The sequence below is a fragment of the Mus musculus genome, chromosome 10 (assembly GCF_000001635.26).
Source record: "Mus musculus strain C57BL/6J chromosome 10, GRCm38.p6 C57BL/6J".
Classification (NCBI taxonomy): domain Eukaryota; kingdom Metazoa; phylum Chordata; class Mammalia; order Rodentia; family Muridae; genus Mus; species Mus musculus.
Genome location: NC_000076.6, coordinates 77,892,822 through 78,027,835, shown reverse-complemented (window position 1 = coordinate 78,027,835; position 135,014 = coordinate 77,892,822). Strand labels below are relative to the sequence as shown.

Below are 135,014 nucleotides of genomic sequence, written 5' to 3'. Positions count from 1 at the left end.
ACTACGCCGTGTGGGTGCTGGGAACCTAACCTGGGTCCTCTGCAAGAGCAGCAGGTGCTCTTAACAGCTGAGCCCTCTCTCCAGCTCGGAGTTAGCTTTCTTTACAGGTGATTCCAAAGTCTTCTTGGTCACATAGTTTGTAGAGACTGTTTTCCATCTTTTCATCAGTATGTCAGAGTAGAATTTTTTTTTTCCCTCATACAAAGCTCTGAATTAAAGAGTCAACAGAGGGGCTGGAGAGATGGCTCAGCAGTTAAGAGTACCGACTGCTCTTCCAGAGGTCCTGAGTTCATATTCCCAGCCACCACATGGTGGCTCACAACTATCTGTAATGGGGTCTGATGCTCTCTTCTGTCTGATGCCCTCTTCTGTCATACATGCAAACAGAGAACTCAGATAAATAAAATCTAAAAAAAAAAAGTAAGATAATTTTTAAAATGTAAAAAGTCTTAATGGAGCTGTTATATCAATGTCTTTTATACAGTCAGTGTGAGACAGGACTTTAGCCTGTTGAGTTCTAAGAGCTGAGGTGACAGAGGGACTCAAGTGTAACTTTAATTTTTTTTAAAACCTTATGTTTAGTGATGGTTTTTAAACGTTTTAACCTTTCTTGTAATCTATCACCCACCAGAGGTAGCGGAATAAAAAGGATACGGGGGAAATGAGCCTGTTTAGAAAGGTTCTTTGGAGCAACCCCCATATGTGTTGTCTGGAAATTGGTAGTTCAACTCCTAGGAACTCTCTTGCCTAGGAGTTGCATCGGCAGCTCGATCCTCTCGCAAACACTTCACAGACGCTCCAGCTGTCCAGTTCTGTAGAGTCACGATAGCAACAGTGGTGACATGACCTAGCAGAGGCAGCCAGGCCTCAGCCTCAGCTTGAGTCAGTAGGAGGGACCAACAGGAACACCAGGAGAAGTTCTAGGCTGTGCCTCTCTCAGAGAAGTGAAGATCAGCTAAGATGAGCTAAGTGTTGCACAGCTAGCTGTACCAGCAAGCCAAGCTCTGTCTCTGTCACTCTGTGGAATCCTATTTATACCCTCCAAACATCACCTGTCCTCCATGTGCCTTGCTCTGCATGAGCATCCAATCAGACTGAGTCCGTGGAAGCAGCAACAAACTGCAGTGCATTTCTTTCCAAGGCGTCTTGACAAATGCAGCTCAACTATGCAATGTAATGTGGACCAATACATACATGTCATTAGCAAAGTACCCTTCATCGCGTGTCCTTTCACAAGCTTGCCGGAGCAGAACATCCTCTCTCCTGTGTCTGCCTCAGCTAAATGTTCCTTCATGAGTCTGCCTGAGCCTTTCACACCTGTGTCCACTTTAACAAAACATTCCCCAGCAAAACCCATTCAACCGACTTTCCAAAGAACCCTTACCTTTCCGCTTCTCTCAAGTCTTTTTGTGGTTTTTTTTTTTTTTGAAAGATCAGTTCATTTATCATGTAAAATTACTGTAAATGACAATGTAGACAGACTTTCTGTTTATGTGTTAAACTATAAACCATTTAAAAGACCTTCATCTCTAAGCTGAGTGAAGGAGCATGCCTGGATCATATGGGCAGGAGGACCAGGTGTCTAGGGCAGCTTTAACTACAGGAGATAATGTCTCAGAAACAAACAAAAAGCCTGGCAGTGGTAGCACATGCTTTTAACCCCAGCATTTGGGAGGCAGAGGCAGGAGAATTTCTGAGTTTGAGGTCAGCCTGGTCTACAGAGTGAGTTCCAGGACAGCCAGAGCTACACAGAGAAACCCTGTCTGGAAAAAAAAAGAAAGAGAGAGAGAGAGAGAGAAACAAATGAAAAAAATAGCAAGGACCTGTCTTTCTCTTGCCTCTGTGTGCAACAATGTTGAGATTAAGACCTACACACAATCCCAGCACTTGGGAGGCAGAGGCAGGCGGATCTCTGAGTTCGAGGCCAGCCTGGTCTACAGAATGAGTTCCAGGACAGCCACGGCTACACAGAGAAACCCTGTCTCAAAAAACCGGAAAAAAAAAAAAAAAAAAAGACCTACACACATTTGCTTAGGGTGAAGATTTCCCCAAACTCTGGTCAGGCTCTGGCTCTTGATTTTGCCTCTGTCCCTGACCCTCATCTAATTTTTATTTATTTATGCTTTTTTTCCCCCAGATTTATTTAATATATGTATGAGTGCTCTATCTGCATGTACACCTGAGTTCCACAAGAGGGCATCAGTAGATGCCATTTGTTATTAGACGCGTTCTCACGACCGGCCAGGAAGAACACCACAGACCAGAATCTTCTGCGGCAAGGCTTTATTGTTACATCTTCAGGAGCAGAGTGCAAGAAGCAAGAGAGCAAGAAGCAAGAGAGAGCGAGAAGCAAGAGAGCGAAAAAGCAAGAGAGAGAAGCAAGAGAGAGAGAGAGAACGAAACCCCGTCCCTCTTAAGGAGCATTCTCCTTCGCCTCGGACGTGTCACTCCCTGATTGGCTGCAGCCCATCGGCCGAGTTGACGTCACGGGGAAGGCAGAGCACAAGTAGTCATAAGATACCCTTGGCACATGCGCAGATTATTTGTTTACCACTTAGAACACAGCTGTCAGCGCCATCTTGTAACGGCGAATGTGGGCGCGGCTCCCAACATCTCCCCCCTTTCCTTTTAATAAGAGCAAATAGGCCACCCATATTAATGAGAGTGGAGATAGAGGTCAAATCCCCAGTGTGTAGGTAAAGGAGCCATGTACAGGATTAGCTCCCAGGCTCACAGGCTTTTACCCAGAGCAACCCTGACCTGCTCCCGTGTCGTTTTGCCTGGGGGAAGGGAACTAGGACACTGAACCTTCATGAAAGATGACATGTCTCCCTAGAATAGGCTCATATATGCCGCAGAGCCTTTCCATTGCAGTGCTTAGCCTTGCAACTCTCTCGGGCTGCTGAAGCACACTCACTCTATCCCGTACAATGAGACTAGCCTCGTGGGATATAAGAGCTGAGTGGCCAGCGACCTATTGCCTAAGCATAGATAACCATATATCAGGGGAAGCTCCATGTTCTAGTCCTGCAAGCGCCTGGGCAATAACCACCTTGTCTCTCCTAGTTTGGGCCTTAAGCTTACAGACCAATCAAAGAAGCAACACTAATCCACAGCAAAGTGTATCTCCAAATAATATTAATCCCACCCATTTTTTAAAGAAAGAAAATGCTGAGGAGATCCAATTGGGTAATCCTTTGGTCAGCGACAGGTCCAAGCGCGTGGAGTTGACCTGAAGTCTCAATTCCCGAAGGATCTGTTCAAATTCAGCCATCCAATTCTGTAACATATACTGAAAAAGACTTTTTGACAAATTAGCTGTCCTAGTAAATTTAACATACTGAATGGAAATAACACACAATCCCGGAAACTTTTGTTCACATCCCTGCTGAGTTATTTGTCATAATACATCTAGTTGTATCTGGACAAGATCTATGAGTTGATTAACCAGCATGAGACCTCTCTGTATCTTGACATTAGCTGAGGCCTGTTCATCTATGACTGTAGTCACTGAGGCTGACAAAGTGTTAATGGTGTCAGTCGTCTGGACCTGTCCAGACAGAGCCAAGGCTGTCTGAATTAAGGCCAAACCCAGTTCCTAGTTAGTGGTAAAAAAGCAGGAGAATACTTGAGCATTATACATCACCGTCATTGGGAGTGGAAATGTCGACATTATCCCCCAACGCTGCTCTCTCTTTATTATTGACGCCCTGGACATCACCAAGACGAGGGACATTAGTATTCCCTTGGTCAGTCTGGATTTTTCGGGTGAGTCTTTCTGGTATCCAAAATGGGTTGTTTTCATTCTGTGGGAAAACACAGATAGCTCCCCTGGATCTTATCAAAATAGGATCCGGGCCATACCATTTATTATCAAGGACATTTTTCCATTTAACCATCTCATTGGGCCTATCTGGCTCTGAACAATGACGTTCAGCCGCAGTATGGCCATGAGCATCAATATTTAAAAAATTGAGTGTAAAGAGTGCCAAAGACACCGACACTCTTGGTGCTCGGGGTACAGTCTCCTCAAAAGTTCCCCTCTTCTGTTTTATAAGATAGGTTTTGAGGGTGCGATGCGCACGCTCAACAATACCCTGTCCTTGAGGGTTGTATGGAAGTCCAGTCAGGTGGGTCACGTCCATCTGACGGCAGAACTGCTGGAATTTTTGAGACGTATAAGCTGGTCCATTATCAGTCTTAAGGAGTCTGGGTTTCCCCCAAGCACTCCATGCCTCAAGACAATGTTGAATCACATGTGAGGCTTTTTCTCCGGTTAACGGAGAGGCAAACATGATGCCAGAACATGTGTCAATGGACACATGGAGATATTGAAGTTTTCCAAAGGAAGAAACATGTGTAACATCCATTTGCCAGACCTGTAGAGGTCGAATACCGCGTGGGTTAATTCCCACATGAGGAACTGGCAAGAACTCACAGCAGCTTTGACATTGAGTAACAATGTCACGGGCTTCTTTTCTTGTCAAGGAGAAACGACTGCGTAATGTTTCAGCCGTCACATGAAAATTGTTATGAAAATTTCTTGCAGCCTCTACCGGGGATGATAGGGCAGCAGCCACCACTTTAGTGGCCTTATCTGCCAAATCATTTCCCAGAGCCATGGGGCCAGGTAGGCCTGAATGGGCTCTAACATGAGTAATATAAACAGGAGATCTTCTAGATAACAAAACTAATTGTATCTGCTGAAAAATATTGGCAACTCTACTGGAAGGCTTAATCACTCCAGCCACTTCTAAAAGATTTACTGCATTAACCACATAATAGGAATCTGACACAATATTAAGGGGTTTTAAAAAGGTTTTTAAAACTTCTAAGACCACTAAACATTCTACCACTTGAGGTGAATTTTCATTATACTGTTTGGATACCACTTTACCATTAGCCACATAGGCACCTATGCCAGTTTTTGATCCATCAGTATATACCACAATCCCATTTTTAAGTGGGTTTCTTACTGTTATTTGTGGAAACACAACAGATTGATTTTGGGCAAACTGTAAGATTGGATGTTTTGGATAATGGTTATCTATTTTTCCTGAAAAGGAGGTAACTAAAACTGCCCAATCATTAGATGTGGCTGCCAAGGTTTGAACCTGTGCAGCGGTATAAGGTACAATTAAAAGATATGGACTTTGCCCAAAGTGGGTGATTGCTGCTTTTAGACCTTTAAGGGTAAGCTGTGCAATTGCATCAGGATACCAATCTATTATTTTAGCTGGGGATACGTTTGGATGGATCCACAACAATGGCCCATTCTGCCACAAAACTGCAGTTGGCAATTGTGCTGTCTTAAAGACACACAAACTGAAAGGTTGCGAATCCTCAATACGTTGTAATTGTGCATTCTGTAAGGCCTTTTCCACTTTTTGTAAGGCCTGGTTAGCAGCTAGAGTAAGAGTCCTAGGGGAGGAGATATGAGGATCTCCTTCTAAAATACTAAACAAAGGCCTTAACTCAGCGGAAGGAATCTTTAAAAAAGGTCTGAGCCAATTAATATCTCCCAACAGCTTTTGAAAATCATTTAAGGTATGGAGGTGATCTCTTCTTATCTCTACCTTTTGGGGCACAATCTTATCTGGGGACACCACAGAGCCCAAGAATTGTCCTGTATCAGAAATTTGGACCTTTTCTGTGGCTATCTGTAAACCCCACTGACTTAAAGTTTTAAGTAGAAAAGGATATGCCTTTTGTAGCATGGTAAGGTCTTTATGGCACAGGAGGATGTCATCCATGTAAAGGAGCAAAATTAAAGAGGGGAATTGTTCCCTCATTGGCAAAAGAGCTTTTTGCACATAAAGCTGGCACATTGTAGGACTATTGGACATCCCCTGTGGTAAGACCTTCCATTGATACCTCTTATCAGGTTTAGCAGAATAAGCTCTCTGACCCGTTAACAAGTCAAAAGTCCAATCTCTCTGCTCTGGAGTTAAAGCAGCAGCGTTTGCTCGGTCCTGCGCCTGTGCAGCCTCTCGCCACAGAGATCTCCATTCCAAATATTTGCCCATATTAGGGAGAGCGGCTTTTGCAATCATTTGCCAGTCGGCAGGAGTTAGTGCCATGCCGGCAAGCCTGTCTAACTGCACCAAGGTAAAATTAGCATTAATTCCATATTTAATCTGCACATATTCTACCGGAGCGTGGACACGCCCACCCTCGGCTCCTTCAAAGACTGGAAATGCCTGTTGTATTTTCCTTTGTTCCTCTCGGGGAATGAATGAGTCTGCGCACTGCCTCTCTGCGCACTGCCTCTCTGCGCATTGTTGACGCACTACGGGCTGACGCACTACGCAGGGCGGGGACTCCGCATAGGGCGGGAGTGCACCTGGTAGCCGATTGCCCTGAGGCCAATCAGCAAACTGGCCTTCGCCAGCCGCTTTTGGCTTTTTCCTTAAATGACTAGTTAGCACTTTACTTGGCGGCTGGTATCCTTTTCTTTCATAATGAGCCGCTTCTTCCTCCCAGTCTGTTTCCTCAGAGGAGGATTCTTCATCTGCTTCAGAACTACTAAGAGCTGGCTTCCTGAGCTCATCTAGTGACGAGTATCTCCTAGAGACCTCCGCTAATTGATCTTTCTTCTTTTCCCTTTTTCCTCTTTTTCTTCTAATCTCTCTCCAGGTATTCCTACCTAACCTTAACTTTTCCTCGGGTTCAAGACCCTTGGAAAGGCCTGTATACTTAGTTTGTGTACTACATTTTCTTTTTGCTCCTACTTTCTCTCCCCGCTTTACTTCTGATAGATTACCCTGAATTTCCTCTAGAATTTTCAGCCCTGCCTTAACCACTATATAACATGTGAAAAGGAACAAAAGGGCTCCTAACACTAGAAAAAGTTCAAGGCCAAACATACCTGGTAAAGCCATTTCTCACTTCCGTTCCCCAGCTGATGAGTTCTGAATTCGGCAGTTGAATCCTTCTCAACAGTCTGTTTTATGGGAACACTTTATCACCGTCGTTCCCCAGCTGATGAGTTCTGAATTCGGCAGTTGAATCCTTCTCAACAGTCTGTGTTACGGGAACCTTTATCACCGTCGTTCCCCAGCTGATGAGTTCTGAATTCGGCAGTTGAATCCTTCTCAACAGTCTGTGTTACGGGAACCTTTATAAACGTGATCCGCAGTTCTGGTTCCGGAATGAGGGATCCTCCTTGCGCCAGTCCCGAGTTTTTTTCTCGTCCCGGAATTCGGCACCAATTGTTATTAGACGCGTTCTCACGACCGGCCAGGAAGAACACCACAGACCAGAATCTTCTGCGGCAAGGCTTTATTGTTACATCTTCAGGAGCAGAGTGCAAGAAGCAAGAGAGCAAGAAGCAAGAGAGAGCGAGAAGCAAGAGAGCGAAAAAGCAAGAGAGAGAAGCAAGAGAGAGAGAGAGAACGAAACCCCGTCCCTCTTAAGGAGCATTCTCCTTCGCCTCGGACGTGTCACTCCCTGATTGGCTGCAGCCCATCGGCCGAGTTGACGTCACGGGGAAGGCAGAGCACAAGTAGTCATAAGATACCCTTGGCACATGCGCAGATTATTTGTTTACCACTTAGAACACAGCTGTCAGCGCCATCTTGTAACGGCGAATGTGGGCGCGGCTCCCAACAGCCATTACAGATGGTTGTGAACTCAGGACCTCAGGGAGAGCAGGCAGTGCTCTGAACCGCTGAGTCATCTCTCTAGACCTTTATTTTGGTTTTTCAGTACAGGATTTTTTCTGGGGAGCCCCCATGATCCTGGAACTCACTCTGTAGAACAGGCTGGCCTGGAACTCATGTAGATCCACCTGACCTGCCTCTGCCTTCCAAGTGCTGGGACCACCACCTGTCAAGAATTCTGCTGAGTCAGTTTGAAGTGTCCCTGACCCACCCATTCCAGAATCTGATCTCTCTCTCTCCCTCTCCTCCCACTTCTCCCTGCTCACCCCCCCCCCCCGTGTGTGTGTGTGTGTGTGTGTGTGTGTTTAGGTAGGTATGTAGCTGAGCAGGTGCTCTCTCTAGCTCTTCCACTGCAGCATCTCTGCATGGACATCTTTATCAAATGCTGTGAACACCACAGGACCAACAATAGCTTCCCCCTCTGCAGGAGGCTGCCCTGAGCTAGGCTTTGTGCTGGGCTGTCCACGATTGGGAATGAATAGCTATGAGCAATTTGTGTCCGTCCTCTCCCCCACCCTCGCCCCCAGGTACCTGTGTGGGACCCCAAGTTCTGATGAGGGTCACTGGAGAAGCAGATGAAAGAATGTACAGGATGTTGAGCCAGCCTGGCCTGTGTGAAGGCAGCACTTCTTCTGGAAGCCATTCCCCTACAGGATGGACGGTGTGTGTGTGTGTGTGTGTGTGTGTGTGTGTGTGTGTGTGATGTGGGGGTGTGGTGTAAGCTTGACCCTGAATTGTCCTTGGGTGAAAAGCACAGCTGGCCAGAGGCCCCCCACCTTGTGACTGCAGTGCTCAGATCCTGATCCGGGGCTTGCTTGCTTTCTTTCTTTCTTTCTTTCTTTCTTTCTTTCTTTCTTTCTTTCTTTCTTTCCTTCTTTTTTAAATTTAATATATAATGACAGATTTTTTTCAAGATGAAGGAGATTTCAATTCTTGTAAATTGTCAGTGATGTGGGGATTTGAAGGATCCCCAGGAGCTAACAGGGGACCTGGGTCCAGGCCACAAGTCCTCAGACTGCTGATTCCCACCTGTTGCTTAGCTACGCGTGCCCAGCCTTCCAGGGTGGCAGAGTCGGCGCTTCCACGAATGTGTAATTCAGCTCAGCCGAGGGCCACCCTTAGCCTCGCTACCAAAGAGGCAACTACAGGAGAAAGCCTCGGAATAAGCGCCTTATCTTTCCAGGCGAAATGGGGGTGGGGTGCAAAAACAGCGTTCAAGGTCGACTCACGCTGTGGGTTGCAGCTCTAGCGGTAAGGGCACAGCGCCACCTGGTGGCGACCGGCACTACTGAGAATAGCGGCCGGCTGTGATATTCAGCTACTAAAAGCAAATTAAGTCTGAGATTAGTAGGGGGGAAATACACAGGAACTGGGTTTTGTGATGATTTCTAATATTTTATTTATTTTCATGTTACATGTGTAGATGTTTCCCCTGTGTGCTGTCTAGTTTTATATCAACTTGGACATAAGCTAGAGTCATTTGGGAAGCGGGAACCTTAGTTGAGAACACGCCCCTACTAGACTGGCTGTGGGCAAGTCTTTGGGGGCATTTTCTTGATTAATGATTGATGTGGGTGATGCCAACCCCGGGCAGGTAGTTCAAGGTTGTAGCAAGCCAGTGAGCGAGTTTCCTCCACAGCCTCTGCTTGAGTCCCTCCGATGATACACTGCAGTTTGTGAGATGAAGCAAACCCTTTCCTCCCCAGTCAGGACGCTTTATCACAGCAATAGAAACCCTAACTAAGGCGTGAAAACTATGCTCCTAAAAATGTGTGTGTATGCTGGGCAGTGGTGATAGACTCAAGGCCAGCCTGCTCTACAGGAGTCCCAGGGCAGCCAGGGGTACACAGAGAAACCCTGTCAAAAACAAACATACAAACAGAAAGCCCCCCCCCCCCCAGTGGCTTTGAGTCTTTAAAGACATTACTACTTTGCATGTATGAGTATTTTGCCTGCACGAACATCTGTATACTACAAGCATGCCTGGTGCCCTGAGAATTAGGAAGAATGTATCTGATCTTCTAGAACTGACTGCAGTTACAGGTAGCTGTGAGCCATACCATGTGGGTACTGGGACTGAGCCCAAATTACCTGTAAGAGCTGGTGGTGCGCTCTATCTATCTATATATATATTATATATCACATATATATAATCATATATATATATGATTTTTAAGTTCTGTTTATTTATTTTATGTATGAGTACACTGTAGCTGTCATCAGACACCAGAAGAGGGCATTGGAACCCATTACAAATGGTTGTGAGCCACCATGTGGTTTCCTGGAATTGAACTCAGAACCTCTGGAAGAGCAACTAGTGCTCTTAACGGCTGAGCCATCTCTCCAGCCCTTATTTATTTGTTTTACGTATGTGAGTACACAGTAGCTGTCTTCAGACACACCAGAAGAGGGCATCAGATCCCATTACACATGGTTGTGAGCCACCATGTGGTTGCTGGGAATTGAACTCAGGACCTCAGGAAGAGCAGCTAGTGCTCCCAGCCACTGTGCCTGAAGCCCCATGTGTCCATCTGTCCAGCACAGGCAGCCTCAGCACACCTTTGCCCAGTGAGTAGCCTGAGCATCCCATGTGGTGAGGAGGTGGCAGTCAGTCCTGGCTCTCTCATCAGTACCACTAGATTCATTCTACTCAGGAGGGGCTGGAGATGGTGCCTGGGAGCAGGCGGGGAGAGCAGCCCTGCTTGAGTGACAGGCCTCCAGGATAAGAGCCTCTAGACCTGGCTCCTGCTCTCCCTTGTGGTGTGAAATAGTCGGTAGTGTGAATATTTTAATAAATTCTGCGATGCAGTTATTTCCCACCTTTGACCATTTATGTTCCTGGATGAAACACACACAAACACTCAAAGCCTTTATATTTTAATATATCTTAAGTAGCACGGGACAACTACCTACCCTCCATGCTGCTAGAATTTTACTCCTAACCATAACTCAAGTTATTATTTACTGTATGCTTCATCCAATAGCCAGCCCACATGGCCACATTAAAATGGTGCAGCTAACCCCTGGTGGCTCCTTTCTCCTCTCCAGCACTCTCTTCTAAGGAATGGCGGCTCCCTCTCCTTCCTTGTAGTGGTCCCAAGCCCTGGAACCCTAAACCCCGCCTATTCTCTTCTCCTCAGCTATTGGCTGCTGGCATCTTTTTTTACCAATCAGAATTATCTGGGGCAGGGTCTCTCTCATGCAAACAGTTTTGGGGGGACCCAAATTAACATTAGAAAACAAGCAGCATTAGGGCAAACCAATCTCTCTGCCTCCCTACCCTCACACATGCCTGGTCCCTGGATAGCCCTACTGCACATCACACACATCAGTTGTCTTCTCTCTGTGCCCACTGTCACTGATCCTGTGGCATCTCTCAGCCCCCAGCCACTTCTCTCTAGCTCCTCTGCCCCTAGCCCTGCCCACCCCTGCTCCTCTCCCTCCTCCCAGAGTTGATTCTTAAGGAGCACAAGCCATTTTACCACTGCCTCTGATAACCATGCTTATTTCCTAGAGCAAAATGGAAGACCGGAGAGACCAAAACCGAGCCTAGCTGATCTCAAAGGTTGCCCACATTGCAGGGCCAGGTCAAAGTTTCCCCCATGTGGCTGGAGGCAGGCCCAGCTTCTGTTGTCTGCAGACAGAGCCCTCCTCGGTCTCCCTGCCTGCCTGCCTCTGAGCAGAGCCTCACCCTGACTGGCCTCGGCACTGATGTTGCAGAGCCCGTGTTTCCTTGTTTCAGGGTGACCCTTAACTGTATCTTGAGCTAGAAGCACAGAGACATGTGTCTAGTGGGAGTGGATGTGAGGCTCACTGTGGGCAATATGTGGGTGATAGACAGGAATCTGGGGTGTTTCTGCAGTCAAGCTGGTGGCTAAATTGGGCAAGAGCAGACCAGAAAGGTCTCCCCTGACTCAAACAAGCTAATCTGCTCCTTTCCAGACTGTTTTTGGCTTTTTTTGTTTTTAAAGATTAATTTATTTATTTCATGTATGTGAGTACACTGTCGCTGTCTTCAGACACACCAGAAGAGGGCATTGGATCCCCATTACAGATGGCTGTGAGTCACCATGTGGTTGCTGGGAATTGAACTCAGGACCTCTGGAAGAGCAGTCAGTGCTCTTGACCGCTGAGCCATCTCTGCAGCCCGCCTTCCAGACTGTTAAGTTACAGTCACAACTACCTGTAACTCCAGTTCCAGGATTACAGACATAAATATAGGCTTGCACTAAGCACGGTGTAGCCCTGAGTCTGTGAAGGAGCCTGGTCTTCCCTGACCCAGCCAGTCTCTAGGGATCTGGAGGGTCAGTAATAGAACCAAATCCAGGTACTGTCTGTGGCCTAATCCTAGCACTGGGTAGACCAAGGCAGGAGGGTACAAGATCAAGGCCAGTTAGGAAGTCAAAGTGAGTTCAAGGTTAGTCTGGGCTACAATAGCTCCTCCTCCCCAGATAAAAAGGAACATTCATAGCAAAAATAGCTCTGGCCAACAAAGGCATGACTGCAGACAGGGAGACTATTATGCAAGGTTAGAACTTCTTGTAAGGGACATTATCTGAAAGCGGAGCAACAGGGAATTAGGAAATAGGCAAGAATGTTAAGAAATGCCAACTCTTGACCAAGGAAATCCAAGGCAGAAACACTAGGTATCCAGAAAGGGTCAGGGGGACACAGAAGGGAGAAGTAGTGATCAGGCAGTAAGTAAAGAAATCTGGGAGGCCTGCATGCTCACTGAGGGTCTGGGAAGCAGACCTACTCTGTCAGCCTCTTCCGATGGACGTGATTTACAACATCTGGAAGAAGATACCTACAACTTCTGGAAAGGAAGTCTTAGGTCATTTGCCAGGGGTCAGAAGGACTGACTGACTCCTTCCCAGCAATGCTGAGAATAAGAGAGGTTTGAACAAGCCTTCCCAACCTTGTGGGCAAACAATTTTAGTTCTCAGATCTGTGTAGATTGTTTCTGTGAAGCATCCAGGTAGACAGTTTCATGGTCTCGGGAGAAGAACAACTTACCTGGGCACATTGCCGAGGGAGCACCGAATCTAAAATCAGGGAGGAAAGAGAGAGGGATCCATGGGCAAACGGATAGGAGCCTGATCAAGTCTAACTAGAAGCTTCACCCCTACTGCCTGGCATTCATGGTACTGGAAGGTACTCCGCAGATGACCAGAGGAGAAAGGAAATCCTCAACCAAGCTACTGAACCCCGCGATCTACAACATTAACCTGCCGCCACAATATGTTACTGCAATAGTGGTAAAGATGTTATCGGCGTAACCAAGCACTTAAACAACTTTCCTGAGATTATGATTTATTACAACATGTCTCCCTTATCCTTTCACCCTCCAAACCCTTTCAGATACCTTTTCCCCACACGTCTTTAAATTCATAGCTTCTATTTCCCAACCACATTTTTTTTTTTGGTGTTTCGAGACAGGGTTTCTCTGTGTAGCCCTGGCTGTCCTGGAACTCACTCTGTAGACCAGGCTGGCCTCGAACTCAGAAGTCCTCCTGCCTCTGCCTCCCGAGTGCTGGGGATTAAAGGCTTGTGCCACCACACCCGGCTCCAACCACATTTTTGAACGGGTTTATTGAGATGGAATTCACACCCGGCACTGCTAAAGTAGCCAAGAACCCGAGGCTAAACAGGTCGTGGGCCTAGGAGGAAAGCTAATACTATTATTCTGCTAAAGGAACATAGCATTAGAATGACTTGTGATGGGGCTGGAGAGATGGCTCAGGGTTAAGAGCACCAACTACTCTTCCAGAGGTCCTGAGTTCAAATCCCAGCAACCACATGATGGCTCACAACCATCTGTAATGAGATCTGATGCCCTCTTCTGGTATGTCTGGAGACAGCTACAGTGTACTCATATACATAAAATAAATTAATAAATATTTAAAAAAGGAAAAGTTTTTTTTTTTTTGTTGTTGTTCTTGGTTTTTTGTTGTTGTTGTTGTTTTTTAGACAGGGTTTCTCTGTATAGCCCTGGTTGTCCTGGAACTCACTCTGTAGACCAGGCTGGCCTCAAACTCAGAAATCCACCTGCCTCTGCCTCCCAAGTGCTGGGATTACAGGCATGAGCCACCACTGACTGGCTTCTTTTCTTTTTCTTTCTTTCCTTCTCTCTCTCTCTCTCTCTCTCTCTCTCTCTCTCTCTCTCTCTCTCTTTCTTTCTTTCTTTCTTTGGAAAATATTGTATAATTTTATTTATTTATGCTGTATTGTTCAAGATAGGGTTTCTCTCCATAGCCCTGAACATCCTGGAACTTCCTCTGTGGACCAGGCTGGCCTCAAGATCAGAGATCCACCTGCCTCTGCCTCCTAAGTGCTGGGATTAAAGGCGTGCACCACAATGGTTGGCTTATGAAAAAGCTAAACAATAATAAAAGAATCTTGACAAAAAGCACTTAGGGTTTATTTGGCTTACGATTCCAGGTTCCAGTCCATCAGTTCGAGCAAGGTCTCTCACTCACTAAGGACGACTTATGACGTGCCCTTGTTCCACCTCCACCTTCCCCCCCCACCCCCCTTTTAGGAATTTAATTTTATGTGTATGAGTGTTTGCTTCTCGCATGTTTGTGCACAGCATGTGTGCCTGTTGCTCTCAGAGATCAGAAGAGGGCGTCAGATCCCCTGGAATTGGAGTTAGGAATGGTGTCTAGCTTCTGTGTGAATGCCAAGAACCAAGCCTCGGTCCGCTGCAAGAACAGCCAGTGTTCTTAACCACTGAGGCCACCCTCAGCTCCCTCTCACCTTCAGGATAGGTCAACTCCTGACGTGTCGTGTCGTGTCCTGACTAAAATGGTCCGAGGAACTTCCTTTTCCCTGGCCCTTGTGGGTGAGGATGTGGGTGTTACTCAGAGACCGGCTTTGACCTCTGACAGTTGGATGGTCCTTCCCGGGTTGAAAAGGCCAATGACTACTCATTCATTCCCAGACCACAATCAGGCCTAGGGCTTCAGAACACTCCCCACCCACACTTCAACCCCGCCCTCATCTTGACCACACCCCACCTTCACCCCTGGCCCCTCCCACCCTGCAGCCTAGACCAGATCCTGGAACACAGGGCATAGCAAGGACCTGGTCCTTTGACCTTGGCCTGTGTTCTGGGATCTTAGCAGCCCTGGCACGCGCGCCTGCTCGAGAAGGGTCTGCTGATGGTGGTTTTGAAACAGGGCCATACTGCTTCCACTCTGGACTCTCCAGGAGGCAGAATTTATCCTTTTTCCCTTGTGAGTTTACTAACTTGCTCCTGACTACTGGAAAGTTGGCTGATTGCTAACTCCCAGGAGACAGCCCACTGCCTTTTGGATAGCATAGGCTTCGCTGTGCCAACTGTAACACAGGAGGCCCAATTTCCAGTCCCCTGAACTTTGGGCTACCGGTTTTACTGAGTCGTGAGTCCGAGAGACACACAGCATATTTTGGCCCTGATTGGGCAGCAAGGGCTCCTGCTTCAGAGGGCAGAGCCTGACAGCAGGGTCGCCACTAGCATGGATAACCTGGGAATAGCCGGCAGTGTAGACCTACTTCAGATAGTGAACCCATGTTTATGTTTTGAGGACCCATCAGGCAGTTTGCTTTCTCTCCTCAGTGCCTAAGTGCTCCAAGCAGACCATTCTGGTCAGCACTTGCCATCTGTAGATGGATAGTGACCTATGGTTCTTCTAATGAGTGAGGTGGAATCACATTGTATTTTTAAGAATATAAATGAGCCAGGCGTGGTGGCACACGCCTTTAATCCCAGCACTCAGGAGGCAGAGGCAGGCTGATTTCTGAGTTCGAGGCCAGCCTGGTGTCTACAAAGTGAGCTCCAGGACAGCCAGGGCTATACGGAGAAACCCTGTCTCGAAAAAACCAAAAACAAAAATAAGACTATAAATGGGAGCCAGGAGTGGTGATACATGCCTTTGCAGAGACGGGGGATTTCTGTGAGTTCATAGGCAGCCTGGTAAACACATTGAGTTCCAGGCCAGCCAAGGCTACATGGAGACTCTGTCTCAGGAACAAACAGGGCTAGGGAGATAGATGGCTCAATAGTTAAGAGCACTGACTGCTCTTCCAGAGGTCCTGAGTTCAATTCCTAGCAACCACATGGTGGCTCACAACCATCTGTAATGAGATCTGATGCCCTCTTCTTGTGTGTCTGAAGACAGCTACAGTATGCTCATATAAATTAAATAAGTTTTTTTTTTTAAAAAGAACAAACAAACAGAATCCAGAAGGGCACACATGTATATACACATAGGTGCTAAGATGACAGGAAAATGATGATCAAAAATGTTGGTGCAGCGGCTACTTGTGAGGGCTCTATAGCCAGTATATAGCTTTTATGCTCCTTTTTTGATGTTTCTAGTCCATTGTAAGCCACATTAGACATTAGTATTTTCTTTTCTTTTCTTTTCTTTTCTTTTTTTTTTTTTTTTTTTTTTTTTTTTTTTTTGGTTTTTTGAGACAGTGTTTCTCTGTATAGCCCTTGCTGTCCTGGAACTCATTTTGTAGACCAGGCTGGCCTTGAACTCAGAAATCCGTCTGCCTCTGCCTCCTGAGTGCTGGGATTAAAAGCGTGTGCCACCATGCCCAGCTAGTATTTTCTATAAACTACTTTGAAACTTGAGTTTACAGCAAGTTTTTCTCTCCTAACCTTTTTTTTTTAAAAAAAGATTTACTTATTTATTATATGTCAGTACACTGTAGCTGTCCTCAGACACACCAGAAGAGGGCATCAGATCTCATTACGGGTGGTTGTGAGCCACTATGTGGTTGCTGGGATTTGAACTTCGGACCTTCGGAAGAGCAGTCGGGTGCTCTTACCCACTGAGCCATCTCATCAGCCCTCTTATAACCTTTTATGCAGGAGTTATAACCCCCCTACAATCCAGTAAAACATTTTTTCTTTTTTTTCTTTAGGTTTATTTATTATGTATACTGTGTGTATGGCCTGCCTGTATGTATGCCTACAGACCCGAAGAGGGCACCAGATCCCATTACAGATGATTGTGAGCTACCATGTGGTTGTCAGGACTAGAACTCAGGACTTCTGGAAAAGCAGCCAGTGCTCTTAACCTCTGAGCCATATCTCCAGCCAAAACACCTCCCCACTCCCCACCAACAAAAGCCCTGTTATGTTCTTAGAATTTGAGTTAAACGGACCGCCCCTTCCTTCTTTCCTTTATTCCTTTTATCCCTGTTCTTGGTTTCTTTGTATAGCCTTGGCTGTCCTGAAATTTGCTCTATCGACCAAACTGACCTTCAAAGATCTGCCTGTCTCTGCTTCCTGAATGCTGGGATTAAAAGCGTGTGTCACCACTGCCAGACAATAAAAATAGCTCTTAAAGAATTTAGCAAAACCAGGCAAAAATCAACAAACTGTCAGGGTCAGATGGGGTACCCTCATCTCTGCAGGACAGCCCTACCATGGCAGCCCAGATCCAGCGCTCTGGACTGTGGGTAGCTTTCCTTGAGAGTCCTGGATCTGACCATTGCTCCACCAGCTTCGAATCCCTCTAACCAATCCTGAGGGGCTGGTTCCCCACTTTGTGCTCAGGCAAAGGCCACTCGCCTGAACCAGGAGCTGTGAGAGTTGAGAGAAGCGGCAGGTTTAGCAAATCACCCTGAAGTAAAAATGCTACGCTAAGTGTTTCTCTTTCCAAATCCCCAACTACATTCAGCAGTCGCGATGGGACGAATCGTGGCTATCGTCTCAGATACAACTGCAGCTTTCCTATGTTTTCTTTTGCTCTCTTTCTCCCTTTCTCCCTTTCTTTCTTTCTCTTTTTCTTTCTCTCTTTCTTTCTTTCTTTCTTTCTTTCTCTCTCTCTTTCCTTCTTTCTTTCTTTCTTTCTTTCTTTCTTTCTTTCTTTCTTTCTTTCTTTCTTTCTCCTTTTTTTGTTTGTTTGGCTTTTTTCCTTTTCCTTTTTTTTTTTAACTTCGGCTCGAAGGAGACTGTTGCAAGCCTAAATCAACTCAAGGAGCGGCTTAGGAATTCTCACCCAAGCCACACCTGCATCCCCGGATGCTGGCCAAGTGGGATTTAAAATGCCCGTGAGACTTGGCTACAGGTTTCCTTTAACAGCGCCTGGACAGATGTAAAATCAGCTTGCTGTAGCATGAACTCCACTTGCCCAGAAACTTCAGTCAGGCTCAGGTTGTGAACTTCATTTGGTGAGGACGTTGATCCTAGCTGCTGGGTACCTGGGGAGTTCGGTGGCGGGCCTGGGGAACCAGGGTTCCGGAACCGCTGCGCAGACATTTGTAGACTGGCGTGCGCTCCGCCTTTCTTAGCGCAGCTACCTTCTCCAGCAGCCACTAGAGGGGCGACCAGGTCCCCGAGCCTGTCAGTCAAACGTTATACTGGGGGCGGAGCCGGGGCGGGGCGGGACAAACCGGGTACACAGGCAGGCGCACGGGGCGGGGACAGGCGACAGCGGCGCGGAACGCAGAGCGGCGGGAGAGGAGCTTGGGCTCCTGGTCTCCGCTGCCGCCATGGCTACCGTGGACCTGGAGAAACTGCGGATGTCGGGGGCTGGCAAGGCCATTGGAGTGCTGACCAGCGGCGGTGATGCGCAAGGTGATGGGACGCGGGGGCGTGTTTAGGGATGGATCTGGGGTTTCTGCCTGTCCTCGGAACCCTTCGGGCTTGTCCACTGCCCCTCGCCTAGGGATCTGGGGTGTACTTGGCCAGCCAATCTCCTGTGGAGCACCGTGGCTTCAGGTCCCTGTCCCCAAGCTCCGCCCCGGGTAGCTGGCGTACGTGCTGCAGGCCACGGGCCTTGGCACGCCCCGCCCTCGCGCTGCCTAGGTCCGCCCGGTTTGGGGGTGTGTCCGCGCAGCACGCAGACTTAGGGCACCGGGCTATTCCTTTCTAGGCCACACGTGTCAGGACCTCTAAGAGAAGCACAGCCGGCCAAGTTTCACAGGCCGGAATTTGAAAGGATCAGGGACCCTGTACCCTCCCCCGTGCAGCCTGTGATTCCTACCTTCTCTGTACTGGGATGGGGTGAGACTGAGGCAGGCTTGCCCACACGCCTTTGCCTGGGCTGCTTCCTGTCCCTTGGATGGAGACTTAAGTGGAGAACAGAGGGCGTGGAGCGGGGGTATTTTTTTACCGGTGTAACAGGGCAAGCACCACAGGGCTAATAGTTGAGGGTGCACAGCCTCTTCTCGGCCTGGTAAGGCTAGGGAAAAGTCTGGGCTTGGGAGGATCTGCCCTCTTCTCAGCCCCTCTCTTGGTGGCCTGGTTCCAGGCTGACTGCTGATGTGCGAAGTCTGTGGCTCTAGTTGGGTCCGGCTGAAAAGAAATACTACCCAGTTGGGGGCTGAGGAAGACACGTGGAGCTTCAAGGGGCTTGGCTTCCCTGAGCACTGCAGTTGAGCTTCGCCATTTCCTTCCAAACATTTCAGGAAATACAGACACACATGCTCCTAAGCGGGGTTCCTGACTGCCCAGCCCTTACCTAAGAGATCGGTAGGAACAACACAGGATAGATACATCTTACAAGCATGATTGCAAGTCCAGGAAGGCAGGAAAAAATGTCACTCTGACTCCCATAATGCTGGAAATCTCAAATCTCTGTTGGGTCCCCTGGGCCTGGTCTAGGCTGGCAGTCAGCATACCCTTTTTCAGGGCTGTTTCAGCTTGTACATCCCAGTGCTGTCACTGAGACTGGGCCGGGGACCTGTGGAAGAATCACCCATGGTAGTGGACCACAAGAGAGGCCCTGACTAGGCCCACATCACCCATTAGATAGGCATTTCAGTGAGGCCAGCAGAGTCCTGAGTCCCATTTGTAGGGCTCCTGCCTCTGGCAGGCATAGATAGGCTATCCACCTCAGGCTCCTGTCTGAGCAAGGGAGGCCCCAGTGTCTGAGGGATGGTAATATTGAGTGGTCTCTGCGCGAGGACTTCTGCTGCCTTCTGTGAGAGGCAGCTGCCAGGCCAGGGCCACCAGGGTGACAGACATTTGTTTTGGAGGCTGGTGGAGGAACCAGAGACAGGAGGCCCTTCCTGGTCAGGAGAGGGTAGGCAAAACCTGCTTACATTTCCATTCTGGCTTCAGGGCAAGATCTCTACAGGTTTTCCCAGAGTCCTCTTTGGGTAGGGTCAGTATCAGTGGGCAAGGGGCAGCAGCTGGTATGGGACAGAGTGGAGCCTTCTGTTGCCTGAATTCTGGAAGCGCCTGTGGGTGTGTTCCCCAGGCCCTGCTTTCTTCTGTGCCCAGTCAGCTGCTGGGCTCCTCATGCCTTCTGTGTGCTCACGGAGCCCCATCTGCATGCAGTGAACATGTGAACACCAGTCCTCATTTGAGAAGGCAACACGGGCCTAGATCCCAGTCCTGGCCTGGCTGGAGGTAACCAGCTCCTTGGCCTAACCTGTGCGCTGCCTCTGGCCTATGAAAAGGTTTCTTTTTTCCTTTGAGCCAGGCAGGAAGACCCATCCTTTTCAGACCCAAGTCTCTCCCTTCCTGTTGGCCAAGAGTCATGTTAGGGAACTGAGGAGGGCTGCTGTTCACCAAAGTCTGTTTGACTGGAGGACTTTGTTTAAAAAGAACCACAGGTAGAAAAAAAAAAAAAAGCAAAACAAAAAAACCAATTAACCAAACAACTGCAACAAACCAGCCTGGCTAATCTCAGTCACATCGAAGCCTGGTCCACTCTGGCTGTTCCTTCCCGTCTCTTCCCAGTACCTAAATTGCTCTGTGGTTCTGTCTTCCCTGAGGTCAGGGGAGACCCTGATTTCCTGTTTGTGTAGCGAGCTGCCTGCGCTGAGGGGGGGGGGGGGGCGGTTCTGGGATTGGACACAGACTTTTTAGCTGATAAGTAACACTTTGGTAGGCCCGGGATCATCTCTTGGTGTCTGTATAACACTTTGTTTTCCCAAAGGTCTCTCTCTGAGGTAATTTTTGCAACAAATGCATATCCAGCCTTTGGCTCTTCAGAGGGCAGCTATGGCTATCCGTTGACAGACCAACAGACAATGCCTGCTGCCTGCTAATGGCTCTTTGATTGGGCCTGGTCTTTGCCCTTTTCCTTTCTGAGAAGGAAAAGCAAATTGAAGTGCAGTTGAAAAGGCCTTTAGCTGGGTGCAGTGGCTCAGGCCTGTAATCCCAGTAATTGTGAGGCTGCGGCAGGAGGATTGTTATGAGTTCTGGGCTATAAAATGAATTGTGGGGACAGCGGCACACATAGAGGGTGGGAGTCCAGACCTCTGCCACAGTCTAGCATGCACAGCAGAAACGTGACATTAGCACTGAAGGCCATGCTGCCCCTTCTGGCCATCCCTTGTTCCCTGGCCTCAGTGCAGAGCAGAAAGTGTCACTGGGTGCATCAAGCTGGGGGGTGCCCCTGTCCTCCAACCCCAGACTCTTAGCCCATCAACACAGTGACTGGCACTCTACAGAGTGGTTCAACAGTAACAGGAACGCTTTGCCAAAGCAGCTTTCTTGCGGCCCTCTCGGGCTTCTGCTCTCACAGGTCCCCTCGAGGACCCTGTTCTAACAAGAAGGGCCGTCTCCATGAGAGTTGCTAGCTTGTTCTCTGCAATGCTGAGAACTGCTTGGGTTGGCACCTGTACTGTGTCTAGGGCTCAGTGTAGGCTTTGTTTTAGGATGTAACGGAGGGGTAAGCTGTACATGGCCCTGTGCTACCCTCCACCCCCACCCCCACCCCAGCCACCTTCCAGGCTGCCTGGTTAGATACCCTTGACAGCTAAGACTGGCCTTCCCAAGAGTGTGTGGCTTCCCCTCCCCTGGTTGGTCTCTGGCATCTTCAAACTCTATCTCAGCTGCTAAGGCTCCTATCCTACCTACCAGGACCTAGGCTCCCTCCTCTGGGCCTGCTGGCATGGGCTAAGGGGAAGAAGGAAGCTTGGTGGTTGCTGCAGACTGACTAAGCTCATCTCTCAGAGGGAGCCAGCAGCCTACGCCTCAGCCTTGGCTGTGGACTCTTCTTTCTAGGCCTTGGAGCTTAGCATTCTGGGTGTGTGGGATGTCCCCTGCTCCCTCCAACCTCAGCCTCAGCACTAATACTGCTTCCCATCTGCCTAGGGGACTGGAGGCATTTGTTGCTTCTGCAACAGTGACCTTTCCTGCTGTGGGTCCTGGGAAGGTGTGAGGCAGAGCAGAAGTAGAATTTCCAGTCAGGTGGGAGGACACGGGGAGGACACCCTTCAGCTAGGTACAGCCAGTGACCCTTGGTGCTCTGCTCAACTGCTTGCTGAGGTGTAGGGGGAGGGGTATGGCCAGAGAGGCAGCATGGTCTTCAAAGCCCATGCCACCTTCCTGCCCCGTACGCTAGCCTATGGCAGAGGCCTGGGACTTTGCTCTGGGTTCTACTGTCCCCATATATCATGCCTAGGCCCCATGGTTAGCACCTGGCTGTGTGAGCCTGCAAGAGTGGGGTTCTCTGCTGAACAGGTGAGACCAGGGTCTTCCTATTGCCATACATAGGGCAACAGAGCCCAGAATGGAAGGAAACCAGGCCCACACAAGAGCAGCTGCCATGTTCCTCCATATTCTTCGAAGTGTTTCAGAGAGGAGTTTAATGCCAGGCTCTGATTTCCAGGCCCTGAGCTCACTAGGTTGGGGTGGGGGGCTACGTACGGGAGGGTCCAGTTCTCCCTGCCTGGACTGATGGCGTGTCCTGACTCCCTCACAGGTATGAATGCTGCTGTCAGGGCTGTGACCCGTATGGGCATATATGTGGGGGCCAAAGTCTTCCTCATCTATGAGGTAAGGTCATGTGCGGTGGGGGTGTGTGGTGGGGGTGGCCTGTGGTGAGGTAACCTGTGTGTGTGCCTGCAGGAAACACATTGTTCTGTGGCACGGGAGAGTCTGTTGTGTTCTGGTCACCTTGGAAGCTTCAGGTGGCTGGGCCTGGACTCACAGAATGGATGTTGTCTGGGGGAAGGAGATAGAGCCTAGACATCTGCAGAATGGAAACATATTATGGGGTTTGTGCCCACTGATAATTTGTCCCACAGTCACTAGAAGACCAGCCAGGACAATAAGATCAATAGGAGGAACCATTAAGAGGGATCCTACCTATGCCGGTCAATAGCACAATCCCACATCCCACCTCACCCAGGGGCCTTTGCCTAGAACCTTAGGGACATAGGACTGCCCTCCCCCCACTCCCTTTCTGGGGCCACACTGTCCATCCTGGTTTGTTTAGACACTGTGGCCTATAAGAAGCAAAGTGGGGATGCAGGGGCTCCCTGTTGTCACTTCTGGCAGACACTGTAGTCTGTGAGCTATTTTCTTTTTTTCTCTCCCCACCCACTCCCTGGGTGTCTGTCTCCTTGCCTCACAGGCTCCTGAATTCCCTTGTATTATCTTGAGGTTGTATTGTATTCACCTTTTACACACAATGTATCCAACCTGCTTCCCATAGGGCCTCTGCCCCTCCCTCTCGCTGCTGGGTGTGTCCTTGTCCCTTTGCCCTGGCCCCAAGTGATGGCAGGGCCATACCCAGCCTTCTGCTCTACAGATGGAGGGGAGGGAGAGATAGTTAGGAGGTGTGGGGGTGTGAGTACAGTTCAGGCTTCAAGCTTGGATGGGGGTGGCACAGAAAGCCCTGCAAACCCGGCTGTGGCGTCTCAGAGATCTGAGGCAAAGGAGCCTGGCAGATGTGGCTGGTGGCCTGAGAATATGGGGGCTCCAAATGGGGACAACTGGGTCCTAGCTATAGATAAGGCCTCAATTCCTTAGGATCCTAGCCTCTTGGGTTCTGTGGGAATACTGAGAGCCTGGTGTGGGTGGTGAGTGCCTCTAATCCCAGCACTCCAGCTGTAGAGGCAGGAGGATATCTTTGAGTTAAGAGACTAGCCAGAAAAAATCTTTATTTATTTATTTATTTTTAAAGATTTATTTATTAAGCCGGGTGTGGTGGCGCACACCTTTAATCCCAGCACTCGGGCGGCAGAGGCAGGTGAATTTCTGAGTTCGGGGCCAGCCTGGTCTACAAAGTGAGTTCCAGGACAGCCTGAGCTATACAGAGAAACCCTGTCTCGAAAAACAAAACAAAACAAAAAAAGATTTATTTATTATATGTAAGTACACTGTAGCTGTCTTCAGATACCCCAGAAGAGGGCATCAGATCTCATTACGGATGGTTGTGAGCCACCATGTGGTTTCTGGGAGTTGAACTCAGGACCTTCAGAAGAGCAGTCAGTGCTCTTAACCGCTGAGCCATCTCTCCAGCCCCAGAATAATCTTTAAAGCAAAAGCTTGTTTGTTTGTTTGTTTGTTGCATTGACGTGACTCACAGCACGTCTGTCACCTATCAATGTCTCAAAGACATCAAGGAAAGCTGATTAGCTGTGCTCTCATCTGTCCAGCCTTGCGCTTCCAACTCTCCCCATTCACGCTTAATCCTAAACAATACCCCTCATAAACCTCACCATCTCACCTTTAAACCTGTATATTTCACTCTCAGCAGTGGGACTGGGAAAGCCACAAGGCCCCACATGCCCACTGTTTAAAAGAAAAAAAAAATCCCTGGAGAAGTCCACGCTGTCGCTCTCCCAAGCCTCAGAGTGTTCTGTCCTCTTTTAAATGTCTTTATAACCCCACCTGCTTCTCACAGCTCTCTCTGAAATCCCTCCCAATTTGGAAGTAAGGAAATCTTGGTGCATAGAAGTCCCTGCAGCAGAGGAAGAGGAGCAATCGCTCCCCTTCCCTTGCCATAGGGAAGCTGACACACTCAAAGCCCAGGCACCTCTCCTGTGGGTCTCTGAGCTCAAAGTACAGCCCCCATTTACGTACCCAGTCACTAAAAGACCACCTACTAGGAGATAAGGGAGGACTCATTTTCCATTTAATTTTAATTAATTAATTAATTTAACTAATTAATTAAAATTTTTTATTTTAGATTTTGTGTTTTAGCACTGGTGTCTGAAGTCTTCCGACTTGCATGGTCTTTTCCCTATCATTGCTAGAGCTCTCGAGTGGCCAGAGGAGCTACCTACAATTGGCCTGGCCTGGACTAGGAAAGCTAGCTAGTCCCCAGACTGGGGTGCCTTGTCTACCTGGGGCTCCTTAGAACCTTCTGGTTAGATTGCAGGGCTGAAGGCTGAGCTGCTTGGGTGGCTGCTGTGGCCTGAGCTGACCCTTCACTGCCCACCCTCTGGGGCCCTGCCACTTGGCACAGGGAGGAGCACGGGGAAGAGCACGGGGAAGAGCTGAGTTGGACGGCCCAGGATAAGCATGAAGGTCCTTTCTCCCTGGTGCCCCCTGAGGCTTCAAAGCATCGTGGTAGAGGCCATCCATCTTGTCATCGCCTTTGAGAAGTACCCGCATCCCATGTCCATCTTGTATAAAACCTCCCTGTAGGCAGACACTACAGTGTGGTCGAGGTTCTTGGCTGGCACCTTGCTGTCTGATGAGCAACAGCAGAGTTTTGCAAAGGAGCCAAGTTGGGTCCCCATTATGATCCAATCCAAAACCTCCAGGATGAAAGATAGGTGCTCTGTGGTCCTGTGAGGGGCAGCACCCTGGACTTGCTCTGGTGTGAAGAATTGACCACAGGTACCTGTGGCTGCCTATGAGTCCATGGGACTTGTGAGTTCTCCCTTGGGTATGAGCCTTTCCATCTAAAGCACGTTCCCATGAGATGTGTATAGTGTGACAGCCTGACTTCTGCCTTTAGTAGGCATTACAAATGTGTGTGGGTAGGGAGGGTGTCATGCTCTGCTGTTGTGTAGCAAGATACACTTATATTCCTGTAGACCACAATCAGGTCATTTCCACCGCTCACACTGAGCAGATCTCCTTTGAAGGATATCAGCCTTCCCTTGGGGTTCTGTGTCCTGGCTTTGACTCTCTGACTTGGGTACAATGACATGAGCTCAGCTTGGGGACAGTCTTTGAGTGTCTGCTTGTGCCACAGCACATACTGTGCGTTTTCCTCCATAGTAAGCAGACCTTTAGGCATGTGGAGCATGCTCAGAGTCCCAGAGTAGGATGCTGGGCCTTCGAGTGGCAGGGCTTGCCATTGGGGCCCCTTGAGCTTGCTCACTGCCAGTGAGCACAGTGCTTCTGGCCACGATGGGGTTGCTCTCTCAAATGTCGTCCTTCGCTTGCAGGGCTACGAGGGCCTTGTGGAAGGAGGCGAGAACATCAAGCCAGCCAACTGGCTCAGCGTTTCCAATATCATCCAGCTGGTGAGGCTCGAAGCCAGGTGGCTCCTTCCCACCCTGAGAGTGTGTGAGCGCGTGTGGGTGTGCACTCATGCACAGAGGCATTCCGGCACAGAGAGCTGGTGGGCCCACAGACATCCAGACATGTAGAAATGACAGATAGACACACACACACACCAAGACATAATAGTCTAGACCAGGGAGGCTGTGGGTGGAGACAGGGAAGGTTCGGTTCTGCCTGGTGGGTGGTGTGTATGTGGGATGTGTATGGGTGGATGTGTGTGGATGTGTTGAGGTCTGTGTTGTATGTGTGTGGAGGGGGGGTGTGCTTTCTAGTTCTAAGATTGTAGAAACTCCCCCAAGGCTTTGGACTCAAGGAAAAAGGCCAGGGTGTGGGAGGAGCTATACAAGATTCTAGAGGCTTCTCCCCTGTTTAATTCTGTGGGGTCCACCTCATCCAGCAATGGCATCTCTCTGATGCCTCCAGGGACATTTTGCCACCCCACCTGAAGGCTCTTGTTTCTTCCATGCAGGGTGGCACCATTATTGGCAGTGCCCGCTGTAAGGCCTTCACTACGAGGGAAGGCCGCCTGGCTGCAGCCTACAATCTGCTCCAACACGGCATCACCAACCTGTGTGTCATCGGTGGCGACGGCAGCCTCACGGGGGCCAACATCTTCCGCAACGAGTGGGGCAGCTTGCTGGAGGAGCTGGTGAAGGAAGGTGGGTCCGTGCAGAGCTGGCTCTTATCTGGCTCTGGTGGTGGCTGGAAGTTAAAGTTTGTTCCTGATGTGGTATAGTCTGCAGGTCATAAGGTCAGCATGAGGTCAAGGCTCCTGGCTTGAGGAAGCCCAGGTGGTACCCTGTGTTCCAGCATAACATGTTTCCTTCCAGCTGTGTGGTGGTCATGCTTGTAGCTGATTCTGGAGAGAGTCTGATGTGGGGCATAGACATCTATTTGCAGAGGTGTAGCTATGGGTTGGGTGACATTCGATTCGAAGTCCCAAGGTTGCTGTGGGGAAGGTGCCTCCTTTGGGGAACCTGGAGCACAGTACCCCCCATTGGTCCTCCGGAGGCTCCTGGCTGGGCTGTACGCCTTCTTATAGATGGTGGACGAGGCAGAAAAAGGTGTGGAGGTTGAAGTGGCTGGCTAGGTGGTGGTCCTCATCTGGTCTTTGCTTCTCCGACCCAGGCAAGATCTCAGAGTCCACAGCTCAGAACTACGCACACTTGACCATCGCCGGTCTGGTGGGCTCCATCGATAACGACTTCTGTGGCACTGACATGACCATTGGCACAGACTCAGCCCTGCACCGCATTATGGAGGTCATTGACGCCATCACTACCACTGCCCAAAGGTAAGTGAGGATCCATACACATTGGCTGGCTTGGGGTCACGGTAGTGAAGCTGGCTTCCTAGGGGGCTGCCACTGCAGGGGCCGTGGGTGCTGGTGGCCAACGGGCTCTGCAACTGTATCCTCAGCTGATGGCCTCTAGGCCCATCCATGCCTCCTGTTAGAGGAGATTCTGGGGGTCAGCTCCCATCCCTCTACGTGTCAGTGGAGCACTAGCTGTGAACCCCAGCAGTCAGAGGCTACCACGTTCCACGGTGGTGGTACACCTGAAGGGGGTTCTTGGCCTCCAGCCAGGGATCACCAAGTCTGGCTCAGTACCAGGCTCTCAAGCTGTCTGGTAGACTGGTGGGTGTTTCCTAGCTCAGGGCAGCCCTGGGCATGAGGAGATGGGCATTGTCTTTTTTTCACTACCCCTGTCTTCTTGGTCTAGTGTAGTAGGTTAAAATGTGTGGCTCCCAAGACCTGGCTTTGATATCTACACCCATTTTCTTCTCCACAGTCACCAGAGGACCTTTGTTTTGGAGGTGATGGGACGGCACTGCGGGTGAGGAGGTTGATCCTAGTCGGCAGGGAGAGGTGGGGCACTTGGGGCCGGATGGGGACAGTGGGGGTGGGGGTGAGCACATAGTGTCTGGCATGTACTAGTTGATCATTTAATGTTATGAATATGAGGGAGCCCTGGCAGGCAGTAGGGAGAGAGACAGGGAGGAAGTCCCTAGCAGGCTGGCTCCTCTGCTCTTCCAGGTACCTGGCGCTGGTGTCTGCCCTGGCTTCCGGGGCTGATTGGCTATTCATTCCTGAAGCGCCCCCTGAGGATGGCTGGGAGAACTTCATGTGTGAGAGGCTGGGCGAGGTGAGTGGCCACTAGGGATTTCAGCCACTCGAGAATCTCCGAGGCAATTGTCCCTGAGACCTGTCCTTCTCTTACTGGTTCACAGCATCTATCCCTTCCCTCTGGGGAACTAGGAGGGTCATAGTGCTGGCTATTGTCTGCTCTTGCCTGTGTGAGGGTCTTGGTGCTCACTGCTACACATGCCTAGGTGAGGTTCATAGGGCTGGTGACTTAGACATTCCTGTGGTCCTACCCTCTGTGGGCAGAACCAGTGGAGACGTTCAGGTCACTGTCTGGGTCCATCTCTGTGGCCAATGCAGGGAACATGGCAAATTTGTTTCTTGGAGTGCTGGCTTTAGCTCTTAGTCTCTGAGAAGTGGCTTCATAAGCTAGGGCCCAGAGCAAGAACCCTGTGAGAGATAACCATGTAATGACCCAAAGAGTAGGTGAAGGGTCTGGGGGGGGGGGGGCTAGCTACTTGTCTACTGGGCCTGTGCTCCTGTGAGGGGGGGTGGGGGTTCTAAACCAGCATATAACTGTCTAGAAGTGTCTGCCGGTGGCGTATACCAGGCCCTAACTAGGGAGTCCTGGAAGGAAGGGAAATGGTAGGAGAGGTACCTCTAAGACAGCTGGTGAACTAGCTGGTTCCTTGGTCTGTAGCAGGCTACTCGGGACACAGCTCTTGGGATGAAACTGAGGTGATTCTGACAAAAGTAGGTAAACCCTACTCTGCAGAGACCACTCAACCTGTCTGCCCAGTGACTCTGCCCTTTTTATTTCTATATTCTGGGGCACCTATGTTCTGAAGGAGAGGTAGAATCATGTGACCAGCCCCAGGGCACACCACAGGTCCCTGTCCCCAGGGAAGGTGGTACCTCCTTACACCTGTGCATCCTATCCAGGCAGTAGAGCTTCCTGGGGTCATGACCTCTTTCTAGAACCTTCTTGAGTGAAGCTTCAGGCAGGATGGAGGTGGACTAGTCCTAGCTGTCTCAGTGAGTCCTGAGCACCTTGGGTCTGCGTACCTGGTTCTGTTCTGTCTGTTTAGGACGATTGGCTTCTGTGAGCTTTCGCTTTTTTTCCTGAAGAGGCAGGCAGTTCCTGCCTTGCCCATTGCTCAAGCACCATCGAGGGATGGGAGGAGCCCTGGCTTTTACCCTCCACCTGCAACCTTGGCCTGGAAGTTGGGCTCCTTGCCAGCATCCCACTCCCCTTCCAGGAAGCCCTTTCTTTCCCTCTACTACCCCTGGGGCAATTCATAAGCTGCTTCCAGCTTCCTGAGGCAGGAGGAAGATGAGTTCTATGCCAGCCTGGGTGCCATGCAAAGTCTAGGCCAGCCTTGGCTGTGTAATGAGATTCTCGAGAGCTGCTTCCACCCTGTCCCTACGTTAGCCTTGGGGGTCATTGCTGCCTTGGAGGCTTGTGGGGCACAGCGATTCTCATGAAAGTCTGTCTGTCTGTCTGTCTGTCTGTCAAATCTCTGAGGGAGGTATCATAGGTGAGAGTGCTCCATGATGATTGGATTAGCAAGTGGGACTGTCATACTAAGAGAGCTGGTGCTGAGCCTTATGGGTCCCCTGTGCTACCTGTTGGCCTCCTACTAGTTCTTGGGTAGAGTATGTCCTGGACCCCTGGCTGATGGTTGCCATTGGCAGGGGTGTCTGGCTGGGGTCCCTCATTAAAGGATGCAGAAATAACTTGAGATGGGACCTGAGGGTCCTTGGTGAGCTAACTATAGGAATGACTATATGTGGCATGCCCCCTGCAGACACCCTATCCAGTACCTGCTCATCCCCTGCCCCCACTCCCTAGCCTATTGCTTGTTACCCGCTATGGGGACGGTAGGATCCTAGTTGGCTGGCCTCCGCTCTACTATGTACTTCGGGTCTCTTTTCCTCTCTCAGAGGTGGGGAGAAAGTTCACTTTGCTCAAGTGGGTTGCAGATACAGTTTCCTAGCCCCCAGTGAGTCTTAAAGATTTATTTATTATATGTAAGTTCACGGTAGCTGTCTTCAGACTCTCCAGAAGAGGGTGTCAGATCTCATTAAGGATGGTTGTGAGCCATCATGTAACGCTGGAGTTTGAACTCAGGACCTCTAGAAGAGCAGTCAGTGCTCCCAACCGCTGAGCCATCTCTCCAGCCCGACCCCAGTGAGTCTGGCTTGGTGGCCATGTGTATCGAGTGGTCCATAGCTGGAGAGTGAGCCCAGTGTCTCTTCTCTGATAGACTCGGAGCCGAGGCTCTCGGCTGAACATCATCATCATCGCAGAGGGTGCCATTGACCGGCATGGAAAGCCTATCTCATCCAGCTACGTGAAGGATGTGAGTATGGCAGCTTCCCGGGGCAGGGTGGGTCCCCTGACTCCAGCAGCATCTCCTGAAGATTGGTGCTGGTCCTGCCCTGGGCAAAAGTAGGCACTGGGACATTACCTGTTGTGCCGTGGCTGGCTGGGATCTCTAGAGAAGCTGAGGATCCAGGTCTGGTCCAAGGCACTGTCCCCCGTATTGTGAGCCCAGACAACCTGTTGGGTCCTGACTTTATTCAGTCTGTGTATCTGACGGGGTCCCTCAGCACCCCAGTATTAGGTCCTAGCTCTGTCAGCTCTCCAAGTGATAGAGTGCCCCTACCTCCCCCTTCCATCCCCCCATCCCCCACCCCCCATCCCCACTCCCCACTCCAGACTCAGCACTCAATAGCATGGAGCTGCCAGATGTGTGCACACCTGTAATCTCACACTAGGGAGGCTGAGGCAGAAGGAATGTGAGTTCTGTGCCAGCCTGGCATCCGTACAGATTCTAGGCCAGCCCTGGCTGCATCATTAAATTTTATCTCAAAACAAAACTAAAGGATCTGGAACATAAGTAGTGGTTAGGACTGTGAAGAGCTTTTTCTCTAGCCTCTGGTGATAATGGTGGTGGTGACAGTGGTGGTGGTGGCAACGGTGGTGGTGGCCATCCCTCAGGGAAACCCAGCCCCTACCTTTTTCTCCCCCCCCCCCCCCCGCCCCCTCAGCCAGTGATTGTGCTTCCATATCTTCTGATTCTCTGCTAGGTCTCTACCTTATTTCCTGTCCTCTCTGTAACTAGGCCTCCAGAACCACAGAGGTCCAGCGGACACTGAGCAGAAGTGCCAGAGACTACATTCAGCTTTGAATAGCCAGGGCTGCAGGCCATGAAACACAGCCGGTCCTGTATGCACAGATACATCTCTCTATGCACAAACACACGGACCTTCCATGTACACTCACACGATCACATGACCCGCACATATCACGTGAACCTCACACTTGGATAGTGTGGCTTATTTCTCAGGCTGGTTTTGGGGAACCTCTGTGTTTGTAAATCTAAGGCAACATGGGTGGACCATGGGATCTAGGCTCATAGACAACTGGACTGAAGGGACCTACAGACCCTCTGCTCTTTTGACAAATAGCTGGTGGTTCAGAGGCTGGGCTTCGATACACGAGTGACTGTGCTGGGTCATGTACAGCGAGGAGGGACGCCTTCAGCCTTCGACCGAATCCTGGTATGTTTATAAGCCTCTGCAGGAACTGTGTGTGTGTGTGTGTGTGTGTGTGTGTGTGTGTGTGTGTGTGTGTGTGTATGTGTGTACGTGTGTACACATGTACATGTACTGAGGAACTGGGCTGGCTTGACCCCTGTATATACAACATCTACTTTGCTCTGCTAAGAACCCTGATGTACCATCTCCTTGGCCCTACTGAAGAATTGGACATAAACCTATGGGAAGGGGACTCCCTGGCTCATCCAGGCCTTTCCACACCCTACATGAAACTCTAGTCTCTAAAGAGGCCAAGGGAATCCAAGACTTGGGCACAAGGTCAATAGATACCACCCCACCAGGATCTGAAATGTCCTGAGAGCTATGCTCAGCCGATGCCCTGGATGTTGGTGGGACAAGCTGCCTGGGCAGAGGTGAGGGACAACAGCCAGCTCATTACAGTTTGGCTATCATGGGACTGCCAACATCTTTTTGCCAGTTCTGAGTCCAGATGTCTACAGGGTGAGCCAGGGGACACCTGCTCAAGGAGTAGGTCTTTCACGAGTCCTTTATCCCTGGCTGCCTGCCTGTTCTCTCTGCTGTGTCAGTGACAAGTTGTCCCAGCCTGTCAGCTCATGTTCATCAGGAGTGTGACATATGAGGGTCCCAGTGCGGGATGTTATAGAAAGAACCCTGGAGCCCTAGCTGACACTTTCAGTCAGAGAGAGGAGTCCTCTCACCAGGCCCACTTAGCCAGGCTGTGGGGACTCTGGTGGGAATTGGAGCCTGGTTAACTGTTATGACTGTTGATCATCGGGCCACTTTATCATGATCTGGGCCAGTGTCGGGGAGGCTCAGAAAGCTGGGAGTGTGTGTATCAGCAGGGGGCCTGTGTTGGTTTGCAGTGCGTCTGTGTGCAGCGAGATGGGCTGTGCCAGCCAGCCCTTAGCCACGCTGCCCTCTCTCCTGAACAGAGTAGCAAGATGGGTATGGAGGCCGTGATGGCGCTGCTAGAGGCCACGCCTGACACGCCGGCCTGTGTGGTCAGCCTCTCCGGGAACCAGTCTGTGAGGCTACCTCTCATGGAGTGTGTGCAAGTGGTGAGTGCGGCCTCCTTCAGAAGAACCCTTGTCCTTTCAGAGCCCCTTCCAAGTCCCTCTGCTTATGTGTATATGGGGTGGAGGGGCGGTGGCAAGGACTGCAGTAGGAGAGCAAGGGGTTTCTGAGCTTCAGAAAGCCAGGAGAAGGGGCTGGAGAGATGGCTCAGCGGTTAAGAGCACTGACTACTCTTCCAGAGTTCCTGAGTTCAAATCCCAGCAACCACATGGTGGCTCACAACCATCTGTAATGAGATCTGATGCCCTCTTTTGGTGTGTCTGAAGACAGCTACAGTGTACTTACATATAACAATAAGTAAATCTTTGGGCTGGAGCTAGCGGGGCCAGAGCAAGCAGGGGTCCTGAGTTCAATTCCCAGCAACCATATGAGGGCTCACAACCATCTATACAGCTACAATGTGCTCATATAAAATATATAAGAACAAATTTTAAAAAAGAAAAGAAAGCCAGGAGAAGCTGGCCAGAGGGTAGGACAAGTGTTATCAGGGGCTGGGGGATCGAGATCTCAGCTTCCTGGGGGCAGTGGCATTGGGTAGGGGACTAGGCGTTTGGGATTAGGATGGGAGGGAAAGGATGGTATACTGGGTAAGGCTCTGGCAGGTAGGGTAGCCACAGCAGGGACTTTAGGATGGGGTACAGGTGAGGCCAAGCAGGGAGATGCTGGCTTCGGCTCAGGTTTGGGGGCTCTGTAGCTGGGGATGAACAGGGGTGCCTGGAATGCTGGGCTGTGGAGTAGGAGGGAGGCTTGGTCCCTAGCCCTAGTTTAGACCAGTTTGGGTATTGGTTGTGGGTCTGGGAGGTGAGGTTGGGGGTCCTCTCATTCCCAAGACTCTGAGGGGCTTGGAGCCTGGCGAAGCACAGGACTGGTTTGTAGGGGAGGACTCACGCTTGGGTCTCTTGAGCCTCCTGAAAACGGGGCTTATGGCACGAAGGTGTCAGCTAAGAGTCCCTCCTCGAGCCCCGCAGCCTGTGTCAGCATGTGTAGTCTGGCCTCCTTGACAACCTGGCTGTCTTTTCTCTTTAAGACAAAGGACGTGCAGAAGGCCATGGACGAGGAGAGGTTTGACGAGGCCATCCAGCTCCGTGGCAGGTGAGGAGGGTCGCCATTGTTTCTGGCAGCAGGGAGGTAGGGGTGAGCATGGATCTCGGACAGTGCTACGAGGCACTGGGCCGCGCTCCCCTCTGCGCTCTGTACTAATACCCACTGTTGTAGGAGCTGAGGGGAGGGAGCTAACTGTGAGGTGTGGGAGGGACTTCCGTGCCAGGGAAGGACCTATAGGGAGCGTATGGGGAGGGCAGGGTAGTAGTACTGCAGGACGGATAGAAGTCATGACCAACTTTGGATACTATGGGTGTGCCTTACTGGAGGACGGGGGTGGGGGCCAGCAGGTGTGTGGACTCTAGTCCTTGGTGGCACGGCATGCCACCTCCTGCACCTACCTGGCCCCGAGGTCTGAGTTCTGGATGGGTGCTCAGGCCATGGGGCTTTGTGACCTGGGAAAACACACCCTGGTGTCCTGTTGGATCTCATGTGGGTATTGAAGATGCCCAGGTGGGACATAGCGATAAGATACAAGCTGACTGTACAGGATCTGGCTGGTTTTGATCTGAGTTCTGGCCCTGTGCTGGGAAGTCACTAAGCTCCCAGAGTCGCATGCGTGATGCCCGTGTGCCGTTCTGACTGTTGAGCAGCCAGCCTTGCCTCTCACCGAGTTCGTGGCTGTGTGTAGCCAGAGGGATGGCGCAGGGCCGGGAACGGAACGGTCTTCTTCCTTTCCAGGAGCTTTGAGAACAACTGGAAAATTTACAAGCTCCTTGCCCACCAGAAGGTGTCTAAAGAGAAGGTAAGGATGAGGGCAGAGCCCTCAGGTGCAATGCGGTGGTTCTCCCATCTTCCAGCTTCCTCTTGCCTCGGCTGCTACTACCCTGCTGGCTGCCTCGTGGGGTGCTGAGTTCCAAGTTTGGGGCTGGGGAGTGCACAGCAGGAGCTCCGTCCTCCTGCCTCAGGTGTTAGCTGAGGACTGAGGACTGCACTCAGCTCTGAATGCCGCTATAGGGCCCAGCTACAACACAATCTATCTAGTGTTGCTCAAGGACTATTGAATGAATTGCCCCTGATATATGATATATATCATAAATACAATGCGTTGAGCTGTTCCTTTATAGCTGAGACCCTGGGGAAAGATATCTCCGGAGGAAGGGCTGGTTCCTGCTGCTTCAGGGACCAGGGTCCCACTCAGATACTCCGAGCTGGCACACTGGCTCCTACAGCTTATGGATATATATATATATATATATATATATATATATATATATATATCACTTTATATTAACCTAGCACCACAGCCAGTGCTTCAGTTCTTGGTACAGAGCAGCTGCCCCTCCCCCACCGTGGCCGTACCACTCCTGTCTGAGGCTGGCTGATGCCCGAGGACTTGGAAGCAGCTGTTGATCCAGCCCATCAGGCTGTGCCTGTGAGCCTGGCTGTTACGTGGTGTCCACTATCATGCCAGGAGACCTAGCGATGTAGGCAGGACTTGCACTTTCTCCCTTAGTCTTTCCCAGAACTTTCTAGAATGAGCAGGATAGCTCTATTACTCTGTATATAAGGGAGCTGATAGCATCCAGGCTGCTCAGGTGTCCCTCTGGCCCCGTGGCTTACATTTCTGTCCTTTCTCTTTCTGAAGTCCAACTTCTCCCTGGCCATCCTGAATGTGGGGGCTCCAGCTGCTGGCATGAATGCAGCTGTGCGCTCCGCAGTGCGCACTGGTATCTCCGAGGGACACACGGTATACATCGTGCATGATGGCTTTGAGGGTCTGGCCAAGGGTCAGGTAGGTGTCGTGGTGATGTAGGTGGTGTCTGGGCTGTGGGCTCAGTCACTCACCTTTGAAGATCTGAGTGGCGTGGGATGTGTAAACAGGGCAGTCCAGTTCAGGCACATGAAGGAACATGATAGCCCATGGGGAAGGCCTGACTGCTTTGGGTGTGGAAAGTGTAGGGCTCTGTCCTCATAATCAGCCCTGAGACCCAGGCCCCTCCTTTGGGGTGATGGCCAGCTCTGACAGGGTCTCTGTTAACTGCCTGAGGGGTCGCTGGTGAAACAGACCACTTTCCTGAAGCCACGGTCTTCCTGCAGGTGCAAGAAGTGGGCTGGCATGATGTGGCAGGCTGGCTGGGACGTGGTGGCTCGATGCTGGGGACCAAGAGGTCAGTAGCTCCTGGACAGAGCACAGCCTAGCGCATGGGACAAGTAGAGACTCTAGTCCTGAACTCCAGGCCTACAGCCCTGGACCTCCCAGCTCAGCTGGGGCACAGGTGTCCCTCATGAGAGACAGGCTGTTCTTTCTGTCTGTGGGCTGTGGTTTTTATTCCAAGACCTGGTGGTTTTAGGGTCACGATCCTTCTCAGAGTTGGCCTGGGGTGGTTATGGGTGGTCATGTTGTATGATGATGGGAAGTTGTCCTGCCCAAGTCAGTGGGGCTACAAAGGCTGGAGAGAATGCCCCTTCCTGTCACCACCTCAGCCAGAAGGGACACCCAGAGTAGACTGATAGGCAGAGGCCTGGCCATTGCTAGACAGTGCCCAACGAGGGTGTTGAGTACGTGCCCAGGCCTCTCGAATCTGTGTTTCTGTTCCACATGAAGCCACGGAGAGGCCCTTTGGGGACAGACCTCTGGCTCTGGGAAAGGCTGAGCCACACATTTTTCTGAGATGAGAGGCACTCTGGTTTTGTGAGTTGTATGTATGCCTCCTAGCCAGGCTGATGTCTCTCTAACCACAGGACACTGCCCAAGCCCCACCTGGAGGCCATTGTGGAGAATCTCCGCACCTACAACATCCACGCCCTGCTGGTGATTGGTGGCTTTGAGGTGAGGCTTTCTCATCCTGGGTCACTTGCTGTTGTGCCCACAAATGTGACCTCAAACATGGTCCTTGGGCTAGAGCAGCCAAAGGGTCAAAGCTATGAGTATAGGGGCTAGGTTGGGGATAGGATTTTCCTTTCTGAAAGCCTTACAGAGTACACTAGGCTAGCTCTAGGATATCAGGAGAAATAGGTCCCCAAAAGGAGGGGCAGCGAGGTCTATGGGGCTCGCCGATGGCATGTCCTGGTGCTTGGTGAGTTCTTGCCACATGGTTCATATGAACATGGGTGGGTCTGAACCCAGGAGCTGCAACCCTCTGGTCCTCATTAGGACCCTGCTTTTCTGGAAGGACGAGTGTCTAGACGAACAGCTCCATCCAGGCATCTCACCCAGCCCCTGGATGGGAGTAGATTGTGTTACCATGGTATCACACATAGTCATCAAACAGGGCAGGGCAAGATGGCTCCCTAGCTCTGGTGGGACCCTGCCTCACAGACACCCCCCACCCCTGCCGGCTTTCTTTCCTGCACTGCAGGCCTACGAGGGTGTGCTGCAGCTGGTGGAGGCCCGGGGGCGCTACGAGGAACTCTGCATTGTCATGTGTGTCATCCCAGCCACCATCAGCAACAATGTGCCTGGCACTGACTTCAGCCTGGGCTCAGACACGGCTGTCAACGCTGCAATGGAGGTGAGGTATCCTGGAGAGTATAATCAGGGCATGTGCTGGTTGCTTAGTGGGTCTCCTAGCCCCTGGGTCTGTGCAGACCCAGCGGAGGTAGCCCAGGCTCTGTCCTGTCCAGCTGTTATGTGTATTGGGGGAGCCCTTGGTACTGGACGCAATTGCTGTTGCCTTGAGATCCTTTGTAGCAATGTCCGTGGAGACTGGGAAGGATGGGCACAGAGGGTTCTGCTGCATTCTGTAGCCCAGGCTTGATTAGAATTCACTACATAGCTCAGGCTGGCCTTGAACTTGCCTATCAACATCCTTACTAACTGAGATTATTGTAGTGAGCTGCCAATGCTGGGCTCTGACGGCCCCCTTGATCTCTCCAGAGTTGTGATCGCATCAAGCAGTCAGCCTCAGGGACAAAGCGGCGTGTGTTCATTGTAGAGACCATGGGGGGCTACTGTGGCTACCTGGCTACTGTGACCGGCATTGCTGTGGGTGCCGATGCTGCCTACGTCTTTGAGGACCCTTTCAACATCCATGACTTAAAGGTGAGCCCAGCCCCGCTCCTGTGCTCTGCAGCCACCCATGAGTCTGACTAGCCGTCCAAATCACTTAATGGGTGTCAGTCAGCAAGTTCCATTTTTAAGTAGTGTGTTTTAGCGTCATTGGTCTCTTCCTCGCCCTGAGGCTGCTGGGTCCTGTCTGCCCACCTCTTAGCTTACCGCCTCTCCTTCCCAGGCCAATGTGGAGCATATGACAGAGAAGATGAAGACAGACATCCAGAGGGGACTGGTGCTCCGGTGAGGCTCCTATGGGTGATGAGCAGAGTGGCACAGGACTGCGAGTTGCTGCCTCTTCTCTTAGTCCACTCTACCTTTTTCTGGTGGGGCGGGGGTGAGGCCAGACCTCATCACCTATCCCATTCTACCTTTATATGGCCTGGGGGGGGGCAGGGGTGGGGCGGGGCAGGGGCGGAGCCAGAAAGCGCTGACCGCTTTGTATGTCTCCACAGGAACGAGAAGTGTCACGAACACTACACCACAGAGTTCCTATACAACCTGTACTCCTCAGAAGGCAGGGGCGTGTTTGACTGCAGGACCAATGTGCTGGGCCACTTGCAGCAGGTACAGCTCTGAGGGCGGTCCCCTGGCCCCTGCGGTACAAATCTGCCGGGGTTCCCATCTCCATTCCTATTTTTTTCTCTGGGGTTCCTGGGAGGACCCTGGAGGGAGAGGCTTCGTGCATGGTCTGGAGAAGGTTTTTGTCAAGCTTTTTTTTTAATTCTCCAGCACCCTGGGGTACTGACTGTTCCCATTTCTCTTTCATGGAGAAAGGACTGAGGCCCATCTTTTGAGTTCTCACCTCAGGAGGATGGGGCTGAGACCCAAACCTGGCACTTCAACTCTGGACTGAGACCTCCTCTTCTGGGAGGTGGTCCAAGCCTCTGTCATTCTGTGACTATCTCCTCCTGTCTAGTGTCTAGACCCTGTTGTCACATGGTGGCTCTCAGGAGGCCTGGGGGTGGGGCCATTCCCTATGGGTCCATTTCTGACCCCTGGGATGGCTTCTAGGCAGCGCTCTGAGGCCCTCAGGTGGCCATGCTGCTTGCAAGGATACACGGAGACATGGTTCATGTGGCCTAGGATCCTCCCCCCCCCCCCCCCCCCCCCGCCATTGTGTCTAGTCTTTGGTCAGCTCCAGGGACATGGTTTTGACTGTTTCCAGGGTGGTGCTCCAACCCCTTTCGACCGGAACTATGGGACCAAACTGGGGGTGAAGGCCATGTTGTGGGTGTCTGAGAAGCTACGTGATGTCTACCGTAAAGGTAGGTGGGTGGACTGGCCGGACCTGGCGCTCTCGGGGTCTCTAGAGGCTTGGACTTGCTAACATGTACCTGTTCCCATAACAGGGCGGGTGTTTGCCAATGCTCCAGACTCAGCCTGTGTGATCGGCCTGCGGAAGAAGGTAGTGGCCTTCAGTCCGGTCACAGAACTCAAGAAAGAGACTGATTTTGAGTAAGTCCTTGTGGACCTGAGTGGAGAAGGGAGGACCCTGGGAGGCCCAGAACTTTCCAGGACAGGGCCCCTAGCAGGCTTTGAAGAACAGGAGTCTTGTCCATGCGTTCAATGGCCAGCACAGGGTGGTCTGGGGAGGGTTTGTGACTCTTGCATCTGAGTCTACCTCAGAAGTACTTCCCCTCACTCCCAGCCAGAGGAATGGGGCACCCAGATGTACCCTGTATACCCTGGTCATGATGGCGACTAGGTATTCGGGGTTTAAGGGATCTCGGGATTCAGTTCTGTAACTAACTATCCAACCTTGACCTGCGCAGGCACCGCATGCCCCGGGAGCAGTGGTGGCTGAATCTGCGGCTGATGCTGAAGATGCTGGCACACTACCGCATCAGCATGGCAGACTATGTGTCTGGGGAGCTGGAGCACGTCACACGCCGCACCTTGAGCATAGACAAGGGTTTCTGAGCTTACTGTCACTACTGTTCCTGCGTTCCCGGACTCTCACCCTCCCAGTGCTAGCCACAGATCCCAGCACCGAGGGGAACTCAAGGGGAACTCGGAGCCCGTGGCTGGCTGAGGGATGTGGGGGTCTACTGTGCTGCTCTGGGGCTCTTCCCTTAGCCCTCCCCCCACCCCCAGGACAGAGAGCCTGTGGGGCCCCTACCTTCCAGTCAGACCCACATTGCCTCTCCCTCACTGGCCAGCTGGCTGCCTCACCACACGGCTGAAAAGAGCCTCACTTTTTTAGAAATAAAGTCACCTGTCTAGAGCATGGTCACTGGGACAACATGACCAGAGGAGTCCAGGGAGAGGGTTGTCAGGACTCAGGTGCAAACCTTACCCAAGGCTATAGTTTGTTTAATTTATATAAGTACACTGTAGCTGTCTTCAGACACACCATTAGAGGTCATCAGATCCCATTGCAGACCGTTGTGAGCCACCATGTGGTTGCTGGGATTTGAACTCAGGACCTCTGGAAGGGCAGTTGGTGATCTTAACCGCTGAGCCATCTCTCCAGTCCTGCCCACAGCTATTCTACAAGACTGGAATTTAGGGAACCCTCCCGGGAAGAGACTAGGGAGACCTGAGCCCTTAGAGAGCTACTGAGGCTCGTGTGAGCCCCATACCTGCCCTGGAATGGCTGGGGTATCGGCCTGTGGGCAATGTGCCCCGGTCTGGAGAGGAGACTGTCATTGTCAGTATAGTGTTCTTGGCTGATTGCTGCCCTTCAGGAGGTTCTTGAGGTCGGGACGTTGGCTCCTCAGAGAAGTTTATGAAGGGCTGAGCCCTGGCCAGCCCCACCTCAGATCCCTCTCTAAGCCCCTTATCAGGGTTTCTTACGTGAGCTGCTGCTGGGTCCATCCTCTACAGTGCCTGGATTTTTACAATATTTACAATAGGTGGAGGCTGTTTCTGGTTTCTCCGTGTATGGAGGTCAAGGGTTGTGACTTTGGCTCTGTGGACCTGCAGGCCGCATTGGGGCGGTGGTTTCCTTGGGTAGACGTCTCCCCCCATGGGTCACTGTAAGGCTTCTGTGGGGGTATTGCAGGCCATGTACCCAGCTGCTTCATCTGGCTGGAGCCCCCAAAGCTGCTGGGAGCAGAGTCCTGGAGTGTAAGTGTCATATCACAGCACCCTGGAGGGTTTGGTCTTGAGCACATGGCAACAAGGCCTGTATATTAGGGCTCTAGAGAAACAGAACCAATAGAATGTATATATACTGTAAAAGTGGGTTCGCCAGACTGGCTTACACAAATGGGCTTGGTAGCCTAATTGTCTTAGGGTTTTATTGCTGTGAATAGACGCCATGGCCACAGCAGCTCTTATAAAGGAGAACATTTCATTGGGGCTGACTTACAGTTTCAGAGGTTTAGCCCATTACCATCATGGTGGGAAGCATGGCGGCATGCAGGCAGATGTGGTGCTGGAGAGGTAGCTGACGGTTCTCCATCTGGATCTGCAGGCGCAGGAAAAGACAGTGAGCCACTAGGCCTGGCTCCTGAAACCTCAAAGCCCACCCCACAGTAGCAAGCTTCCTCCAACAAGGCCACACTTCCCAATAGTGTCACTCCCTATGGGCCTGTGAGGGCCATCTTTATCCAGACTTCACCAATAACAGCCATCTGCTGGCTGGGGAGGCTGAGAGCCCTGGAGCTGCTAAATTCACAGCAGCTCCATTCTAGTGCTGAGGGCCTGGAGGATCTTCACGCCACACTGGAAAGTCAGAGTTTGTGTCTGATGTCAGCAGAGGGTGGTAACAGCAGCAAGAAGGGCTGGCAGGCAGCACTGCCTTTTACTTGGAGCACCCAATATCTGGGCTGCCTGCTAGCGGAGGCAGTCCCTGGAGAGGGCCTTCCCCCTTTACTAAGCCTTCCTGGAATAGCCTCGTAGGCTACCGTAAGGCCTCTTAATAATTCTCCAGGTTAATTGACAGGCTCAGGTCTCTCAGGACTGCTGGGAGACACCTGTGCTTGTTCCAGAGTCACCATCAATGTCCATACCTGTTAGTGTGTTCTCCCTCCACCCCCAAAGCAGCGCAGGGCCTGGGGACATGGCAGGCTATAGTTGGACATCTGAAGATTAGAGCAGCACCTACCCAGCCGCTTGCTCAGTCTGGGCGTCTGCTACACAGGGGGTTCTGCAATGGGGAGGCATGAAGGGTGGGCCTGTGTGGCTCATTTTGTTCATGGCCAGGTGGAGTCGGGTCATTGTCATCAGCGTGGACTCAACTCTCAGTATGGAACCCCTGCTAGATTCAGGGTCTACCTGCTTGGCTGCAAGGTGGCTTTGGGCCCTGGTGATAGCAATGGCTTCAGGTACAGAGTAGCCATCTCTTTCCTCTCTTCTCTTGCACCACATCCACCCTTCCAGGGGGTTACACCTCCAGCCTTAGCTCTCCCCGCTGTGAGTTGGATGGGAGGGCACCAAACCCTTGAAAGGCCAATTCCTGTTCTGCTCAAGGGGCTGGATCTGGAAGATTCCAGATGTGGCTGAATGTCCCACGCTCGGCTCCAGGTAGGGATATGAGCTGTGCTTTAGCAGAGGCTGGGAGTGGGGATCAGGGATTGGGGGCTCGGTGCAGCTGGTAGTCTGCCCATCCCTGGGGTATATGTGAGTGTGCCACAGGAGGATGGAAAGCTAGGACGTTACAGGCATGGGGTGTGGTCCTGAGGGAACCTGCTGGGCATTTCCAGAATCTTACATCCTGGAACGAGGAAGTGGGCCTGGGACACAGACACTGGTAAAAACAGTTTATTAAGAGAGAAAGCACTCCCAGGTTTCGAAGTGGGCCAGCGGTGGAGCAAAGCCAAGGGCCCAGCTGCCCTGAACCTTCAGCATTAAGACCCTTACAGGTCATCTACAGAGCCAGCAGGCTTCTTTGGCATGTTCTACCTGTCCCTCTAAGGGCCCTTCTAGACTTTTTTTGCTTAGGTTGCTTTACATATGCTAATCTTGGGGCCTTTCCTGGCTCGTTCTCTTATGGCAGGTGTAAGGTCACCCCAAGGCACCAAGGTGGCCCTGCCTAGGTAAGCTACAGGGCCTCCCCCAATTAATGGCTCTAACGAAGACAACTTTACCAATGGCATCTGGCGCCTCAGAATGACGAGCAACAGTCACTCAGGTGACATCCCTCTCCTGAAGAAGAAAGAAAAAGGACAGTGTCCTGACCAGCCTTGTCCTGAAAAAACAAAAAATTCCATTCTCCCAGGCTATGTCTAAGGACAGCTGGGACACAGTGCCCCGTAAAGATATTCTAGGCATCTCCAAGGGTAGGCTTGATACAGTGATACTAGGGCTCCCCCTAGCGGCTGAGAAACAACATGAACCTCAACGTCAAGGCCCCGAGATGCTTCCTGTCCCAGACCTTCCAGCTCAAACAGAAAGTGCTTTATTGGAGGGTATGGCTCCTTCAGGCCTCCCTTGAGGAAGGGTCAGACAGTGCCCAGAGCTTTGGGCCTCAGCAGGTAAGTCCCAGGGACCATGCTGGTGGGCAGCATTTCTGCCAGCCCTCAGCACAGGAGAGGGGTCTGCTTTGCTGGCAGCCACTGGGCCTGCTTTGAAGGCTTTCCAGGTAGGGCTGTGTTTCCTCAGGATATAAAAGGGTCCAGATACTGGGGCGTCTGAAATCACTCCATGTCTTCCTGGGGCTCCGGCCTGTGCAGCGCCTGTAGCCGGCTGCCCACGGTCTGCTGGACAGTCTCCAGCCCCTCCGTATCCAGCTCCCGCAGCAGTAGCAATATGGCAGTCAGGATGTTCTGGGGACAGAAAGAATGACCTAAGACCTGGCTGGTGGCATCCTTTACAGGATAGAAAGCCTCAGACCTTCCAGGAAGCCACAGTACAGACCCTGGTACACTGTTCCCTATCCAGTTGCAGCCAGGCTTGGGTCTGAGGGTCCTATGCCCCTCAGAGTGGTATCCTCATACAAAGTGGTGGAGCGGGGTGTTTCCAACCCAAAGGTGAGAGGCATGCATAGCTGAGGGGCAGCACCGGTGGCTCACTGGGAGGAACAGGCCAGGAGTGAGTAACTTACTTTAGCTTCTGACCCCTGACCTCTATAGCATACTAAGGCCTCTGCAAACCCTTGTGTGTGTCCTTGTTCTACAGATGCAGGTCCAAGGCAACCAGCTGAAGGTGGACCTTGTTCACTAGGCAGGAGCACCTACTGTAGCAGCAGGGAGGAGGGTGCCCGGTAGGTGTGGGGAGACAAGTGCTTTCTGGCAATTGAGGACCTGGTGAGGGAAGGGAGACTGTGAACACAGCTCTGCTCTTGGAATAGAGAGAGAGAGAGAGAGAGAGAGAGAGAGAATGTGTGTGTGTGTGTGTGCACGCGCGCACGCGCGCTGGGGTAGGGAACAGCAGCAAGTGAAGAGGGAAGGGATCCTGAGGGGACAGTGACCTAGTGAGGCGGTGCTCTGGCATGCTGGAGTAGGAAGCAGAACTAAGCTCAGGTGCTGTGGCTGACACTCCTGCCTCATGGACCGCACTCCTCCTATGAGTTCAGCTCTGACCCCGTGTTATCTCCACCCATGGAAGCCTGCCTTCTGCTGCTGTCTGGAGAGAGGGGGCAGTGGTCACTCACCCTATTCTTGTGACTCCTCATCGTGTCCCTTGGTGAGAAGGAAGGAGACTGGTCTGTGGTAGTCTGGCCCTGGACTCTGTTGGTGAGAGGAGACACTTAGGGTATGACAGTCACAGGGCTCTGAGCACCACTATCTCTAGGCCACGGCACACTAGCATGTGGTCCTAGCCCAGAGCAGGAGACAGAAAGCAGGCGCCCTCAATCTAGGTACCTTTATAATGGCCAGTGTGCAGAATAGGGGCCCAGAGCCACCAAGAGCAACTTCTCTCTGCCCAGGGCTCCCACTGGCAATGCTTTCCACCCAGGGTCTCAGGAAAGGCCCAGAAGTGACCCAAGTGAGACTCAGAGCCCAACAGTGGCCTGTCGCCACTCCCACAGAGTTCATCTCCAGTTCGTCAGCTATGGCCCCTCTAAAGGACCCACGGCCTGGTGTGCACAGACAGGTTCTTGAGGTCACGCCCCCCCCCCCCCCCCAAGGAGATGGGAAGTCTCCCTCTCCTGCCTGAGGATACCCTTGGGGCAGTGCGGGCTTGCTTCCCCGCAGGCTTACTCTGTCTCCTCTGTGTAGCTCAGCAGGTGCTGGCTGGTCTCAGTTGCAGAGCTGACAGAGTTGAGGGCGTAGGGGGGCTTGGGACAGCCATTGCCTGCACCTTCTCTGTGCGGGGCGGCAGTGATCTCATCTCCCTCCATCAGCGCGCGGGTCAGCTCTTCCTCGGTCACAGCTTGTGGAAAGGACAGGAAGGGTACGGCATCAGGTCTGTGCAGCATGGCCTCCACGCAGTGCCTCCTCCAGGCTTCAGCAGGCCTACTGCTGTGTGCACCATGTGCTGGAGAGGGCAGAGGCGCTGCCCCTGGGGACAGTTAGTCCTGCTCTTTCCAATCCCCAGCCCCAGAATGTGTGACACCTGTCAGAAGGGCAAGGGGTGCTTGCGACCCTCCAGGCGCAGCATCTAAGAGCAACACTTCCAATCCAGGTAAACCTCTGTGGTGCTGGGGTTGGACCCAGGGCCTTGCAAATGCTAGCGGGTTCTCTGCTGTCAGCCTGGAAGTTTTAAAAGGAATGGAGTTCACCTATTTACCCTGCTTCACTTTTTGTTTAGTAAGTGTCTGGGAGAAGACAACTGTGTGTAACTGAGGAGGATCAGAAACTGTTAAGAACATCATCTCCGCTGGACAGATGGCTCAGTAGTTAAGAGCACTGACTGCTGTTCCAGAGGTCATGAGTTCAAGTCTCAGCAACCACATGGAGGCTCACAACCATCTGTAATGAGATCTGATGCTCTCTTCTGGTGTGTCTGAAGACAGCTACAGTGTACTTATATATAATAAATAAATACATCTTAAAAAAATCATCCCATGGAGTCAGTGAGATGGACTCTGCCAAGAGTCCAGGGCAGGGCTGTCCACCATGACAGAGGGGCATGCAGACATAGCGTCAGTGGGCATGGTGTGGCTCCAGAGGTCTGGCTGCCAGCTGAGACCACCACATGCTGCCTGGTCACTGTGCATTCTCACCACGGCACAGGGATTTTTCTTATGGAGGGAGGCAGAAGGAGGAGACTGTTGAGGCACGTAAGCCCAGGTGGGATTATGACAGGACCCCTGAGGGTACTAAACCCTGCAATGGCATGTCTGAAAGGGAACACTCTCACAAGGACTGAGCAATGGGTACACTGGGGGCTGCAGAAGATGGGGAGGAGGGGTGCCTCCTCAGTGGTTCCTTCAGGAAAAACTGGGCCCCACCTCAGTTGCCAGTGGGTGGCCATGCCAGAGCCCACCTTGGTTGTCTAGCTTCTGCAGGTGGGGCAGGTTGCGCAGCACGGTCATGCGGTAAAGGTGCGGGCTGGTGCCACAGCACGGGTTCTCGGCCAGCCAGAGCACCCTGAGGTGTGGCAGGTCTTTCAGGTAGAACAGCTCGTTCAGACTGGGGATGCGGTTCCTCCTCAGGTACAGCTCGCTCAGGCGCCTGCAGCTGCGCACCGGTTCCAGGGTGGAGACACTGTTGACACTGCAGGGACCAGCACACTGTCAGGGATCCATACGGTCTCAACCTCCTCGGGCCAGCGGCCTCCACCTGTGGGTCTGCCTCACCCATGGGTACCAAGAGAAGGTCTCTGCCTTAGAATGGGTCAGAACCTAATCAGCAGGATCCCTCAACCTGAGATCCACATGGGCAGCTCCTTGGCCTAGAGCTCTGCATTCACATGGAACTATTGTGGCAGACAAGATGCTTCACTCTGCTTCTTCGATGATACTGAGTCCCCAGAGGACACGCTTTGACCCACAGCAGGCACTGGTTAAAACTCAGCAAAAATGCCCACAGGCTCCGTATCATATATAAACCAAAACAAAACAGGGCGTTAGGATGATTTCCATCCCATAAGAAAGTGTGGAGACACAGGAAGGGAAAACAGCATCCACTCACCGCCAAAGTCCCCCCCCCCCCCCATGGCCTCTGCATCAGCTCCTGCTTCCTGGCCTGCTTGAGTTCCAGCCCTGACATCCTTTAGTGATGAACAGCAATGTGAAAGTGTAAGCTGAATAAACCCTTTCCTCCCCACTTGCTTCTTGGTCATGATGTTTGTGCAGGAATAGAAACCCTACGACAGGCCCTAAGTGTCAGCCTTATCCTGGGCCCCAGGATGGGCAGGAGAGAATGTCGGGATGGAAGTGATGGAATCAGGAAGGCAGGGAGATAGGGTACTGGGAATTTCAGGGACAGATGTAGCCACAGGGAGGACTGGCCTACCTGAACTACTACTCATTATTAGGGAGCCTGCTACAAATACACAGATTACTTTCTGGGGTGAATGTGAGAGGACAAGCAGAGGTAAGCCTTTAGGAGGCCCATGTAAGATCCTTAAAAAGCAGGTAGGGGCTCCAGGTTCTTGAAGTCCCATTCCCTAGACAGTTAGCAGATGCTGCTGTCTTAGATGGCATTGGGAGTCTCCAGATTGCCTGTTTTCCCACACTCCAGAGGAAAGACATGAGTTCCCCGGCCTCCCCATTGCTTCCATGCCCCAGGACTACAGTCAGTCACATACCTGAGTGTGATTACCTCTAGGCTGGGCATCTCCCGGCATATGGAAATCTAGGGAGGGAAGAACGGGGCCAGTGAGTTAACAATAGTGTGGTCACCTCGGGTCAGGGGACACATGTGTCCTGGGTCCTGTCACCTGTACTAATGGGGCCAAGGGGTATGGGCTTGCACAACCAGGGCACTCAGAAGAAATCAGCTGCATGCTGGTCTCTGTGGCCCAGCCTGCTCTTGGGGTGTTCTACACTGGGTGTTTCTACCTGGCAGTTTACAACAGTTCTGTGTCTAACACAGAACATCATTACAGTCAATACCCTCTGAGGACGCCTGGCCAAGGATCTTGTGGTTTCCCACCCTGAGACAGATACACAACCCTTTCTCCTTGCTGCCCCTGAGGCACAAAGAAAGGACAGACACTCTCCTTGCCAATGGTTCTGGGCTCAAGGCAGACAGAACTGCAGTTAAGTTTGGCCACGACACACCATCAGATCTGTGGATCAGACCTGGGCTGTGGGCTCCACAGTCCCAGCTGCCTGTCATTTCGGGTGGGGTTGGGGTGTCGCCTCCTGAAGCTGAGGAAGGCCATGCAGAGTGCCCCTGTTGATGTCCTTGAGGGAAATCACCACCAGGGACTCCTCTCAAGGCAGAGCTTTGACTCTGTTTTCCTCTGTGCAGGTCTAGCAAGTGACACGGCACTGAGCTGAAGATCACAGTTCTGTAACTTTAGCTATTCTTCTGGGGGAAGGGGCATCCGGAAGAAGATACAATCAAGGCAGAGCTTACATCTGTGAGCTGGCTGCCCCTGGAGAAGAAAAGAAATAGACTTTAATTTGTTGAATGAAAATATTTTAAAAATCCCCAAAGAAATGGCAATTGTCTATAAATCTAAAGATTCTACATTCGGAACAGTAAGGAAGGCTGGTTGCCCAAATAAGGGTGAGGTTGGTTTCTGCCAATACTCCCTGCTTGGTGCATGGGGGTACACAGTTTTCTCCTCTCAGGCTCCCATAGCAGAAAGCTCTTTCCAGTCACACACATAAACAAAGGGATCTTCATAAGAGGCCAAGCTCAAAGGCCGGTCATGCAACTTCTGAAGCAAACTTCACGGGCCTGCAATGTGTGTTGTTTCTGCTTGCACAGAGGAAGCCCTGATGTGCTCGCTGGCTCGACAAAGAAAGGCATTATTGAAAACCCAGGACAGGGAGGACTGTGGCCCCAACACCAGATGTGCCAGGGCAGGGAAAGGCTTTTAATTAACAAAGCTCACTCTTTCCAGTAGCCCACTGACCATTACTAGAAGCAGGGGTCTGCACTTGCTCTGCCACTGCTAAATGCTCTGGCCACAGCATCCCACCCCAGTCCCCAGAGACACCTGTAGCTCTTCCACACGCCAGATACAAACTCCTCCAGAAGCCCGGGGCTTTCAGTATTAGTGTGACTCAGCCATGCAACTTAGAGTGCATCCATATAATAGCATCTAAGGTCTAGGCTGTCACTCATACCAGGTCACCCTCTCCAGCACCGGATCATGACTTTACAACCTCAGTCTCTCCCTGTAGACATGCCACTAAGCACCTCTGTCTTCAGATACCAGACACAGACACAGAGGGTTAGCGAAAAGCCCTCAGCAACACTAGAGGGAAATTCTAGTTATCCTGCGAGGGCCGCACTCCTCTGAAGCACTGGCCTCAGAGTGAGCCTGCAACCTAGCTAGCCTGGGGTAGCAGGCGCTCAGCGCGGCCTCTGCTTCCTCCCGCTCCTGGCCGGCCTCACCAGCAGTTGAGCTTCCGCACGTTGTGCAGCTCCGAAGCCTTGGCTCGGGACAGGACCATCTTTCGTGTCAGCTTCATGGTGGCCACAGGGCCGCGGGCCCGGCCGCCCTCCGCTGTACACTCGGCTAGCGGGAGAGGCCTGCGCAGCGGCGCGTCTCCAGGGGCGGGGCCCGCGTTTCTAGGGGCGGAGCCTGAGGTCCCATTGGCAGTCAGGCGAGAGGGCGGAAGCGCGCCGGCGAAGCGGGACGGCCCGACTTCCGTGATACGCGATTCCGCCCCGCCCCTTTGGCGGCCCGCCGGTCCTGCGCATGCACGAGGCTCCGGGCTTTGCTGCCTGGGGACCGCTGGTCTCTGCATCCCGTGTTTGCGTGCGCGGGAAGGGCGGCCCTTAGGATTCCAGTGTGCAAGAGTCTGAGATGGGCTGGCTTGGGTGAGAAAGGCGCCGGTGTGTGAGGGACTCGGGACGCCTGGCTGGTCTCGGAGACATCGAGGACAGAAAAGGTCGAGTCGGGAAGGGTGACAGAGTCCTCGTAGTGGATGCCAGCAGAAACCCTCCTGGCATGCTTGCTCCGGATCCTAATCCCTGCCATGGCCCTGGTCACCACTGAGCCCTCACCCATTTCTGCTTGACCCCAAATCGGGGATTTGTGTTACATAACAGCTAATCCACAACCAGACGATGACTGACACTTGTAATTGATGCACTCAGAGGCTGAGGCAGGAGGATTGCCTGAGCCAGTTTCTGGCAAGACTGGCTCATACAGACATTATCTCAAAAGACAAAGCCGAGTAGTGGGGGCTTGGGGAGGGACTGAAGAAACAGTTAAGAGCGCTGGCTGCTTTTCCAGGGCACTCATATGGCCGGATCACAACCTTATGTAACTCTAGTTCCAGGGGACTCAATGCCCCTCTTTTGGCCTCCTTGCGCACCAGACAGGTCACTTGGGTTGCACACACATGCAAGCATAACACTCATATGTAGAAAAACAAAACGAACAAAACAAAAACCTTAAAAACAAACAAACAAACAAACAAATAGAAAATAGACGTTATGTTTTTGAAAGTCAGTACTGTGCCTGTGGTTGTCAGTGTGCATTTTAAGTAATCACAAATGAATTTTTGTTTTGTTTTCTTCTGGAGAAAACAGATCTCCAGAAGAAAACAAAACGAAAGATTGTAGGTTGAAATCTTCATATCTTTTTCTATCCTACAGATTACACCGGGACAGGCACTGGGTACTTCAGGCCCTTTAGGTAATAAACTGCCCTTGATGAAGTATTCTAGGGCTCTATTGTCTGTCTGACCACCCTGGTCTGCCTTTACCAAAAACAAGTGAAATGGTTCAGTAGGTAACAGTACTGGACGCACAAACCTAAAAACCATAGTTTGCACCCTGGAACCCACAGTGGAAAGAGAGCGGACGCTGAAGATTTAGCCTCTGGCGGGCCATTCATTACCATCAGGAACAATAAGGCCTGAGCTGAGAGATACAGCTTAGCCACCAGTGTGGTGGGAAGAATTTTATAGGCTCAGTTCAGCCACGTTTAAAGAGGTCTGCTGGCCGCTCCAATGGAGGCCAGAAGGACATGGATGATGGCAAAGGAGCTAAGACTTTGAGGAGTGTTTGACAGGAGGTGGGCATTGCCCACTCTGCCCGTTTGTCCTGGAGAGACCTGTGGTGGAGTTGTAGTATCAAATTGTATTACATTGTGTTACATTGTATCACATTGTATCAAGTGTCAGAGTTGAAGGCGGATGGGGAAGTGTGGAGTTGCTACCCTGTTCAGCTTGGGTTCACTTCCCTAGCTCTCACCTCTTCTACCTAGACAGGCGTGGCCAAGGTACAGGGGTGGTACCGAGGAGAGTGGGCCAGGTCAGGTTGTGGGGCGGGCCCTGGCTCTGTAGCTCTTTCAGTCTTAGTATCTGGCCCTTGCCCACTGATATATAAGTCCAGGGAGACTTCCCTGCAAAAGGCTATTTATTCCTGGAGATTTTTGATAGGGGTCAGGCCTGAAGAAAGAGGCTCTCCTGCAGAATCGTGTACCCTGTAGGTTTGATGGAAGCAGTGGACAGTCATATCCAATAGAAACAGTGAGAGTTAGGGAGCCGGCAAGCTGCTTGGCACAGTTCCAGGGAAGCTGAGTAGCTTGCTGCAATCACTGTCCTGTCTCTGTTGGGTTTTGATCTCCGTGTGTTGCATTCTTGGGGACTTTTTGTGTTATGATTCATATTATGTCTTTTGCTGAGAAAAAAATATGTCTGAGTTTTTTTTTTTTTAAATCCTAAAATTAACTCTATCTGGCCACTATTTGGGAGTATTCTTTATGGTCTGGAGCTCATTAAGCACAGATGAGGCCATTACTCCAGGAATCTTTTTGGGGTATCTGCCCCTGAGCTACCTCAAGCAGCATAATCGGTACAGGGTAAACAGAGACTTTTGACAAACTCTGACTGGCCAGGAGAATAGGTTACAGATTCAAGGTCTCTTTTTTATTATAGGCGTCTAAGCTCTCTGAAAATGTAGTTTAAAGATAGGGGGTTGTACAGGGTATATACCCTGGAGGAATAGAACTCAATGAGATAGACCAACTAAAAGAAACTTTCCCTACTTTATAGCCTAGATGATGAAACATATAATCATAGAAGTTAGATATTAATGTTTCCTATTCATAAAAAGACCGGTTCAGATATTTCTGTTTGTCTGGGGTGTTTTCAAACTGCAAACACTGCCAGTCTAAAAGCAGGCTGTCCTATAGTAAATGTGTTTGCTTTGGAGGAGACAGTCTTTAGATTCTTTACATTGGGGTTACAGGGAATAAAACCTATTCTGTTTTCTAATTGTAACTGAACTTGTAACCTGGACATGGAATAAAACAAACAAAACACATATTCCGTACAACTAGGGTAATCATTAGCCTATCTTTGTTCTGTGCAACCTGTATAAATAAATAAAGGAGGACGGGGCTGCTAGTGAGTCAGAGCCACAGAAGCACAGATTAGTTAGCCAGCTGCTAAATAGCCCTGACCATCGCCTGACTCCCTTCCTCCCTTCCTCCTGTCACTGATTCCTTATCTTTTCTGAGGGCTGTCCTGTCAGCAACGACCCTAAGACTATCAGCCTGGGAAGGTCCCACTACCACAGGGAAGACACCCCACCCTCACTCGCCCTCTGGACCCCCTACACAGCAGGGCTGACTTTCAGGGCTTGTGGCTTTTCCTGCCTTAAGAAGTCGTAGGCAGCTGAGCTAGATCAGTGCTCCCTTGAGTTCCTGCAGCAGTATAGCATCTACCTGAAAACAACTGCTTCTCTCTGGGTTTCACTGGCATCTCTGGTTTAGAAAGACCGGAGGTGGCTGTGTCGTATAGCCCCTGGGGCTTCTTCAGACTGTATCATATTTGGTGGCTGCAGGAGTGCCTGCTGGTTAATGGAAGGACCAGATGGCTACAGCTGAGATTTTAAACGAAGGAATCCCAAAGAATACATGGTATCAGAACGCACTGCCTGGGCTCAGTTGTGTTCCTAGAATTCCCTTCCCCCACAGCTCCAAGCTGGTTTGACCCCAAGAGAAGCAACCAGCAAATGTATATGATCTGGAAGGTAGGAGGAGCAGCAGCCGTGGCCACATAGGAAGGTCACTGTGCTGAGAGATGACCGAATGTCTCCTTCTTAAGCTGCAGCCAACAGTCTATGTAGACTCATGGCTATCCTGCACACGGTCCCAGAAGCACCCTGGCATTCCTAGGTGCAAGCCCGGAGCAGAACCCTTCTGTTTTCCCATCTGTCTGTCTGGTCCTGTATCTACAGTGGTGTGTGGAGGAGGGCACTTGGCTCCCAGTATCCCACAAATGCTCTCGTCCTACTTCAAGAGAACTGCCAAGGGGCTTCCCTAAACTCTGCAATTTCTGCTTTCCACTTCCATTCTCTGTAACAGTTGCATAAAGTTTGGCACCTATCACAAAGGTCTCATTTCAAACGCAGAAGGGTGTCTTTCCCAGCAAAGAACTCTGGCACAGACAGGAAAAGTAACTCCAACTTAGGTAAACCAAAACGAAAACACTGCCTCCCAGGCCTGAGGAACTCGAGTTGTGGCTTCTCACCTGGGGGGCAACCAGGGCTCTCAGGGCATGGCCGCATCCTATGTTCTACTGACCCAAGACCACTGTGGTTGGCCTCCTACTCGAGGTATGAAGTTGGCAGTTTCACATCTGGCAGGAAAAGGGCTTCAAGAAGTTCCTCAAGCCTGCATGTGGGAACTGGCCCTGTTTGAGTCATGTGCTGTCCATGAACTGGGTGTGCACTACCTCAGCTGCAGTCTGTAGTCCTTCAGAGGGGTTATAATGGCGGGGCACTAAAGGACCAGGCAGTTGCGAGCCTGGCATTGCTGTGAACAGGGAGGCCCTTCTCTGCTACTGCTTGGTTTCCTTAGAACAAACACTTCATTTTTTTTTTTCTAAAAAAAAAAAAAGATGTATTTATTTATTTTATGTATGTGAGCACACTGTCACTGTCTTCAGACACACCAGAAGAGGCTGTCAGATCCCATTACAGATGGCTGTGAGCCACCATGTGGTTGCTGGGAATTGAACTCAGGACCTCTGGAAGAGCAGTCAGTGCTGTTAACCACTGAGCCATCTCTCCAGCCTGTGCTGACACTTCTTGATGCTGCTGTTCCCTCTCTGTGGGGCTGAGGTTCATTTTCTAGTGTTGTGTGGCTTTTCCTACAGAGACACAAACAATCATCTATAGGGCAATGACAACAGACCAGAGAAACAATTCTCTCTTCAGTTTGATAAACTGATGAGTTTATTGGGGTTCATTATAGGAACATGGGTGACCACTCACCAAAGTTGTATCCATCAAGCTCCCTGAAGGACTTGTAGGCAGTGGGTGCTCAGAGAGTCTCCTCATCTCAGCAACTGTAACTGTTTATCTAACCTTGGGGAGGGGCCTTGTGAGTCTTTTTTTTTGTTTTTTTTTTTTTTTTTTTTTGTTTTTGTTTTTGTTTTTTGAGACAGGGTTTCTCTGTATAGCCCTGGCTGTCCTGGAGCTCACTTTGTAGACCAGGCTGGCCTCGAACTCAGAAATCCGCCTGCCTCTGCCTCCCGAGTGCTGGGATTAAAGGCGTGCGCCACCACGCCCGGCTGTGAGTCTTGTAACTTTCTGAGCTTCCTGAGCCTTGTGAGTTTCCTTTGCTGTTTTTCAATCTTATGAGCCCTCCATTCTCCCTTAACAAGTAAAAATTTCAATTCAGAGGAAACAGCTACCCCACACTTGACGCCTACCTCTTCTTCTGCCCCCACAGAAGAGGAATGCGGCTGTTGTAAAATGTCATCGCCATCAGATTAACTGTGCTAATTTTCAAGAGGTCATTCAGAGTAGCCTGGCTGACTATTGATGTTCTCTGATAGAATGAGGGGTTAGGGGGAGGTCATTGGACCCTCACCCGAGAGTTTAGCCTGCCTTCCCCCCCAGCCATTTGTATCCAACTTTGTCCTTAGTTGCATGTGGTCTTGGGACATGAGAGAGTAAATAAGCAGAGGAGGCTAATGGAAGGGGGCTGCATCTACGAGGCTGTTGGGGGAAGCTATCATCCATACTGCCTGAAGACTTTCCAGTGTAGCTTCTTTGATGCCCCACCCCCAAAGATTCCCACCAGTAATGTCACATGCATTTTCTATAAGTAAGCCCAGTAAAATCATTGGTTCTCCAAGGTGAACTTTGGTGACATCTCAGTTTGGTTTGTGGTTAAGACCATATATGGAGGTGTGTGTGTACATTTGACATTGCATACATCTCCCCTGGAAAAGAATTCTCTACCCAGGCTTGCAGTAGCAGAGCTGGTAGACCCCAGGGTCAGGGGCAGGAAAGGTGGCTGAGACAGAAGCAGCTACAGCAGAGCACAGAGCCAGCCCTTGGTGAGAGCCGTGATGTCTGTGAGGAAATTGACACCAGGGCAGGTTTTCATTTGGCTGCCTGCTGGCCACTTCTTGATCGCTCACAGCTGAAACTTTGTCTTCTGACCAAGGCAACTTCGACCCCAGGCCATGCTCCCTTTCAGTCACTGGATGAAGATTAGATGGGCACCCAAACAGGTCTTAAGGTTACAAAGCTGTGATGGCCATAGCCTCTGGCTCTCGATCACACCTAGGTCACAGTGTGGATGATTCTGTCCAGCCCTGTCCCTTTCTCCTCTAGCTGAAGCTGCGCCCCCCCCCACGCCCCCTTCCCCCGGCCCCACTTTGATATTCCTCCCAAAGGTGAAAGCAGAGCCAGGTCCTGGGAAGTTGCCAACAGAGGCCAGAAGAGGGCATCAGATCTCCCAGAACTGGAGTTACAAGTGGTTATGAGCTGCCAAGTGAATCCTGGGAACTGAATTAGGGTCCTCTGAAAGAGCAGCGGGTGCTCTTACAGTCTGAGGCAGCTCTCCAGCGCCACACAGCGGCTCTTTTCCGAATCACAGGCTTTTCTTACAACTTCCTACAGTGTCTTCCCACCCACCACCGAGTTCTCTGGAGCAGTTCTTTTGCTACAATGTTTCTGGAACTCTCTAGCCTGGGCCTCAGCTCCAAATCTGGCCCTCTGCCTGTTTTTGTAAATAATTTTTTTCTTTTTCTTTTCTTTTATTTTTTTAGCACACAGCCATGCTGGTCCACTTAACAAACCCCCTAGTCTGCTCTTCTTAATACAAAGTCAGAGTCAGCACCGGGGACAGAGCAGTTAATGCGCTCTGTAGAGCCAGTGCGGATGTTCTGCTCCAAGACTTCTCCTTCCGTAGCTTCCTTCACCCGGTTTCTCATTCATGACCCCCACGCAGTGAGCCATCAGATCACCACGTTTCTGTGGTTTTCTTTTTGCTACCAAAGCAGGGGCTTTTTATCTTGGGCATAATGTCCTTTTAAACAAAATTGAAAAAAAAAAAAAAACCCAACCAAACTCCTTGTGCTGAAATTTCCCTCATCAGAATTGAGGCGACTTTCTGGCGAGATCAGCGTGTGCTGCATCTACGTTTTATGGATGGTGCCCATCATTTTTATGGATGGATAGTTCATAAATGCCATTGTAATGTATCTTGGAAGATGCAATGTGGCCTTCCTGTAACCCGTGGTTCTTCTCTAGAAGAGAAAGAGCCACCCGGGGCCACACAGCACAGACACTTCATGGGTATGCACAGTTCATTGGCCGGTTCACCTTAGATGATGTTCCCTCAGGGGGCCTGGGCTACTTGGAACCAGAGGCCAGTCCGCTTATCAGCTGGCCATGCTGCAATTACTGTCTTATGAAATATTAACAGCCCGTGGTGATTTCAGTTAATGAGATGTCTTAGGGAAGGAGCATGCGCAGACGGCATGGGGGGGGCGGGGTAACCACTTCCTTACATGTTAACGATGGGTCTGGGCATGTTCCCTGGGAGTGGCAGCTCAGTCTCTAATCTACCACTCCTGGAGCCTTAGTTGCCAGACAGCAGGGGACAGGGAAGTCATCTGGGTGCTCAAGCCATCTGGATGCCCGTGCAGCATGCAACTTAATAGAGCAGAGTCACTGCACCGGTGACCACATGCACGTTATCTGGCCTGTGACCTGCCTCGCCATTCACTGTTTTGGAGGAGAAACAGCCCCCTCCACCTCCACCTCCACCTCCACCTCCACCTCCACCTCCACCTCCACCTCCACCTCCACCTCCACCTCCACCTCCACCTCCACCTCCACCTCCACCTATGGCATTATTCCTAACAACATTTCATACAAGTGCTGTCCCTGCAAACAGTGTTTTTTTTTTTTTTTGGTTTTTGGTTTTTGGAGACAGGGTTTCTCTGTATAGCCCTGGCTGTCCTGGAGCTCACTCTGTAGACCAGGCTGGCCTCGAACTCAGAAATCCGCCTGCCTCTGCCTCCCGAGTGCTGGGATTAGAGGTATGCACCACCACGCCCAGCGCAAATAGTGCATCTTTACCATGGCTCCATCCAGACTGGGGTGGCTGGATGGGAAGATGTGAGGCGTGGTGAGCATCAGCAGGCTGGTTGCCTCATTTGGGGAGGGGAAGCCACAGGGCGGCTGTAGAAGGACCTTCAACAGTACATGCTGAATCAGGGTCTGCACGGAGGACCTAGTCCTGGGGAGGAAATGAGGAAGGAAGCTGCTGGCCAGGCATGACTTCCTGGGCAGATCCCCCACAATTTACATCAGAGGTCATACATACACCAATCCTCTTCATGTTCTTGGCACTGAAGCCAATGGCTCAGGGGTTCTGTTGGGCATTGCAGACTGGTGTTGGGAACGGAGAGGAAAGAGTGTGATTCAGGGATGAAGGAAGTGTCAGTCGTCTTCCCAGGAGTCAATACAGCCCTCATCACGCTCAGGAACCAGGCACAACACATTCAGGGTAACTGGGGATAGGGTGGGCATCTTTGAAACCAGCCCTGTTGCAGGCTCAATTTAGGATCCATCCTACTGGTTCTTTCTGTCTCCTCTGTTGTGTGACACACTTGGAGGGACCCTGAGGCTGCCCCAGTCTTTAGGTCCCCTTGGGAATTGTCTTTGGCTTTGGGTGCTCCTGTGAGGAGCACAGCTAATGTGAGGGTAGCTGTAAGGGACTTTTAGCAGGAGGGTACTGAGGCAGGAGTGAGGCGGCTACTTAAGTCCGCTCAGGTCCAACAGGGGCGCCCTGGCTCTTTATACCAGGCTGCCTCCTTCGAGGTTCAGGGCTTGAAGACAAGGCATATACAAATCTTTTCCTACACTTTGTGGAGGATCTGATTCCCGGGGCCGCAAGTGCCTTTCTAGGTGTCCCGAAGAGGCTGACCCGCAAGTGGAGCATCTCAGGAGGCCCAGCACATGCTTGGCTCCACGTTCTTAGTTAGTTGCGGCTGCCAAGCAATCAGGCTGAGTGACGCAGAGTGCGGGGCGGGCCATTCAGGCTGCGCCTAGCGATGAGATGCGGGTGAGAGCGGCTGTCCTGCGCAGCTGCGCGTGTGACGCTGGGGTGCGCGGCCTCTGAGCAGGTACCCGGCGCTGGTCAAGGGGCGCTGACCCAGTATCTGGAGAGGAAATGGGGGTTCAGTTGGGGGATGGGAACGCTGATTGCAGGGGCTCATGCGGGGAGGGGAGCGGGTTGCAGTGTCCTTTGAGTGTGACAGAAGTGTAAAGATTAAGTCTTCGACCTGGGTGCAGGCATGAGCTAGAATGCGACTGCTTTCTGGTGCAGAGAGTTCAGCCTGGGGTGGGGGGGGTGGGGGGGAGGGTGTTCCCTGGAGTAGAGGTGTAAGTTGGGGGTGTTGAGGGAGTGCAGGGTTTGAGCTGCATCTAGGTACAGGCTCTGGAGCTGGTACAGGGGCACAGACTCAATGTCAGCCAGTGTGACCTGTGCCCACGCGCTATAGCTCTCAGCTCCCGCTCTTCTCTGGACCCTCACAGAGGACTGAGGGCATTAGCTTCTGTGCCCTTTCCTGTGGTTAGCTGTTTATAAAATCTGAACTGCTTTCCAGACCAGTATGTCCAGGATGCCTGGGAGCAAGCAGAGAGCTACTGGGAAGCCTGAGAGATGCAGAATTTTTCAGTGAGTGAGGTAAAGAAGGTGCCACATGCCCCAGCCCCCAGCCAGGGCTCATAAGCCCTCCCTCCCAATAAAGTAAGTCCCGTATGTTTGCTGGTACTTTTGTGTGCCGGGGTGGGTGTGGTGGCCAGAAACACGCTGGTCCAGGAGTCTTGAGGGTAACTAGCTACTTGGAAGATGTGCCCAGAGCCCAGTCGGATTTGGCTATCTTCTATCCATTCCTAACCGGGCTCTCTCAGCAGGGGCTGGATTCAGTTGCTTGAGGCTGTAGCGGAGGGTGTACCACTCCTCCTCCTCACATCTGAGCCCTTTCCTGTCTCTACCAGTGTGTGTGTATAGAGCTCAGGTCTGGAGGCTCATCCCACATGGGGGCCTTGCTCTGTTCCAGCCTGCTGTCTTCTACAGGTAGTTCTGATGACCCAGATGAATACATTTACAGATGTCATGTTGTACCCAGGGTGTAGGCTCTGCCAAGTCCTCTCTATCTGTCTGTCCATTCATTCTTTGCCCTTTGGAGTACTCTGAACACACACACACACACACACACACACACACACACACACACACACACACCCATAGGTGTCAGTGACTGGGGAACCCCACTGAGGGCATTGTCAGTCTTCCTGACTCCATCTATGGCCTTTTACTCTTTTTGGACAGAGGATGGGGGGAGAAAGAAGCTGAGCCAAGGTCACAGTGTGGCCTAAGAGCAGTGGTGGCTTCAGGTGGGAGAGCATCTCAGGGTGGTTTGCAGCTGGCTTTCGAGGACATCTGCAGAGACTCAGTGATTGTGCTGAGACAGGAGCTGTCTGAATGTGAATCTGGATTCAAATACCTCGGAGTCCTTAGGACAGGCCAAGCCTTCAGACAGGCATACTGTGTACTCACGCCTAGCATCTGGAGGGCAGGCTATCTCAGGAGCTGCCTTTAATATAGGTCTCTCCACACCAACTGCTGTATTAGCTTCCTTTCTTCTGTTGTCAAGTGGGCTTCTCTGTTTCTCTGTAGATGGGAGGCTACTGAGTGTACAAGACTAAGTCTCTGAAAAGTTGCACAGGGACAAGCAATGTCCTGGACTCTTGCAGCTTTGCAAGGGGCTGGTCTAGTATTTAGTCTCACAGCCCTGGGGTTATGCCTGGGGAAAAAACAGCAGATAGAGGGGCCAGAGCATCTCTCTGAAGCCAAAATCTGTTGCCACAGTTCAGCCCCAAGAGCCCTGGAGAGATCAGGGAGGAGGGCTGATCAGCGAGTGGGCAGAGGAACAGCTTTGGGAACTGGTGTCGGAGAAGTGGTGTTCATCGCAGGGAGGGACTGAGGTGTGCGGTTGGGTTTTGCCCCCTGGCAACCCCTCCTGTTTGCCTGTTGGAGCAGTGGGGTGAGGGGCTACTGTTATCAGAGAACAGTGTTAGGGGGTATGTCTCAGGCCCAGGGAAGCCCTATGGAAATGAATACCTTTGGTTTCCTTGGAATTTTTTTGTTTGTTTGTTTGTAGTTTTCTTTTTTTCTTTCTTCCTCTCTTCCTCTCTCTCTCTCTCTCTCTCTCTCTCTCTCTCTCTCTCTCTCTCTCTCTCCCTCCCTCCCTCCCTCCCTCCCTCCCTCTTTCTTTCTTTCTTTCTTTCTTTCTTTCTTTCTTTCTTTCTTACTGTATAGCCCTGGCTGTCCTGGAACTTACTCTGTAGACCAGGCTGGCCTCGAACTCAGAAATCCACCTGCCTCTGCCTTCCAAGGGCTGGGATTAAAGGTGTGCGCCACCACTGCCCAGCCTGGTCAACTGATTTCTATAATCACGAGATGCAGAACTGCAACCCATGTGATGGCTACAGGAATTGGTCTTCCTTCACTGGTCTGGGTTCTTATTCAGGGAGCTGGTGAGTTGTGGGATTTCAGAGATAGCTGGGATTATGCCCATTAGGAATGGGCTCTTATGGTCCTTATATGCTTGTGAGCTTGTAGACTGTCCAAGGGCTCTGCCAAGGGATAGAACTCTGGAAGCTCAGAGAGATGTCCAGACAAAGGGGAAATAGATGAAAATTCCAGAAGGGAAACGGGTGGATGTGTTTGCTCAGAAATGCATCCTCACCTTCCTCTTTCAGATATATTTCAGGACCTCTCTCTTGGGGTGTTTTTATTTTCAGAATCCCCAGTCTCACAAATGAGAAGAGATTTCCCTGAAGGCATCTAGAGGTCTCTGTCCTCGGGTGAATCTGGAGCCGTGGAGGATGGAGTCCTTGGACCGGAGAAGAACTGGCTCTGAGCAGGAGGAGGGCTTTGGGGTGCAGTCAAGGAGGGCCACTGACCTGGGCATGGTCCCCAATCTCCGACGAAGCAATAGCAGCCTTTGCAAGAGCAGGAGATTTCTGTGCTCTTTCAGCAGTGAGAAGGTAGGTTTCTGGTGGCTAGCCTGCTATATTCTGGGCCACAGAGGCAGCTCAATGGTCATCATTGGTTAGGTGGTCCATTCATGCTGCCCCAGCCAGGGCCAGAAAAGGAGCATCCGGTGACTGCAGCTTCTAGTCTCAGAACAACTCAGACAGGCGGGTCAGCTACAGAAGCAAAGTGACTTAGGTTTAAGATAGGTAAACGTTTTATTATTGTATTGTTAGGGTTAGGTAATCTAAAACCACATTGATGGGGGATGGGCTGCATTCCTGCATCATGAATGATTAAGCACAGGATGGGCTGCCCAGTGCAGATGGCCGATCCTGAGATATCTTCCATTCTCAGTGGCTATCTTCAGGCTGTTCCTCGGGTGGGGAATTTCTTGTCTTGTTCCTGGACGTTGGGGTCTGCTGCTAAAGAAGATGGTTTATGGCCTAGTTTCTGAGTGGGGACAAAACGGGATGAATAGGCCCCTTCAGAGTGATCACATTGAAAGTACATTTGAGTGTGTGGCCAGGAAGGCAGGAGGGCATCTTCAAAGCCAGGTACCAGATTTTCACCTCAGATGCTCCCTTGCATCCCCAAGGAAACACCCTGGGCATGCAGAGAAAAGGATCACACAGGCTCATCCTTGTCTCCTGGGCACACACCCCAGTGTGAGCCCCACAGGGAGCCTTTAAGCTTTGAGGTAGCTTTGGGTACCTCAATGGCAGCTGGCCAGAGAGATGTCTAAGGGAGGCCTGGGGTGTATGGGTTCACGTCAACATATTCTTTTTAACTCCCAGCAAGAAAACCTTAGCTCATGGATTCCCGAGAATATCAAGAAGAAGGAGTGTGTGTACTTCGTGGAAAGTTCCAAACTCTCGGACGCAGGGTAAGTGGCGTGGCTCTGATTAAGGTTTCTGTTCCATCTCTCCTGGCTCAGCGTGACTGGTTGAGGAGACCTGCTCATCTCGCCTCAGCCAGGGCCAGGAAAAGAGCACCCGGTGTCCATGCCAGGCTGAGAATCCCCAATCTACACACCTCATTTCAGGAGACACTTGGGGAGCATGTCCAGACCATCTCATTCATGCCTGGGACATGTGATGTGCCTTGCAGATAGGTCAGCCTAAGGCAGAGGGCCAGATGACCTGTCCAGAGTCTTACTGTGGCCAAGTAGCAGCAGTGTTCAGATCAAGCCTGGTGGGTCAGGTCTCCATTACCTGTCTTTAGAGCTTCTTGATTTCCAAAGAATCAGGGAACCAGGAGTAAAGGGACCTTGGGGAAGTCCCCAGGCCAATGTCCTTAAAAGCCACAATCTGCTGCTGCAAGGTCTCTGGGCGATCATTTCTCCCTTCACTTAACCCACAGTGAAAATATGGTCTCTAAGACCAGACTAGAGGCATTAATGGTCACTCTAAGCAGTTGGTTTTTTCAGTTCCCTGGATGAGACTGCCATTTGGGCAATCAGAGGCACTATGAGGTCCCATCCCTGTTCCTAGGGATGCAATGCCCTTAGACACTGCTTTCCAACATGGAGGTCCCCGAGACAGAACTGGGGACTCTGAAGCACTGGGTATCTCCCAAGAGCTCTCCCTTCCTCTCAGTATGTTGTTCCTCTCATGCCTTAACAGGCCAAGACTGTCTGATTCTTTAATTTCTGAGTTATCCATCACAGCACAGCTTCCTCTTCTGGGCCAGGATGGAGAACACCATGGAGGTATGAAGCTCATTTTACCAAAGACAAGAGAGAAAGGGCACAGCTTGGCATTACCTGGTGGGATCCTTGGCACCATTCAGCCAAGGTACAACACCCAGGCCTTATCTCAGGGGTATGTCCCTGCAAGCCAAGCCAGCAGTGATGACATCTTTGATCCCAGTAGTTGGGAGACAGAGGGAGGTGGATCTCTGAGTTCGAGGCCAGCCTGGTCTACAGAGCAATTTCCAGGACAGCCAAGGCTACACAGAGAAACCTTGTCTTAAAAGAAAACAAAAAGATTCTTGGAAGCCAAAAGTTCCCAGAGTCTCTTCTAGGGGTCTGTATGTCTTTTTTTTGTTGTTTTTGTTTTGTTTTTTAAGAGTAGGGGCAGAGAATGCAACCCCCTCATGATAATGATGGAGAAATTGAGACAGAAACTCCCAAAGCCAGTAGTGGCAGGGATATGAGATATGAGTTGCCTCTCCAGGATCAGCCATCTTCTTGTGTTTGTCTGGGTTCCAGACTCTATCTGGCTTTTGCCTCAGCTGTACCCTGTGTTTTGTAAGGCTCAGTATATTGTGCTTGCCTCTTCTCTTTTTGTACTGGGCTTTGATTGCATACGTTCAATTTTTAATTAAAAAATAATTACAGATTTAAAGGAAAGATTCTCCAAGCCCAAAGGTGTATGCCACCACTGCTGGCTTGGCTTGCAAGGGATCTTAAGAAACACTTGTGTGGTCTCACTTTGTGGCTGGCGTTAGATGAAGGCAGGGACATAGCCCTGAGATACCCCTGGGTGTTGAGTCTTGGCCTAATGGTGGCAAGCTGACTCCTTTCCTTCTTGTCTTTGGTAAAATGAGCTTTCACATCCTCTTGATGTTCTCTGTCCTGGTCCAGAACAGGAAGCTCTGCTCTGTATAACTGTGGTACTGTATCCACAGTGAGAGTTCAGTCTCGGTCAGAGTGCACTCGGCTTGTGTCCTTTCACTACCCACGTAGCACTGTGCAAGCACTCACACGGGAGGCACACAGCTCCTTTCCCACAGAGATGGCTTTGTACTTCCCCTTTGTCGTCTGGTCACACACTCACACACACACACACACACACACACACACACACACACACTCATACCTCTACCCTTTCTCACCCTCTAGCAACTAGTAATCCAATCTTCACATAAAACGTCTATAAATATGTTCTTTGGAGTATGCCATATGAACTGAGTCATTTGCCTTTGGGTCTGCGTCACACACAGTGGGGGCCTGTGCCCTTTGACAGGTAGCCCTTGAGATCCATTGACTCTTTTTACTGTTAAGCCATTCTCTAATTGTATATATTTGAGGTGATGCTTTGTAAATAATGTCTAGGGCCTTGTTTTTGTTTCCTTTGCTTTTTTTATTAATTAATTATTATTTTTTTAAGCCTAAGACACCTGGCATGGGATCTTGAAATCTTTTATTTTTTTTTAAAGATTTATTTATTTATTTTATGTGAGTACACTGTTGCTGTCTTCAGACACACCAGAAGAGGGCATCTGATCCCATTACAGATAGTTGTGAGCCACCATGTGGTTGCTGGGAATTGAACTCAGGACCTCTGAAAGAGCAGTCAGTGCTCTTAACTGCTGAGCCATCTCTCCAGCCCTAATTAATTAATTAATTAATTAATTAAATTCATGTATGTGAACACATTGTTGCTGTCTTCAGACACACCAGAAGAGGGCATGGGATCCCCATTACAGGTGGTTGTGAGCCACCATGTGGTTGCTGGGAATTGAACTCAGGACCTCTGGAAGAGCAGTCAGTGCTCTTCTTAAGCGCTGAGCCATCTTTCCAGTTCTTACTTTGATTTTGAATCCCATCTGTCAGTCTCTTCATTCCTTCTCTCTCTCTCTCTCTCTCTCTCTCTCTCTCTCTCTCTCCCTCTCCCTCCCTGCCCCTTCTCCATCTCCCCCTCTCTCCCTCCCTCTTCGCCCCTTCTTTTCAGACTCACAGATCTTCCTGCCTCTGCCTTCCCAGTGCTGGGACTAAAGGCATACACCTGGTGTAGTCTCTACTTTTTAATGGGTATATTTAGATCATTTACCTTTAATATAATTGTTGCTGCATTGGGGTTTAAGTCTGCCACTTTGTTTCTGTTTCTTTCTGTTTCAGCTCAGCTTCTTTGTGGCTGCTGTGGTTATTAAAGTTACATAACCAAGTGTGTCAGCATCCAGGAGTGTTGACAGGCTGAGAGTTGCGGTAGAGTGTAGAAATACCCCCTTCCACCACTCCTTACCGTTGTTGAGAATACCATGATTGATCCAGTTCAACCATCAGACACAATTTTGAGAACTCAAGAGAAATGAATTGTACTGACTCATATTACTCTTTCTACAGCTTCCTCCTCCTGGTAGTCACAGTGTCTTTGTGCTTTCACTTTTGATTAGACATTAAAAAAAAAAACAAAAAACAAAAACAACAAAACAAAACAAAACAACCCTCAGGGTCTCATGTAGCTGAGGTTGGCCTTGAACTCCCTGTATAGCTGAGGGTAACCTTGAATTTAAGATCCCCCTGCCTCTAGATCCTGGAAACTTGGGTCACAGGGGGCACCATCATGCCTGGTCCATGCAGTGCTGGAGACTGGACCCAGGCCTTTGACCATGCTAGGAAGCACCAGGCCAACTGAGCTATATCCCCACCCCCCTCACCCACTTTAGCTGTTCTTCGGAGTTGTTCATCTGTTGATAAATCCCCTTAATGGTAGTTCAGCTAAAAGCATTCCTTGACTTCTTCACTCTCAAAGGATAGTTTTGCTGGCAGTAGAATTCTGGGTTGTAGTTTTTTTAATCTTTCCGCACTGAATCTCCTTATGGTTTCTATGGCTTCTGATACAAAGTATGTTGTTTTTAAGCTGGGTGTGGTGGCTCACACCTTTAATTCCAGCACTTCGGAGGCAGAGACAGGTGGATTTCTATTGGGCTGCAGAGATGGCTTAGCAGTTTCAAGCACCAGCTGCTTGGGCTGGAGAGATGGCTCAGTGGTTAGGAGCACTGGCTGCTCATCCAGAGGTCCTGAGTTCAATTCCCAACAACCATGTGGTGGCTCACAACCATCTATAATAAGATCCAGTTCCCTCTTCTGTCTGATGCTCTTTTCTGTCATGCAGGCATACATGTAAACAGAATTCTCATATGCATAAACAAACAAATTTTAAAAAACTCCAAAAAAAAAAAAACCCAAAGTAACAAGGTTCAACTCCTAGGACCCACATGGTGGCTCATCTCTGTTTCTGGCTCCAGTTCCAGGGACTCAGATACCTTCTTCTGGCCTGCCTGGGTACAGGCAGACATGCATGCAGAGGAGAGAAATTAGCAGGTGTCATTTCTGCCTCTCTGATGTCAAGTTTTTTTTCTTCTTTGGTTTTGGAAGTTTGACTATGTCATTTTTAAGCATGTGACCCTCTGGGCATATGTAGTTTGTTGCTCATTCAGACTCTCCAGTCTGTAGGTTTGTTTGTTTATTTATTTATTAAGCAGATGATGAGAGCCCATGTAAGAAGGCTGTGAACGTACTCTGAACTATGGAAGGGGCAGCATGCAGGATGTTCTTCCCGCACGGTGGCCTTCTAGAGAGAATGGCATAAACCATAAGGGACTAGCTTGAACATAAGGGCGTGGAAGGGAAGGCCCTTGGTGTGTCCACGGTATCTCTGAGAAAAAGGCATATCAAAAGATGGCAAAGATGGCCTAGTTGGCCATCACTGGAAAGAGAGGCCCATTGGACATGCAAACTTTATATGCCCCAGTACAGGGGAACGCCAGGGTCAAAAAGGGGGAGTGGGTGGGTAGGGGAGTGGGGGTGGGTGGGTATGGGGGACTTTTGGTATAGCATTGGAAATGTAAATGAGCTAAATACCTAATTTAAAAAAAAAAGAAAAGAAAAAGGCAAAGGCCTGAGAGGACTATTCTTGCTTTCCCACATGACCAAAGATGATAAGACAGAACACCAGGTGTATTCCCTCTCTGTACTTAATTGTCACTTAAGCTAACTGTAAACATCACTTCCTCTTTTATTTGCTTTAATAGTGATGACAAGAAACGCTTTGCTTGCCCTACCTTTGAGCTCAAACACATTGAATTCCCTGGTTACTCCAAACAGATCTTTGGCATTTCCTTTGATCCGTGGAGACTTAGCCTGGCTGGCTGAGGATGGCTTAACAGAAAGTTTAGGGCTTTCTTTCTTTCTTTCTTTCTTTCTTTCTTTCTTTCTTTCTTTTTTTTTACCATATTCTTGTTATATTTCTCTGTGTGTGTGTGTTTTTTAAAAGATTTATATATTTATTATATGTCAGTACACTGTAGCTGTCCTCAGATACTCCAGAAGAGGGCATCAGATTTCATTACGGATGGTTTGTGAGCCACTATGTGGTTGCTGGGATTTGAACTCAGGACCTTCGGGAGAGCAGTCGGCGCTCTTAACCACTGAGCCATCTTGCCAGCCCACATTCTTTCTTTACATGGCTATATAGGCTTGTCTTTCCCCTCTGGGACTCTGATGACCCTGCAGGTCTCAGTGGCTCTGTGTCTATGTGTTTATATTCTGGTTTATTTTCTCTTCTTAGTTATTACCCTTGGCAGAGCTGAGAGTTCCAGTTTCTGTTCCCCAAGTCTTTCTGGAAGCTTTGGTTTGTACCCAGGGTAGTTTTAGTCACTCGTGGAAGCATTTTTAACCTGGATGCTTTAAAGTCCTTACCAGATGGCTCCCAAACCTATGCTATCCTGGTGTGGGTGGCTGTCCTAGCCGGCTTGCTCAGTGTGACTGATGATTTTTCTAGCCTTTGAGTTTTGCTGGTGCTGTACCTTGTCTGAGGGAGGGAGGGACAGAACTTCATCATTGCCACATAGGAAAAGTTCAAAGTTCAAGCCTAATGTCTCCTTTGACCTCATTGGATATCCCTATTTGGTTCCTTGTTGATGCTGTCTGACTGGGAGGGCAATGGTGCCTCTAACCACTACTCACATGGCCCCCTTGACACCTAGGAGGGGTGCCTTGTCGCTGCTGGGTGAGATGAATGTCCTGGCTCTCCTCCGTCCCTGTAGAGAGCACCAGAGCCATTTTATTCCCGTGACAACTCTTGGTATCTTCACAGGAAGGTAGTGTGTGCGTGTGGTTATACCCACGAGCAACACTTGGAGGTGGCCATCAAGCCACACACCTTCCAGGGCAAGGAGTGGGATCCAAAGAAACACGTCCAAGAGATGCCCACAGATGCCTTTGGTGACATCGTTTTCACAGACCTGAGCCAGAAAGTGGGGAAGGTGGGTTCCGTCTTTCTCTCACCCTTTTCTGTGTTGGCCCCTGGGACACGGTAGCAGGTTTCCTGGTGGAGGCAGGGCGGGGTGGGGAGAATGAGGAACTGGTAGGAGTCTAGGTATATGGAGTCCACTATACACGGGGAAACGGCATGGAGTGGTGGGCACTGATCAGGTGAACAAGAGGCCCATGAGCAGAGGGGAGAGTGTAAGGCTTCCTAAGGGAGGTATGAGCTAGTTCTGAAGGGTCCTCTGTCTGTTTGGGTCTATGGCAGTGGGAATGGAGAGAGGAACCCAGGATCTGGCACAGGTGTGGTGGGGGTGAAGTCTCTGGAAGGGAGGGGATAAGGGAAAAGCCTGGTGCGAGGAGCAGAAGCAGGAGCCACTGCAGTTGGCTAAGCAAGGCTACCCTGGACAGAAGATGATACAGGAAGGTACAGGAAAAGGTGTAGCGAGAATCTCTTATAAATATCACCTGTCAGTAAAAAAGTTGACGACCAATGAGCTGAGGTAGGACACAGGCAGGAAGAGAGAGGATTCTGGGAAATAGTAAGGGATAAAAGAGAGACACTACAGGAGACAGACCAAGATGACGGAGATGAACCAGCAGGGAGATGCTGAGGAGATGTGAAGAAGGAAGCTGGGACTGAAGGAGAGATTAAATGGGTTAAGTAAGTCATGGGCTCATCAGGGGATGAGCCAAAGCTCATGGCTTAGGCCTTTATTAATAAATATTTAGTCTCAGAGTCATCATTTCTGGAGCAGAACTGGGAAGGAAAACCAGATATAATATTTTAACAAGAAGGTCCTGACCCCTGGCCTCAGGTAAAGAAGAGAGGTGTGGAGAGGGCTCAGTTCTCACTCAAAGCTATAACAGGCAGAGCAAGGGTGTGTTTGCAGCCAAATGAACCCCAGGCCAGGTTCCTAACCTGACAGTTTGTTTCCTCAAGGGCAGGGACAGAGATAGTTCCAAGCCAGGGACAGTTAGTGGTGGGGGATAGAACTTCTGTTCCAGCAGTGACTGGGACATCTGTTGAGAACCATAAGGTATGTCCTGACCTCAGTGGAGCCCCTCTGAGTGTGTGAACCCACCAGTGATCTTGCTTGCCTTGTGATAAAAGGCAGTTTCTAGAGGAAGAGTTTATTCTGGCTATGGTCCTGCATGGTGGAGAAGATGTGATGGAGTTCAAAGGAGCTCAAAGCTGTGGGTGTAAGGCAGCTGGTTGCATCTCGGTAGCCGAGATAGGTAGAGAGATTCATAGGAGAGAAGAAGATGTAAGTTAGGTTTCACCTCTGTCTTAGTTAGGGTTTCCATTGCTTTGAAGAGACACCATGACTAAGACAACTCTCATAAGGGAAACATTTAATTGGGGTTAGTTTACAGTTTCAGAGGTTCAGTCCATGATCATCAAAGGTGGGAAGCATGGCAGCGTCCAAGCAGACATGGTGCTGGAGAAAAAGCGAAGAGTTCTACATCTTAATCCAAAGGTAGCCAGGAGGAGACTGTCTCCTGTAGGCAGCTAGGAGGAGGCTCTGATTCCACACTGGGCAGAGATTAGGCATAGGAGACCTTAAAGCCTGCACATAGTGACACACTTCCTCCAACAAGGCCACACCCACTCTAACAAGGCCACACCTCCTAATAGTGCCACTCTCTATGGCCAAGCATTCAAACACATGAGTCTTTGGGGTTTATTCCTATTCAAACCATCACAACCCCCAAGACCTGCTCCCTAGCAACCCTCTTGCCCCAGCTAGATGCCACCTTGTAAAGGTCCCACAGTGTCTCCAACAGGAGACAGATGTTCAAACGCATGAGTTCGTGGGAGAGCATTTCATGTTTAAACTTTAGTGCGTTCCATGTGAATCCACACCCCTTTCCTTCTGGGCATCATATGATTTACAATCCAAGGGCAAGGCCATGGGAGGCCGATCCTGGATACCTGCTCAGCCCTTTGACAGTGGTCCTCATTAGCATTCTTTGTTGTATGCTGTTATTCGACGCGTTCTCACGACCGGCCAGGAAGAACACAACAACCAGAATCTTCTACGGCAAAGCTTTATTGCTTACATCTTATGGGGCCAGAGCGTAAGAAGCAAGAGAGAGCGAAGCAAGAGAGAGAGAAAACGAAAACCCTTTCCTCTTTAAAGAGAACAACAATTGCCTAGGACGCATCACTCCCTGATTGGCTGCAGCCCATGGCCGAGCTGACGTTCACGGGAAAAACAGAGTACAAGTAGTCGTAAATACCCTTGGCTCATGCGCAGATTATTTGTTTACCAACTTAGAACACAGGATGTCAGCGCCATCTTGTGACGGCGAATGTGGGGGCGGCTTCCCACAGTTCCCCCTTTTCTATTAATAAGAGCAAATAGGCCACCCATATTAATGAGAGTGGAGATAGAGGTCAAATCCCCAGTGTGTAGGTAAAGGAGCCATGTACAGGATTAGCTCTTAGGCTCACAGGCTTTTACCCAGAGCAACCCTGACCTGCTCCCGTGTCGTTTTGCCTGGGGGAAGGGAACTAGGACACTGAACCTTCATGAAAGATGACATGTCTCCCTAGAATAGGCTCATATATGCCGCAGAGCCTTTCCATTGCAGTGCTTAGCCTTGCAACTCTCTCGGGCTGCTGAAGCACACTCACTCTATCTCGTGCAATGAGTCTAGCCTCGTGAGATATAAGAGCTGAGTGGCCAGCGACCTATTGCCTAAGCATAGATAACCATATATCAGGGGAAGCTCCATGTTCTAGTCCTGCAAGCGCCTGGGCAATAACCACCTTGTCTCTCCTAGTTTGGGCCTTAAGCTTACAGACCAATCAAAGAAGCAACACTAATCCACAGCAAAGTGTATCTCCAAATAATATTAATCCCACCCAATTTTTTAAAGAAAGAAAATGCTGAGGAGATCCAATTGGGTAATCCTTTGGTCAGCGACAGGTCCAAGCGCGTGGAGTTGACCTGAAGTCTCAATTCTCGAAGGATCTGTTCAAATTCAGCCATCCAATTCTGTAACATATACTGAAAAAGACTTTTTGACAAATTAGCTGTCCTAGTAAATTTAACATACTGAATGGAAGTAACACACAATCCCGGAAACTTTTGTTCACATCCCTGCTGAGTTATTTGTCATAATACATCCAGTTGTTTCTGGACAAGATCTATGAGTTGATTAACCAGCATGAGACCTCTCTGTATCTTGACATTAGCTGAGGCCTGTTCATCTATGACTGTAGTCACTGAGGCTGACAAAGTGTTAATGGTGTCAGTCATCTGGACCTGTCCAGACAGAGCCAAGGCTGTCTGAATTAAGGCCAAACCCAGTTCCCAGTTAGTGGTAAAAAAGCAAGAGAATACTTGAGCATTATACATCACCGTCATTGGGAGTGGAAATGTCGACATTATCCCCCAACGCTGCTCTCTCTTTATTATTGACGCCCTGGACATCACCAAGACGAGGGACATTAGTATTCCCTTGGTCAGTCTGGATTTTTCGGGTGAGTCTTTCTGGTACCCAAAATGGGTTGTCTTCATTCTGTGGGAAAACACAGATAGCTCCCCTGGATCTTATCAAGATAGGATCCGGGCCATACCATTTATTATCAAGGACATTTTTCCATTTAACCATCTCATTGGGCCTATCTGGCTCTGAACAATGACGTTCAGCCGCAGTATGGCCATGAGCATCAATATTTAAAAAATTGAGTGTAAAGAGTGCCAAAGACACCGACACTCTTGGTGCTCGGGGTACAGTCTCCTCAAAAGTTCCCCTCTTCTGTTTTATAAGATAGGCTTTGAGGGTGCGATGCGCACGCTCAACAATACCCTGTCCTTGAGGGTTGTATGGAAGTCCAGTCAGGTGGGTTACGTCCATCTGACGGCAGAACTGCTGAAATTTTTGGGATGTATAAGCTGGTCCATTATCAGTCTTAAGGAGTCTGGGTTTCCCCCAAGCACTCCATGCCTCAAGACAATGTTGAATCACATGTGAGGCTTTTTCTCCGGTTAACGGAGAAGCAAACATGATGCCAGAACATGTGTCAATGGACACATGGAGATATTGAAGTTTTCCAAAGGAAGAAACATGTGTAACATCCATTTGCCAGACCTGTAGAGGTCGAATACCGCGTGGGTTAATTCCCACATGAGGAACTGGCAAGAACTCACAGCAGCTTTGACATTGAGTAACAATGTCACGGGCTTCTTTTCTTGTCAAGGAGAAACGACTGCGTAATGTTTCAGCCGTCACATGAAAATTATTATGAAAATTTCTTGCAGCCTCTACCGGGGATGATAGGGCAGCAGCCACCACTTTAGTGGCCTTATCTGCCAAATCATTTCCCAGAGCCATGGGGCCAGGTAGGCCTGAGTGGGCTCTAACATGAGTAATATAAACAGGAGATCTTCTAGATAACAAAACTAATTGTATCTGCTGAAAAATATTGGCAACTCTACTGGAAGGCTTAATCACTCCAGCCACTTCTAAAAGATTTACTGCATTTACCACATAACAGGAATCTGACACAATATTAAGGGGTTCTAAAAAGGTTTTTAAAACTTCTAAGACCACTAAACATTCTACCACTTGAGGTGAATTTTCATTATATTGTTTGGATACCACTTTACCATTAGCCACATAGGCACCTATGCCAGTTTTTGATCCATCAGTATATACCACAATCCCATTTTTAAGTGGGTTTCTTACTGTTATTTGTGGAAACACAACAGATTGATTTTGGGCAAACTGTAAGATTGGATGCTTTGGATAATGGTTATCTATTTTTCCTGAAAAGGAGGTAACTAAAACTGCCCAATCATTAGATGCGGCTGCCAAGGTTTGAACCTGTGCAGCGGTATAAGGTACAATTAAAAGATATGGACTTTGCCCAAAGTGGGTGATTGCTGCTTTTAGGCCTTTAAGGGCAAGCTGTGCAATTGCATCAGGATACCAATCTATTATTTTAGCTGGGGATACGTTTGGATGGATCCACAACAATGGCCCATTCTGCCACAAAACTGCAGTTGGCAATTGTGCTGTCTTAAAGACACACAAACTGAAAGGCTGCGAATCCTCAATACGTTGTAATTGTGCATTCTGTAAGGCCTTTTCCACTTTTTGTAAGGCCTGGTTAGCAGCTAGAGTAAGAGTCCTAGGGGAGGAGATATGAGGATCTCCTTCTAAAATACTAAACAAAGGCCTTAACTCAGCGGAAGGAATCTTTAAAAAAGGTCTGAGCCAATTAATATCTCCCAACAGCTTTTGAAAATCATTTAAGGTATGGAGGTGATCTCTTCTTATCTCTACCTTTTGGGGCACAATCTTATCTGGGGACACCACAGAGCCCAAGAATTGTCCTGTATCAGAAATTTGGACCTTTTCTGTGGCTATCTGTAGACCCCACTGACTTAAAGTTTTAAGTAGAAAAGGATATGCCTTTTGTAGCATGGTAAGGTCTTTATGGCACAGGAGGATGTCATCCATGTAAAGGAGCAAAATTAAAGAGGGGAATTGTTCCCTCACTGGCAAAAGAGCTTCTTGTACATAAAGTTGACACATAGTAGGACTATTGGACATTCCCTGTGGTAAGACCTTCCATTGATACCTCTTATCAGGTTCCATGTGATTAATAGAGGGGATGGTAAAGGCAAATCTGGGCCTATCCCTTGGACACAAAGGTATAGAAAAGAAACAATCTTTAATATCTATAATGATTAAATTCCAGCCATGTGGTAAGGCGGAAAGTACAGGGAGACCCCTCTGTACTGGGCCAAATAAGTTCATTTGCTCATTAATGGCTCTGAGGTCATGGAGCAGTCTCCACTTTCCTGACTTTTTCTTAATTACAAAAATTGGAGTATTCCAAGGTGAGGTAGAGGGTTCAATATGGCCTAGTTTTAATTGTTCCTCTACCAGTTGAATCACAGCTTCTAGTTTTTCAGAGGATAGGTGCCATTGAGGAACCCACACTGGGTCCCCTGTTTTCCATGGTATGGGTCGTGCTGCCCCAATGGCCGCTAAGGAAAACCCAGACCCTGTCTGTCTTGGTTTCCATTAGGTGAGATGGGCTCTATCCTTCCCTGTTCTTGATGTCCTAACCCTTTTCCTTCTTTATAACCCATCTTTGCCATGATATTTTTTGCCTTAGCTGAATACCCTCCTGATGGGGCGTTTTCATTGGACAAAATAAGGCCCAAATGCTGCATAATATCCCTTCCCCAGAGGTTAACCGGGAGTGGGAGCACATAAGGTATGAATTTCCCTTGCTGCCCTTCAGAGGATTCCCACGTCAAGGCAACGGAGCTTATAGTGGGACATGATTGATATCCTAGGCCCTGTAATGAATGAGATGACTCTGTGGTGGGCCATGCTTTGGGCCACCAATGTGTAGAAATTATACTTTTATCTGCTCCGGTATCAAGGATGCCTTCAAACTCTTTTCCATTAATCTTAAGGCGGAGCTTAGGTCTATCATTTAAAGATACAACCAAATAGGCAGAATCATTTCCTGAGGAGCCCATTTTCTTTATCTCAGGTCCTGCAGATTTCTCCCTGGTATTATCAGGGAGGAGCAGCAGCTGAGCTATCCTATCTCCTTTACTAATAGAAAAAACGCCTTTAGGGCTTGAGCACAGGACCTGTATTTCAGGGGAATGTTGACAATCCATAACTCCAGGGTGGACTACTAAGCCCTGCAAGGTGAGTGAACCTCGGCCGAGAATAAGGCCCATGGTTCCCGGGGGCAAGGATGGTATAGGCTCCACCGGCACCGGCTGAATACTCATTTGAGGCATTAATAGGAAGTCGGAGGCGGCACGCAGGTCCACCCTTGTGGGTCTTCCTGGGTCGTCTCTCTGACTGCTTCCTGGGTCCTGACAAACCGGTTCCCATATCTTTGAGGGCCCTGGGACCGAGGGCCCGATGACCCGTTTTTTGGCACATCAGTTGATTGACTATCAGGTGGGGGAAGAATTCTGCCCTTTATATCCCTCACAGAGCGACACTGGTCAGCTCTATGATAACCCTTGCCACACTTAGAGCAAAGAGTGAGAGTCCCTCCCTGTTTATCTGGAGCTCTGCAATCTTTCTTAAAATGCCCAGGCTTTCCGCAATTAAAACATGTCCTCTGATTATTTCTGCTCATGGAGCGGTTCTGAGATTGAAGGATGGCAGCCGCTAAACCTGCATTGCTGAGAGGTCCCCCAAGCTCTCGACAGACCCTGAGCCAGTCTTGTAAGCCTTTGTTCTTTCTTGGGGCTATGGCCGCTCGGCACTCCTTTGTGGCTTGCTCGTAGATTAGCTGTTCTATGAGAGGCGCAGCTTGCTCTGACTCTCCAAAAATACGCTCTGCTGCCTCTGTCATTCTGGCCACAAAATCTGAGAAAGATTCCTGAGGTCCCTGGATTATCTTTGTTAACTGACCAGTGGTTTCACCTGCTCGAGAGAGCGCCTTCCAGGCCCTAATAGCCGTGGAAGAAATCTGGGCATAAGCTCCCCAATGGTAGTTTGTCTGATCAGCAGAATAAGCTCCCTGACCCGTTAACAAGTCAAAAGTCCAATCTCTCTGCTCTGGAGTCAAAGCAGCTGCGTTTGCTCGGGCCTGCGCCTGTGCAGCTTCGTGCCAAAGCGCTTTCCATTCCATATATTTGCCCATACTAGGGAGAGCGGCTTTTACAACCGTCTGCCAATCAGCAGGCGTTAGTGCCATGCCAGCAAGCCTGTCTAACTGCGCCAAGGTAAAATTAGCATTGGTTCCGTATTTACGAACCGACTCGGCAATTTCCTTAATCTGTACGTATTCTACCGGAGCGTGGACACGCCCACCCTCGGCTCCTTCAAAGACTGGAAATGCCTGTTGTATTTTCTTTTGTTCCTCTCGGGGAATGAATGAGTCTGCGCACTGCCTCTCTGCGCACTGCCTCTCTGCGCACTGCCTCTCTGCGCATCTCTCTGCGCACTGCCTCTCTGCGCATCTCTCTGCGCATTGCCTCTCTGCGCATTGCTGACGCACTACGCAGGGCGGGGGCTCCGCATAGGGCGGACCTTGAAACCGACTGCCGGGAGGTTGAACAGTACGCTGACTTTCGCCAGCCGCTTTTGGCTTTTTTCTTGACCAATTAGCTGGCTGGTAATGGGCTGCTTCTTCCTCCCAGTCTGTTTCCTCAGAGGAGGATTCTTCACTTGCTTCAGAGCTACTAAGAGCTGGCTTCCTGAGCTCATCTAGTGACGAGTATCTCCTAGAGACCTCCGCTAATCGATCTTTTTTCTTCTCCCTTTTTCCTCTTTTTCTTCTAATCTCTCTCCAGGTATTCCTACCTAACCTTAACTTTTCCTCGGGTTCAAGACCCTTGGAAAGGCCTGTATACTTATTTTGTGTACCATACTTCCTCTTTGTTCCTACTCTCTCTTCCCGCTTTACTTCTGATAGCTTGTCCTGAATTTCCTCTAGAATTTTCAGCCCTATCTTAATCACTTGATAACATGTGAAAAAGAACAAAAGGGCTCCTAACACCAGAAAAAATTCAAGGCCAAACATACTCACTGGTACTCTCGTTCCCCAGCTGAAAAGTTCTGAATTCATACAGTTGAATCCTTCTTAACAGTCTGCTTTACGGGAACCTTTATCACCGTCGTTCCCCAGCTGATGAGTTCTGAATTCGGCAGTTGAATCCTTCTCAACAGTCTGTGTTACGGGAACCTTTATAAACGTGATCCGCAGTTCTGGTTCCGGAATGAGGGATCTTCCCTGCGCCAGTCCCGAGTTTTTTTCTCGTCCCGGAATTCGGCACCAATTGTTATTCGACGCGTTCTCACGACCGGCCAGGAAGAACACAACAACCAGAATCTTCTACGGCAAAGCTTTATTGCTTACATCTTATGGGGCCAGAGCGTAAGAAGCAAGAGAGAGCGAAGCAAGAGAGAGAGAAAACGAAAACCCTTTCCTCTTTAAAGAGAACAACAATTGCCTAGGACGCATCACTCCCTGATTGGCTGCAGCCCATGGCCGAGCTGACGTTCACGGGAAAAACAGAGTACAAGTAGTCGTAAATACCCTTGGCTCATGCGCAGATTATTTGTTTACCAACTTAGAACACAGGATGTCAGCGCCATCTTGTGACGGCGAATGTGGGGGCGGCTTCCCACAGTATGCTGAGTCCTGTTTGCTCTAGGACTCCTAAAGTCCCTTGGATTTTGTGTTCTCTATCATCCTGCCCATCAGGGGTCCTTCAGGTGGACCCTAGTCAAGCCGGATCTCCTCAGACAGTTGATTTAACCAGAATGGAAGCGTTCGCCACAGGATGTGTGCTACAGGGCTTGCCTGGCATACAGTGGGTCTCTGGGTTCCATCCCCAGTGCATACTGAACACACGTACACACAGAGGACAGGGGACAGGGGAGGAGAGGGAGAGAGAGGGAGAGGGAAAATAATAGAGGGGATAAGGAGGGAGAGAGGGGAGGAGGAAGGAGGAGAAGGCAAGGGGAGAGGGGAGGGGGAAAGGAGAGGGAAGGGAGGGGGCCATGAGGATGGGGAAGGGGGAGGGAAGGGGAGAGGAAAGGGGAAGAAGGAGGAGAGAGGGGAGAGGGGAAGGGGAAGAAGAAGGGAGGAGAAGAGGGAGAGGGATGAAGGAGGGGGTAGAAGGAAAGGGGAGAGAAAGAATAGAGGAGAAGGGAGGGGAGCAGGAAGAGAGAATAGAGGGGAAGGAGAGGGGGAGGAAGGAGAGGGAAAGGGGAGGGGGGAGAGGATAGAGGGGAGGGAGAGGGGAGCAGGAAGGGAGAATAGAGGGGAGGGGAGAGAGAGGGGAAGAAAGGAGAGGGAAATGGGAGGGGGAGGGCAGGGGAGAGAGTCCACCATGGCTCAGGATGTTCTGGAGTATGAAGCCAGGGAATTGCCACTTCCCACCCCCACCCTACCCTGGGGGGGGGGTGGCAGAAAATGTGTACACAGAGCAGGGCCCAAACTTGAACCCCAATGACAGTTCAGCGACCAGCAGAGTTCAGCCAGTCCTGGGAGCAGGATGTAAACGAGGTGGAGGCCAAACCACATGGAGGATCCAGTGCTGGGGTGACAAGGAAGGGAGGAAGGTCGGAGGTGCTCCCTAAGCAGAAAGGATGAGGAGAGAGAAAGTGGGTGGGTGTGGGGAGAGCTGGGCCTAGGGGCTTTGTAAAGAATGGTCTGGCTTTACCTAGGGAGGCCCCATTGTACTTGAATCTCTCCTCTGGGCCTCACCTTCTTCTCTTTCTTCTTACAACTCATGTCTTGACTAGACACTGTGGCTACTTTTCTTCCTGGGTGTGAACTCACGGTGTCCATCCCCGAGCTGAGCAGGTGTGAAGGATGCAACCATTCTTCCAGGGAATCCTCACCAGCCCCTGCAGGGTTCCCTTTCTGTCCCCTGCTCGGTCCCTTTGGCCTGCAAGATACCCTCCCTTGCAGGATGTCCTTGTGCCTTGTAAGGTTCCCTTGCTGTGTCTCCCACAAAGTGCCCTCACCGGCTCACGATTCCCCTGCAGTATGTCCGGGTCTCCCAGGACACGCCCTCCAGTGTCATCTACCAGCTCATGACCCAGCACTGGGGCCTAGATGTCCCCAACCTCCTCATCTCCGTGACCGGTGGGGCCAAGAACTTCAACATGAAGCTGAGGCTGAAGAGCATCTTCCGGAGAGGCTTGGTCAAGGTGGCTCAAACCACGGGTGAGTGCCAAGGCCTGCCCAGGCCACGAGTGTAAGGCAGGATGAAGGGGATCTTTGGGGACCAGGGTTATGGGGTCTGGAAAACTCTTGGGGATAGCTGAATGTATACCCCAGCCTGGGCTAGATTCCTTGGGTCCCTCATCTGCAGAGAAGATGCGGGTCTTTGTTTCCTATTCTTTCCCATCACCATCTTTGTAGCACTTCCTTCATGCTATCTATTGCCCTGATACCCTATAGCCACTGCCATGTGCTTCTGTGCTAGATTAAAAAAAAAAAAAAAAGAAAGAAAAGGTTCATTTTTACTTAGTGCCTATGTGTGATGTGTGTAGATGCATGTGCCCTTATGTGCATGTAGGTGCATGTGTGCATGTGTGCATGTGTGAATGCTACATGTGTTAAGATACCCATGGAGGACAGAAGGAGGCATTGGGTCCCCTTGGAGCTGAAGTTATAGGTGGTTGTGAGCCTCTTAACATGGGTGCTAGGAACAGAACTTAGGTTGTCCGGAAGAGCATCCAGTACTCTTTACTACTGAGTTATCTCTCCAGACCCTAGATTTTATTTAATGTCCACATCACATGTGGCTTCAAGTCACTGATTTCAGAGGTCTGGCCAGCACTGTGTAGTGAGCTGAGCACCCAAACAATAGCAATAGCAGATGGGTCTTGACTTAAGTTGCATGTATGTACTTGGCTCCGGTTGGAGGCATATTGTCATCTTCAAGGAGCAGGGCTGAGGGATGGGGGACATGGACATCGTCCACCACTCTCTGAGTCTCAAACTCTGAAAGGAAGGTGGAAAGCTGCAGAAGAGGAGACTCAGACCCTGTATGCCCCTCATCCTGGGACAGAGAAGACAGAGGGGCAGGAGAGAGTTGGAGAGAGAAGATGCGGATCTTTGTTTCCTATTCTTTCCCATCACCATCTTTGTAGCATGGGGAGCTCAGGTCCCAGAAAGGCATCAGAAAGATATTATTACAGTATAGTGTCCCCTCTTCAATCCTGCTTTAGAGACATAGCTGCCAATGTCCTTGATAGTATGAGGATGAGGGCCCATGCCAGGAGCCCAGTGGGATTCTGGGTGTCAGGATTAGCCTGGCAGGGTGCACATTGGAACCTGGAAGCATGGCCCGTCTCTCTTTCCTCAGGGGCCTGGATCATCACTGGAGGATCCCACACAGGCGTGATGAAGCAGGTGGGCGAAGCGGTACGGGACTTCAGTCTGAGCAGCAGCTGCAAAGAAGGTGAAGTCATCACTATTGGCGTAGCCACGTGGGGCACCATCCACAACCGCGAGGGACTGATCCATCCCATGGTGAGTAGCCATTCCAGAGTGAGTCTGGGTGGGAGGAGGAGGAAGGCTGGGTACAGAGGGAGAGGAGTGCAGGGAGCACGTTGGGTGCCAGCATGAGTGTTGGGGGAGGGAAGGGCACAGTGAGCAGGGTGGGCAGTGAACACCGACTGACTGTACAGGAGGCATCCACGTGCTGGTTATAACTACATCCCAAGAGTTGCTTTGATGAGAAATGGGCTTCAAGGAAGGGAGTGACTGGCTAGGACCACACAGCCAGCAAACACTGGGGTCGGATTGAGCCAGGCTATCTGACCACAAAGCCTGAGCTTTTAGCTTTGAAGCTTTTTGCTCAGAGGCCTCCAGCCTGGAGTTCTACAGGGCAGCGGTTTCTGGCAGTCAGCAACAAGTTGGGCTGCCCTTTAATGCTACACCCCAAGCTTGGCTCAACAGCTGCTTAAGAATGGATATTTTGAGGCTGGAGAGATGGCTCAGCGGTTAAGAGCACTGACTGCTCTTCCAGAGGTCCTGAGTTTGATTCTGAGCAAACTCATGGTGGCTCACAACCATCTGTAATGGGGTCTGATTGCCCTCTTTGGGTATGTCTGAAGAGAGAGACAGTGCACTCACAAACATAAAATAAATACATCTTTAAAAATATGGAGCCGGGCATGGTGGCGCACGCCTTTAATCCCAGAACTCGGGAGGCAGAGGCAGGCGGATTTCTGAGTTCAAGGCTAGCCTGGTCTACAAAGTGAGTTCCAGGACAGCCAGGGCTGTACAGAGAAACCCTGTCTCGAACCCCCGCCCCCCCCAAAAAAACCATATGGAGACTTCAGTGGATAATTTGATTCACTAAGCAGGATTTTCTAAAGACACATTGTATATGTCCTAATGGGGACATGGACATTTTATTCACATTCATGGAAGTCTAGGGACAAACTAAGGAGTCTTTTGTCTCTGCTGACAAGAGTGCTTGGCCCAGTGTGCAGTTCCCCTGGCTCAGGGGCCCTTTGTCAGACACAGTTGCTCTAAGGAGCACAATCTTTGTCTTTCTCTTGTGTCTGAATCATGGAGTGCATCCCTGCACAGAATGGGCCAACTGTTCCGTTTTGCACACCCATTTTTTTGGTGTAAGCCTCCTCCCTTAGGAGGCCAGTGGTGTTCTGAGTTAAGAACCCTTCTGGTTGGAATGCTGTTCCCTGCTCTGTGGACAGTAGGGATGGTGTCTTGTCCAGCAGCATCTCCCAGGTTAGTAGCCTCTTTGGGTGCTGTAAAACACAACCACAAATCTGGTGCACAAGTAACTACAATTAGAAGTTACTCTCACCAGGCTGGAGAGATGGCTCAGTGGTTAAGAGCACTGACTGCTCTTCCAGAGGTTCTGAGTTCAATTCCCAGCATACACATGGTGGCTCACAGCCATCTGTAAATGGGATCTGATGTGCTCTTCTGGTGTGTCTGAAGACAGTTAAGTGTACTCATAGAAATAAATACATAATTTTACAAAATAAAAAATAAAAAAGAAGTTACTCTCGCACACAGCATGGACGCTGTATCACTCAGCCCCAACGAAAATGAAGTTATATTATTCTGGGGCTCTGACCCTTCTTGTTCCTTAAACTGCTGGTGTTTCTGGGAGTTCCTGAGGCCCCATCTAGACAAACCTAGTTAAATATTTTTCATGTTTAGATCCTTAAAATCATAGCTGCAAAGGCCCTTTCTCCAAATAAGGGAACACCAGTTGACTTTTGGTTCTAGGGATTGGTATCTATGAGGGTCATTATCCAAGCTCTTAGACCGCCCTATTTCCAGAATACAGGTATGGCTTTTTTTTTTTAAAACCAATGTGTGTGAGACTAGCCTGGCCATCCACAGGGAGGCTTCCCCGCCGAGTACATGCTGGATGAGGAAGGCCAAGGGAACCTGACCTGCTTGGACAGCAACCATTCCCACTTCATCTTGGTGGATGATGGGACCCACGGGCAATATGGTGTGGAGATTCCGCTGAGGACTAAGCTGGAAAAGTTCATCTCAGAGCAAACGAAGGAAAGGGGAGGTAAGTGTGTGTGTTCCTGAGGGAATCTGGGGAAGAGAGAAGAGAGGCTGGCTCTGTGTCGGAGCCACAGATGGCCGTGACCTGCACAGTTCTTGAGGGTGGGTTCACAACGTGACTGTATTCATTTCCGATCACCACATGACTATTCATTTCCCTGAATGCTTCTTCATGGGCACGTGTCTTCTCTTGCCGCTTCCATCCTCAGTGGAAGGGTGTCAGTGTAGGCTTGGCTGTTGGCTGTCAGTTAATAGAACATCCTGCACTTTCAACTAGAGATGGTTTCAGGCTGTGTGTTAGTCAGTGTTTGTATTCCTGTATAAAACACCATGACCAAGAAGCAAGTTGGGGAGGAAAGGGTTTATTTAGCTTACACTTCCACATTGCTGTTCATCACCAAAGGAAGTCAGGACTGGAACTCACACAGGGCAGGAACTTGGAGGCAGGAACTGTTGCAGAGGCCATGGAGGGGTGCTGCTTATTGGCTTGCTTTCCCTGGCTTGCTCAGCCTACTTTTTTATAGAACCCAGGACCACCAGCCCAGGGATGTCACCACCCACAACAGGCCCTCCCACCCTTGGTCACTAATTGAGAAAATGCCTTACAGCTGGATCTCATGGAGGCCTTTCCTCACGGGAGGCTTCTTTCTTTGTGATAATTCCAGCTTCTGTCAAGTTGACGCACAAAACCAGCCAGTATAAGCTGTGAAAAGGGAACAGGTGACAGGCAGACTTCACAGCTTGATCTCAAGTTGCCTGTGGGAAGAGGGTTGGGAGCACCCAGAGTGTGAGGTCAGGGGAGAACACACAGAGCATGGGGGGGGGGGTTCCAGCTCAGCACATGGATTGTTTGGAATGAAGCTGGGCAGCAGATAGCAAGCTTCCTTGTGCTTCCTGTATCAGGGTCCCCACTGGGGTTGGGCATCCTGCCCTCTAATACCTCCCCCAGGTCTGATGGTGTGTCCACTAAGTTCCCAGGGGATCTGCAGTCTGTTTAGGCACCACACTGGGGGAAGCATGGCTTGGGGGAGGACTGCTTGAGGGAGCACTGCTTGAGGGAGCACTGCTTGGGGTAGAAAGTGTGTGAAAGCAGGCACCCCTGTTGGCCCTGGGTGGGTGGGGAAGGGAACCCCTCACATCACCTCCATTTTCCTGCCTTCTGGGGGGGTGTTGAATAGAAGGGGAGAAGACTCATGATGTGTGACCCCATCCCCCTCAGCCCATGCGGGATGGGTCCATCCCCTCCTAGAGACTCCTTGAGCCAGCCTGGATTTTGAAGCACCATGAAAAGAGCTTCAGAGAAAGGCAGGCTGACTAGAGTAGTCCACTGGGTAGAGGAGATGGAGTTCTGTTCTTGCCCCGTATGTACAATTCAATCAGGATGGGGTAGATGCAGGTGGAAGGCTGGCCTGGGTAGTCCGGTGCAGGGGTCCCTACTGTGGTAGATGCAGGGGTAGGTGCAGGGATGGGGTGAGTGGGCAGGGGCAGGGAGAATAGTCTGGGGGGGTTAGGGGTGGAACAAATGGCCAGGTCTTGGTTTTGCTTCATCTATCCAACCCCCAGACAGGGTCTCTCTTTGAACTCTCCTGGAACTCACTCAGTGGACCAGACTGGCCTAGAACTCACAGAGATCAGCCTGTCTCTGCCGGGATTATAGGTGTGTGCTCCCACCACCTGGCTAGGTTTGCTCTTTTATGGTGAATGAAGCCACCATGGTTCACCATTAGCAGCTGCCATTATCTGCCACTGGGCCCAACTGGTTCTTCCCCCATGTGACTAGGGTGGAGAAAAAGGACTCAAATGGTGGTCTGTGCTTCCCCCTACTTGCCTTCACATGGGCTCCGTGTCTGTCTAGGTGTGGCCATCAAGATCCCCATTGTCTGCGTGGTGTTGGAGGGTGGCCCTGGCACTCTGCATGTGAGTACTCGCTGCTGTGCAGGGTAGGGCTTAGGTGCTGCTGTGGAGGGAGAGCTAGTAGATGCTTTGAGGGAGGACTGGTAGATGTTTTGGAGGGAGGACTTGTAGGTACTTTGAGGGAGGACTGGTAGATGCTTTTGAGGAAGGACTGGTAGGTGCTTTGGCTAGAATCTGGTGCCATCACTGCAAACACACATGGCATGCTGTCCTCAGGATATGGAGGAGGGGGAACCCACCACAGGACAGGGATGTTTCTGGGTGGGAAAAGAGACACATGATGGATAGACCCTCCTGTGGGAGAGGTGGCTTGGCTTTAGCTCAGGTCATGGTGGGTCTGCTGGCCTCTCCCTTTCCCAGGGCCTCTCCATAAGATGTCTACCCAGTGTCCCAGTCACTACTCTCCGAGTACAAGCCCCAGACCCAGTTCAGCTCCTGGAGCTGAGATCTGAGGCTTTCCTCATGGTTCTGGTAACCCTTGGGTTTTGGTCATTCTGGATCCACACAGCATCCCTGTGTGTGCGTCGGGTCAATGGCTATGCCATGAACCTTTTTTAGTAATTGGTATTGGGTGTTGGCTGACAAGCCCGAGTCAGGTGTATCAGTGGTACATTCCTTGTGTGTTAGCAGCAGCTCTCTGGTGTGCACCAAACCAGTGAGAGTTTCCAGAATGTTCCAACTTCATAGGCTCACTCTGGCAGCAAATGGGATGCAACCTTAGCTGCTAGTGAATGATGCTCTGTTCCAAATTTGTGAGACCCGGGTGAGGACTCTGGCCGGCTCACACTTGGTTCCGCTTTGGCAGACAATCTACAATGCCATCAACAATGGCACACCCTGCGTGATAGTGGAGGGCTCTGGCCGAGTGGCTGACGTCATCGCTCAGGTAGCTACTCTGCCTGTCTCTGAGATCACCATCTCCTTGATCCAGCAGAAGCTCAGCATATTCTTCCAGGAGATGTTTGAGACTTTCACCGAAAACCAGATTGTGGAATGGACCAAAAAGGTGAGGCTCATACGCACCTACCAGGCTGACTCCCAGACACATCAGGATTCCTGAAATCTGATTGGTCAGAGTGGGTGCATGATTGGATTTGCAGATGATGGGGGCTCTGAACCCCAGAAGAGGAGAGGTAACCGGGTTGGGCACTGAGAGTTTGAAGCATGTGACAGACAGCATACCAAAGGAGAACTGGGTTTTGAACACTATTCGTAGAATGCTAGGGCCCCTCTGGGACACCCGAGCTTGAGAGTGCTGTTCTGGGACTCAAAGCCTGTTGAGATAGAGGGGTGTGGTACTTGGGAAGGGCCAGGAAGCACAGGAGGGCCCTTACCTGGTATGCTGACAGCAGAGGAGTTTACTGGTCACAGCAGTGAGTGGTCCAGCCTTGTCTCCTCATAAGAGCACTAAAGAGTGACCTCAGAGGTAGCCAGCTCCCCAGTCCAGAAGCTGGGTTTAGGGGTGGTGCCCTCACGAGACCTGCAGAGGCACCAAACGAATGCCGAGTGTGTAGCAAGTGTCTATACATTTGGAATATCCCCTGCAAGGCACGCTGAGTCTCAGAGCTCCCAAGCTCACTCTCAGAGCTTTGTTTACTAAGTGAGCTTCTTGGGGTGAGCGTGAGCAGTGCTAGGCTTCAGTTGAGTTGAGTTTAGGTCCCACCAACCATAGGCCACTGGGCACCTGGAGCTAGCCACACCGGAGTTATGAAGGGACTTGGGCTGTGACTGAACAATGGAAAATCAGGAACTCTCTGACTGGTAATTTAGGGAAGCACAGACACCTCATTTTAAATTTGCCAAGGACTCAAGAGTGGCCTTGTTTGATGTGGATGCTGTGATGGTTTATATAATGCTTGGCCCAGGGATTGGCACTATTAGGAAGTGTGACTTTGTTAGAATAGGTGTGTCACTGTGGGTGTGGGCTTTAAGGCCCTCATCCTAGCTGCCTGGAAGTCACTCTTCCACTAGCAGCCTTCAGATGAAGATGTAGAATTCTCAGCTTCTCCTGCACCATTCGTGCCTGGACACTGCCATGTTCCTGCCTTGATGATAATGGACTGAACCTCTGAACCTGTAAGCCAGCTCCAATTAGATGTCCTGATAAGAGTTACCTTGGTCATGGTGTCTGTTCCCAGCAGTAAAACCCTAAGACAGATGCTCTATAGGATTATCCAGCAGGGTAACAGCTTGAGTTCTGTGAGCTCCTCATCCCCCTCCTTTATCCCCTCCCCAGTCCTGAAGACCTTTGCTGCCTTGCTGGGTGTGCTGTGAGCTGTAGGGCAGGCCAGGAGCCTTTTCTCGGTAACATTATAAATTATTCAGGCAATTCAGAGAACTGAATTTAATTTCTCTCTTTATCCAAAAGTATTTTTGTTATATTTAGTGTGTGTGTGTGTGTGTGTGTGTGTGAGGCTCGTGCTCACACACTAGTGCTACAATGCACACAGTATGGATGTCAGAGGATACTTTGTGCAAGTCAGGTCTTTCTTCTACCATATGGGTCCTAGGAGATTGAAGTCAGACATTTCAGGCTTGGTGGCAACTGCTCTCACTGGGCCTGAGCCTGCCCAGACTGGAGAGTATCACTCCTTGTTGGGGCCTTGATTCTCTTTGACCTTCAAGGAGGCAGAGCATCTTCAGCCCTGAATCTCACTGAAATCCATTCGCTGCAGATCCAAGACATTGTCCGGAGGCGGCAGCTGCTGACGATCTTCCGGGAAGGCAAGGATGGTCAGCAGGATGTGGATGTGGCCATTCTGCAGGCGTTACTGAAAGGTGAGGCTAGGAGTCAGAACATGTGGGTTCAGGATAAACATCAGCATCTCAGTAAGGTGGAGCAGCTGCCCTGCCATGCCCTGCACACCCCTGTCACCCAGGAAACACAGCAAACTCCCAGTGAGATGAATTCACTCACCTACACCTATCCCACTACGGTCAAACTTTCCAGAGGCAACAAATCTTGAGAACAGCAACGTGAGATGACTGTTATCCCATACAAGGGAGTCTCAATAAGATACTATGCAGGGGCTGGAGAGAGGGCTCAGCCGTTAAGAGCACTGACTGCTCTTCCAGAGATTCCGAGTTCAATTCCTAGCAACCACATGGTAGGTAGCTTACAACCATCTGTAATGGGATCCAAATGTCCTCTTCCAGTGTGTCTGAAGACAGCAACAGTGTACTTGTATGCATAAAATAAATAAATATTTAAAAAGATAATGTGCAGATTTCCTTTAGAAGGTGGAAGGCAGAGGGCTGTAAAGTAGAAGAGAAATTAAGATAGTCTTAGATAAACAAGAACATAGAGAATTTGTAACCACTTGTCAGGAGTTACAAGAAATTCTCAGGGGGCCCCCAGGGAGAACTTAAAGTTACTCTCTATTCTGTAGATAGTGATTCAAAGCCATATGAAGAAGTAAAGATCCCAAATAGTCAAGTTCACAGGCAGTTAAAAACTTTTGAGTCCTTCCCTCCTGATAAGTAAGCAATGAAAGCTTTGCCACAGAAGAAAAAAAAAAACGTTTGAGTCAGTGTAACACTTATAATTGCAGTGCTTGTTTTCTTCATTACATAAGAGGTTAAGACAGTAACAGTTGCAGGGCGGTGGTGGCGCACACCTTTAATCCCAGCACTCAGGAGGCAGAGGCAGGTGGATTTTTGAGTTTAAGGGCAGCCTGGTCTACAGAGTGAGTTCCAGGACAGCCAGGGCTACAAAGAGAAACCACACACACACAAAAAGACAGTAACAGTTACTAGTCTAAAAGTTAGTATTCTAAGCCAGGTCTCCTGGCTCATGCTTGCAATCCCAGAACTTCAGAGCCTAAAGCAAGAGATTCACTGCCAAATTCAAGGCCAGGCTGGGCTATATAATACTTTGAAGATTAACCTGGGGAGCCTGAAGAAAGTGATACAAGCATCGCTACAGCAAACTTCACTTATAAGAAGGACTTAGAGTAGATAAGCCTAGAGAAAGAGGTGGAGCCACGGGTGTTAGGGCTGGAGTGGGGCTGAGGAAAGGCTAGAGACACATTCCTGGGGAGACATCAATGAGCCATCTGCTCACCTCAGATAAGAAACCAATGGCAGACCAAAGTAACACTACTGCCAAACTTCAATTTGGTAAACCAATGAGTTTGTTGAGGTTACTAGAGAGTGTGGGTGAGAATTTACTCACAGAACCATGGGTGACTCAGAGGCAGGGGCATCATCACTGAAAGGCCACTCCAGTATTGTTGATGACTCAGGAAACTGCATCTCTGGGATTCTCTGTACCACTTGCAGGCAGTTACAAGGTTGGAAGCATCTTCTTGTCTCAGCATTCCTTTGTTTGCTTATATAACTCTGGGAAGTAATGGGCCTTGTGAGTTTGGCCAGTTTTAGGGACTTCCTGAGTCTTAATGAGTTTCCTTCCAGGAAGGAGGTTTCAGCTGGAGAAAAGTACTACATAACAGGGGACTGGGGACCAGCCTGGACAGAAGCAGAGTCTCTGTGTGGCTTCAGTATGTTTTTTCTGGTGTATTTCCTGTGGTGTGGAGCATGCTTCGTGGCCTCTGCATTTTCTCTCCTCTTTGGTGACTGATATGAGTCCTTAGTCAGATGTTTGAAGTGGAAAATCTTTCCTTGGTTTGCAGGTTGCAGTCACATTTTCTTCAAGTGGCTTTGAAGAACAGAGGGATTAGCTTTCACGGTTTATCATTTTTCCCTTTGTAGTTTGTATTCTCTGTGTCCTGGCTCAGAACTCGGCCTGTCTCATGGGTGCTGATATTCACTGATGTTGTTTTACACACCTAGCCCGACTCAGCACCCTATTGTGTGGTGTGTGTGTGTGTAAGCTGTTTTTTTCCAAATAAAAATGTGTAGGCTTGTGGACCTGAGTTCTGATCTCTAAAACACACTGTGTATGTGTGTGCAAGTGTGTTTGTATGTGTGTGTCTGTGTGTGTGTCTGTGTATGTGTCTGTGTGTGTGCATGTGTGTCTGTGTGTGTCTGTGTATGTGTCTGTGTGTGTGCATATGTGTGTATGTGTGTGTGTCTGTATGTGCATGTGTATTTGTATGTGTGTGCGCATGTATGTGTCTGTGTGTGTATGTGTGTATGTATGTTTATGTGTGTGTATGTGTGTTGGTTTTTGGAATTCTGCTTTGCATGTTAATGTAAACGAATGCTCTTTAGAGTCCTGTATCTTCTTTTATTGTAACTTATGCTGTGGCCCACCTATCACAGAGGGGCTTGGTAAGTCTGGAAGGTGACCCAAAATGGGGAGATGGGACTAAAGTGATGACCAAAGCCCTGGGATTCTCTGAGCCTAACAGTGATTAAAATGCACTTCCCAAGGTGGGTGTCCTGGGAGGGGGTCAGTACTGAGCTCTGAGTTCGCCTTGGAATCTTTATGGGAACTAGAATTCCTGGCCAACTCCTGAGCCTGGCACCAGCCAAGCCTCGGGTAGCAGTACCTGACACACACTGTCACCCACAGCCTCTCGAAGCCAAGACCACTTTGGCCACGAGAACTGGGACCACCAACTGAAGTTGGCTGTGGCCTGGAACCGCGTGGACATCGCTCGCAGTGAGATCTTCACCGATGAATGGCAGTGGAAGGTGGGGTGTTGTGTGGAAATGGTGTGTGTGTTCCTGCAGGGTTCCAGTTCTGTCTTAGGTCTTTGACTAGGGTGGGCTCCTTCCTTCAGGACAGATATCCCACCAGCCTCTCCTGGGGCCTGAGCTCAGAGTTCCAGGAGGCACTGACTTAGTGTGAACGTCACTGAGCAGTGCTCCCTCTCAGCCTGCAGATCTGCATCCCATGATGACGGCCGCTCTCATCTCCAACAAGCCTGAGTTCGTGAGGCTCTTTCTGGAGAATGGGGTGCGGCTCAAGGAGTTTGTCACTTGGGATACTCTTCTCTGCCTGTACGAGAACCTGGAGCCGTCCTGTCTCTTCCACAGCAAGCTACAGAAGGTGCTGGCCGAAGAACAGCGCTTAGCCTATGCATCTGCAACACCCCGCCTGCACATGCACCATGTGGCCCAGGTGCTTCGTGAACTCCTGGGGGACTCCACGCAGCTGCTGTACCCCCGGCCCCGGTACACTGACAGGCCACGGCTCTCGATGACCGTGCCACACATCAAGCTGAACGTGAGTGCTGGGAACATAGACCCTAGTGATGTAGATGCTGGTGTGAGCGGTGCAGGGACATGCTGGCGATGTGCAATGTCTGGTTCCTTGGTGGATGGCCACTGTGTCCTCAGCTGGGTTGTGACCTCTTACAGTCATGAGAAAACACATTGCTAAATGTGGGGGGAGACAGGGTAGCTGGGGGGGGAGGGTATCTATAATTTCAGCTCTCAGGAGGCTGAGGTAGGAAGATGAAGAGTTCAAGGCCAACCTGGGTTACATGATGAGGTAGTCACTGAGGTAGTCCTAAAGGGAGAGAGAAAAGAGAGAGAAAAGCAAAACCAGCTAGCCATACAAATGAGCCCAAAGCAACGGGCTCTGCACTCTGTCCGGGAAGGCATGGGCTGTGAACCTGGGCTTAAACAATAGATTCATTTTCACACAGTAATGGAGGCTGAGATCAGAGGGCAGTGACAGGGTGGTTCCTGCAGAGACAGACCTCACTCCCTGTCTTGCAGGAGGGGGTGCTTGCTGAGCCTTTATATGGGAAGGTGGTCGGAAATACCCTCCTCACTTAAACCCCAAAGGCTCCCGAATAACCCCATTTTGACTTGATTACCTCTAGAAATGTCTATAGTAGTTTTTTCCCCCTCCTCATTGAGACCAAATACCTGACCAACCTCCACCCACCCCCACCCCACCCCCCTAAAAGCAGCTTTTGGGAGGAAGGTCTTTATTTTGACTCAGTTCCAGGACACGTCTTGGTGAAGTCATGCCAGAGGGATCCTGAGGTAGCTGGTCGTGTGGCCTCTCCACTCAGGAAGCAAAGAGAGAGATGAGAGCTAGGGATTGGCTCACTTTATCTTTTTCTGCTCAGTCTGTGGCCCACGTAGTGTCGCCATATGTGTTCAGGATGAGACTCTCCTCCTCGCTTAAACCCCAAAGGCACACCCAGAGGTGTGTCCTTTAGGTGGTTCCAGATCCCATCAGCCAGGATAAATCTCCAAGGTGCCGTGTGCCTTTGAAGTTCCACATTGCAGGTTTAGGCTCCAACATAGCACTTTTGGAGGGGCTCGGTTTACTTATAACACCCCCCATTCTAAAGATGGAACGACAGAGGTTTCTCAGCGAGAGCACTTCTCCTCTACCCTGAGCCCCCAAGTCCTGCTCTGTGCCTGGATTGATAGGAAGCACCATGTGTCTTGCCAAGGGAGGTGTGGCATTTATACACACACCACATACTTTAGCTGGCATTAGCATCAGGAGGATCCCTTGCTTCTCTTCTGTTTATGGCTTGAGTCTGGTGAATTGGTGTGTGTGTGTGTGTGTGTGTGTGTGCGCACGCGTGCGCGCATGTGTGTTCATGTGTGTGTTGTACATACATTTGGACCTGTGTGTGTCTGTACGTGGAGGCCAGAGGTTGACAATGGGGATCTCGATCAACTGTTACTACCCAATTTTGAAGATAGGGTCTCTTACTGATTCTGTAGTTTGCTGTTTCAGCTAGCCTGACTGACTGGCCAACTCTAGGAGTCCTCCTGCCTCTGCTGCTCAAACACCACCATGCTTGCTCACTTTCCATGTGGGCAGCGGGGGTCTGAACTAAGGTCCTCAGGCTTATGTGGCAAGCTCTTTACCCACCTGAGCCATTTCCTCAGCTCCCAGCGAATCATTTAATTACGTTCCCAAGAGTGATGTGTGCCGTCTCTCTGTGACTTCACAAGACAGGACACACACTGCCTTGGGGGTCTGATGCTGGGAACGTCTTTGGGACATGAATTGTTCTCTGCCTATCAGGTGCAGGGAGTGAGCCTCCGGTCCCTCTATAAGCGATCAACAGGCCACGTTACCTTCACCATTGACCCAGTCCGTGACCTTCTCATTTGGGCCGTTATCCAGAACCACAGGGAGCTGGCAGGCATCATCTGGGCTCAGGTACCAGGCTCGGCTCAGTTGCAGTATCTAGACTGGTGGTCAGAGTCAGGGACTCACTTCCTGCAGCAAATCACAGCTCACATCTGTGCGGTATGGTTAAGATCTCTAACCCAGAGAGGCTTGGAGTGCCCAGAAGTGGTGAACAAGAATGTTGGTGGAAAAATAATTCTTAAAGATTTATTTATTTATTTCACGTATGTGGGTACACTGTCACTGTCTTCAGACACACCGGAAGAGGGCATTGGATTCCATTACAGGTGGTTGTGAGCCACCATGTGGTTGCTGGGAATTGAACTCAGGGCCTCTGGAAGAGCAGTCAGTGCTCTTAACTGCTGATCCATCTCTCCAGCTCCAGAAAAATAATTCTTAAATGAAAGACGAAAAGAAAGGGGTGATAAAAGCCCTATAAGCAATCTGCTGTGGTCACTTCCAGGGCTTCTGATGTAGGCAGTGTTGTTCTCTGTGTCCTGCCCAGGTTCCTGTCTGTTCGTTATAGCCATTAGGGAGACAAGCACAAGGAACTCGTGGGTCCATACAAGAGGCCGCCATCAGAGGGGTTATGTGTTAATGTGGTGTGAGTCAAGTTGTTTATATGAACAGCCTTCAGATCCTAAGCAGCTCTGTTCACTAACATAGCTTTCTGGGAGCAGGGTGGGTGAACCTAGCTAGTCCCCCAGATCCTTACAGTGTCCTTGTGTCCCAGAGTCAGGACTGTACTGCCGCAGCACTGGCCTGTAGCAAGATCCTGAAGGAGCTGTCCAAGGAGGAGGAAGATACAGACAGCTCTGAGGAGATGCTGGCACTGGCAGACGAGTTTGAGCACAGAGCTATAGGTGAGTCTCCTGGGGACCATCTGCACTGTCACCGGCATCTTGATCTCTGCATGTCAGTTCTAATGCTACTGCTTAGAGGCCTTGCCCATGGTCTAGATGTTTCGGGACAGTACCGATGTTTGTCTCACCCAGTGGCCTGCCTTTGCTGCGGATATCACTTGAAGGGCCGGCTCTCTGATTGTCCCTGTGCGCTGTGTGTTTCTTCCTCTTCTCCTCAGGCGTCTTCACTGAGTGCTACAGGAAGGATGAGGAAAGAGCCCAGAAGCTGCTTGTCCGTGTGTCTGAGGCCTGGGGGAAGACCACCTGCCTGCAGCTGGCCCTAGAGGCCAAGGACATGAAATTCGTGTCTCATGGAGGCATCCAGGTGATTCCCCGAGGGCCTGCTTCCAGAGCCAGGTGCTTAGGTGGGCACTGCCCTGACTCTGATGACATGGCTGGTCCCAGCAATGCAACTCTTTGGTGATTGGGATAGTGCCTGGTACTTCACCATAGGCAGATGGATGGGCCCTTGTCTCCTGGTTTGGCAATGGGCAAACTGGCGCACAGCAAAGTAAGTGGCTGGTGGCTGTGAAGGAGAGCAGCTCAAATGTGAGGTGGCCTTCAGTACACTTTCCAAGAGCCCATACTACCTAAGGGGGCCTCAGGAAGAACAGGGGGACAGCATAGCCTTCATGGAACATTAAGGACCAGGGAATGTACTTCTTTATTGCTTTATTGATTGGTTATTCTTTTTTTTAAAACCTCTTTTTAAAAATATGTATGCATTTATGTAAGTACACTGTAGCTGTCTTCAGACACCCCAGAAGAAGGCATCAGATCTCATTACAGATGGTTGTGAGCCACATGTGGTTGCTGGGATTTGAACTTAGGACCTTAGAAGAGCAGTCAGTGCTATTAACCGCTGAGCCATCTCTCTAGCCCTTGATTGGTTGTTCTTAGAGCACAGCCTATGCTGTTACAATATTTATGGAACTCCTCATGTCCTGGGCTGTGCGGAACCTGGGAATACCCAGGGAGGAATCCAAGTTAGCCCAAGGCACTGAAACGGGTTTTCTTATGACTGCCTGGGATTGTATGGCCTTGGGACCTTGCAGAGACAGGGAATCCTGCATCTGGAGGAGGGATGGCAAGCAGGAGGGGGATCAGAGCCCCATGTAATAAGTCCTGCTTCTCCCCTACGCACAATGGTCTGGCTCCAATCTCCCAAAACCCTCATTCTTCTGCTGGCTGACAATGGGGTACCTGTCAGAGCACTGTGGCTATGAGGATGTGACCATCGCTCATCCTTGGGTGACTGGGGTTTTGGGTTAGGGTCAGGCCTTTGGGTACCCACTGTCCTGAGACCACCCTGTCCACAGGCTTTCCTAACCAAGGTGTGGTGGGGCCAGCTCTGTGTGGACAATGGCCTGTGGAGGATCATCCTGTGCATGCTGGCCTTCCCGCTGCTCTTCACCGGCTTCATCTCCTTCAGGTGAGGGGGAGGGACCCTAGGATGTACAGGAAGTAGGGGGAGTACCAACCACCAATGTTCAGAACCACATTGGGTCAAGTTTCCATATTCTGAGTTTTCTGCTGGATGATGGTGGTGCTGATGAATCTGTTTCCATGGCAACAGGGATCCTGGAGTAGAAAGGTGTGGCCTTGGTGATGCAGCCGGACTGGGTGGAAGATTGAAGACCAGCCCTGGCTGTGCTTCCCTTGTGGTCTCCTTGGAGCACACGAGCTCTTGTGATGATGCTATCATTATTTTGATAGACAGTGTTGCTGGGTTCCCTGGGAGTTCAGGGCCAGGTGGCCAGAGGCAAGCCCTCTCATAGACATAGATCACATGATCCACCACCTTCTCACAGCCTGACTGTTGGAAATATGTCCTAGGGGAAACTGAGGCACTGAGGAGCAGCCTTTGTCTGCCTTGCCTTCTGGATTCCCACCCTCCACAAACCTAGGAGGACCAGAAATCAATCTCATCCTGCCTGGGGTCATGGACGTCACCCTGCAACCTTTGTTTTTTTTTTTTTTTTTTTTTTAAGATTTATTTATTTATTATATGTAAGTACACTGTAGCTGTCCTCAGACACTCCAGAAGAGGGCGTCAGATCTTGTTACAGATGGTTGTGAGCCACCATGTGGTTGCTGGGATTTGAACTCTGGACCTTCGGAAGAGCAGTCGGGTGCTCTTACCCACTGAGCCATCTCACCAGCCCACCCTGCAACCTTTGTAGTGTCTTCCCCTTCCCTGAGAGGAGCAGAGCTGAGCCTGTGTTTCCAATAGCAACTGTGACAAGAGACTTCACATCAGTGCACAGCTCTTGGTCACACTGTTAGACTGACCCTTTGACAGTAAGGGTAGCCAGTCCTCGTTTGCAAGGGTACCTGAGGCCTGAGGGTTCCTCTAAAGCTTAGAGCACTTCACAGGGAACCTAACCCAGGCCAGGCTCACAACCAAGGGTGGCTCTGGATAGGAGCTGTGTTGTTCACAGGATGTACAGAGATTTGACAAAGGAAGAAACCTTTTGGGCCTATTTGAGGTTTGGGGTCTTTAGTGCCAAGGCTGTCTTGCTGGCCTGTCTATAACTGCTAAGTGACCTTGGGTATCAGGAGCGCTATTACTTTCTGAGTGCATTTGCCCCTCGAGTCAGGGTGAGTGGCATGCAAAGTCTGTGGGCTATCACAGTTGCCTGATGTGTCTTCTGCAGGGAAAAGAGGCTGCAGGCACTGTGTCGCCCAGCCCGCGTCCGCGCCTTCTTCAATGCGCCTGTGGTCATCTTCCACATGAATATCCTCTCCTACTTTGCCTTCCTCTGCCTGTTCGCCTACGTGCTCATGGTGGACTTCCAGCCTTCTCCATCCTGGTGCGAGTACCTCATCTACCTGTGGCTCTTCTCCCTGGTGTGCGAAGAGACTCGGCAGGTGCTCATTGCTCCTTCATCAAGTGTCTGTTAATAACGGAGTCTCACCTAAGCTCCCAGGTGCTGGGCAAAACCCCAGGAGGCGGGTACCTACTTCTCCACTTGGGAGCTCTCCTCCATAGCCTGGCTGCCTTGTCTGAGGCTGGGCTTCTGGGCCTTTCCAAGGCAAAACACACATGATTGACCTCAGATTCCGGTGCTGCTAGAGGTTGAGCCAAGGTCCCCCACCTGCCTAATCACATGTGGTGGCCACCTTTGAGTGGATGGGTCTCCCCACAGTGCCAAGTGTGAGGCTCTGTGTGATCATTTGCAAAAGACTTGGGCCGATGGAGAGCCATGGACATTGCTCATTCCACAAAAGGGGTTTAGAGTAAAACCTGCCAAACACAGAGGGTACCGGGCCACCCAAGGACTGTTGACCCAGAGTATCCAGAGGTCACTTTCCTGAGGCAGGGGCAGAATTTGATGCTCCCAGAAAGGATGTGTAATGACATTTAGGGACAGGGTCACTCAAGCATCTTTCACAAGCTCCAGGGTCCAGGGTTTGTACTGGGGGCTGTACACCGACAAGCCTCTGTTCTCATGGCCGATCTGTCTCCAGTCCCTTTAGAGTAGAACTAGTCCTGAGTGACCTATATGACGACCTGGACTAGCTCACACTCCTGATAAACAGGACACTCCTGTGAGGCTGGACATTCCAGGGACTTGAGGTCACCTCCTAGGATAAAGGCTTTCAGGACCATTGAGCAGACTAACTCTTCCCTCAGGGTCCCACTGTATCCTTGTGGTATCAGATCATATTGGGTGGACACTTTCTGTTGGGAGACCCAAAGAAGAAAGAGGGGACCCCAAAAAGGAACCATGGGGCTGGATCTGGATGAGGCTGGAACAATGCTGAGGGTCTGGAAGTTTGGGCTTCCTCGGCTTCTGTAGCCAGAACTTCCATGAAGGTCAGAGCTTCTATGTCCCCTGAACTCACCTCACATGGCAGTCCCAAAATAGAGGGCACACATGTGTCTTAGACTCTTCCCCTCAGGCCTGGAGAAAAGATGTGCCTTTGTTGGGGACGTGGTAACAAAAAGGATGAGGATTACGGCCAGGCAGACCATGTGAGGATCCTCTTTTCTGGGCTGTCTCAGGAAGTAGGCACCATTCTGGATAGAGGGAAGACCTTGTGGGAGGTGCTGGTAGGGAGGAGGGAGGTTCTCCAGCGTACACACGTGCACACACACACTCATTCACACATGTTCATGCACACACATGTACACACAGACTTAATAGCATCCCTGGTCTGTGGGAGCCTAGCAGTGAAGTCAGGTAGGCACTTACCTCAGTATGTGCTATTCGTTGGACTTGTTGAGTGCCATGGTCCACCCTGTGTCCTACTGGCCCCCACCATAGTCAAGATCTCCCCACAAAGGGTTTTGCTTCTGTGACACGGATAGAGATGTTGGCCTCCCTAACTGTGGTCTCCTCAGTAGCTATTCTATGATCCTGATGGCTGTGGACTAATGAAGATGGCGTCCCTGTACTTCAGTGACTTCTGGAACAAACTGGACGTTGGGGCCATTCTGCTCTTCATAGTAGGACTGACCTGTCGGTGAGCAGCCAGGGTGCCCCTGCCTTCTCCCTGTGTGGCACCCGGACCCAGCCAGTTTAAGAGAAGGTGGGGGGCTGGCTTGACCTCCTGACAGGTGATCTCTGAACCCCAACTCTTGCCTGTCTGTGGATGACCCAGACCATGCTCCCCGTGGCATTGATGTAGAGATGGTGTTGGGGTGTGTGACTGCTCTTTATCCATCTTGGGTTGCAGTCATATGCAGGCCGCCAGTCATGTTGTTTTTCTGAGCTTTTCAGACAGAGTCTCCCCTTTGATCCTCGTTGTGGGGTTACACCCCACTCATGACAGTTGTGTATCTGAGAGGTGGCAGCCCTCTCTCTTCTTGAAGTGTGATAGGTATGGCCAAAACTCCTCAATTATTTCTTAGATGTCCTTGTCCAACTCAGTTCTCTGTAGATCGTCTACCCTTGATGTCACCCTTGCCTTTGACATGTTTAAGCCTGGCTCCTCCAGAGCCCTGTACCACCAAGGACCACCCCAAGCTAGGGAGAGGTTTTACAAAGCCCTGCCTCCTGGTGTGCAGAGGCTGAGGTGGTACCCTGCCTACCGCCAGGCTCATCCCAGCGACGCTGTACCCTGGGCGCATCATCCTGTCTTTGGACTTCATCATGTTCTGTCTCCGTCTCATGCACATCTTCACTATTAGCAAGACACTGGGGCCCAAGATAATCATCGTGAAGCGGATGGTGAGGGCACAAGGGAGGGGCTGACTTGGGAGGGGCTGGAGCCCATGGCCACTGTGAGGGAAGCTGAGAGCTGTGCTCATCATGAAGGATGTAGGAAGGGGTGGAGCTTACTACTTGTACTGTGTCTTGGCTCTGCCTCATCCCCAGAATCTATGAGCATCCTTCATATTGTTTTCTGAATGCCACCTCCTCCAGGCTGCCTTTCATGTTTTTCACCTCACAGCCCCAACATGGACCCCACTGCTGTTCAGAATACAAGCCCTTTATTCTTTGGGTCAACATTGATCCCTCTCCATGTTTTGGGGTGGGATCAATGAAGATGTCAGTGTGTTTTGTGGGGTTGCGTGGAGGCCCTGGGGTACTCCCCAGCATCCTGCATCTGTATCCGGGTGATAGTGGGGGAGAGGCCATCCAGGGTGCAACCTGTTGTTTCACTCTCTGCAGATGAAGGACGTCTTCTTCTTCCTCTTTCTCCTGGCGGTGTGGGTGGTGTCCTTCGGCGTAGCTAAGCAGGCCATTCTCATACATAACGAGAGCCGCGTGGACTGGATCTTCCGTGGGGTTGTCTATCACTCTTACCTGACCATCTTTGGCCAGATCCCAACCTACATTGACGGTAGGAGCCAGCTTGTGGGCATCTAAGGGGCAAGAAGAATAGAGATGGAGACGGGGAGCCTCCTAGGACTCTCTCAGAGTCCAAGGTTGCAGGAGACAGGGTTCATTTCCAGCCAGCTGTGTGGCTTTCTAAAGACAGGAAAAGTCTGGGGCTCCATTGGGTCAGCTTGCCTTGGATGTTGATGGTCCCCAACAGAGAGTGAAGGTACCCGCATTTCCCCATCAACGAGGAGCGTGTGACCAGGAACTTAAGCTATGCAGGAGACATACGGGCACAGCTGACAGTCACCCTGTCCCCCTTTCCCTCACCCCACTAGAGTCAGAAATTACTTCTTATTCTCTGACAGAAAGATGACTTGTGTGTGTATGTGTGTGTATGTGTGTACCTTTGCCTGTATGTGAGCTTGTGTGTGCATGTACATGTATGAGTGTATGTATGTGAGCATGTGTGTATGTGTGTATGTGCACACCTGTGTGAGTGCATGTGTGTGCATCTACATGTATGAGTGTATGTATGTGAGCATGTATGTATGTGTATGTGCACACCTGTGTGAGTGCATGTGTGTAAGTGTGTATGTATGTGTGGTTGCCAGAGGACAATGTCAGGTGTCATTTCGTAGGCGCCACCCATCTTGTTTGTTTGGTTTTCACTTTTTCCTTAATTTCTATTTTATGTGTTTGAGTGTGTTTGAGTGCTCACTGTGTAACTGTAGCATCCATGTGGGTATTGGGAATCAAACCCGGCTCCTCTGGAAGGACTCTTAACCACTGAGCCATTTTTCCAGGCCCTCATTTTTTTGAGACAGGATCTCTCAGTGATCTGGAACTTGCCTCGTAGGCTAAGCTGGCTGAGCAGAGTCCCAGGGATCCACCGGTCTCCTCCTTGGCACTGGTCTTGAAAGTGTGAGGCATAACATCTGGCTTTTTAACAAGTTCTCACACCTTGAGGGAAACATTTTACTCTTCCCCAGTCGATATGCATGTTGTTTTGTTGTTACTGTTGTTGTTTTTATGTATACGAGTCCACTGGTGTGTCTTCAGACCCTTCAGGTGAATCTCTCTTCAGACACATCAGAAGAGAGCACCAGATTACATTACAGATGGTTGTGAGCCACCATGTGGTAGCTGGAAACTGAACTCTTAACCACTGAGCCATCTCTCCAACCCCCATTGTTGTTCTTTTTAACTGACATCCTTCAGGTAGACTTCCCACATCACAGCTACCCACAGTAGGTCCACACATGACACATGAGCGGTGTCTTACCGAAGCTAGCTCCAGACCCCACCCCATCAACAGTTGCTGCCGTCCTCCCTCAGTCCTACAACCCCTCCCCCACTGTCATCTACACGTTTACTTTCTAGGACATGTCACACATTCTAGAGCTAAGGTGGCATGAAGTTGGCTGTGTCTGGCTTTGTCACCCGTGTCCCGTTCAGGGTTCCCAGGGGTGGGGTGAGGCGGAAGGAATTAGCACTTTATCCCACTTTATCAATAAAGTGTATTTTTCTGCATGGATGGAGCACCTTTTAGTTATCTGTAAGCCGGGAGCACTTGTGTTCCATCTGGGTTTTGGCTACTGTGGCTGCCGCTGGTGTGAACTTACATCTGTGCTCCCGTGTGGGTGTGTTTAACTCTGTGAACATGCCAAGCTGTTTCCACAGAGGGTACGTGCTTCAGTTTCTTCGAGCTCACACTTGTGACTGTCAGGTGGGTGTCGGCGGTGTCTTCCTGTGGACTTGGTTGACATTTCTCTAATGGCTTCTGTGGACGTATTTCCACGTGCTTACTTTCTGGACCATTTGTGGAACTTCTTAGGGGAAATATCCATTTCTATCTGGTGCTCATTTCCCCTCTTCCATTATATTTTTTTATTATTGAGCTTTTAAGACTTTTATTGTAGGGTCAGTGTGCAGCACTTTCTGTTATGACAGGGCTTGTCTTTCTATTTTATTTATGAAAAGGCAACTTTCTTTGAAGCATAGAATTTTAATGAGGTGTGGCTTGACTTTTAAAAATCACTCATGCCTCTTGATCACAGTGGAGAAGATACTGCCAAACCCAAGACTCAAAAGGTTGTGTTTGCCTTGTGAGGGTTTATAGCTTCTAATCATTCTTTGGCCTTCGACCCATTTGCAAAGGCTAGCGTTCAGCCCTGCCCCATCGGTGACACTTTCCTGGCCCCCTCGGCAGCCACAGATCTGCTTTATCTACACATGTTTGTGTGTGAGATAAGGGTTGCTCTTGTATTTTCCTTTGTAATTTTGTATGTATTGGCATTTTGTTTGCATGTATATACCTATGCATTACGTGTGTGCTTAGTACCCGGGGAGGACAGAAGAAGACACCAGATCCCCTGGAAATGGAGTTAGAGAGAGTTGTGGCTGCCATGTGGATGCTGGGAACTGAACCCAGACTCTCTGGAAGAGGATCCAATGTCTTCAGCCCTTGTTTGTTTGTTTGTTTGTTTGTTTTAAAATGCATAGTCCCAAAACTGTCAGTGACTCCCCTGCCTCTGCTTCCCCAATGCTGGCACTTTATACATCACCAGGACTCACAAGAGTCATTCTTTCCCATGTGGATGCCCCTTGTCCCAGCAGCACTAGCTGACAAGCATCTCTCACTGAGTTGTCCTGGCTCCCTGTCAAAGTCTGCAGCTGTTAAGTTCATTCTTGGGTATGGTCTTTTTTTACGGTTTTGCTGTTATTTTCTTTCTTTTCTTTTTCTTTTTTATTCCTATTATTTTTCAGATTTAGTTAATTTTTTAAATGTGTATGTATGTGTGTGTGTGTGTCTGTGTGAGGGTATGTGTGTGTATGACAGTAGTGCCCGCAGTGTCTGATCCCCAGGCTCCAGAGTTATAACTGTTGAGCGCCCCCTGGAGTGGGTACTGGGAACTGCACTTGGTTTCTCTGGAAGGGCAGTTATGTACTCTTACCTGCTGAGCTGCCTCTCTAGCCCCCGATTATTTCTTTTAAAATCCTTTCCTTCGAACTAAATTTCTCGGGATCAGGATCCATACACTAATGACTGTAGCCGTGAGAAATAGCTTGGGAGAGAGATGGGTGGGTCCTGGGGTGCAGGGTGCCAACCTGGAAGACAGCTCTGGCTCCAGGCTCCCCTAACAGCCCATTGCCTGTTTGAAGATATCCTAGTATAAATGGTCCTATTCTCAGGCTTTGGACCCTACCTAGTCAGACACCCAGCCCCTAACTCCTGGGATGCAAGTGTCCAAGCCTGTGGGGACCCTCGGTGACCCAATGACCAGGTTCCCTGGCAGCCAGTTCCCAGTGACTGACTGCATCATTTTTGGTTGCCCTGGTAACTCACTGCATGCTTTTCTGTTGCCCAAAGGTGTGAATTTCAGCATGGACCAGTGCAGCCCCAATGGCACGGACCCCTACAAGCCTAAGTGTCCTGAGAGCGACTGGACGGGACAGGCACCTGCCTTCCCCGAGTGGCTGACTGTCACCCTGCTCTGCCTCTACCTGCTCTTTGCCAACATCCTGCTGCTTAACCTGCTCATCGCCATGTTCAAGTGAGTGTGGGCTCCTGTGTAGGGCAGGGCTCTCCTGGACTGGTGTGTACACAGGCAGCCACATGGCAACCTGATGGTGTGTGTGTGTGTGTGTGTGTGTGTGTATGTGTGGCCAGCATGTCATCCTGTCTGTGTCACCATTCCTGGGGGCCCAGAAGCCCTTGTCTGTACTATTAATAATTTAAAATAAATCCCAGTGTGGGGTTACTACCCGCCTCAATGGTTTATGTTCCCAAATAAAAGACAGACATAACCTTTACTATTATCATTTTTTAAAAGATTTCTTTATTTGTTATATGTAAGTACACTGTAGCTGTCTTTAGACATCCCAGAAAAAGGTGTCAGATCTCATTACGGATGATTGTGAGCCACCTTGTTGTTGCTGGGATTCAAACTCAGGACCTTCAGAAAAGCAGTCAGTGCTCTTAACCGCTGAGCCATCTTTCCAGCCTCCCCCACCCCTCATATTTTAATATGCCTTAGGCAGCACAATAGCTGGGCAACTGTCTACCTTCCATGTTGATAGAATCTACCTCCCGCTGATAATTCTGAGTTATTGCTTACTGATTTCTACATTCCATCTTGGCTGCTCTTGACCCAACTGAGCAGCCATGTTTTCTTGGCCCCTTTCCATGGTGTCTCTGCTTCTTTCTTCTGCACACTCATCAGGCATGGGGTCTCTCCTTCCTCTCTTCCCCCTGGAAGTCCCAAGCCTGGGGACCCTAAATTTGCCTCTGTCTCTCCTCCCCAGCTAGTGGCTGCTGGCATCTTTATTTACCAATCAGAATTAACTGGGGGTGGGGGGGCAGACACTCTCATACAAATAGTTTTGGGTACCCAATTAGCATCAGAATATAAGCAGCTACACTGGTCCACTGACTCTGCGCCCTAAAACCTTCTCCTACTCTGCTAGGGACCAACTCAGCCATGGAAGGTCCAACCTGCCCACAGCTAAACCCTTGAGCCCTTGACCCTCCTGTCTCAGCAGACAGGTTCTGGGTGGCTGGGACCTTTGGAAGTCTCATTGTTATGGTGTGCACTGTACATTCTTTTCTTAGCAGCTGAGTTTGGGGGCTGCCCCTTCTGTTTTAGAGTATTCTAAACATTAAGAATCACCTGTGCTAGCTATATCTGAGATCAGGGTAAGGGGTCTGGGTAGGGAGTGGGGAGGATTCTGTCCCTTAGGCAGGAAAAGCCATCTGACAAAGTGGTACATGTCCCTTCCCCTGCTCCTGGGTCTCCATGTCAGACTTGGGTACCTGAAGTACCTGTGACATCATCTTCTGCTTGTCCAAACCACTAGATACACACATTAACTCTGTCTAGCCCCTCCCTGATGCTTATTCCTGAAAACAAATCTAAAACCCCCGTGATTTCCTGTTCCTCACTGGCTTCCCAGATGCTGGCTGCCTCTCAGCGTTTGGCGTGCTTTCTGCTCACCTGCCTCTGCTCTTCCAGGCTGGACTGCTGTGTCCCACAAACATTCTGATACATGCACCTCTGCCTCCCACCAGCTACACCTTCCAGGAGGTGCAGGAACACACAGACCAGATCTGGAAATTCCAGCGCCACGACCTGATCGAGGAGTACCATGGCCGTCCCCCGGCACCTCCCCCACTCATCCTCCTCAGCCACCTGCAGCTCCTGATCAAGAGGATTGTCCTGAAGATCCCTGCCAAGAGGCATAAGCAGCTCAGTGAGTCCCCTTGTCCCCACACTGCAGTCCCACCATCCCGGGTACAGACGCTAATTGGCTCCCCACAAAACTGTTTGCATGAGAGTGTCTGGGAACCTGCCCTCAGTTAATTCTGACTGTTAAATAAAAATGCCAGCAGGCAATAGCTGGGGAGGGAAGATGGAGGCAGGATTTAGGGTTCCCAAAGCCCTGGACAGTCAGTAGGCATGCTAAGCTCTCATGTTGTTGGGCTGTCCCTGCATCTGGAATGAGCCAGTAGCTCCCTGGGCCTGGAGATGGATGGGGTAATAGATCCTTTCCACGGGGCCCTGGATGAGTTATGAGGTCCCTGTTAACCCTATCCTGTCTCCAGAGAACAAGCTGGAGAAGAACGAGGAGACAGCGCTCCTGTCTTGGGAACTGTACCTGAAGGAGAACTACCTGCAGAACCAGCAGTACCAGCAGAAACAGCGTCCAGAGCAGAAAATCCAAGACATCAGTGAGAAGTACAGAGGCCGAGAGTCCCCCCAACCCCTTGGGAGGGCACCCTTAAAGCCATGCCCCACAGTTCTAAAGCATTCTAAGTGTGGTCCCATGGGGGAGGGCTCATGCTCAACTTGTGGGAGAGAAAATAGACAAGCAAGTAGGGCACCTGATTGCGATGATGAAAGTGGTGATGGTGATGGTGGAGATGGTGCAGGTGATGATGGTGATGGTGATGATTATAGTGTTGACGATGGTAGGGGTGGTAATGGTGATGGTGTTGATGTGACATGGTGAGAACGGTCTTAGTGCTGGAGGTCATGGTGACTATAGTGTTGGTGATGGTGATAATGTTAAAAGTGGTGGTGTTAATATTGATGGTTCCATTTCTGATAGTGCTGGTAGTTATGGTGACAATGACGGTCTGTCGACCACAGCCCCTTCTACCTACTATGGTGGGAGAATTAGATAAGGATGTGCTGATTACTTGAGTTTGGGTGCAGTGACATCCTTGGAACACCCTCTGCTGAGAACAGTCTTCGACTCACTGTTGCTGCATTAAAGAGTCTGCCCTGCTTCCACACTCTCTGCTCTTACCTTTAAGTCATTCTGAAGGATGGTTGGCAGGTTGCCTGGTGTGTGGGTTGACGGTTTTGTGAGTGAATAGTTTGGCGAGTCTGCCTCAGGTTCCTTTGTGGTTTATTGGTGTTGGAGGCAAGCCCACTGATTGACGAATGTATCTACTGATTGCTTGGGAGTGGTACTGATTACAGTAGCTGTGATAAAAAAAACACCATGACCCAGGCAACTTATAGAAGAAAGAGTTTATTTTGATTTACAGGTCCAGATGGTTAGAGTCCATAATAGTGGGAACAGCATAGCCTGTAGGTGGCAGGTGTTTCAGCAGGAGAGCAAAGCGAAGAGCTCACATTTTGAATGTCTAGCACAAAGGAGAGCAAACCTCAAAATCCACCTGTGACATATTTCCTCTAGCAAGAATGGACCACCTAACCCCTTTCCAGACAGGGCCATCTACTGGGGATCAAACATTCAAATGCCCAAGACTTGGGGAAGAACAGTTCTTATTCGAACTACCGCAGTGGGATAGGGTAGTATCCAGCTGTCCCTCCATGAGCTTCCTGAAAGCAGGGACAGAATCCTACAGGGTCCCCACAGTCATGGGCTCCCATCAAAAGCTCAGAGTCTGGCAGAAAGTTAGTGAATGCTGTGAAGTTCTTAAGCTATGGATCCTGGCCTGGGCTGGCTGACAGCAAGCTGGGCTGTTGTGTTTTTTGCTGACACTACATTCTCATTATCTTTAAAGGGCAGGTGCCAGGGTCCTTGTGGTCTCTCAGCACCTGCTGTTACCTGCATTTGATTTTGAACAATAGTTGTGCCCACTGCCCAGATACTGGGCTGGGTGGTATCCAGGGAGCTTCTGAAGTGGGAATTATGTGTGGATGCTTCGTCAGCAGGATGATCTTGAAGTTGGTTCAGTAGGGTCAGCATGAAGGTTCTGATAGGCACAGCATCAAGGGCTTGCTGTTGACTGAGAACATGACCTGCATCTTAGGAGATGTTGGTTGCTTCCCTTTTGCCATTGAGGAGACAGAAGAAGAAGAGGCCAGTGTTTGCTGCTAGTAAACAGCATACCCTGGATTTAGGAGCCTGTCCTGGTTTTGTGTTCTCCTGCCTCAGGGAACTAGGCTGGCCCTGAGGAAGTCAATCACATGAGCCAGCTCATCCCTTATCCCTGACTTTCCTCCTTGTCTGAGTCTCAGAATGGATCTGATGTCCAGTTTCCAGCCTAGGGCCCAGAGTGGGAATAATATATAGCATGCTAACATATAACATCTCAGAATCTCTGCTTATTATCTAGAAATCTAAGCATTCAATAGGCAAGTGCTGTGAAACACAGAGAGACAGGGGAAATGATGAACAAGTGGTCCCTAAGATCTGGTGAGGACCCTGGCCTGGTCATTTTCTTTCTGGAGCCACTGAGAGGGATCCAAGGCTGAGGGAGATACCATTGACCCCAGCCCCTCACCCCCAGAGCATGGCTGGAAGTTTTGGGGTTTCTGCCAATCTCAACGATTCCCATGTGTCACTGTGACTGAACTGTGGGATTCCAAACATGCTACAAACATCACCCTTGCATGTTCGTAAGGTTGTCTTGGGGGAAAAGGGTGGGGGCATGGGTACCAGAGTGTCTTTTGTGGACTGAAACAACCCAGTGCATGGGAATGCAGACGCCAGCACACACAGCGTGGTCCTTTGCTTCCCTTCCCTGGGTGGCTGTTTAAATTGGGTCACATCCCAGAAACACTGAACAGATAGCACCACGCGGCTCACTTTATTACAAAAGGATATTGCTAGCAGTTGGCACTGCAAGTGGGAGGAAGTGGAGGAATCCCTGGGCAAAACTAGGGAGGCAAGTGAGCATGCATGCATGCATGCATGCATACAGACAGGCATGCAGACAGGCATGCATGCAGGCAGACAGACAGGCAGGCAGGCATGCAGACAGGCATGCAGGCATGCAGGCAGGTGTTGACCTGCCATTGGTTTAACTATAACACAGAGGGCCATGGGGGGGGGGGGGGAATGGGGCTTCTGGTTCAAACTAAACAACCGGTGCATCACCCGCACCAGCCCAGCTGTCCCCAAAAGCCTTGTCATCTAAGGTAGCTTTCAGAGCTCGTGGCCCAACACCAAGAGGCAAGCACAGACAAGTGGGTTGTTGTGAATACCATTCCCTATCCCCCACAGCTGACACCTCTGATGGCTCATTGGGTTAGGCCACATGAGCCTGGGTTGTCTGAATGCTGGGACAGTTTTATTTTATGATACAGATGTGTGTCATAGATACTTTCCAATTACAAGAGACAGTATTGAAGTGAGAGCTGGTGGGATGCCACATCTGGGCTGCTGGGTTTGGTGGGGTTGTCTGGAATTGTGGTCTCATTTGTCCATTTGTCTTCTTTCAGAGTGGACACCATGGTGGATCTGCTGGACATGGACCAGGTGAAGAGGTCAGGCTCCACAGAGCAGAGACTGGCTTCCCTGGAGGAACAGGTAAGTAGGTAGGAAGTCAGGGTCTTGTGGGACATTTTGTGTTGTGGTATGGCAACACTGAGACCAAGCACTTTGGGAAAAGATGCAGGAATGGATATTTGTAAGAGGAAGGGGCAAAGAGCAGAGGAGGGAGGGAGGGAGAGAAGTAGAAGAGAGTGAGAGAAAGAGAAACAGAGACACATACACACAAACACACATATATACACACATACTTACACACACACATATACAGAGAGAGAGAGAGAGAGAAAGAGAGAGAGTCAGAGACACACACAAACACACATACATACACATACATACATACATACATACATACATACACAGAGAGAGAGAGGGAAGGAGAGAGAGAAAGAGACAGAGACAGAGAGAGAGAGAGAGAGAGAGAGAGAGAGAGAGAGAGAGAGAGAGGAGAGGAGAGGTGGAAGAGAGTGAGAAAAAGAGAGATAAGGAGAGAAAAACCTTCTACCCAAGCCTTCTAACATTGGGCTTCCCCAGATTTGAATTGTGAGGCTCCCATATTCGGTACATGTTCCTGGTGGTCCTAGAGTACATGGCTCCTCTCTCTACTTGAGACCACTGGGGGCCAGAGGCTCAACCCCCAAGTTCTCTTCCAAGGCTGCATGGACCATCAGAATGCTTGGGTCACTTGGGGGATTGATGCCAGACTTCCAGGCCATAAGCCACATGCAACATGGATCACAGGAGGCCAACCTAGTCTTCCCTGGGACATGCCATCCAGGTGACTCAGGTGACCAGAGCTTTGCACTGGATCGTGACAACCCTGAAGGACAGTGGCTTTGGCTCAGGAGCAGGTGCGCTGACCCTGGGTGAGTATTTGGTCTCTTAGGAGCTGTCTCCAATGGTCTGAGTGGTTTTGGGTCTGGAGGATGGGCTTAGAGGAGAGGCAGCTATAGGGGTTTCTCTGAAGGAGGACTTTGGCTGGAGCTGTCCCTGTGCCCTGGGGGACAGTCCTTACCTCCTCCTGTGAGCTGAGCAGGTGTCTCCTGGCTTAAGCAGGTTCCTGGGCTCCTGGGGGCAGCATGCCATGCCTCCATGACCTCCTTTATATATCTTGCTGCAAAGTTGGGAGCAGGGAACAGTTCTGGGTGACTGAAGCTATCAATCACATCAATCAAGACATAGAAACTTAAGCCCATTTCCCTAAATGTTCAGCCAGTAAGGACATGGACATGAATGATCATGGTCTTAGATGAGGCTAGCCCCTAGGGAACAAACTTGCCCCCATTAATTGGACAGGCCCTGTAGCAGCCGGTGATATTAACCAACTGTTGAGATATCTAAGTGTGACTTTAGCGGCAGGTATCTGGTAGGGGATGGTGACCTTTGTCCTTCCATGGCTGAGATCCCTGGAGTGGCAATCAGGGTGTTGGGACTGTAACTCAAACTGGTGACTGTTTCTAGCACCCCAGAGGGCCTTCGATGAGCCAGATGCTGAGCTGAGTATCAGGAGGAAAGTAGAGGAACCAGGAGATGGTTACCACGTGAGCGCCCGGCATCTCCTCTATCCCAATGCCCGCATCATGCGCTTCCCCGTGCCTAACGAGAAGGTGCCTTGGGCGGTGAGTTTATCTCTCTTATGTAGGCCATATCGGGAGGTGTTAGTCTCTGGGGGAGGAGAAGAGGTCCTCCCGAGTTCATGGTAGCCTCCACCCACTCTATCCTCTCTGGTCATCTGAGCACTTGACAGCTGAGGAAACTAAATGAGGCAGGCATGCAAACAAATCACACGGGCCGCATGGCCAAACTGTGGAAGGGGCCGGCGGGGTGAGGGACGGTGGCTTTACAGAGACATGGCTCAGGGATGCTCCTGAAACTTTTCATGTGCTCCAGATGTCCTGGCCCTGCCATCTCACCCACCCTCCTTGTTCTTGACATGTCCGTACCCAGTGAACAACTATCATTCCCTTTTGAGTGCCCAGCACGAGAGAGAGACCTCTATTCAGGGACAGGAATGCTGGCACCCGCAAGTTCACCTGCTTGTGGGCTTGCGGGCTTGCGGTTCCCATGTAGCCCCCGACCCATCCTGGGAAAGGTTCACACCATCCACGCTTGGGTCATGCTTGGGCTGGTCCCATGGGAGTGTTCATCTGGAGTCTCGTCCTCAACTCTACCAGGGCTGGGAGATACCCAGGCACACTGGGCAAGGGAATTTGGTCCTGGTTGGCTGGTGTCCTTGTATGAAGCTGCTCTTGGGCCCATTTGTAGCCCTCAGGCCTAGCTCGCTTGGGAGTGGGATGGAACCCTGAGGAAGCTCATTTGCTGTCTTGCAGGCAGAGTTTCTGATCTACGATCCTCCCTTTTACACCGCTGAGAAGGATGTGGCTCTCACAGACCCCGTGGGAGAGTGAGTGGCCCCTTCCTCCACAGGGAGTGCAGACTTCACATGGGGCAGGCCCAGGCAGGTTCTGCCTCATCTGGGAACTCCAGAGCAGCTCTTCCTGTCCCAGATACAACTCATTCTGACAATGGGCATGAGCAATGGACAGAGACCCCTCTCAAAGGAAAGGCCTGGGTGACTGTAGTTGAGCCACCAATGGAGGCCGCGCCCCTGTCCCTCTGTGTTACTCTGCCATAACCTCCCTCCGACAGGGACATCTCCTTTTGCTTGTTCCCAGCACTGCAGAACCTCTGTCTAAGATCAGTTACAACGTCGTGGATGGACCGACGGACCGTCGCAGCTTCCATGGAGTCTACGTGGTCGAGTATGGGTTCCCGTTGTGAGTATGCTGAACCTCAGCTAGCATCAGCAATGGGGCGCATTTCTCTCTGAGAGAGCTGACTTCTCTTTCTGGCAAAAGCAAACGAGAAAAGGAAACTCGGTGTGTGCTGTTCCCTCAGAGTCTGCTTGCTCAGAGCCTTTCCCTGGAAGGTCCCTGGATCCACCACAGCAGTGTCCCAAGTACATGGGTCTGTTGGAACCTGGGGGCTTCAACTTATGGTCGGAAACTTGGGGGGCATAGTCAAGTCTGAAGAGAGCACTCTGGCTCTAGAGCATGTTGTAAAAAATATTTAAAAAATCCTGCCACGGGGTTCCTTCCCTCCTTTGACCATTTATGTTTCTGGATGAAAGACACACACACAGAGCCTTTATATTTTTAAATATACCTTACTCAGCACAATAGCTGGGCAACTGCCGAGCCTCCAGGCTGTTAGAATCGGCCTCCCATCGATAACCCCATTATTACTTTCTGTGTTCCATCTTGGAGGATTTTAACCCAATTGGGCAGCCCTCTGGGCCACATTCTCTTGGTCCAGAGCCAAGATGCCTCTTCTTGCTTCACTCTCCCATGACTACTCTGTCTCCCTTGCCCTGCTTCCTCCTCCTCAGGAAACCTAACCCCACCCCCACCCCCACCCCCGCCAATGTCTCTTCTCCGCAGCTATTGGCACTGGCATTTTTATTTACCAATCAGAATTAAATGGGGGTGGACTCTCTCGCCTTTGGGGCAAAAAATTTGGGAGGATGCAAATTAGCATTACAATACAAGCCCCATTAGGCCAACCCACTACAAGACTGGTGGGCCCACGTTAGGGATAGTAACCTTTTCCAGCAACTATGATGGGCTAACAGTACCCATAAATACCCATAAATACCACTGTGTTTCCAGATGGGGTGTGGCCAGCAGGGGGAGCAGTGGAGCAGAGGATGCCAAGGGGCCTGTGGGAAAGGGAAGGCAGGCATTTAGGAGAATATTCTGGAACAGTGAGTGGGCTACTGTCCCTGGAGCCAGAGGTTGAATACGGTGGCAGCAGTGGAGGGGTAGTCTGAAATAGACCAGGGCTCTAGCCTGCATGTCTGCATGACGGGGCCATGATGACTGGGGCGAAGACGGCTTAGGAAGCAATGTCAGTTGCGGAGTGAGAGACAGGGAGGAAGAGCAACACTCAGGTGACTGGCACATACCTGCTGTCATGACAACTGTGTGGAAACATAAGCAGGATGGACCGGAGAGGACCACTCTACATTTGAGGCGGGGTCTCTCCATGAGGCTGAAGCTCAGCAGTTGGCTAGGCTGGCTGTCAATCATCCTCCTGTCTCTGCCACCCCTCAGATTACAGGTGTGTGCTTTTATGCTCACTTTTATTTTTTACTTTTTTTAAACATGAATTCCGAGGATTTAAACTTAGTCCTTACACTTGCATGGCTAACACTTTTCCTACTGAGTCTTCGTTCAGCCCCAATAACTTTTTTTTTTTTTAACGTAATCACATACTTAATGTAGTTAGGACTTGCACACTATTGTTTTTTTTTTCCTTTTTTTTTCTTTTAATTGTATTTCCTAGATATAGCTTCCATCTGTGAAATGATTGTCTTCGTCTGTTTTATGTTGCTCATAATAGAATACCAAAGACTAAGTAGGTTATGAAAGAAAAAAAAAAAAGAATGTTGATTCTGGCTCAAGGTCAGGCACTCACAACCAGCAATGCCTTCTTGCTGATGGAGGCAGAGGAGGTGCAGGATGTCACATGGCTAGGATAGTCTGGGAGGGCAGTCACCTCCTGAAGATCCCACCGGACCCCAACGCTCCAAGAGCTCATGGTGTATTTGGGAGCTTTGGTAGGGACAAGCGAGGGTTATAATGAAACATTGTCTTCTTTTCTTCTACAAAGTAGTGTTTGAAGTTAAGCGGTCTTACTGGACCACACAGCTGGAGGTAGTGGGGGATGTGCAAGGCAGAGAAGATGCTGGGCCAGTCAGCTCTCCATCATTATGAAAGACTCAGAACAACCAGCAGAGAAACCGAGAATAATCACTGTAGCCTCAGTTTGAAGCTTTTAGTTCAGACTCAAGGCAGCCCTGGTGACTCTGTGGGAAGGAAACCCCACCATGGCAGAGTGTGTAGAGTGGAGAGAGCTGCTCACCTCCAGGCTGAGAAGCAAAGGGGGAAGAGGAAGCTAGGGTTCTTCAAAGGGTGTCCTGATAACCTAAATCTCCCATCAGGCCTTGACTCCACCTCCCAAAGACTCCATGTCAGGACCAACCCAACGGGTGGTATGGGAACTCAGCTGAGCAGTGGGGCATGGGAAGGGAGGGAGGGTCACAGAGGACACTAGCAATACTGAAGAAAGCAGAGCCTGCCCATAGGGTGAGTCTCGCTCGCTGGCAGATGTGGAGCGGTGAGCAGGGAGAGTCATATATGGAGGAGACCGCTTGTCCTGTGGTAGCACCGGGGTGTGTCTCTCTTTGTTTTGCATCAAAGTCATGAAAACCATCAGTTCTCAGTCCCGATTTAGAATGGGGTCTGGTGGTGAGAGAGGGGTCCTGGCCCAATGAGAGGTCTGCAGTTAATACTCTGTGCTCCCAGAATACAGTGAGTTCATGTAACCACAACCTGGTTCCTTCAGCCTGGCTTTCAAGTGCAGCCACCCATTGTTTGTGACCGCAACCACCAGACATAGGTCTCTGGGTGTTTGACCCTACTTGTGGAGGAGGGCTGGCCGTGGTGGTTGCACACAGACTAGAAGCCCTGGCTTTGCTCTGTGAAGAGCCTTGTGGGGCCAGGACAGGTTGTCGGGAGCTGGCATCTCTGCTATGCCCATTGTGACTTGGCTCCACTCATCCAATGTCCCTGGTTTTAACCTCCCCGTCAGATGCAGTGGCTAAGTGAACCCTTTCTAACCTAGGAACCCCATGGGCCGCACAGGGTTGCGTGGTCGTGGGAGCCTCAGCTGGTTTGGTCCCAACCACACTCTGCAGCCAGTTGTCACCCGGTAAGCACCATGTCTGCCATCTGCATTTTGGCTCCAAAGATGCTCCTCCCACCCGCGTGAGTTCCGAGGGCCTGTGGCATGGCCTTTGTACTTGGTATCTCATGAAGCCTGTGGGAAAACATACGCTGCATCCCACCCTCTCTGAGAAAGCCCAGGCTACTCCCTTCCCCCTGGAAGCTGCCTAAGTTTTTGGGAGTAGTCCCTTATCCATACTAGGGGCTGATAAAAACGGTGTTTAGAGCCTCTACTAAAGAGAAGAAGTTACAGAAATTACACACACACACACAAAAAGCAAAGCCTACCCACAATCCCATAGGAATGTTAAAGTTTGGAAGGTTTCCTACCAGAGGATATGTGCACATTCACACTCTCACACAGCCTTGCATGTACCCCTCAAACCTCATGTCTCCAACCCTGGGTCCCGCCTACCTTCTGACTGGCTGACTGGCTACGCTTGGGGAAATGCTCTGGGGGTCCTAGCCCCGGTTGTATGGAGCCCAACAAGGCACTGGGCTCTCCTGGCAGTGCCAGTGACCTGGGTCAGACTGGAGAGGGACTGTATCCCTGTGGCTTCTGTCTCCGTTCTGCCTGGGAACTGGGGGTTTAAGAAAAAAGATGGTGGGTGGGTGGTGAGGTAGAGTGAAGAACATGGCAGGGAGGGGGGTGGTTGGAGGTGGAGGTTGAGGGTGTGGGGGAGGTGGCAGAGGGTTTGATGCTGCTTCCAGACCCAGCCAGTCCCCGCCAAGTGCTCTGCCCAAGGCCACCTGTGGCCGTGCAGATGTAAGTGGGTCCCCTGCATAGGTGGAAGAGGAACCAGGGTGGAGCCATCTGCCGGAAGAGTGTCAGGAAGATGCTGGAGGTGCTAGTGATGAAGCTGCCTCGCTCTGAGCACTGGGCCTTGCCTGGGGTAAGCAAGGCATCTTCTCTGTCTGTCCCACTCACTGTCTGACGACAGCAGCCCCGCAGTCATCAGCAGAGACAGTGACAGTCTCCGCCTCCCGTGGCCCTGGATGAGTTAATGTGGCTCAGTGCCTCTTTGAAGCTCCCTCCCTGGCTTCCTCATAAGCTCACGTTCTGGTGTGTTCTAGGCCAGGCTCACTGGGATGTTGGAGGGGATAACCCACAGTGGCTCAGATGTGGACTGCTTATCCTGCTCCAGACTCTGAGTTGAGCCCTGATGGCAGAAGGGTGCTGTTTAAGGGGTGTTGCATAAGTCTTGGGCTTGGCAACAGCAGCTGGCTGTAGGGCTCAACTTGAGAGGGCACCTTTCAAGTTGGTAATGACAGATTTGGGATGCAGAGGCCCAGGCTGTCCATGCCGGTATGAATCCACATTGCTCATTTTCTCCATCGGTTTATCCTGCCTGCCCCTCCTCCCACCCACCGCCAGGCCCCACTTAGGGCAGGGGTCAGAACTTGTCCTGCTAGGAGAGATCGAGTAAAGCCTGGGATGTCCCTCCTCTGCCCCTACTCCCCGAGCCTGTGGTCTTCCCAAATTCAACAAGCTGTCCTCCTGAAGACCTCTGTCTGTGGCCATGGCTCAGTGGCTGCTTTGGGAGGAACACATGTCCCTGAAGTGTGGCATGGGCAGTAGTGTCAGCCGGGGTCTTCAGGCTCGAGAGGTTGCAGGGCCAGGGCAGCATCCAGGTCTTCTGATGTTCAAAGCTTAGTGGCAGGAACCAGGCCGAGGGGACTGGGGACAGCAACCAAAGAAGGTATTGCACCTGTCCCTCTCTGGTGCCAAAGATAGTGAGAGGTGGTGACAAGGCTCATTGGCCTTCATGGAGTCATTGTGGCTACCCTTGCTCTACTTTAGCCCCATGCCCTGCTCAGGCTGTGGACTGCTAAGGCAGATGGTGATCTGGACAGTGTCACTCAGCTAGCAAGCTGACTCCGGACTGACAGACACTGCCGCCTTCAGCCTTCCTCGGGACTGGCTGGCTGCCTACACTAGGCAGGTGGCCAGAGGCAATGGGCTCCTGGGATCCAGCTTGCACGCCTTGCTGACTAGTCTCCACTTCCTCTCTGCTCAGGGCTCTAGGGAGCCAGGGGAGATGCTACCACGGAAGCTGAAACGGGTCCTCCGGCAGGAGTTCTGGGTGGCCTTTGAGACCTTGCTGATGCAAGGTACAGAGGTAGGGTCTGTTCCTTATTCAGTGAACCCTGTATGTTGGGCCCCTGTGCTGAGGGTCTGCTCCCTATGCAGTGAGCCTGGTACGTTGAGCCCCTGTGCGGATTCCCTGCATGCTAAGTGATACCATCCTGGATCCTTAGACAGGGATCTGCTTCTTACTTCCTTATAGGACTGTCCACCCTCCCTAGCCAGACTTGGCTGCTCTCTGTACACAGACATGCATCTCTATGACTACTTTTTCATAGTATCTGAAACACTGTATTTAAGTCCAGATTTACAAACGCACCTCTTTTGTTAGGACTATTTGTGGATATAATGTAACCAATTTCAATAGTTCTGGGGGTGGGGGGGTGTAGTCCAGCTGTTCTGTATCTTAGAAGGAAACAAAGTGGTGGCTGGTGACTCCTGTTGTTACCTGGAAGCTTGGAGATTTTAGATGATATCCTTAGCACACTGCTTCAGTGGACACTGCTGTCTCCTCTCTGACAATTTGCAAAATAATTTCTGTTTTTATTGGAGAAAAATTCACATAGTGTGAGTCTGGAGTCCCCCGTAGCTAAACACAGACACACCCAGAAACAGAGCTGGGATGCCTACACCTCATCCTCTTTGAGAGAGTCTCTTCCCCTGGAGGCTGTTTCCAGGGATCATTCCTTTAGCCCGACTGGGGGCTGACAGAAACTTTGTTTAGAATGAGCAATTTCCTTACATTTATACTCCTCTCACATGCTGTGGCCACTGTCCATATCTAGTTCCAACATGGGTCACCAAAAAGAAGACTTCTGCCTTTATGTCTGGAATGGTTGTTTTGAACTCTCATTTTGAATGGGGTTGTATAGCAGTGGCCTCTGCTGTCTGGGTTCTCCCTGAGGAGCATCTTTGAAGATGAAGCCTCTGGATACCCAGCGTAGGCAGGAGGACCCTATGTTTGACTTGTGCCAGAGGTCAGCAGTGGGGTCAGGAAGCTGTGGGACCTGAGGCTGGTCAGGGAGAAAACATGTACTGGGGAGTCTCAAGCAGGAGCGGGTCAGGGGCTGAACAGGATAGCCAGCCATGTTCAGATCCTGCCCCAGGAAGCCCCCTTCCACGTGGATCTGAGTTCCTCTATAGTGTGCGTGGGAAACCAGGGCTCCATCACTGGACCAGCTAGCTCACCCCTGTTGTGGCCTCCAGGTATACAAAGGGTACGTGGATGACCCAAGGAACACAGACAATGCCTGGATCGAGACAGTGGCTGTCAGCATCCATTTTCAGGACCAGAATGATATGGAGCTGAAGAGGCTGGAAGAGGTACGAGTCTCAGCCTCTAGAGCAGGACGCATGGTGAAATGCTCCAGACATGTTTCAGGGACTTCTCAGTAGGGGTTGGTCTGGGGTCTTGAGACAGGGCTGCCCATGGCTGGGGAGGCTAGCAGGCAGATTCACATCCTGAATAGACCGAAGGGTACCAGGGAGAGGCCAGAGAACCACAGTAAAGGCTGAAGAGTGGTCCTGGACCTGGGTTGTTTAGTGAGGTGGGTATATAAGTTAGTCATGTTTTCTGTGTATTAGTTATATTGCTATGACCAAATACTTGAGAAAAGACAACTTAAGGGAGAATCTATCTTGGCTCACAGTTGATCCTGACTGGACAGTCACTCCAGCAGGAGTACGAAGCAGCTGGTCACATCGCGTCTGCAGTCAGGAAGGAGGCATGAACACTGAAGCTCAGCTCAATGTTTCCTTACATATCCCACAGCCTCGTTTTGGGGATCCGTGGCACCCACGTTCAGAAGTGGGTCTTCCTTTCATACTTAATCCAGTCTAGATATCCTCTCATAGGCTCACATGGAGATTTGTCTCCAAGGTGAGATTCTAGATCCTGATGCATAGATGGTCAATATTAACCATCTCAAAAGGACTGGAGGACCATGTCCAGAGAGGGGCTGGCATAGCCTTCTCCATTCTCTGTACCCTCTTTATGGGACATAAGTCCACGGGTGCTCAGAGCAGATCTTCATATTGCTTATATAAAACTAGGGTGGGAAAGTACCACTCTGTGAAATCCGGGTCATCCTGGCAGAACAAAGGTCTCTGAGTAAGGTTATACCTCTCCGTTTGCTTGGGTCTATAGGGTTGGCTCAGGCACCCGGAGTGGGCAACACTATGTCATACAGTGAGCTAGCCATGGGTGAGATACAATATTGTAGGCTGCATTGGCTCCTGCAACCTGAGAATTCAAGGCACTGGGTAGACACAGGCTGTTTGTCCTTGCAGAACCTGCACACTCATGATCCAAAGGAGTTGACCCGTGACCTGAAGCTGTCTACTGAATGGCAGGTGGTAGACCGGCGGATCCCTCTGTATGCGAACCACAAGACCATCCTCCAGAAGGTGGCCTCACTGTTTGGAGCTCACTTCTGACTGTGGCTTCTGGGCCACAATGGCCCCCCAAGACTTGGACTGCTGTCTTGGGCTGGATGGCTGGTTGGGGTACTGGGTTGGGGTGGGTGGTAGGTTGTAGGGCTGGGTTGGGTGACCACAGGGATCTTAATAAGTCCCCAGAGGTGATGTCCTGAAAGCCACTTCTGCCACAACAGGAAGGTCACAAGCATAAGGACAGAAGTGTATTCAGTGGCTCCTGCTACCTATGTCCTCAAGTGCCATGCTTTGACTAGGGTTTATGGGGCCCTGACCAGCAAGATGCTGCCACTACCCATAAGCCTGCCTGGAAGTGCTCTCTCTGGGACAGGCACTTTCCCCTGGAGGGACCTCTGTCCTCATTGTGGGAGACTTCTGTCCTAGGCATTAGGTAGATAGAGGCTGTGCCTCCTTCAGGAAGAGACACTGTCCTTATAACTTCTGGTCAGTGCTGAGTCACAGGCATTGAGGGAGGAGGGCTTGGGGCTGGGATCACTGTCATCCCTAGACTATAGAAGTGCTCTTCTGAAGACACTCAGGCAGGAGCATGCCCTCCCTCAGCACTAGCTGACCTGCTGGTCACAGAAAGTACTGGAAGAAGACAACGGGGCATCCTGTCATGGCTTCTAAGAGGAAAGTACAATTGAGAATGATAGGCTTTCTCTGACAGGGTAGGTGACTCAGGGATTGGTACTGTGGCTAGGAGATGAACTCTGTAGCCGAGGTGGGTGTGGGGATGAGCAATACCGGGCTTTAATGGGATAGGACAATGAAGAACATGTATGATCAATCTATCTAAAAATGAATCTTGGAAAACTTCAGGACTCAACTGGGGTCACTGGGAACAAAGTTCTGCGGTGTCTGGGGTCTGTCCTGAACTGCTCGAGGTCACCTGGTTTCCCAGACAGTAGGTATCCCTGGTTCCCAGAAAGGGAGGTGGTCTGATTAGCTTCTTTTGACAAGCAACAAAGGGGTCTCTGGGAATGGAGAGGTAGCCCAGTGAACGCTGCTGTGTGGATCCATGGAAGCTGGAGGACACGGTCCTAGACTGTCTTTTCTCCAGTTCAGGCTTCAAAACAACGCAGAGAGCCAGGAATTCTGGACGATCCAGGAATCCCTGGAGATCCAAGAATCCCGGGAGATCTAGGATTTCTGGGAAAAACAAGGATTATAGTGGCACAGAGGAGGTCGCCTGGCTCAAACTGTTGAAGAAAAAAAAAAAGGATATAAAAAGCAACCGGCTCTGCTCTGGCTGGCCTGGCAGCTCCTTGTCCACCTTATGTCATGCGATTAAGTCACTGCATGCATTAATATCATGATGGTGCACAGATGGGGGTGGGGTGAGCACGTGGGAGCAAAACAAACCAATCTCATGCCCACCAGCTGAGAGATTCACTGAGAGATGCAGGTCATGGTTTCCTCCAAGGGTACCTCTGCAATGACTGGAGACACCCCCTATTCCAATTCAGTTCCACCTCCTGAAGGTCCCACCACCTTCCAGAAGCACCGTGTCAGGGGTGAAGCCTCCAACATTCAAGGTATGAACCCAAATCACAGTCCCATGCCTAGTCCAAGAAGGCAGACAAGGAAACAAAGACATGCTGAGAGATTTCTTAAGAGCTCCTCTGCTTCCAGGTCATCCCTTAACCAAGCCAGTGATGCCAGGAGACACCACAGGCCTTAACAGCTATGGTCTGGCCCTCATGCTGACCCGCTCTCTCTGGATTTCTCCTGGCTGTCATTTGTCTTAGGAGCTCATTATACTGATGCAGGCTGGTTGACACTGACTTCTTAGCTTCCCCTACCTGCAGCAGGGCCTCAGACGTCTGTTTGTCTGTAGCGACCTTTTCAGTGTTGAGCATCCTGTGTATTCAGTTCCAGTGTGTCTGCTGCCTTCCCACAGCTGCGTGGACTTGCTGGACAGGACATTTTTAGTGGCACTTTAAAAGGTGTGTTACAGTTTTCCCCTTACCCAGTTGGCTCCCAAATAATTGAGACTGAGCTATTACATTTATTTTACAGCTGTGAGGGCACAATAACTGAGCAGTTATTACTCTATTTTAATCTATCCTAATCTGGCTACCTCCCAGGCAAAATCCCTGTGCTACTTGCATTTTATGGTTTTCTCTGCTTCAAGTGTTTTCTCATGAACTATCCTGGACCCACTTTCTCTCTTCTCTTCTCTTCTCTTCTCTTCCTCTTCCTCTTCCTCTTCCTCTTCCTCTTCCTCTTCCTCTTCCTCTTCCTCTTCCTCTTCCTCTTCCTCCTCCCCTCTCTGCCCTGGGTGTAAACCCAGCCCTATTCTCTCCCATGTTCAGCCACTAGCGGATCAGCTAGCTTTATTGATCAATCAGGGAATAATTGGGGAGCAATGTTTACACAACATCGATACAGGAGATTCTTAGAATAAGGACTGCAACCAGATACAGTGGCACAGAAATAAACATTTGAATAATACAAGGATAATCTTTACATAGTGCACAATAACATGATGCCTACAGGACATCACCAGAGCAAGGCTGTACCCTTCTCTCTGGGTAGCTACTGTCTGATCACATAAACCCTCTGTGATGACTAGTCACTGTAAACTTGACTGGACTTACAATCATCTAGAAGACTGAAGAACACCCCTGGGCATGTCTGTGAGGGTGTTTTTCAAAGAGTTTAACTGAGGCAGGAAAACCCACCCTGGGTATGGGCGACACCATCCTGTGGGCTGTGGACTTGGGTAGCATAAAAGAGGAAAAAGGAAAAAGTCATTTGAATGCTACCAGTCAGTCAGTCCCTTTGCTTCCTGGTCCTCCAAGATGGGAGTAAGCAAGTCTTGAACAAATCCTGCCTTCTGGACTATGGACAGGCACCTGCTACCCTGCCTTCCCTACCCAGATGGCAGTCTCAAACTATGAACCAGAAAAACTCCTCCTGTAAGTCACTTGTAAGATATTGCTCACCAGGGAGAAGAGCAACCAGCACACTTAGCTCCATGGAGGGAGCTTCCTTAGAGTCTCTGTTTTTCCCTGTGGAGATGATTGGTTTTGAGAGGTCCATCAGCACTGTGGGACCCTGAGGAAGTGGCTTGACACGGAAAGCCCCGCCATATGACAAGAAAGGACAGATTGGGACATGCTGCTCTAACCAAATTGAAGCTGGCCATGGCTGTATTAACACCACAGTAGGTGGATGTCTAGAGAGCACATGCTGTCAGAACAGAAGGATTCAAACTGAACAAAATAATCTCTTGATGGGGTAGGGGAGTTCGGCAGGTAACGTGTTCACTGCACAAGCATGAGAAACTGAGTTCAGATCTACAGCACCCGTGTTTTAAAAAAATTCAGGTGTGGCAGCTCGTGCTTGTAATCTCAGTGCTGGGGAGGTGGAGACAGGGAAATTCCTGGGCTTGCTGGCCAGTTGGACTAGCCAAGTTGGGTTGAGAGATACTGTCTCAACACTAAGATAGAGACTGAAGAAGACATCAATGTCAGCTTCCAGTCTATACATACACACACGAGGGTTCACATACACATTCACGTAAGCAAACATACACCCACATAGACAAGGCACATGCACACACACACATAATCTACAATTTTTTTAAATTTATTTTTTAACATTTTATTTTAGCGGGGTAGTGGGAGTGCATGACTTTCATCCCAGCACTCGGGAGGCAGAGGCAGGCGGATCTCTGAGTTTGAGGCCAGCCTGGTCTACAGAGTGAGCTTCAACAAAGACAGGAGTACACAGAGAAACAACCACCCGGAAACCATTTTATTTACTGGTGTGTGTGTGTGTGTGTGTGTGTGTGTGTATACTCACACCACAGTGCACATGAGGAGGTTAGAGGGCTTCTTCGTAAAGCCAGTCTCTCCTGTCACCTATTTGGGGATTCTGGGAATCAGACTCAGGCCGTCAGGCTTTAGCGAGTGTCTTTACCAGCTGAGCCATCTTGGCGGACCTAATCTACGATTATAACTAGAGATTTCAGTCCCCACATCTCAGTAATTACTAGAGCAAATTGGCAAGTTGGTAATCCCAGAAGCTTCTCTGTGATGTAGCCAGCAGCCTCCATACCACAGAACACACCACTGGGCAGCAGAACACATGTTCTGATCGCATGCAAACCTTCTTTGTATTCTGGACCGTCAGTGGGTCTCAGTAAAATTAAGAGGACCTGAAATATAGAATATATCTTCTGACAATGTATTTAAATTATTAATAATAGATTGCTGGAAAATTTTCAAACATCTTGGAATTGAGTGACAAACTGTTAAACTCACGGGTCAAACGAGAACTGGAGAGGCTGGTGAGATGGCTCGTCAGGAAAAGGGTGCTTGCTGCCAAGTCTGAGGACCTGAGTTTGATTCCTAGGACCCACATGGTAGAAGGGGAGACCCTGCTTCTGCAAGTTGTTGGCATATTTGTTTTTAGCTATTTTATTGGGTTCTTACATCTACCACTCTTTCAACCTTTATTCCTTCCTAATCCCTTCCAATTACCCCAACACTAGGTAGGAGAGAAAGAAGGTCAGAGGGGGAAGAGGTGTAGATCTCTTTCAGCCAACAAAATAGGCTACTTCCTGCTGGTTAGGGGCACTGGGTTCTTTGGGGGCAAGTCCAGTCTTTATAGACAGGATTGCAACAGCAGCAACCAGGAGAAGCAAGGGGAGCAGGCAGGGGGAGCAGCAGGGGCAGTAGGCAGGGGGAGCAGCAGGGGGAGAGGCAGGGGAAGCAGCAGGGGGGTAGGCAGGGGGAACAGGCAGGGGTAGAGGCAGCTGCCATAGCCCCCCCCCCCCACACACCGTTCTTTCACTTATACTCTCTCCAGAGTTCCCAGAATTAAACTATCTGCAGCTGGCAAAAATCACATCCCTGCCAGTGCACGAGGTAAATCATAATCACCTGCTGTGAAGCAGCCTCTTATCCCACATCCTAGATTAAAACAAAAATATATTCACATAACTAGTTTGTTTGTTTTTTAACCAAAATTCTCATTACAGCAAGTTGTCCTCTGACCTACAGTCTTGGGTACCATTTGCCTGACCACACAAACACAGATAGATAAGTATTTACAAAAAACTAGAATGAGAGGTCATAGAGTATTTTAAATTTGATAAGAAAAAGAACCCCCACAAATATCAAAGTCCTAGGATGCAGCAGAAACAGGACAACAGGAAGTGCTGACGCTGGAACAGGAAACAAACCCTGCCCAGGAGCTCCTCCTCTAGCTGAGGAAACTAGGAAGGGCAGAGGAAGGTAAATGTGTGCAGGGAAGAAGAGAAAGGACCACGATCAGAGAAGAAACCAAGGGAGGAAAAGTAAAACAGTGGAAAAGCCGCTGACACCAAAACTGTTGTTCTGAGTTGATCGATACATATCTCTCCCAAACTGTCAGAGAGGAAGCACAGGGCACGGGAGGGGTCCTGCGTGAGAACAGTGACAGTCACATTCATGGACACTGAAAGCCTTACAGGGGTGTCTTATGAATGCTTTTATGCTGACCACTGCAGTAGCTTGGGGAGGGGGGGAACAGAAACTTTCTTGAGTGATACAAAACATAAAGCTAAGGGGGAAAATTCGGCACTTGTAAACACGTTAAATAATTCAGCTACCATACAAAGATAATAACATCAAAACTAAGTTGCTTTTATCCCCCAGCACAGGCCAACTTAACACTTGAAGACTAGTTGCTATAATCCAATGGTAACAGACTTACAAAAACAAAACAAAACAAAACAAAACAAAACAAAAAAACCAACTAGGGCTGAGAGATAGCTCAAGGGTTAAGAGTACTGACTGCTCTTCCAGAGGTCCTGAGTTCAATTCCGAGCAATCACATGGGGGTTCACAACCATCTGTAATGGGATCCGATGTCCTCTTCTGGTGTGTCTGAAGATGGCTACATTAAATAAATAATTATATATACATATACATAATCCAACAGCCACTTCTAACTATATATATATATATATATATAATATATATATATATATATATATATATATATATATTCTCAGCAACTAGAGATGCTCCTCTCAACAACAGACCGAATGAACTGTTTACCATGTCTCACATTACTTACCCAGATCAACTCCAAACCAAGACTCAAACGCAGATCGTTACATCCATAAGACCCTGTGGCTTTTTCCCTAAGACAAAGACAACTTACGTAAGATACCTCAAAATCATTTTCCACCAGAGAAAGAAGATCGCTGAGTTAGATTCTCTCAAAATTAAAAAAAAAAAAAAAAAAGAAGAAGAAGAAGAAAGAAAGAAACCAACTGTGGGGAAAACTGTCAAGAGAATAGAAAGACAGTTCACACAGACCAAGAAACAATATTTACAAATTATGCATCTGATAAGGAGGGTGTTTCCAGAGAACTCTCACAACTCAAAATTAAAGAAAACAAACGACTCATCGAAAAGCAGAGAAACGGAGCAGACAGGAAACAAAGAAGAACACACCATAAGCCTCTGGAGTGACACAGACCCGTATTACAGCTCAAGCCACCGTTCCACACCCAGAGTGTTAGAGCCACGGGCCCACCAGGAGCTGTTGGCTATGTGCCTGTGTTGTCAGTGGGGTGTAATAAGGAGCCTACCCTGCTCCAGACACTGCCATTCAGGGTATGCACCCAAGGCTGCTGCACAACGCTCCCATGGCCCTTCCGTTAGAGTCCCAGATTAAAACCCAGCCGGAGCCGAACAGGTTACAGTATAGAAACTGGCACAGTGGACCTAGGGAGCCACTCAGCGTGGTGAACCACGAAATAAGGAGGCGGAAAGATAAAATGATAGGAGGCCATTTATGGAAGTCGTGGGAAACGCAGACTCCACGGAGGAAGACAGGTGACAAAGGAAGACTGGGGTCCTCCTGAGGCCGGTGGTGATAGGTTCCCGGCTGAGGATCAGGTCCTGCGTCGACGCTCCCATTTGCCTTTCTATGGTGACCTTAGACCTGAGACTTGGGGTGAGGGGCGTCAGTCATGCGGTGGGGCTGCTCAGGGCGGGGCTTGGCCACGTGGCACGCCCACGGACCCTTCCCTTACCAATGCCCTAGAAAGCCGGTACCTAAACCCGCCCACGCCCCTACAGGCCCCGCCCACATCCCGCCCCAGTCAGTGCAGTTTACATATCAGGCCCCGCCCCTCACATAAACCTCGCCCATAACCCTGTGCACCCCTCCTTGGGCTCCCCCCTCGGTGTTCGCCCCGTAGGATTTTATGAACTCTGTTTAGCTCTTTCTTACGCAGGCCCCAGCCCCTACCCAGCCCCTCACCTATCTGACCCTTCCCCTTAAGGCCTTGGCCCTCCTCAAATAGGACCCTCCCCTCCCCAGCCCCTCTTCCCCGCCTCTCGCACGGGACAGCCCTTTAGAGACCCCGCCCCTCAGCACACAGACCACGCCCTTACCTGGCCCCTCCCACCCACAACATGCTAAGCCCCGTCCCCCAAAGCACAGAACACCAAGGTCCCTTACTAGGACCCCTTTTCACCGGCGCCGTCCTTATCGCAAGGCCCCTCTCCACCTATTCCTCCCCTCCCAAAACCCTCTCAAGGCCCCGCCCAACACACAAACCCCGCCCCTCTGGCCTCAGCCCCACCCTGCCCCTCCTCTTGCCGGCCCCTCCCCTATAGCAAAGGCCCCCGCCCCTCCCGCCATGGCTTGCCCGCCTCCCTTCTTTACTGGCCGCTCGGTGGGCACGGGGCGGGTCGCCGCGGCGCCGGGAGGACTCTGGTCAGGCTCCGGGAAGCTCGGAAGGCGCTGAGCAGCGGCGGCCGCTCAGGTAAAGCCCCCATCCGCCCGCGTGGCCTCCCACCCGCGGAGCTCCACTGTCCCTGCTTTGCCGCCCTGCTCTCTGCTGCCGCTCCCTGCCCAGCCGGGCCGCACGCAGGGGGCTGCTTTTTCTCTCCGGTGTCTCCAGCGCCTCAGGCATGAAGCTTCTGCTTCAGGGTGCGCGGCGAGCTTTATTGATGACCGCGATCTTTAAGGTGTCACAGGTAGCCGAGTGCTTGGGGACAAACTGGTGAACGCGGCCACTTGCCCCGCCCGACCTGGCTCGCACAGATCGAGAGGGAAGACCTCCGCCAGCACGCGCCTAGAGCTGGGGGATGGGGAAGAGATGGATCCTTGGGCCTCCGCCCAGACTTGTGTCCCCAGCTATGGGTGGGTGACCAGAGGCTAGGACAGGGTTCTGTAACTGCCTAGCTAGGGCCAGTCTCCAGCCATCGGTCAGCCCTAGATGTCTTACTTAGCTGGGAGGTGCCTTCTCTGGGTGGCCTTGGGAATCTTCTAGAGTAAGTTACAAAGCAGGTATGTTTGATAGCCCGGAGCCCTGCCTCAAACCTGATATGCCTACGATTCCTTTCCTCCCTGATCCCGTCCTCCCAAATTGAATTGAAATGTGCAGTGGCGGTCACCCTCAGCTCCCTTTCCTCTTTTTTTCTTGTAGAACTGAGATCACTAGGCTCTTCAGCAGGCGAAGACACAAGAGTTTGTGTTGGATGACTGCCTGCAACGTGAGGAAGGACAGTCGCTTGCACATCCCAGTGGAGAAGAGCTACCTGGGTCAGGTGGAGGCAACATGGGCCCCAGGGGCAGGCAGAGCCCCTCAGCCACACTGGCCCCCTCCCAGGGGTCTTGCTTCTTCATCCTCTTCTGCTTACGGTTAGGTGCCTCCTGCCCACAGGCCTGCCAGTGCCCTGACCATGCTGGGGCCGTGGCTGTCCATTGCAGCTCAAGAGGGCTGCAGGAGATCCCTAGGGACATCCCAGCCGACACGGTGCTTCTGAAACTAGACGCCAACAGAATCTCCCGAGTCCCCAATGGAGCCTTCCAACACCTGCCTCAGCTGAGGGAGCTGGACCTGTCCCATAATGCCATTGAGGCCATTGGGCCAGCAGCCTTCTCAGGTCTGGCTGGGGGCCTGCGGCTGCTGGACTTATCCCACAATCGCATCCGAAGAATTCCAAAGGACGCCCTGGGCAAGTTGAGTGCCAAGATCCGCCTGTCCCACAATCCACTGCACTGTGAGTGTGCCCTGCAGGAGGCCCTGTGGGAACTAAAGCTGGACCCGGACTCCGTGGATGAAATTGCCTGCCACACCTCAGCGCAGGAGCAGTTTGTGGGCAAGCCGCTGATCCAGGTCCTGGACTCAGGTGCCAGCTTCTGCAGTACCCACCGGAAGACCACCGATGTCGCCATGCTGGTCACCATGTTCGGCTGGTTTACCATGGTGATTGCCTACGTAGTGTACTACGTACGCCACAACCAGGAGGATGCCAGACGACACCTGGAGTACCTGAAGTCCCTGCCTAGTGCTCCAGTCTCCAAGGAGCCTCTTAGCCCTGTGCCCTAGCACCCACCTCCGGTGGGCCACTGAGCCTGGCTACCCTGTCTTTCTGCAGCAGGTGGAGGTGATGGTGCTCTTGTGTCCCCAGGGAGGTGCATTGCAGCTGTTCAGCCCAAAAAAGCACTTTCATAGTTGGTATTTGGTCCCTGCAGCCACTGCCTAACACTGTAGCGGGGGGAGGGGGGTTTGCCCATCTTAATGGGTAGGTAAATGGAGGTCGAGAGAAACGGAACTCCTTGCCAAGGCTGGCTTCAGCTGCCACTTAAACCCAGGCTGTTTGTGGTATAGGTCTGTGAGCCGTCTGATCTGCCAACCTCCCTTTCCCACACCATGCTGTGGGAAGTAAATACTTGTGCACGCAAGGATGGGGGCCCTGGCAGGGAGGATGGCGCCAGCAGTTTTGCCACCGGGGAATGGCTCATTTCTGTTTACCCCTGCTCTCCCAGTACATCTGAACACAGAGATGTTTGCCCTTTCCCAGAGCAAAGTACCGGCAATCTAGACCTTTCCAGAGAGGTCAGTGCAAAGTCCAGCCTGCACTGGTCTGCTCTGACCTTTGTCCTGGGAGTTCTTTAGTTGCCCTTGTGCCAAAATGTCAGTCCATCGAGAGGGAGAAAATGGAGAAACGTGAGAAAGGTCCAGCATGGGCTCACCATGGCCGTGTCAGCTGCTAGACCACTTATGGGCTGCCTCAGCTTCTGCCACTTCTATCCATTCCTGGGCAGTGGAAACCTGTCAACCTCGGTGGCTCTTGTGCCTTGCTTTCTACTGCCAATATCTAAAGCAGCTGTTTTTTCAGAAAGAGGAGGGACTGAAGTTTGAGGTTGCCATGCCAGTCAACAGGAACTGCTTTTCTCTAGCAACAAGAACCTTCTCTTCACCTCGCTGAAATCCCAGAGCTCACTGATCAACTTTCTTACCTGTAATTACTTCATCTTCAGGGGTAGATGTTCTAGCCACCTAACTAGACTTGACTTCCAGTTTTGTTATTTACTGTCCTTTTGTATAAGTGTTTATACCCTAAGCTATGTCGTCATCGAGTATCTGGGAGAAGTAAATGAGCATAGTGTGTGTGTCTGTGTGTGTGTGTGTGTGTGTGTGTGTGTGTGTGTGTGCTGAGTATAGGGTCTAGATGCCGCTCTGAGCAGAAATTGAATGTGGCTTCTGTGTGTGCTGGGAATTTTCTTGTGATCTGCAGGGGCAAGGTGAGACTATGTTGGGGGCCTGGCCTGACTTGGTCCTTACCGTCAGTGTGACCCACAGTTCTGTCACCATGTGACACACTTGCCTGAGGCTACATGGCTGTCAGCTGCAAAAGTATATGGAAGAGAAAAACACTCATGAATTCCAGACTTTCCCCACTGCTGAATGCCCACACCTACATGGTGACCGTGGGGCCACCATGCCTGGCATCTGCAGGGTGAACAGAGCCCTGGATGAGCTCCCAAGCTGTCCACTATTCTTCCACAGCCCTGGGCCAAGCTACACTGTCTTCAGGGTCAGACCCTGGCGGAGCTAGTAGGACCATTCCCATTCCCATGAGAATTGGAACCTCGAAGCAGCCTCCTTAGGGACACCAGTCAACGTTGTGATGCTGCCTGGCCCCCATTGGCACAGACATGCTCAATACCCAGTACCCAGTTAAGTGTTCAGAGGAGGCAGGTGCTGAGGGCTGTATGATTTGGACCCTGGAGGGTGCTGTGCCAAGGAAAAGAGGTTAAAAAGCCAGAGCTGAGCCAGGCAGTGGTGGCGCACGCCTTTAATCCCAGCACTTGAGAGGCAGAGGCAGGCAGATTTCTGAGTTCAAGGCCAGCCTGGTCTACAGAGTGAGTTCCAGAACAGCCAGGGCTACACAGAGAAACCCTGTCTCGAAAAAACCAAACCAAACCAAACAAACAAACAAAAAAAAGCCAGAGCTGAGGGCTTGGATTAAGGACCAGGTACCACCCTGGTGCTGTGGCAGTGCTGAAGTAGCTATCTATGTATGTCCCATGGACAGGGACACCTCTAGCCTGACACATACTCTGGGAGGTGCCAGTGCAGAGGGTATGGCTTGCATTCCTATTACCATGTGGTGGGGACGGTAGCTGCTTCCAGGCAGGGGCACAAGTTGGGAGGTAGCTGGCCCCTGCGGCCTTTCTACCATCCTACTCAGTAGAGGGACCCTGTTTCTGGAGCTTGCCACTATCCAGCATGTCTGTCCCATCGACAAAACCAGGTCAAAAAAGAACATGGGTGGAGGCCTGGTGGTGAAGTCTGTAGCTGCTCTTGTCCCAGAAACACCCTATTGGGTCTTTTAGATACACCGGTGTAGGTAGGGCTCCGTCCCAGGCTGCTCAACCCACTGCCAGGCTTGCTGCTCTTAACCTAGGGCTTAGCCCTACCTGGTTGCACATCTATACAGCTCCTGCTCAGCCCTTGCTGGAAAGAGGAGATGGGAGACTCAGGAGAGTATGGACCCTGGAGAGAGCATGCCCTGTCCTCCTATAAGGAGGACCTCAGAGACCTCAGCACTCTCCTGCTCATCCAAGCTTCCAACCCTGCTGCCTCAGAGTCTTATCTCCCTGTCGTCCCATTCCATGTCATTCATTCATGTATATAGATACCCTTCCCTTCCTTCCCATGACCAACTCACAGGCTAAGTGTATGAGGCTGGAGCCTCTGCTGGAGACTTGCAGATGTGGATGGTTGCATTGAAACTGTCTTTCTCCCTGGATCCCACCTGCTTCCACCAGCTTCACCTTCCTTCTCTCCTTGAATGAGATATTCTCCTCCCCCAACTCTGCACAGACCCTCTAGATCTCCAGGACTCTGGGTCAGTCCTCCCCTACTCTGCGCATCTCCACCCCCACCCCACCCCGACTTGAGTGTTCCTCAGGCACAGTGGGCGGGGTTTTTTTTTGTTGTTTTTATTTTTGCCACATGGCTCAGTGTCCTGCCCCATCCTCACCCCCATCAGTATAAACCTATCATCCCAGGTCCCACCCACTGGCTCCTTTGGGCACTTTCCCTCCCACTAGTTACATGTGATTGCCTAAGACACGGTTTAAATTGAAATCCTTGGGTGGGGTTAGAGGTTGAGGGGTGGTAAGTCACAGACTGAGATGGAATGTTCTGAGCCTGTGGCAGCTCTCAGGACTAGGACTAGGCTCCTAGGATGGCTTCTATGTTGCCTTTCTTGGAAGCTCAGCCCCGAACCTGATTCTGTCCTCTCCCAGCCTCTCTGTGAGCCCTCAATAAAACTTTTTGTGCAGGAAAGCTGATTGGGATTCTGTCATCTTCAATTCTAGCCGACACCCATCCCTCACGACCGTGTCAACATCTGTCTGCAGGTCCTCACAGCTGGGAGGGCATCTTCAACTAGCTAGACAACTGATTGTCATAGTTAGATCATAATGGCCGTCATTAAGTTTTCAGGAATTCTGGGAGCCAGCTTGTACCATGGTGCCTTGAATCTGACCACGTAGAGGCTCGACGCCAAGGAAATTGGTAAACATCACATGTCAGAATCCCACCCTCATAATCCTTGGAAGCAGTTATTATTTGACAGCACTCTGTGTGAGAACAGTTCAGCGTGGCCTCCAGGCTGAGCCAGCAGCACCCGGATAGCCACAGTGCGGGTGGCTCCCACAAAGCCATGATCCTTAGGCCACACTGTCATGCCAAAGATAACTTTTCTGAATCTTCAGGATTTGATTTCTCAAGGGCCATGGCCCTTGGGATTCACCATCTATGGATGCTTATTGTCTCCTGACAGCTTTGTATCCCTGCTCTGAGGTCACGGCTGCCCGCCTGTCTGCCTCACCAACTTTTCCAACTGCTGTTTCCAGATGCCCTATCTGGAGACTTTGTGTCCCCACAGATGGTCTGGTACCCACCTACCAGCCTGGGTTATCCCTTCCTACTTTCTATCCTGCCTTGTTCTCTGGGTTCTGGGCTGGACAATGGATGCAATCTCTTTCCCTCTGTAGAATGCTTTTCTGCCATGGAGCACTCTCACACCCAAGTCAGTTTTCAGTTAATGTGGCTGGAAGACCCAAAGAGTGTTCACATCACCCGTCAGCCTGTCTCCCTTCCCTGCAAACTGGCTTGTCCCTTCTAGGAAACCTTCAGTGTAGCCAGAGTGGAGTCCAGGAGCTTCCACAATCTGCAAGTGCACACACACACACACACACGTATACACACATACATAAATACATGCATATGCATTTCCACTACATGTAAGCCAGACAGACACAGAGATATTGTTACACTCATGTGAGTGTACACAGGCTCACATGCAGATTTAGAGGCATGCACTACATTTCTGCACACATGCACCTGTCATTGCATCCATCCCTCACTCCTGGCCCACTGTGTCTGTGGTCTTTGGAGGGAGTGTTAATCTGCACCTCGCCCCTCCCCCCAGGCCTCTAGAGGCAGTTGCCTGCTTAAGGGTCTCTTCTGTAGCAGCATCTATTTGACTTTTCCAGAATCCAGAGGTGGCGGCTGCTTTCCTGGGATTCTGAGGAATTTTGTAGCTCTCTGGACTTGCAATGGACCCCTTGGCCTTGCACACCACAGGCTAGTGTTGGAATCAGAGGAAAGGATTTGCTTTGGAAAGGGCCTCTGGGTGGTACCAAGGGCAAAGCTATGGGCAGGGGTGGGTGGGAGATCTGAAGGTCGGTTGCATCCAGGGAGCTCTGGCAGGGCTGAAAAAAATCCCATGACTCTGGGAGTCTAGCATTGGGCTAGCAGCAGCCCTTAGGACACTATCTTTACTCAGGACATGGGCCACTGGGAGGGTACCTCAGCCTCCACATGACAGGACCAGCTTGCTTTCAAGGGCATTTTAGTTGGTTCTTACAGTGGTTGGTTGGTCTGCTTCAGAGAAGGGTGTTGAAGTTCAGAAGAAGCGATGTGCTTGCTTAGTGGTGGCTGGCTTCTGGCAGCTTGGGCTGGAATCTGCATCTCTGATGGCTGGCCTGGACACTGTCACTTGGGAGTTGGGCCTTGGGGTGTTGTCAAAACAAAAGACCAGAGCTTGGTTGACTACAGATGGAAGAAAGGCCAGCCGCCAGTGTGTGAGGCAAAACAGACTGGTTCATGTTCCCGAAACCTGTCTGCATGGCCGCCACAGCCAGGGGCAGGATGCTTCAAGCTTAAACTGGCTCTGCCCTTGTAACCATGGCAACAATACTGCCCAGAAAGGGAGCGGACACCCAAGTGTCACTGGGTGACATTAGCCATCAGAAGTAGCCATGTGCTGCCACTGGGACCAGTGGAGGCCATCTTACCCCCTCCCTTACATTCTGTACATACTGAAGCAAATCTGCCACCTAAGGGACCTGAAGCCACAGTAGCAGCCAGCCCCTAGAGAGGGGAGACTCAAGCAGAGGAGCGGTTGCTATGGTTCACTCCACTTGCCCCGAACACAGTGGGTCCTGGGATGGTTTGACACATGCCGCCTGGTCCTCAGGGGCTCTCATGTTCAGAGTTGGTGTGAGCAATGGACAGCTGGACCTAGGCCTCACCAGGTTCCCTCCATGGTGGACAAGAGTAGGAGCCCTTGGTGTCTCCACTCTCTCAGGCTTGGCAAGATGTGAGCTAGTGGGAGGCTACCTACAATTCCCCCTCAGAGCTCACGTTCCAAGAAAGAGCAAGACAGGGTCCATGGGTTTAGGGGTGCTGGTTGGCTCAGTCTATTGTCAGTGTCTCGTGCTATGGGCAAGGACCTGGGAAGGGGGTTACCTCTGTCGCCTGTGGATGTGACATGCCCTTGGTGAACATATAGGTCATTTCCCAGGTTATCAGTCTGTTCCAGAGGTTGGTATCTGACCCCACCTTCTTGGACAAATGCCCCCATGTGGTTTCCCCGCTTGGGTCCACTTATAGGAGCAGGTGGAGCAAGGTGGAGCCTCACCGTGCCAGCGATTCGGGTTGGTGTTACTTCTCCACATGCAAAGCCACACACCTTCAAGCAGTCACTTCATACACTGTCTGTCTTTCATGGTCCCTGGTCATTGCTTACACCTTCAGAAAGTTGCTCCTCACCCCAGGGGGCAGGGAAGGTCTAGAAACTTTCATGTCCCATATTTGAAACTTGAACCAGCCTTCCTTCCTGTCCACCTTCCTGTCTGCCTTCCTGCCTTCCTGCCTTCCTTCCCTCCCTCCCTCCCTTCCCTTCCTCTCACCCTCCTTCCTACTTCTCTTGGTACTCAGAGTAGAACCTAGGCCCTGGAACATGATTAGCAAGCAAACAGGCACTGCACTACCAAGCTACAGCTACAGCCCTGTAACTTGGAGCTTTCCAGATAATAATACCAGCCACAGCTGTGTGTCTGCCAAGGGCGGACTAGGAGTTGAGGCTACTTCCCTCCTGTCCAGGGCCTTTATTCAGTTCTTTTTGAAATGCTCTTGTACCCTCTGAGGAAGGGTGGCTCTTGGATTTGGATGAGAACTACCTAAAAATGACACACATATAGGGTCACAGTGGCCAGGTGAGGACCAGGATGGGAAGATTTGTCTGTGCATTTCGTGTCCTGCTATCTGATTTTGTGCCTTCCTTAGTTCCCATCTGGGGAATGTGGGCAGCTTTAGCTAGGTACTTCCAGGATGACAGGTAAGCTTTGCACACAGTGCCACCTTGCAGAAGAATAGCAAGAAAGATAACAACACAGCCTATTTTGTCCTTCTGTCCCATTAGGCTCCTGGAGGTGACAAGTCTGAAAAGAAAAAGAGGAGAACCCAGGAACATTCAGAAGAACAGTGGCCACTACAGATGTCCTACCTCAACGCTAGAATCCATGCTTGCTTCTTTACATAGCAGAAAAGGACGTCAGGTTTCCACTGCTGACTGTGGTTCTGTGGTCATTGTTGACTGTTGTTATTGTAGACCGTGATCCTGTAGCCATTGCCAACTGTGGTCCTGTAGTCATCGGGGGACAATGGCCATGTAGTCATTGCCAACTGTGGTCCTGAGGCCATCGGTGACAATGGTCCTGTGGTCATTGCCGACTGAGGTCATGTGGCCCTTGGTGACCTTGTTCCTGTGGTCATTGCCAACCGTAGTCCTGACGCCGTTGGTGACTATGGTCCTGTGGTCATTGCCAAGTGAGATCCTGTGGCCCTTGGTGACCGTGGTCTTGTGATCATGGCCGACCGAGATCTTGCGGCCCTTACCGACTGTGGTCATTGCCAAGAAAAGGACTGGAGGTTGTCATGGATAACTGGAGCAGGTTGAGAAGAGAGACTCAGAGGCTCTGGAGGAAAAGAGATACAGCCACAGCGGCTGGCCTTGGAATGAGGGGTGAGATCATAAGTCAGAGGCTGTCAGTGGTTCTAGGAGCTAGAAGTATTCAGAGACAGGCTCCTTTAGGGAGGGGCCATCTCGGTCAGCACTGCAGCCAGGAGTCCCTGTGGGCCTTCTGCTCTGCCAGATAGAGCTGGGGAAGCTGAGATGGCTTTGGTCACTGACTTTGTGACAACATAGTGCTCTACCCAATCCTGTCTTCATGGCATTGCAAACATGACACGGGTGTTTGGCCATCACCAACTTGCTGTCTGTCCTTCGACAGGAGGCAGAAGGAACCAGGCTCAGCTCTCGGAAGCCATCCCCCAGTCAAGAGGATCCATGCTTCCCTTTCTGCCTCTGCAGCCTCCCGTCTACCCTCTCGTGCCCTCCCACTGGACACACAGACCTTCCACAGGTTCTCCCATTCTCCTTCGTCGGGCTGCCTCTCTCTCCATGGTGTCTGTGAGCTCTGCCCTGCAGGTTATCTGAGAGCCGTGAGCTTTGGTTGAGAGAACCAGAGGCTCTGAAATGGAACTTGTGGGAGGTGGTTCTGTATTTTGTCATCAACCTGCAAATCTGTGAATGGCTGCGGGCCAAAGGGTGCTTTCCTCTACCACCTTTCCCTGAAGCCTCATGGAAGTGACTGCAGTGCCACAGACGGTGCGGGGTCTCCTTCCGTGAGAGAATCAGGGTCTCGGTACTCAGGTAGGTAAGGATTCAGCACAGTGAAAGACAGAC

The 135,014-nt window shown here is 50.5% G+C and overlaps 4 protein-coding genes, 3 long non-coding RNA genes and 2 other non-coding genes across 26 annotated transcripts; 7 read left to right on the top strand and 2 right to left on the bottom strand.

Moving 5' to 3' along the window:
- Positions 1–18,028: 18,028 nt before the first annotated feature.
- Positions 18,029–40,889, top strand: Pfkl (phosphofructokinase, liver, B-type). 2 transcript variants are annotated; one of them, NM_008826.5, is made up of 22 exons: positions 18,029–18,237; positions 22,322–22,395; positions 25,749–25,826; positions 26,336–26,525; positions 26,995–27,160; positions 27,657–27,701; positions 27,902–28,010; positions 30,217–30,312; positions 31,424–31,516; positions 32,467–32,592; positions 33,636–33,700; positions 34,391–34,454; positions 35,298–35,444; positions 35,750–35,820; positions 36,395–36,482; positions 37,012–37,164; positions 37,530–37,694; positions 37,885–37,946; positions 38,159–38,270; positions 38,872–38,971; positions 39,056–39,161; positions 39,479–40,889. In NM_008826.5, the coding sequence occupies exons 1-22, from the start codon at positions 18,153–18,155 to the stop codon at positions 39,624–39,626; spliced, it is 2,343 nt and encodes a 780-aa protein (NP_032852.2). In that variant the 5' UTR covers positions 18,029–18,152; the 3' UTR covers positions 39,627–40,889. The 2 variants fall into 2 exon arrangements, with proteins under 2 accessions (NP_032852.2, NP_001345722.1); NM_001358793.1 differs by having other exon boundaries at positions 31,078–31,516.
- Positions 40,890–42,397: 1,508 nt separating this feature from the next.
- Positions 42,398–49,306, bottom strand: Cfap410 (cilia and flagella associated protein 410). Of its 4 annotated transcripts, none has more exons than XM_006514008.1 (8): positions 49,055–49,306; positions 48,065–48,083; positions 47,289–47,335; positions 46,023–46,252; positions 44,795–44,966; positions 44,245–44,320; positions 43,829–43,894; positions 42,398–43,417 (listed from the first exon to the last, which is right to left on the bottom strand). In XM_006514008.1, exons 1-8 carry the CDS (start codon positions 49,129–49,131, stop codon positions 43,289–43,291), a joined length of 816 nt encoding a protein of 271 aa, XP_006514071.1. In that variant the 5' UTR covers positions 49,132–49,306; the 3' UTR covers positions 42,398–43,288. The 4 variants fall into 4 exon arrangements, with proteins under 4 accessions (XP_006514071.1, XP_006514072.1, XP_030101100.1 ...); XM_006514009.2 differs by having other exon boundaries at positions 47,785–48,083; positions 49,055–49,215; XM_030245240.1 differs by lacking the exon at positions 43,829–43,894 and having other exon boundaries at positions 47,785–48,083; positions 49,055–49,222.
- Positions 43,412–46,024, top strand: Gm51807. The gene is made up of 3 exons (XR_003949012.1): positions 43,412–43,854; positions 44,521–45,218; positions 45,345–46,024. It is a non-coding gene; the product is annotated as a predicted gene, 51807 (long non-coding RNA).
- An 8,620-nt stretch (positions 49,307–57,926) lies between the features above and the next one.
- On the top strand, positions 57,927–120,114 carry Trpm2 (transient receptor potential cation channel, subfamily M, member 2). Of its 14 annotated transcripts, XR_001779532.1 has the most exons (35): positions 57,945–58,053; positions 58,537–58,679; positions 60,740–60,985; positions 61,769–61,857; positions 67,796–67,964; positions 78,472–78,652; positions 79,800–79,966; positions 81,821–82,001; positions 83,853–83,914; positions 84,717–84,917; positions 86,587–86,689; positions 89,388–89,509; positions 89,694–90,044; positions 91,821–91,958; positions 92,662–92,791; positions 93,010–93,155; positions 94,150–94,262; positions 95,488–95,701; positions 97,182–97,300; positions 97,875–98,007; positions 98,452–98,623; positions 101,975–102,158; positions 103,673–103,854; positions 104,207–104,339; positions 107,304–107,391; positions 108,131–108,218; positions 108,814–108,971; positions 109,683–109,756; positions 110,028–110,129; positions 111,465–111,471; positions 113,038–113,124; positions 113,926–114,031; positions 115,157–115,258; positions 116,431–116,547; positions 117,514–118,920. XR_001779532.1 is itself a non-coding variant. In NM_138301.2 (34 exons), exons 3-34 carry the CDS (start codon positions 60,824–60,826, stop codon positions 117,658–117,660), a joined length of 4,521 nt encoding a protein of 1,506 aa, NP_612174.2. In that variant the 5' UTR covers positions 57,964–58,053; positions 58,537–58,679; positions 60,740–60,823; the 3' UTR covers positions 117,661–120,114. The 14 variants fall into 14 exon arrangements, 12 of the variants coding, with proteins under 12 accessions (XP_006513796.1, XP_011241772.1, XP_006513793.1 ...); NM_138301.2 differs by lacking the exon at positions 111,465–111,471 and having other exon boundaries at positions 57,964–58,053; positions 117,514–120,114; XM_006513730.3 differs by lacking the exons at positions 104,207–104,339; positions 107,304–107,391; positions 108,131–108,218; ... (7 more) ...; positions 116,431–116,547; positions 117,514–118,920 and having other exon boundaries at positions 103,617–103,854.
- Positions 87,577–88,778, top strand: Gm40705. The gene is made up of 2 exons (XR_871850.1): positions 87,577–88,410; positions 88,543–88,778. It is a non-coding gene; the product is annotated as a predicted gene, 40705 (long non-coding RNA).
- On the top strand, positions 113,985–114,038 carry LOC115487515. The gene has a single exon (XR_003949081.1). It is a non-coding gene; the product is annotated as a Z6 small nucleolar RNA (small nucleolar RNA).
- On the top strand, positions 115,125–115,200 carry LOC115487516. Its single transcript, XR_003949082.1, has one exon. It is a non-coding gene; the product is annotated as a Z6 small nucleolar RNA (small nucleolar RNA).
- Positions 120,115–125,299: 5,185 nt separating the features above from the next.
- Positions 125,300–130,261, top strand: Lrrc3 (leucine rich repeat containing 3). Its single transcript, NM_145152.4, has 2 exons — positions 125,300–125,437; positions 126,104–130,261. Exon 2 carries the CDS (start codon positions 126,236–126,238, stop codon positions 127,007–127,009), a length of 774 nt encoding a protein of 257 aa, NP_660134.1. The 5' UTR covers positions 125,300–125,437; positions 126,104–126,235; the 3' UTR covers positions 127,010–130,261.
- Positions 130,262–131,724: 1,463 nt separating this feature from the next.
- Positions 131,725–134,416, bottom strand: 1700009J07Rik (RIKEN cDNA 1700009J07 gene). Its single transcript, NR_015547.1, has 2 exons — positions 133,773–134,416; positions 131,725–131,994 (listed from the first exon to the last, which is right to left on the bottom strand). It is a non-coding gene; the product is annotated as an RIKEN cDNA 1700009J07 gene (long non-coding RNA).
- Positions 134,417–135,014: the final 598 nt, after the last annotated feature.

What these genes read in the sequence shown, in the direction of transcription:
- Pfkl (NM_008826.5), top strand. Translation starts at nt 18,153, where the DNA reads ATGGCTACCGTGGACCTGGAGAAACTGCGGATGTCGGGGGCTGGCAAG. An exon ending in CAGCGGCGGTGATGCGCAAG is followed by an intron (nt 18,238 to 22,321) that starts GTGATGGGACGC and finishes ACTCCCTCACAG; the next exon opens with GTATGAATGCTGCTGTCAGG. An exon ending in TGGTGATTGGTGGCTTTGAG is followed by an intron (nt 36,483 to 37,011) that starts GTGAGGCTTTCT and finishes CCTGCACTGCAG; the next exon opens with GCCTACGAGGGTGTGCTGCA.
- Cfap410 (XM_006514008.1), bottom strand. Translation starts at nt 49,131, where the DNA reads ATGAAGCTGACACGAAAGATGGTCCTGTCCCGAGCCAAGGCTTCGGAG. An exon ending in CTAGAGGTAATCACACTCAG is followed by an intron (nt 46,253 to 47,288) that starts GTATGTGACTGA and finishes TGGTCCCTGCAG; the next exon opens with TGTCAACAGTGTCTCCACCC. An exon ending in GCAGAAGCTAGACAACCAAG is followed by an intron (nt 44,967 to 46,022) that starts GTGGGCTCTGGC and finishes CCTTTCCACAAG; the next exon opens with CTGTGACCGAGGAAGAGCTG.
- Trpm2 (NM_138301.2), top strand. Translation starts at nt 60,824, where the DNA reads ATGGAGTCCTTGGACCGGAGAAGAACTGGCTCTGAGCAGGAGGAGGGC. An exon ending in TGAGCCAGAAAGTGGGGAAG is followed by an intron (nt 67,965 to 78,471) that starts GTGGGTTCCGTC and finishes ATTCCCCTGCAG; the next exon opens with TATGTCCGGGTCTCCCAGGA. An exon ending in TGTGCGAAGAGACTCGGCAG is followed by an intron (nt 95,702 to 97,181) that starts GTGCTCATTGCT and finishes TCTCCTCAGTAG; the next exon opens with CTATTCTATGATCCTGATGG.
- Lrrc3 (NM_145152.4), top strand. Translation starts at nt 126,236, where the DNA reads ATGGGCCCCAGGGGCAGGCAGAGCCCCTCAGCCACACTGGCCCCCTCC.